At 40.6% G+C, this 122906-nt stretch overlaps 7 protein-coding genes and 1 long non-coding RNA gene across 11 annotated transcripts in view; 4 read left to right on the forward strand and 4 right to left on the reverse strand.

Annotated features, from left to right (window-relative positions):
- The window catches only part of nufip2 (nuclear FMR1 interacting protein 2), a 10019-nt gene extending 3095 nt beyond the window's left edge, over nucleotides 1-6924 (reverse strand). The window contains exons 1-4 of the mRNA XM_008300108.1: nucleotides 6549-6924; nucleotides 2886-4580; nucleotides 2041-2073; nucleotides 1-912 (exon numbers count right to left, since the gene is read on the reverse strand). The exon at nucleotides 1-912 is cut by the window's left edge and continues 3095 nt beyond it. Of these exons, the coding sequence (XP_008298330.1) occupies nucleotides 860-912; nucleotides 2041-2073; nucleotides 2886-4580; nucleotides 6549-6696 (1929 nt within the window). The 5' untranslated portion in view covers nucleotides 6697-6924 and the 3' untranslated portion in view covers nucleotides 1-859. The remainder of the gene's footprint in view (nucleotides 913-2040; nucleotides 2074-2885; nucleotides 4581-6548) is intronic.
- A 4043-nt stretch (nucleotides 6925-10967) lies between these two features.
- Nucleotides 10968-21035, reverse strand: LOC103370926 (glycine receptor subunit alpha-2-like). The gene is made up of 10 exons (XM_008300118.1): nucleotides 20980-21035; nucleotides 20375-20502; nucleotides 19473-19540; nucleotides 15863-16086; nucleotides 14661-14743; nucleotides 14430-14567; nucleotides 14111-14325; nucleotides 11974-12132; nucleotides 11359-11454; nucleotides 10968-11240 (listed from the first exon to the last, which is right to left on the reverse strand). Exons 1-10 carry the CDS (start codon nucleotides 21033-21035, stop codon nucleotides 10968-10970), a joined length of 1440 nt encoding a protein of 479 aa, XP_008298340.1.
- Nucleotides 21036-21587: 552 nt separating this feature from the next.
- On the reverse strand, nucleotides 21588-37778 carry aifm1 (apoptosis inducing factor mitochondrion associated 1). Of its 2 annotated transcripts, XM_008300111.1 has the most exons (19): nucleotides 37522-37778; nucleotides 35500-35630; nucleotides 34835-34955; nucleotides 34687-34710; nucleotides 34106-34213; nucleotides 33015-33086; nucleotides 30925-31046; nucleotides 30662-30792; nucleotides 29388-29478; nucleotides 29113-29197; nucleotides 28946-29022; nucleotides 28327-28435; nucleotides 28112-28219; nucleotides 27913-28001; nucleotides 27683-27823; nucleotides 26460-26602; nucleotides 24416-24540; nucleotides 23164-23351; nucleotides 21588-23082 (listed from the first exon to the last, which is right to left on the reverse strand). In XM_008300111.1, the coding sequence occupies exons 1-19, from the start codon at nucleotides 37607-37609 to the stop codon at nucleotides 23011-23013; spliced, it is 2025 nt and encodes a 674-aa protein (XP_008298333.1). In that variant the 5' UTR covers nucleotides 37610-37778; the 3' UTR covers nucleotides 21588-23010. The 2 variants fall into 2 exon arrangements, with proteins under 2 accessions (XP_008298333.1, XP_008298331.1); XM_008300109.1 differs by lacking the exon at nucleotides 33015-33086.
- Nucleotides 37779-46909: 9131 nt separating this feature from the next.
- gab3 (GRB2 associated binding protein 3) lies at nucleotides 46910-60200 on the forward strand. 3 transcript variants are annotated; one of them, XM_008300112.1, is made up of 10 exons: nucleotides 46910-47050; nucleotides 50143-50443; nucleotides 54203-54359; nucleotides 54447-54892; nucleotides 55835-55884; nucleotides 56360-56606; nucleotides 57715-57805; nucleotides 58294-58378; nucleotides 59323-59442; nucleotides 59740-60200. In XM_008300112.1, the coding sequence occupies exons 1-10, from the start codon at nucleotides 46979-46981 to the stop codon at nucleotides 59857-59859; spliced, it is 1689 nt and encodes a 562-aa protein (XP_008298334.1). In that variant the 5' UTR covers nucleotides 46910-46978; the 3' UTR covers nucleotides 59860-60200. The 3 variants fall into 3 exon arrangements, with proteins under 3 accessions (XP_008298334.1, XP_008298335.1, XP_008298336.1); XM_008300113.1 differs by having other exon boundaries at nucleotides 59743-60200; XM_008300114.1 differs by lacking the exon at nucleotides 46910-47050 and adding an exon at nucleotides 47781-49057.
- Nucleotides 60201-61672: 1472 nt separating this feature from the next.
- LOC103370920 (APC membrane recruitment protein 1-like) lies at nucleotides 61673-69581 on the forward strand. The gene is made up of 2 exons (XM_008300115.1): nucleotides 61673-62150; nucleotides 64735-69581. Exon 2 carries the CDS (start codon nucleotides 64845-64847, stop codon nucleotides 67962-67964), a length of 3120 nt encoding a protein of 1039 aa, XP_008298337.1. The 5' UTR covers nucleotides 61673-62150; nucleotides 64735-64844; the 3' UTR covers nucleotides 67965-69581.
- A 2721-nt stretch (nucleotides 69582-72302) lies between these two features.
- zc3h12b (zinc finger CCCH-type containing 12B) lies at nucleotides 72303-89114 on the forward strand. The gene is made up of 6 exons (XM_008300116.1): nucleotides 72303-72359; nucleotides 77913-78708; nucleotides 78860-78999; nucleotides 79124-79358; nucleotides 79595-79701; nucleotides 79805-89114. Exons 2-6 carry the CDS (start codon nucleotides 78077-78079, stop codon nucleotides 81226-81228), a joined length of 2538 nt encoding a protein of 845 aa, XP_008298338.1. The 5' UTR covers nucleotides 72303-72359; nucleotides 77913-78076; the 3' UTR covers nucleotides 81229-89114.
- Nucleotides 89115-90807: 1693 nt separating this feature from the next.
- Nucleotides 90808-94584, reverse strand: LOC103370923 (uncharacterized). The gene is made up of 3 exons (XR_520911.1): nucleotides 94493-94584; nucleotides 92789-92866; nucleotides 90808-91052 (listed from the first exon to the last, which is right to left on the reverse strand). It is a non-coding gene; the product is annotated as an uncharacterized LOC103370923 (long non-coding RNA).
- Nucleotides 94585-94828: 244 nt separating this feature from the next.
- Nucleotides 94829-115337, forward strand: msna (moesin a). The gene is made up of 13 exons (XM_008300117.1): nucleotides 94829-94952; nucleotides 105700-105783; nucleotides 107044-107139; nucleotides 107251-107525; nucleotides 107638-107721; nucleotides 109260-109406; nucleotides 109511-109607; nucleotides 109699-109862; nucleotides 110002-110132; nucleotides 110257-110417; nucleotides 110521-110613; nucleotides 111911-112141; nucleotides 112838-115337. The coding sequence occupies exons 1-13, from the start codon at nucleotides 94941-94943 to the stop codon at nucleotides 113000-113002; spliced, it is 1740 nt and encodes a 579-aa protein (XP_008298339.1). The 5' UTR covers nucleotides 94829-94940; the 3' UTR covers nucleotides 113003-115337.
- Nucleotides 115338-122906: the final 7569 nt, after the last annotated feature.

Genomic DNA, 122906 nt, shown 5'->3' on the forward strand with positions numbered 1-122906 from the left:
CTAACAAACAATGAAATGAAGGGGCGTGGCTTTCCTTCACATTGGGCACTTCTGTACCTGTGCTCTGGGGTTCACACTGCAACGCAGATAATACTCATGATGTTGGGTCAGATGAGACAGCATAACAGAAAAAGCGAGCATTTCATTTCTGGGCTCTGATTTTTCCCTAAAGGACTTAAGACAAGGTTCTCCCTTCCTGGATGGGGCCTCACCTATGAGCTTCCACTTAACTTACAGTTTAACAGGACTCCAAAGACGTTTCTTCCACAACTTGAAGGCATTCTTTGCAAAGTGTCTTCTCCTTTCATTCACAATGAATTCAAGCTTGCACACGGATGTGTATGTATAACGTCTAACATATCTACAATGAACTCATTTGAACGCGTGAAGAAAGAAAATGACTGAGGCATCCCATAGTCAGACTGACGGCTGCCACAGTTCAACAGGATAAAGGCTTAGGGAGGTGCAGTCCACGACACCTTCCTTTGTTGAACTCCCGAACATTATCCCTAAAGAGCCATGAGACAAACGACTATCACAGCTCAAAGTTGCAAGAGTCCATTCATCATGTTGGAGAGGCACCAATCAACTCCTTTAACGTCCATCCAGAGCGTGTGTGTGTGTGTGTGTGTGTGTGTGTGTGTGTGTGTTTATGTGTGTGTGTGTGTGCATGTGTGTTTTTCTGATGCCCCCAAACAAGTCTGTTATTCCACCCGAGATTCCAAGGAAAATCTGACATGCTAAACTATCAATGTTTTCACAGTTGTCACTTTTATCTATCCAACAGGATTTGTGATTTCCAAGGTAGATAACTGCAGCACCCAGAAGAGAAGAAGGTAAGTACTGTAGACGATCTACCTCACTGATCAGGTCCATCCTTTGTCGCATCGTAAAACACTACTCTTTTTGGATCTGCAGCAGAGAGGGGAAGAGAGGAGGTGTAAAGTTAGATAGAGTCACACTGGCATATGAAAGTCATTTGTCAACTGTAGACAAGAAACAAACATGCAGATAATGTTCTGCAATTGAAAAAGTAGAGAAAATATCTTTAGTGTCAACAATTTTTTTTATGGCAGATATACTTGGACATGACACTGAGACCAGCACCAAAATGCAAAGCGAAAATATGTCCTCTCCCCAGTAATTACAGCATCCTTCCCTTTAGCTTATGGTTGGATATTTCGCTAACACAGCCTCAAACATCACTGAACTCATGTCTGAGTTGATATCAACAGACTGTTTGGAATAATTGCTGTATTTCGGTTGCCAGCTGGCCCGACTGCAGTACCAGAGGACCATCCACCAGCAGTATGTCACACTCGATAATTTTAACAGTGTGTTTGCTGGTGATTACTCTGAGTGGCTTATGTTTCTGCTGTTTAATAATAAACAATAATAAAACAAATGTGGCCTTTTGTCTTTGAAGCATTTAATATTAAGTGAACTTAGTCGACGCTACGCAGCCATTTGTCCTCAAGAGGCATTTCAGAGGCTTTACTGCAGCTTTTGTGCACGTTTCCAAACAGCCAAACCATTTGTTTTAATGCATGTTATTATCATGTACGGTAAGAAGTAACACAGACAAGCTTCAGGAGCTTTGGGAACAGGTAACCAGCATGTATGACTAAGGAACTGTTACTGCATTAATAATTTGACGATTAACTTAGAGGAGGAAAACATTGCATGACAGTGATGTTCCCAGGCTGCCTTACAGCTCAGGCTGGATCCTCTGTGTCTTTGATGCCGACTATGTGCCGCAGTCATAGTCAGTTCCATTTTTCAACATTTACATTTAGATCAGGACTACAGGGGTTTTCCTGGCTCCGGATGGGCCTTTGGGGGGTGATTACGCACGACAGTAAGAATGATCGGTCCGCGTACAGTTAAGGCAGCGAGTCTGCGTTACCTGATTTGACCAAAATCTGTGCATTTTCCTGCCATTTCTGCTTGAGACAAATTAAACTTGTAGGCTGCATTCACAATTTTTTTTTTTTTAACAATAGAGGTCAGACAAAAGCAACAGCATAAAGTTCAGGTTACCTTGTTTTCGCAAGTTGAAAATGAATTCCATTTCTGTTGAAGGAAAACAAAATGCGTATTATTTCAGGATCTGCAAAAAGTGGTCATAAAGAATTATTTTGAGAAAATGGAAAACTGATTGTCGTAGAAAATTAGATGTAAACATTTCAGTAGACACATGAAATCACTTGAGATTTGACAGTGCTTAAAGGTATAATCCATAAGCTTATCATAAAACAAAGCATTTTTTCTGTTTTAACCATTCAATGTATCTACAGTCTATAATTACTTCTCCATGTATTAGTTCTAATTATCCATGGAGTCATACATTCCTGCTCTAAATGTAAATTACCTTGACTGCAAACATAAGGTGGCTTTTATTGTGATGCAGAATCAAAACATGCAACACATCTGCCCCCGAGGTGAGAGCTAAAGGGTGGCTGTTCATCAAAAATGGAATTTCAACATTTTTTATTTTTTTTTTTGTTGTTGGCGGATCATTTTTGATATTTTTGTGAAGGAATGATGGAGCAAGATTGAGCAGTGAGTGGAAAACGAGCTGCAGAGTGGCAGATGCATGCATTCAACTTCTCAGAAAGATAAAAACTACAGCACTCCTCTGTCGAGTGGAAAAATACGACCACATTTGTACAGAATATCAAATTACAGTTACTGCTGACCAACTTTGGTTTGTCTGTCTGGTAGCAACGTAAACAGATAAACGTGTCACTCTTCTGTAATATGTCTGACAAAGTAGCTGCTCTTGTTATGTTTGCAGTCGTAGGTGTTGTCAAAAAACAGGAACTTAATCTTAAGGATTACAACTTTAAACAAAATGATTTGATAGAGAATGTCATCAGTGTTACCTTTAGTGTGATAAGTGACAGCAGCTTTAACATCAAAGGATCCCCAGCTACACCGCCTGCCAATGTCTTTAGAGTGAGCCTGTTCTTTAGATGAGCCAAACAACAAAGTGGTTAGCTGGCCCTGTGCAGGCTTAGCACCGTTGTCTTTACTAGAGGCCGGCACAGCAGAACCTGCACCCTTGGCCTCTACTTTTGTCTTTTCCTGGCCACATGGCGGCAGCTTGTTCTCCTCCTCGACCATCACACAAGCAGGAGAACAAGCATTAGACACATTGCAAGGGCTACAAGTCCTTTTCTCAGGGTCTTGAGCCAAAGTGCCAGGCTCTAAAAATGATGGGCTAACATCAAAGCAGGGCTGAGCAGCCTTGGCTGCCGCAGCCTCACACTCGCTTTGCGATGTGACCACAGTAGTCTTGTCCTCTGCAGACGCCTGCCCATTTCCTCCTTCTGGGCCCAGGTTGGGCTCATTGATGAAGGAAAGCCCCCACTGATTCTGGAAGATGTCTCCCAGGGCTTTCTGATTTGTCTGAGCAGCCGGTGGGTCAAGGTGACGAGCGCTAGGGAGCACAGGTTGCATATTTAAAGGGTAAATTAAAAGAGTACACTTTCTAAGCTCATATGCTTCTCCATCTACAGGACTGGTTGTAGAGCTACAGTTACTTTCCAAAGGAGATGCTACATTCTCGCCACTTGGGATAGATGGGGCTGGTGGAATACTACTAGCAGCAGGAGCAATGAAGGTACCCACTGATGGGCAGCCGTTTCCATTTCCAGAAACAGGACCATTAGTAAAGCTAGCTGAGGTGATAGTTTTCATAGCAGACATAGGGACCTGTGACAGTCGAACAGGAGGAGGCAGTGCCTCTCCTCCACCTTGAGCTACTTTGTTGAGGTTCTCTTTTACTTTACTTGCATAACTGATCTTGGGAACAATTTTAGCACTGCTATTGTCCACAGGAAATACTGGAGGGGGCTTAAACAAAGTCCATGAGTCCTCTTTTGAAGGTGAGGAAAGCTTGCCTTTGTGCCTTTCCTCAGATTTTTTACCAAAGGTGCCAACAGTTTTGCCGTCAGAGTTTTTCCTCTGAGATTCACCCATTGAAGCCTCTGACACAACAGCCCTTCTAGCTGCTGACTGAGCTTCCACTTTATGACTGGCTCTAAAACCATCGAGTCTGGAGGTCATTCCTTTCTCATTTGTCTCGAGATTAAAAGCCCCCGGCTCCTGTGTACTGTTGCCCTGCTGCATGTCTTTCTCCTTTTCTCTTATCACATTATCAGTGTTCTTGGCGTTGTTACATCTGGTCTTGCGTTTCTTCGGAGTAGTATATCCACCTTCGGAGCCGCTGCCATCATTGTCCTTGCTAGAATAGCCATTTGTAATTAAGCCACAGTTTACAACGCCATTTTGAAGCAACACAGAGTCTTTCTTATCCAAAGGCTGGCCCTCGTGGTGAGTCAAATCCAAGGCCTTTTCCTTGTCATTTTTAAGGTCCATATTCTTCTTATGGTCCAATCCTTTGCTGCTCACTTTTGGAACAGTCGTGTACAGCTTTTGCGTTGACTTCTGTTTCACATTTGTATTACTTATGTGTCTGTTACCATTGCTGTTGGGGGGATGCGACATTCCAACAGTATCAGACAGATGCAGATTCTTCTCCCCCTCCTCGTCACTGATGTTTACTTTTTTATTGCCTGAAAGGGGAAACAAAATCAGTTCATACTGAAATGATAGAGCAAATCTTTTACCAAACAGAAAACTGCCCCAACCACTGCAACGTTTACAAAAAGGTTGTGTCACTTCATCTGACCTTTAACACATATGGAAAATAAAGCAGGCAAAGAATGTGCATTAAATCATTTTGGTGTGCTGTACAAATATCTATATCAGGACACTGAAGTTGAAAAGATACTGTACCTGAAGAACCCTTATGATCATACAATCACGTGTGTAACTCACAATCAGAATAATCCAAGTATTAATGACCCACATTTTACTCACATTTCATATAAAAGGTTTGTCTCTGACATCTACACAGATTAAAATGGTGCTTATATCAAACACAGAATGACACACACAGAAAAATATTAACAAAGCTAGCTCATAGGGGATCCAGGGAAACCTTGGATTTATTGGGTCTTCATGTATGTTTTTGTAGGGTCATAACCTAAGTTCTAAATTAGTCGGGTTACTATGGGGCTTGACACATTTAAACAGGTAGATTCAGAGGATAAACACCAAATGTAGGGTCTAAACTTCAACGTTCCACCTTGTTCGGTTAATTTGCAACAACAGTATTATTTCTATAACAGAAAGCACTTTGGCTCAGCAGCTGTTGTTTTAAATGTGCTACATACATAAACAGTGACTTCACTTCCTATCTAAACCCCACCCATGGACTAGAAGTTTGATAACAATCAATTTATTATTCTCATAGCTTTCCTGACAATGAACCTCCTGACATGATCCAAGATGAGCCTGGCCCTCACTATTTATAACAAGCTGTAGACATGTAGTAAACTGTCAACAGCAACAGGACCTTAAGCTGCTTAACTTTGTTGACAATATCTGGTCTGACATCAAAGAGCAGTTGTTCCAAGGTGTATAAGGCAGGCTCACAGTAACGTTTATGGTGGACATATGGACTGACAGTGAGGCATAAATAGGCCTGTGCATTGCACACTGGCATGGGAACTGCTGTGTCAACGTGGGGCTTCCCATTCAATGGTGCTGCCTCCATGTCTGTAGGCACAGCACACAGCCTGTTACACGAAGGCAGCTTCTTGCTTATTAGCATGTTAATACAGTAGTCAGCCAACGTAAGGTCGATGCGTACAGTACCTGTTCTACTGCAGATATCAACATCAAATGGTCACAGTCGAGTGGCTGCGTGGCTTCACTGGACAACATGCAACAGGCCTGTCAGAGACAGCTAACGTTAGCTAATGTCAACTAACCAGCGGCTCGTTTGCCATTAACACGCCCTGGTACCGATAGCTGGTTGCGCCACAGCCATCCAACAGCAGCAACACGAGTAGGCAAAACACGACAGCGACATGCCACACCGGCCAGGTACCGAGGTTGTAAAGCATTTCCTAGGCAGCCTGATAACTATAGCATTAGCTCGCAGTGATATTCTAACATGGCCGACAGGAAATGGCAGCTCAGAACATTCCAGTGGAGCCGGCTCGGTTTCCTTAACTGGACACAAGCATGCTGATACGAAAAAGATAAAGCTTTGACTGCTGCTGAGGACGATTCGCCACGTAGTTAAAACGATTGAACAACGCACCCGACGGGCTTCTACGAAACGATTCGGATGCATTCATAAGAGAAAAATGTGTGGTGAAACCGGCGCACAAGGTCAATCCCCGATATGTCAAACCACCACCAGCGACAACTGTCACGCAACGTCAACTAGCCCACTAGCTAACATGATGGTTAGTCTCTCGTCCGACGGCAGCCGACCGAGCCAGCTGCTCAGCAGCTCCAACGTGTCGCAAATGATCCCAGGCAACGGCGTGCAGCTCGGACTAACCGCTAGCTAGCAAGCTAAGCCCTCAATCACATTAGTTCACATTTGTTAGCAAATGCTAGTCGGCTCGTTGACATTAGCTGACCAAGGCTAGCAAGCATTAGCTAACTTTTCCGGATGGCCCAACCTGTTTTCTTCGTCTGCGTTTCCTGATGCTGGCACTGGAGGTGGCTCTGATCATTTTTTAGACAAGTTGTATGTTGAATAGAGTGTCTGTCCTCTCCGCGGTGGTGATATTGCCTGTCTTGTGCCCGATCTTTGGGCTGTTCCTCCATTGAAGTGAAGAATGTCGGACTTGTTCAACCAGTATGTTAGCTCACTCAAGTACAGGACTGTCCAATCACTACCAGTGTACAACGGAAGCTATTTGAAGCCTCTGTAAACGTCAGCAGTAAACGTCTAAAAATGGCACTGTTTTGGGTGGTCACCGCCACGAAAATCCATGTCTAGTGTTTGTGCTGAGTTATGCAGGAGGTATTTTGCAAGGCTTGCTGTGTCTGTGCAGATGTTTGGACTGACATTTCACGCTGGAATAACGAGCAGGCGTTAATTTGAAAAAAAAAAAAATCTTTTCAGGGTGGGCAATAACGGGGTGGGGTTCGTGTATGAACCAAAAATCATATGACCGGAGGCGCTGCCACGTCTCCAGCCAGTGGACACACAGTGGTGGAGGGTCACGGAGGGACCAGCCCCACTCCCAAAATGAAACTTGGTGCAAATTCTGGACCAATTCATTGGAAGTATTGGACCTATGTATAACAATGTTCCTGTTGCTATCTTTTGCATTTGTGCAAATATATAAATAAATAAATGAATAAATAAAAATAAAATAAAATAAAATCAGAATGCATGCACACACATATGTGCATCATGCATGTTCCACCACATTATTTGCAAACTTTAATCAGACAATTAAAATAAATGCATACTACAAGGTTTCTGCTGCATCACAACAACCAACTCGCATTTAGTGTTAGTCACTTCGAGTCTGTAGCAATTCAAACCCACAGTCAAAAAATATTAATATAATAATAATGATGATGATTGTACAAATACATGTTGTGCAAATACCTAATAAATAGTGGGAAAAAATGGATGATTTGTGTGCCAGCTACTCTCTAATATATAAATGCCATATAACTCAGTAATTGTATATCCTGTGGTCACAAACAGCAAGAGATCCTCACCTCACACTGAGTCAAAAGGAACGTTTCATGTGCTGTGCTCTGTGTAATCTGGGGTGGGCCGAGTGTGGCACAGGCACCAGTGCACCGTTGCTCACATGTGACATGGACGAGTCAACAGCTCCCTCTCGTGGCTGCAGATGGAAACTCTCAGCTGTTGGATGTGAAGCACTAAACCCAAGACATGCAGTGCAAAATGAATTGTGCAGTTAAAGCAACGTTTATGCAGAATGCAACCAGATTTTCTTGACATTCTGTTGCTGTTGAGGTAAACCCTGCCACACAGATTGACGCTGACAGTCGTGAGGATGAGTTTAAGGTATGGTTCAAATGAAGCTGCATTTTGTATTTTTCAAGATAAGATTGATTTAGCATGTACTAAAGTATGCAGTATCAAAATTGCATTGCTTGTAATTTGAATAGTAGGTTGTTCGCTGTTGTGTAAAATTATAAACTGACTAACAGTGTATATTTGCTATATTTAGAATAAAGACTTCACAATGTGGACTTAGTGCAACACAAGTCAGTACACCTTTGATTGCTCAGATTCAAATCTTTTATTTTTTCTAAACTTATGTCCACATTTATTTTTGATGACTCACTCGATCCATCTTGCAGAACACCACTGTTGCACACATTTCTAGAGACAATTTTTTTGCAGTTGCTTTTTGCTGGAGGGGTTATGTTGCTCTGGCTTTCTCTTTAAAATATCCCAAAAGTGTTCTCTTGGATTCAAGTCAGGTGACCTGCTTGGGCAGGTCAGGTTATTACTTGTTTCTTCTCTAAAGACGCCTTTGTGTTTTTGCCAGTGCGTTTTTGATTGTTATCTTGGTGGAACGTTCCTCTTCAGGCAAGATCCTGCTGTCTGGGAGTCATCTTATAAGCCACTATTTTGGTGTACACAGGCATTCACAGTGCCATCTACAAGTGCCATCTGCAGTTTTTGCACTCATGCAGCTGCATATCACCACACGTCCACCTCGGTGCTTCACTGTCAGGACTTTGCATTCACTGTTGGTGTCTTGGAAAGATTCACACCAAACATATTGGACCCCATGTGTGCTGAACAAGTTTATCTTGGTCTCATCTGACCTGAGAATGTGCTCCTAACATTCATCAAGCTTCTATAGATGCCGTGTGGCAACAGATGGTGCTAACAGTTCACTTTCTTGGCATCATGTCAGAAGAAGCTCTGATTAGTGGTACTCTGGGTTCTCCTATACCTCCTGATTACTGTTGCAGGTTTGATTTGACAGATTTTTAGTTGGTCTCCAATCCTCCTGTATCCTTCTCCCTGCTTTGTTAAGCCTCACTATCAGATTTGGCAGTTGTCCTGGCAATTCTTTTCCAGGTGGAGCCACGATGCAATGAAAGTTCTGGTGTTCACAGGTATTTTTATAACCAGCAGTTAGGGTAATTGGAAATTACAGCTATACTCAGTTTGTTCCAGTGTTCACAGGTTTTACAACATGCGTTCAGTGATGACACGTGTGTCCCCTTTTGTTGCATTGAGTTTCTACTTTGGGGACGGAATTTTCAATATAGTTTTTTTTTTTAATCTGTTTTTGATCATTCATAAGAGGAAATACTCTGATTATAAACATAGAAAAAATGCAAATATTCAGAGAGCATGCGATTTGGAATCATTTCATGTTTAAGTGGTTTAACAATTCAGTGTTAAGGATCCTCTGACCATGTCTTTGCTGCTGTCTTGAAAAAGAGGTCATGCTTGTATCATACATACTCCTATAAGTGCTGATGTATGCAGCCCTGCACCTTCTACTGTATATGCATGTGACAGCTCCTTTTTTAAATAAAATATTCATGTGACATCTTCATTTTATGACAAGATTTATTTTTAAAAATGAGAGGTTTCCGGCGATGCACTGGTCTCCAGGTAGACCCCGTACACTGTGAGGTACTGAGCAAGACATGTGGGAAGAGCTCAAGAGCCAGTTATTGCAGCGGCATTTTTACCACTTGAGAGCAGAGTGAGGATTGATAATAAGCTTGACTGAGAAAGGTATCAGAGGGAGGAGAGATGTAGTGACAACTGGTTCTAGTGTTGGTGAGACGCTGTCGGCTTTACAGAGAGTCGTAGTTTAAAAATGTAAATATCACAGCTGATATTTAAGTACGCAACATTATTTTTGAATGCAGTGTTTAGAATTAAAGCATCTCTTTATTTTTAAATGTAGGAAACAAAAAGTTACAGGGATATCTTAATGTCTTAAGAAACAATACACAGGGACAATTTCTTTTTACTATCAAACTTAGTTGGGCTTTTTTCAACACCAATACAACACCCATTCTGCAAGCCCTCAGGAGAACCTGGCACAAATTAGGCAATATTTTTATTAACTGTTTTCATGCAGCCAGTTTTTTTTGGATATAGTTAATATCATTATTTCTCTGTGTTTAATGTGAATGAAAGCTAGTTGCCATAATTCACCACTCTCCGGATCTCATTAGTGTCTAAAAATGCTGTATTTCCTCGTTTAGTTACATCACTGTGTTGTTGCTTGTGTTCTTGCTGACTGATTGAGTATTGATGATTTGGCTAATAATAATAATAACAATAATAATAACAATAACAATAATAATCATTTTTTTAAAAAGTTGGTTGTGTGCTTCTAATGGCATTATTTCAATGTACAATGGTGTTTCTGAACAACATATCTTCTTCTGTAGCAGTAAATAGCCTCTCTTAAATTCATTTTAAGAATATTTTTAGAAACAAACATTTCAAAAACATTATTGTAGTCTTTATTACAGACAATCTCAAAATGTAACTGGGAACTGTTCTGTAAGATAAAATATGCTTGTCATGAAAAAATAGCATTTAATCCTTTAGTTCTGCAGCCTACGATGGAACTAAACATCTTATATCAATATAGAATATCTTCCCCAGGACTGTAATGCATAGCTAAGGTGAGACATACTACAGAGATGATTGTAGTGATGTATGTTTTGCCTCTGTGATACTCTGTGAACATGTCATTTTGGACTCTGTCGACCATAACACCTGTTAAACTAGTGCAAAGTGTAGAGTAACTGCAAGTACAGAAATGTCTCCATAAAAGTGTGAGTTGATATCATTGAGATGCAGATTGTACACGCACACACAGTAAACTGATGTGTAAAGCATCAGCACTAATAAAAAGTGCATTTCTTTGGAAGTATTAAAAATTTAAAGAAGCCGATGGACTCTCCCATGTCATGGAATCTCCCAGTGGCACTGGACATGCAGTCATAACGCATCTTGCATGGCTCAGCTGAGGACTCTCAGCCTGTAAATGTTTCAGTGAAGAGAGCAGAATTAAAAGTATCCACGGTGGTCGTGGTCCCCAGTCTGTACATTGTCACAGTGTGGCTTGAACATCTTCATGCCGTAGAACTTTGTAGGTGAGCCAGTAGAGGACGTTAAACATGAGGAAACTCATGGGGAACACAGCTCTGGAGATGGTGTCAATCCTTTTCGCCCGATCCACAAAGCGCCTGCGTATGTCGTAGAAGCCTAAACCAGGAGGTAAATCAGCAAACACAGGTGTCGCATCCATCTCTGGTGCACTACCTGTTGACAGTGTGAGTCCATAACTCTGGAAGAGAAAGCCCTGCTGTGCCAGCTCCTCCTCCTGAAAGACAAAGACACAGCAGAGCATAACTGCACTCATTGAGGATCACGTAGTTAAACTGCTGACTTTCTCCTTTTGAAACCAGTGACTGGCTGTTGAACAAGGCTACAGCACTCACCCTGGCACAGGCGCTGCACTGCTGGGCTGCGTTCCCATGAGGAGCATTGTTTCCTGACATGTTGTTTCCTTTCGCCTTACTGTCAGCGCTCGCCTGCTGATGGGGAAAAACGCAGCCCATGAATTTAATCATCAAACAGAATGCCCTGAAAGAACAGTTTGTAGTCGTGACACAGCTCAGCTGTGCCGCATAGATGTTTCAAGTTAGAGCAAATTTCAGTTGCATTGCATAATCCCAATTATTAATAAATTCAAAGGATTGAAGCAGATGTTTTGTGTATCATCGTATAAATATTCAAAGGTATTAATGAATCCTGCAGCTGGTGTCACACTGCTTCATTTAGGAAGTGTGTTATGTTTAGAGATGTTTTGGCCTATTTTGTTTCCCCTCCTTTTTTTTTTTTTTCTCATGAAATCCAAAGTGAGGCAGCAAGACATTGAGAACATTCAGCTAAAACTGGAAAAAGGTGATGGCTTAAATTAATTACAGGTCAGCGCTGTCTGCGTTGCTCGGCCAGAATGCAGCATGCAACTGAACTGTAGCTCATGCAAAGCTGGGCGTAGGGAATAGCAGGTGACAGCTGCCCGAGGGGCTGAGTGGGTGGGCTGCACTCACAGCTCTCTGCCGCTGTTGCTCTTTGAGCTTCTTCCTCAGTCTGAAGAACTCCTTGTGCTGACGTGAAACGAAATTAACAGCTGCATACTCCAGGAGCGCAGCAAATACGAAGAGAAGACACACCGCCATCCAGATGTCAATGGCTTTGACATAGGACACCTGCAAAGTCATGGAAATCCAATCAGTCAGTTAACTTTGCATGACTTTTATTACTCAGTGAAATGTGGTATTGAATCAAAAACTCTATGTCTATGACATTCAACCATGGTGGAAAAAAATATAACATAAGAGAATTCAGCAAAAACTATGAAAGTCCTCTAGACTCTAGAAGTGAACGTCTCATCTTCCAAGTTTTACTCAAGTAAAAGTGCAAAAGTTATGCAAAATATGCATAAAGTATAATTTATGAGAATGTTCCCTATCATTGTTATATATATTTTTATATCATTGTTCCTGCTGTATATCACTAACTTGTAGGAAGCGCTGTCATTTGTAATTGGTAAAGATGGAGGTAATTAAAACTTTTATGTGGAAGGTTTAATCTATAACAATGTGTCATATTATATAAACTGATTATGTCGTGTTTTATATGTCAAATCTGTAAAAAAAAAATAATAATTTTTGACGCACCATATAATCAGCCAATTATTTATGATGCCTTTCTGTAGTTTAAATTTCAAAGCTGCTTACCTGGTGCTTTTATTCAAGTTCAAAGTTAAAAAGCTTTTTTCTTACTGTGATTTTTTGTTTGTTTGTTTTACATTGTGGTATTACTGCTTTTATTTAAGCACTGCATCAGCTTCTTCCTTCTCCTGCATTGTCTTTACCTTTTACTCAGTCATTAAAAGGCCAATCAGCTTTCAGTGAATTGCCAATAAAATCTGTGATTGAACTGACTGGAACTAATAGCTCCATACCTGTTATCACACACCAATGTGGCTCCATTTAAAGCTGTTTATCAGAGTTCTGGGTGTCGCAAATGTGTCCTTTTGCCTGAGCAACATTATGAGTTTGATTTCTCTGATTTTAAAGGCTGAACTTCAGCTTTTCTGAAATGATTACAGTCAGCTCTCACTAATAATAAGTAAATGACAGCGATGCAGCACTTCTATTTGTCCAGTATTGGCTTTATAAGTTTCTTCTTATGAGTAAAAACTTTGTAATAAACATCAAACATTTAAAGACTTAGTTTCAAAGTTACGTTTTTAAACCCCTTTTTAAATCCCTTCCTGCCTTTAACAGGTCAGATGTAACGCTACACCATTGCTCCCTCTAGAATAAGCAGATCTATGAAGTCCCCTCTGTGGCTCACTGTGGATTGAGCACACCAGCTCACTTTCCACCCCTCCCTCAGATGTTATAAAACCCTTCTGCGTTTTACAGTGGCAGGTTGCATTATTGAAGTATTTCAGCCGTACGTGTTTGAACCAAGCAGCGAACTCTGGGGCTGAAAAATGAATCCAACACAAAAGTGCCAAAAACTGCAGTTCCTCAAATAGCAACTAGAGGCTAAATCCAAAAGTGAGACAATCCCCATAGACCCCATGTTGACATACCCAACAGTACAGCAGAAGTAAACATGTTTACAACCTGATACAAAAATGGGGCTGGCCTCTATGCCTAATTTCCCCACTCATGACAACTGTACAGGGGCTGAATTTGAATATAATTCAGTTATTTAAATGATATGGAGGCTTAAAATTATGCATAATTAAGGGTGTGGCCGGTTTAAGCACAAACTACCACTCAGGAAATCTATACATGAGATTGTGGAGGGTTCAAGTATCTTTCATCAGTTGTTTGATCCAGTGAGAGATTTTAAAGAAGAATCATGATGTGTAGTTGACATGACTGGATCTATAGGTTGGTTATGGAACCCTGGCTGTCTGGATCTCTGATGTTGAGACTAATTGATACACTGCAATTTCGAGGAGGAAATGTTCAGCTATGGTGTTGCTTTTTCTCTCCGGATGTGTCTCATGAAAAAACACCATACGGACATGTCAGAAAGATTTACATTGAAGGGGATCTTTAAAAGTTAGAAATGTTGAATACAAAAATTCAATCCAATGGCCACTTTTTCCTGAATTCATCACAGAATTTTTAGAAACAACAACCAACCCCATTTTTCTCTCACCTTTGGCAGGGACGCCCTGGAGCCAGAGCTCTGCGTCGTCATGGTGAGCACGGTGGTGATCCCCAGTCCAACTCTGGCTGGAGCCGCATCCATGTTGATCCAGAACGACACCCAGGACAGGATGACCGTGAGCAGGCTCGGTATGTACATCTGGATCAGGTAGTAGCCCATTTGGCGCTCCAGGTAGAACTTGACCTCGATGCAGGTGAATTTACCTAACCACAGGAGGAGGTAGAGGTGCCAACTGACAGTCTTATTAGACGCTGATTGACAATGTGCATGGAGGACGTAGGACGATGGGTGGTCATATGTCATGTACCTGTGTTGTAGTGCTTGGTGCAGTAGCCCAGGCCTTTCTCCTCTTTTAGCACGAACTGAGGGAGCATCAGATCATCAGCCACCTGCACCGCTCCCACATCCAGCCATTCAAAAATGAGGTCATTCATTGTGTAGCCAACTAGAAGAAACAGAGAGATAGTGTACAGTTTGCAAAAAAGTGTACAACAAAATCTAAATGTAATGTTCTTTTATCGTCGAAAGATGAACTCACAGCTTTCAAGCTGCATCGTACACGTCTGGCTGTCCATGGGGAAGTTTTTCAGATCCATGGGACAGGACAGAGTGAGCGTGAGCCTGGAAAAGAGATGCAGCAACACCATAATGGTACTGGAATGGTGTGTAAAATGAAACCCTTACACTCTAGCCTGTGACTAGACAGAAAGGTGAGCGGATACCTGGCCAACCGCTGCCTAAAAACCCCACAGCACTAGCTTTCTCTTGCTCCGGTGTCACTCAAACCCTTTTTGCACACTCACCCTACATTACGGGTCACATCAGGCTGCTCAAACCTCTCCGGCACCTGTCCTCCTTTCCATCTTTCTATTTCACTGCACCTCGTACAAGCTGCAGAAAGAACTGACAGGTGCTGACAGACAAACTGTCAGCCTTTATGGTGGGCTTGATGTAAAATGGGCTGAGAACACAGCACTACCATCAGAAGAAGAAAAAAAAAAACAAAGGAAACAGGAGAGTGCTTCCCCCCCTTCTCTCAGGAAAGAGAGATCAAGATTAAAAAAAGAACATTTCATTACTTAGTACAGGTTTTGGCACTTTACTGATAATGCATTGAATTTCTTCAGCTGTGACGGCTTTCTTTGTTGAGTCACAATATCTTCAACTACTTATTTCACTTCTTTTTTTTTCTTATCCAGCAAAGACAGAATGAAGCCTCTCACACAAATGAGCAATACTGCAGGGAGAAGGAGCTCATAAATAATAATATTTATTGACTTATTTATACGTCTTGAACAGATTCCCATAACCCTGTTATTATAGCCTCAGGGTTTAAGGTTCAGCATCCAGCAGCACAGATGATGAACCGGTTCGTGTTGCTAATAGAGGTTTAAACATTGCTCCCTATTTCTTACATTCTAATTATAACTCCTCACCATTACGCTACAATTCACCACTGCTTTAGTGCCACATTACTGACCTGATTCTGTTTTAGCCTGCAGTTATGGTTTAACACGAAGTTGTTCACAGCGTGTGCTGGACAATACAATTACAGCTGAACTGAACTGGAGTGAAATAAAACACGTAGTGGACCATATACTTAGAGTACAACTCATAGACGTAGAAGTTCCTATTCAGTGGGCAACCTAACAAACCGCTCTTACACGTCATACTATGTGATAGGAATACATTCTGGTGCATTAACTCAGCTGGGATTCTCACTTTAAAAAATCAGATCACCTGATGCTGTAGAGGACATTTCCGTTCTGGAAGATCCGAAGCAGTTTGTTGTCTGTGGTAACCTCGTGGAAGTTTGCTCCTTTTTCATTTGCAAAGAACAGGTCAGGCTTCCAAATGGAGTCCAACATCGAGGGGTCCAAGTCCAGAGAGTCATCTGGGTACTCCTTATATGCCAGTCGGGGGTCATTCCACTGCTGCCGTAGAAACACATTGAGCCGGTAGTCCTAACAACAAAATTAGAAATGACACCAACAGCTTTGCATAACTGAAAGTGGTAATTTGAGATTCAATTGTCACAAAATTAATCTGAGATTGTGCAGTGTTCTTACATTTGACTGTTTTACATTTGTTTATGCATCTTATTGGGGTGAGAGGAATAAACCACAAGCATGAAACTCTTAAACCTGCAGCATGTGTCAACAGTTGAGGGCTGCTACAACCACACAAACACTGGCTGTGTGAGGAAATGCAGACAAACAGAGCCAAGTGCTCCTAATCTGAGCGACAGCAAACTCCACTTACAATTCCATAAATTAAAATTTGATGGCTCTCTCTTAGTCATATTTTAGAAAAGTCTTCCCAACTCTAAACTTGCATAAATCAACAAAACACAGCCATCCCCAGACACCACCATAAATAAGGGATAGTTCCTTATTGGACAGTGAAATGCAGGAATCATCACTGACATTATGTAATGAACTTACAAGATGGTGTTTAGAGACATTAATTAGTCATAATTTAATGACAGTATGTTTAGGCATCATGAAACTTGGCCTCTGTAAACAGAGCGAGAGGAGCCAGAAATTCCTCAGAGGGATAAACACCAAAGAGCGTAATGCATCTGATAAATGAGCATCAATCAGATGTGTTGTCCAAATAATATAGAACGAAATCCCTGCACTGGCAACAAGTAAAACCACCAAAGGCTTTTCTTAGGTACCATTTTTTGGGTATTTATTTTTAAAAAACATCCCCAAATTCAGTCAGTAAGAGCTGTAAAACTGTAAATGAACAACCTCAAGGTCTGTTGATAAAAGGTACAACACAGCAAGTCTCAGAGTGAGATCTGACAAACCCCAGCAGAAATGATCGCTTTCACTGCTGCCTAATCAAGTATGTAAATTAGAGACTAAATACCACCTTATAACAATGAGCGAGTCGACACTGATGTTCTAAAAAGTCTCAGCTGCAATGTGGAAACAGAGAACAACGATGCTGCATCTGTTTTAATCACAGTAGCAGTAATAGTACTGTAGCAGCCTCTTTAGAGACTCTGCCACGCTCAGCAACTTTTAAAAATCGGTGGCAGGCTGCATTTGAACAACAGATACAGCTTGGTCCTACTACTCCAGAGACAGCTAAGAAACCAATCAGGTTATTATTACTGAGGTTTCGTTCAAATTACAATGCACTAAGATATTAATGACCAAACAAATGCTAGAAGCGCATTTCACAACAGTGCCAGTGATGGAAGTGCAGATCAGTGGATTATAAATCTATTTAAGTTCTGTACAATTTTCTACTTCTATTCTATGATATGCAAATGAACATTTTCTGCTTTCTACACCTGCTACAACCCTTAACTGACTGCTTTAGTGGCCTCTCAGGCTCAGAGTACTGTTGGTTAAATTACTACAAAATGCAACCAGCTAAAGAAACACTATAAAAAATTATGCATGTAGAGTGACATCTGCACATGAATGCATCATAATTATTACTCTGCTATGTCATATATTCTGTGAAATGGGCCATTCGCTGAGTGCTTTACGCATATTTTGATGATAATATATAAAATATCGAATGCAGGGCTTTGACTTGTAGCAGAGTTTCTTTACACTGTGCTACTGACTGAAGTAAAGGATCTTCCGCCACTGTGGTAAACATTATTCTTATGCTTTGCAGTTGCAGGATCAGGAGAGATTATTTTGAGTGGCAGAAGTTGAGGATAACAACCTATAGCTCCAAGACACCGATATGAAACTTCTATTGAACAATAATATGAATATAAACCTGCCTACAAACCTCACAAGATGATTGGCACAAGTATCGTGCAAAGCATATGAGGAGGAAGTCCTGTATTACTTACATTACCATCCTGTACTGTAAGTCAGGCAGATTCTGGACTAAAATAAAACCTTAGCTTAACTGATACCCCTACACAAGAGTGCTACATTTGAAATCTATGCATTTTGGCCTAAAGATCATAATTGGCACTGAAATTTTAGTTATCATGCACTTGCTGAAGACTTACACTTACTCAGTACTGTACTTAAGTGCAATTTTGAGGTCCATTTAATGCCACTTTCTACTTCCACTTCACTGCATTTCAAAGGCTACATTTCACTTTCTACTCCCTAACATTTATTTGACAGCTCTAATTACTTGTAAGAAGATTTTGCACACAAACTTTTAAAATGCAACACATTAGTAAATATTAAACATGTTTTACAACCTCTTTGACCTCCGACATCTTACAAAAAGCAGCGTCGCATTTTAGACGTCTATGAGTGAACAGCTCCATCAAATAGTGTTTAAACTTCTCACATAGTTTCATTTAAAAAAATGTTTAAATGAGCCAATATTTCAGCAAGAACTGATATAAAACTGTATATAAAGTAGTTTAAGATGGTGCCGAGGGTGGCTGTCACGGTGTGTTGGTGCGCACTGTTTTGTCTTATTTTCAGGCTACAATCTGCCTTCTTTCCAGGACCTGCACGCCTCCAGAACTCTGAGGTGTGCAGGTAAGATTGTGGCCGAAACCTCCCGCCCTGGACACAAACTCTTCCAATCACTCCCCTCTGGCAGGAGGCTTCGGTCCATCAGGACCAGAACCTCACGCCACAAGAACAGTTTTGTTCTGTCTGCCAGCAGCCTCATGAACAAGGACAGGACCCCCACTGATCCCCCTGCCCCCTCTATGTACAGTAAACGTTACATTAACGTGTTCTCTCTTTGCTCACCATCTCATTATCCTCATTGTTATTGGTCATGTTGCACCTCCACACCTTACACTCTTGTAAATTATTGTAAATAACTACAGTTCAATGGTTCGTATTTAAACTTAATTCTTCACTGCACAAAATCTTTTGCTTCTGCTTTGCACTACTACAGTTATTTTCATTTTTAGTGGCTTTTAATTTTTTTTATATTTTTATCTTGTACATTGTACCTTACTGTATATTTATGGTTGCACCAACCCACCGGAACAAATTCCTCATATTGTGTAAACTATACCTGCAATTAATCTGTTTCTTATTGTGATTCTGACTAAGTTAATCCACACTTACAGCAACTACAACAATAACATGCTGCTGACACGCTTATGCTTCTGTAAAAACAAGAAAAAATCTCATGATGTCAAATAAAATATGTCAGCCAGAAGTACCAAACCAGAACTTTTGCTTTAAGTACATTTTGCTGCTACTTGCCTGCTTCATTTTTGTAGGATTTTTCATGCAGGACTTTTGATTGTAATGGAGTATTTTCATATTGCTGTATTGGTATTTTTACTCAAGTATAAGATCTGAATACTTGTTCCACAATTGGTTTAAATCCATACAGTGAAGACAAACACTTAATTTACTGGTGTTATAAAGTAGTAATTTCTCACCATAGTAGTTTCAGTGATGGATCCGAAGCTGTTGATGAAGATGTTACAGGTGACGTTGACGGGAGGACCTGACAGAGACACACTGTCACCACACATCGTACCAACACTGATTCCTTAAATACCGCTGATGATGTTTTCTCAAAAGGCCATGCACATGAAGTATTGAAGCAGGTAGAGAGCAGAGCACTAATGTAAAATAACATCTGCTTGTTCCCTTTTTAATGTGCCACACAGTGTCTTGATAAACACACTCATCTAAGATAACCAGCATGAAATTGTGTTGTCATTTCCAGTACGCTCCCATTAGCGTAGTCCATCTGTCAACCACTAAAACCTTAAATATTTCAGAGACTCATTTCCTAAGAGGCAATAATTTATTGATTCTGCTTTAGTTACATTAGTGTATTTATAGATAATCATCCGGGATTTACCCAGCATGCACCAAAAAGGATGTGGAGCAAGGATGAAATATATATGAAATGCGACCCTAGAGGCTGAGGGGGAAGTATGTCAGAGAGAATCTGCTGGCTTCACTCAATAGGGGGGATCAAGATTGGACTGAAATAGGCCTATGGGATAACATACAAGGGTGGCTGCACATTTCTGTCAAGAAAAAAAAAACTGATCTGAAGGAGTTAAAAAAGAAAAAAAAATGATAACCTAAGGCTGTGGGTCAATATACACACAGTAACTACACATGACAAAGAAAAAAAAAAGACTTCAGTGTGAAAACATCGTAGCCTGCAGCATCTCTCACTTCTGACCCATCTGTGAGTGATTTGTGCCACTTCACCGCTCAGATTGTTATGCAAATTGAGCAGCACACTTTCTCACACCTGTTTCTGGAGGAGGATGAGGAGGAGGAGGAGGAGGTCCTCCAGCTGCACGCCACCGTGTGTTACCTTTGAAATTTGGTCTGATGCGAGCGTCATAGCCAGACGTGCGTCCCATCAGTTTGTCCAGAAAGTCAGACGGAGAGGGGGGCTTGGGCGCCCTGCTGGGGAACTTCATCTCCTTACAGAGCACAGACCTGCCAGGTGACGGGACAATCAACTCTGGACATTTCCTTGTGATTTGATTTTTGCCATCACATATTTATAATTTGGTATTTAAACTTGTCCTGCTCACTCAACAGAACTCAAATTACATTAAGCTATTTCAAAATATCCTTCAAACTGTCACATCATCAAACTAAATTGCTTCAATCTTTGGTCTCTTTCTTAATCCTGCTTTTTTACAATCATTTTAACTTAATAGAACTGTTGTCTCTTAATTATACATGAAATATTTTATGCACCTTCACTCCCACTTTCACAGCAATGTTTACAGCGTCTTAGTCAAAAAAAAAAAAAAAGCAGTCCAGTCCATCTCCTGGTGCATTATTTTATACTATAATAGTGTCAAATTACATCAGCCCACTCTGTCAAATAAACATGCGACCTAAATAATGTATTTACTAAAAAAAAACAAAAGAGGTTTCCTGGATTCCAACTTAAAATTGTCTTACCTGCCTTGTAGAAAAAAGACAAACAAAGTCCACAAATGTAAGATGTGCAGTAGCATCCTCAGTTGGCGGGCACAACAGAGAGAATGAGAAGTGAAATTGGGGAGAAAGAAAGCGGAGATGCGGGGAAGTTCTTGTTGCTCCTCCAGTCAGACTCAGTCTTGTGAACTCAGATGAGCCTCCCTCCCTCTCTGCAGGTGTAAAATACAGGAAGCTGCTGCTGTATAATTCAAAATCCTGGGGAAGTTTTTTTTTTTTTTTTTTTCTCCTTCTGCCCGTGTTTGTGTGGATGACTTCAAGCTTTATCTCTTTTTTATGGCCATATGCATGCTGAAGGAATTACTGCAAGAATATTTAAAGAGACAGCAGCGTTTTAAAGGCAGTGGCGGCACGTTGCTCTTCATGACACACACAGCCTAACTATTGGACTTTTGCTAAAAATTAAAACAATTTTAGAGAATCCATTTTAGACAGTTGCTATTAAAGGTTTAAAAACCATAAATAAACACACACACACACGGGACCATGCTTTAAATTTCTGGACAATCACACAGCACTCGAGCAGATTAAAAGCAAAACCACAAAGTTGAATAAAACCAGTCAGTATGAAATAAGTGAAATAAATTCTGTATTTCAATAACTATTCCTGCATCAAAATAAAAGCGTTCACAAACTTTACATTAAAGTGGCCGCAACATCTTCTCTGCATCTATCAAGACACCTTGGAGATTGATCTTATCCTTTAAATCAAGACTAAATCGCATCCATTGGTGAGAACACACAATCAAAGCATCCAACAATAGGATGCAAATACAAGAGACAGGGAGAGAGAAGAAAGGTAAACCACAAAGTTGGCAAGATTGTTGGCGCATGCAAAGGAGGAATGAGATGAAGGCGTTTAATTTCTATTAATTAAAATGTAACACATCTCTTTAAGTGTCAGTAAACAGCCAGAGGTCACGTTTAGCGCCACTGTCGAAAGTTTCTGGTCTAATTATTTCATCTTCAAATCGCCAGACAAATTGAAATATAAATGTGGAAGCTCATGTTTATTCCTCCATACAGAGGGGGAAGGCAGTTCAGCCATTTACTCATGTAAAATTAATGTCAAAGAAAGCGATGGGACGTTATGGCTGCACGTGTTTGCCTCACACTTGAAAGGCCATTCCACACTTCGCTCTGGAGCCCACAGTGTCAAATAAGATAAGAAATGTGTGAGAGTATAAAACATGAATGCATTCCTAATAACAAGAAGCCTTGAGTAAGAAAAAGAATTTCTGCATGCTTGCGCATTTCTACCTCCGGACAGGATAAGTAGGCCAAGCTTCATTTTAATGTTATTTTGTTGGATTGCACATTGGATTTACTTAATTTGATCATACTTCCACACAGTGTGAAATGAACTCGTCAGGTGTCTTTTATACAAGCCTGCTTGTCCCCATTTACACTAACAATAAGTGCTTTAAGCTGAGGTTAGACCTTTGACTCACTCAGTTTCCATGTCCAATCACTACAGTTCACATGTATGACCAGAGTTAATCTTCCAAGCAGTACACATTATGCTTCAGGACAGATGAGCTCAACTACACAGACTTTAACAACAATCACAGCTCAGAATGAAGGTCAATATCACTCAGTGCTATTATCTAGAGGCAAAACTGAAAATATTGTGTTCACTCCAATTTAAAAATAGCTTTTATTGCAGCTTTTCTCAGAACAAGCTGCTCTGATCACACAGAGGGAAACAAGAATCAATGTACAACATTTTCAGCCTGTTGGAAGGGAAGGCAGATGGACAATCACACAAGTTTGTGGTGGCAGGAAGATGAGAATGATTTTTCTTGAAGAAAAAACAAACAAACAAAAAAAAGCGCAGCAGATACAAATTCCAAATATGAAAATATTTCAGCGACGTGACATAAGTTACATCGATCCTCCCATTTGGTATGCATGACCAGTTGTGTCTTAAAGAAAGTGGCAATGACTGCCAGAGTTCACATGAAGAGTAACTCCCTCCCATGAGCCTCCGCCATCCTAATCCTCATGAATGTTGAACAGCTTGGCCACTTCGTTCAGATCTGCATGTTCCTCTCCATCCTTGATGATCTACAAACGAGAAACAGTTTGCCGTAACCAAATCTATATTTAAATAGCTGCAATGACACAAAGCATAACAACAGTGCTTACCTTCCTTGCGATGGGCATTCTGTTGAATACATTCCACAGGATAATGCCCACCACCACTTTGTCTCTCAGGTAGAAGATGACTCCTTTGCCATAGTCGTCTTTGTGCGTCACAGGAGGAGCAGGTGTTACAGAGGCCTCTGGGCTGGTGGCTGTGTCCTCCGTTTCACTTTCCGAGCGGATCCCAGTACCTGTGACATGTTTAAAGTATTTATGGAGAGGCTCAATCTCCCTCACTGTCCGCAGAGTCGCTTTTTATTCCCATATTGAGTCTCTTTTCGGCAAAGAATGTGTCTTTCAATTTCAAAGATGGTTCAATCATTCATTTTAGCCTGGTCCTTCAGGAAGAAAACTCTCTCTCTGTCTGTGATCGACACACTCACAATGGCGGACAGGCACCTTGCACGGCAGCTCTGTCGTCATTGGTGTATGAACGTGATCTACTCTCAGATGTACGTCACTTTGGATAACAGCGTCTGCTAAATGAAATTGGAAATTGTAAAAGAAATGGTCTAATTTGGGGCGGCTGTGGCTCAGGTGGTAGAGCAGGTTGTCCTCCAATTGCAAGGCTGGCGGTTCGATCCCCGGCCCCTCCACAGTCTAAGTGTCCTTGGGCAAGACACTAAACCTGACGTTGCTGCCCAATGGCAGGCAGCACCTTGCATGGCAGCTCTGTCACCACTGGTGTATGAATGTGTGCGTGAATGGGTGAATGAGAAACACACTGTAAAGTGGTAAATTACTGTAGAATTCACAGCACAATTGTTGCTGTTTAACTTGTGTGTGGTGGGTTTGTCAGATTGTGTTGTGGTTATAAAATCTACAGTTCAGCAGTGAAGAGTCCCAGCTTGGAGAACGGTGATGAATGACTGCTGGTTAACATGCAGTCTTTATGGGCTACTTGTCAAATCACAATTTCACACTTGTTCCGTTGTCTGACAACAGAAACAGAAAAATATACAGATGAAAACAGCTTTACCGGGAATCCGGCTGTATTAAAATGCAGTGTGCTACTATGTGAGCACAGAGGGCAGGAGAGAAGCATACAGATGCAAACACCAGCTTAGTTAAGGTTGAGGCTGAAGCACAACAGGTGAATCAGACTCGGTAGGAGGGGGACTTGAAGAATGGCAGAAATAAACATCTTCAGATTTTAACAGCTTTTAACTTTATACCTCCAACTTTATAACAACCACAAAACACAATGACAATAGATTGTCACCATATGGGAGCTTAAACTTTTTTAACGTCCTACCTGACTTCTCCGTAGCAGCTTTAGGTGTGTCCTTGGCAGTGGCTTTGGCAAATACACCTACTGTTGGTAGACTGCTGTCAACGATGCCGATGGCCTCGTAGCCTACATCAGGACCCAGGTCACTCCTGAGACAAAAACACACGAGAGCACGATGCACTCCTGTTATGTATTATAAGACCTTACAGTTCAGCATGAAAGCGGAGTATGAATCAGACAGCATGCTATGTTTTTAACAAACAGTGTCTTTTATATTAGAACTGTTGTTTTTGGTGTGAAATAGAATTCCAGTGTATTTGAACCTGGTGTGCTTCCCATGAATGTGTCATGCTAACTTTGTGTTCTCCGTCTTGATTGTGGAGATTCGGGGAAATGAAGTTCAGGTTAAAAATTGGTTTTCTTTGGAAAACAGCAGAGACCTCGTGCTAATTACTCCGCTTAGCGCCATTCACAAGCTGTTGTGTGCAACGGCTCATTTCCCTGAATCTCTACTGAGGAGGTGAAGAGCGCAAAGTTAACATGACACTTAAAGCCACAATAGCCACACTATCAGGAAACACATCAGGTTGAAATAAAAAAGGAATTCTCTTTCACACAGTGTACTGTATGTCGAAACTGGGCATACAGTTCTTATGCCAAGAAGTTTTGCCTACATTTTCTAAGGAAAAAAAAATTCTTTTCTGTTAGAAATACTTTTCCTCCAAATGTGAAGTACAGAAACTGTCAGCTTTTAAAACTTTACTGTCAAAACAGCTTCCCAAACACATACTGCTCCTATTATAAACACATATACACACACACACATACACACACACACACACACACACATACACACACACACACATGCACAGAACAAACATGGCTGAGAGGACATTTGTTAAAAATTAAGCTGTAAGCTTCACTGACAGCCCCCTACAGCCGCTAACTGATGAGTTTCAAGATAGCTGATGACCTGAAGTTATGTTACAATCCGCTGACCTTCACAAATCACATGCTGCCCAGAGAGCCTGTACACTAACTCTACTGAATCAGAGTCATCCACACCAATGGCTTATTTCAATTTTGGGGAAATTTGCAGACACATTTTCAGTATTACTGTTCCGACATCCCTATAAAACTTGGAAAGCATTTTCAAAATAATGTAGAATAAAAGAAAAAAAAGACAGTTTACATTCAGTTTGTATATTTTCAATAAAGCATTTGACCAAAAATAACTTCTCCTCAGCATGTTCAGCCTTTGATTTTAAAATGTCATATGATGGACTGTGGCTGATGACAAGTTAGATATATAGAAGCAGTACTTGGAAATGTGAAATGAACAAACAGATGACTGCTGTAGCAATGATTAGGTGTTTTGTGTCCTTTAGTTTGAGAGGCATTCCTGATTACCCTTATTCATAGAAACGGCAGCATATTATCCGATTATATTTGCTGGTGTGTACGCTGTGCTGGTTTGACTAATGGCTCTGTGTATTTTTTGGACAGCGGTGCGCCCATGTTAACAGCAGAACATCATGTTTTACCAACTGTGTCTAACACGCAGGCACAGCATTCGTCTGGGTAGTGAGAGTCGCATTCCACGCCGCAGCTCCCTCAATGTCTGCTAGTCGCCCCTTGTGATCTTCTCAGTAATGTTTGACAGAGTTAGATCTTTATCAAGACTATACTTAATGTACGCCTGAGTGATACAGCCCTCTGCTGGCAACTCCTATATTAATGTCCTCTAAAGGCATTTTAAATATTTTAGACTTTAAGGTATTCAACACTTGAAAGCAACCATGCATGCTCATCTGACTTCTAAAAGGATTACATCTCAGTCATTTGCAGAGTTGTACATGCTAACCCATTGCTCAATTATTTAAATGTATTCAATGAATGCGGTCCTGTGCGGTCAACAATTTAGGCAGACTCTTTCTTTTCCCAATATTTTCCCTTCATTGCTTGCAGCCACAGCCCCCTCATTTTGGTAAACAGCATTAAATTTGTGACCCACGAAAACCTCAAGTTTGCATTGTGAGTAGGAAGTAGGTCGTAGTCTAATACCCACCAGAACATAGACTGATGCCAGTAGGGTTTGTTGGCTCCCGTCATGTTCTCCCCTGCTAGTCGACCACTCACGACGGCGTGATCGTGGTGCTCCACTCGTCTGCGGCCGAGTCTGATGTCGTAGAAACAAGCAGCATCTCCTGCCTAAAACGAGACAGAAGAGATTGAGTGCAGATTAGAATGTTCATCCATCCATCCATTATCTATACACTGCTTAATCCTCACTAGGGCCGCAGGGGGCTGGAGCCTATCAGGACAAGTCGCCAGTCTATCGCAGGGCTACATTTACAGACAGACAACCAAGCACACTCACATTCACACCTACGGACAATTTAGAATCATCAATTAACCACAACATGTTTTTGGACTGTGTGGGAGGAAGCCGGAGAACCTGGAGAGAATCCACGCTGCACGGGGAGAACATGCAAACTCCACGGTGTCCTCACCAGGACACAAACCAGCGACCTTCTTGCTGCGTGGCAACGATGCTAACCACCAAGCCACCTTGCAGCCCCAAATTAGAATGTGTAATTAATTATAATATTCTTTTATTTAATCCTCCTATTATCTTAGGGGGTTATTCTGATCCCATTCAATGTTTAACATCTCTAAATAAGTCATTGACATAATTTTTTCAGTTTTATTTAAAGAGCTATTTACACATAAACTTGGGTAACAATTTTAATTATGATATTTTCTGGAGGTTTAAATTGCTGGGGTCAAATGAACCCAAGGATAAAAGATGTCAGTAAATTTGAAGGTAATAGGAGGGTTAAATAAAACACTAAACTTAGAAGAGTAGACAATACAGTGTATTATGCCTGAACCATGATCTGAGTTGGCCTGAGGAGGGCACTGTATTCATCAAATAGACTAGAAATATCAAATATATGCACCAACATTACTCATCATACACTACAAAAACCTTTTATTGAAAGCTGGTGTACATGTGTGTTGTTGATCCGACTGTTCAAAACAAGGTCAGGTCGTGTTGTTAAATAGTTGCTCCACGACCGGTAATCAACTTGTTTTAAAAGGAGGTGAGATTTAGTTGAAATTGTCCCACAGGGTTGAGCTTAGACAGATAAACTGCCACAACTAATAATTAGATTCACTAAATGTCCAAAGTCCATCAAAATCAGCACAGGAGAGTACATATGCTGTCACAACACTAGATCAGTTTACTGCAGAACACCTAAAACTCTCACTTGAACATTGACTTACCACCCAAATATTGGACCGAGCTTGCAGCTCTGCATTGACCCGAAAACCACCAAAGTCAGAGTCCACCTCCAGACCGGCTGACTTAGCAAGATCAACATTAGGCTCCAGGCCAACTGCTGCAACAATGTGATCGGTTTTCACCTGCAACATGAAGCAAGACATAAGCACTAAGTAACAACCACTTCCTATGTCCTGATTTAGGCTGTATTTGGGCAGTAAACTAAACTTACCAATCGGCCGTCCTTCAGGTGGATTTCTAATTTATCGTCTTTGCAAGTCACAGATTTCACCAACGCTTCGGAGATGACTTTTACACCCTCTAGAAAAACAAGGACGTTGTATTATTACATATTACTTAAAAATGAGAAAAGATTAAATTTTTAAGGCAACTCTCTTTTCTAGTTGTAAAAAATGAAGCTTGACGTGAACCTTTCTTGACTTTTTCTGTTGTCCAGTTGCTCAGATACTCAGGCAGCACTTTTCCCATGTTACCCTTCTCAGGGAACATCTGTATCACCTCCAGGCTGGACTCATTTGCTACAAAGAGAAAGCGGATGAGCAACAACTAAGCAACAAGTTAACTCTGTTTAACATCAGCATTGTCGTTTATTCTGTCGCTTTCTCGGCTTGTCGGATCGTCTTACATCTCCTGCCGAGGGCGCAGGCCAGCTCGCTGCCCAAGAAACCGCCTCCGATGATTGTGATGGACTGTACGTTTCTGGAGACTTTGTCAAGTGATTTGAAATCCTCAATCTGTGGTAAGAAAAAAATTATTTTGCATCAAATTACAATTTTATGTAACAATGACATAGCATACATTGAAATAGATGGGTTTTTATTAACCCTCCTATTATCTGTGGGGCCAGTTTGACTCCATTCAATGCTTAACATCTCTAAATAAGTCATTGACATATTTTTTTCAGTTTTATTGAAAGAGTTATTTACACATAAACTTGGGTAACAACTTTAATGATGGAGGTTTAAATTGCTGGGGTCCAATTGAACCCAAGGATAAAAGATGTCAGTAAATTTGAAGGTAACAGGAGGGTTAAGATAACCTCTTTTGAATATTTTAGAGGGACTATAAATACATACAAAAATTTATAAAGAAAAACCTGTTTGGCTTCCAAATAACCAATTTAACACTGGTAATATTTGCATGATGCCATGCTTTACCTATCACTTCAACAGCCAAAATACTGTATACACAGACATTCCCCAAACTGTAGCACAGCTGGCACCCTCTTGTGGCAGAACACTGACCTTGCGGAACAAAGTGGTCTTCTTCATCACCTCCTCTCCGGCTCTTTCGATGACCTGTAGATTTCTTGGCACTCCGCCTGTAGACAGATGTTCGCATCAGGTTTTGGACATGTGCAATAACAAAAAAATAAATACAAATTAAAAACGCATATTTTAAGGCAGCTCACCTGTAGCAATCAAACACTTGTCATATGAAATCTCAGTATCATCATCCAGTTTCACTTTGTTTCCCCTCACATCCATGTGTACCACCTAAAACAGAAGAAATATCTGTTAGGGACACAACGTTTGTTTACAGGTTTACTCACTGCGAGACAAAAGAACAACACAATAAATAAGTGCATTTATTTGTTCCAATTGCCATCTTATTCACTGTACATAGTTATGAAATCAGCACAATATAGTGGCTGACTGATGAAGAAAAACAAAACAGAAAACAAACCTTTTTGCCAGCAAGAACAGCCACTCCCCCATTTTCTGCACTTGCCAATTCTTCTGGATTAATGTAGAATGACGGGGGCTGAAAGTAGATACTGAAAAATAAAAACAAAAGGAAATAAATGATTTAACGTTGCTGAAATGCCTCCACTTTGTACTGTGCACATTTTAGTTTGTGCAAGGACTTTTTGTCCATCAGGTCTCTCCATCAGATGCAAGTTTTGTTTTGCACCGACACTGGTTTGTGGCATAAAGTAAAGCAGATTCTGATAAAACACAAAGTAAGACTGTAGACAAAGCTTTAAAATAAAGGTGCAGCTGCAGAGAAGCTACACATTTTAAAATGTGGACGCTTCACACACTGGGCTGTCATGACATAAGGTTCCTCCCACACAATTAACAAGGCCAAAAGAATTCACAAAAAAAGATTTATCTGTCAAATTCACATCTTACTTACTTGTGTGTTTTGTCTTTTTTTTTTTTTTTTTTTTTAAGCAAATGAATTACACTCAAAGTACTAGTATACAGAGGTGAAGAGAAAGTCAGTAACCATCACTGTACTGTATGTTGTTCCTGTGTCAACCACATAGTTACTGGTGCTTATTTACAAGTTATAATCATCATGACGTCAATAACGATTTTTATAAATTCCATGTATAATTGTCATTCTTAAAGCCGAGACGCCCTGTTTACACTCCTCTACAGCATCTCAACACAGACGATTTATACGATCACCAGAGTGGTGGCTGAAACAGTCACGATCTTCCCGTCTGTTGCTGAGTTTTAGTGTTGAAAAATGGCCAGAGAAGTGTTTTGCAGAACATTATGGCATCATGGTGAAACTGACATTTAGCCTTTTGGGTATAAAAATTCATCACTTCAACATTTTATCCTATTAGACATTTGTGTGACATTTTGTCGTTATTAGTGTTGGAATTCTTGAGTTATGACTAAAGACGTGTGACCTCTGCAAACCAAATTAATGAGTTCATTTTCAAGTCCAAGTGGACAATTGTGCCAGATGTAACAAAATTCCCTGCGGGCATTCCTGAGCTATTGGGCTGGATGGATGAACAATCCAAAAACATAATGCGGCTGGTGCCTCTGCACCGGCGACATCTGTGGCTAGAGGCATTAAAAAAAAGATTTCACAGAACAGGACAGTCTTATACTGACTGGGAAAGACATAATGAGACAATAAAGTCTAAGGCTGACAAGGAGAAGTCAAGAAAATAAGGGTAAATAAGGGAAAAGCACATTAGAGGACTTTAAACACACCTTCTTTCTTTTCCGTTCCATTGTTTGAAACGCAGCGTTTCAGTCACACTGGGATCATCAGAGAACCACAGCTCTTTTGAAAGAGGTGGTCTCATGTATGGAAGGTCTGGCTCTTCAGTCACAATCAGTACCTGGAGGAAAAAAAATAAAAGACATTAAATGTCACTTCATAAATGCAGTGAGAAAAAAAATGTAACAGAGAAGCATAGGTCCAACTAGGTGAATAAAAATCTGAATTTGGAGAAGACAGAGGCTTAACTGACCCTGGCACCGGGGTCTCTGGCTCGAATAGACCGGGCAGCGGCGAAGGAGGCAGTGCCTCCACCAATCAGGAGGTAGGGGGTGTGTGCGGGTACCTTGAGAGAGGCAGGGGTGGAGTCTGCTGCTGCTGAAGTTTGCATGAGACAGCAACAGCAAGCAAAGGAGAGAGTGTGACAGAGAGAGAGCAAGACAGAGCAAGGCAGAAAGCAAAAGAGAAAAGAGAGACACAGTCAATGAATGATCTCACTGGTACGCATGACTTACACAAACACACCTGGGAGAGGTAAGGGCACCTGGTAAAAGAAAATCCACTTTTCACATGGGTGAGATTAACCTTTATCATTACAAGGACCCAAACAAAGTGAAAAAGGCATGAACAGGGAGAAAGGAAAAGCTGCAATGGGGGAAAAACAAAAGGTTAACATAAACAGGAAAAAGGTGTTTAACATTAACATTATCATTATCCGAAAAGGGAGAAAGTATGAGGTCGTGTTTGCCCACTTCCCCGCTCCAACAGACGCTGGACTATGGTCTTACCACTCTGTGCCACAACTTCCGGCTGAGGCTCGGGTGGTGCTGCTGCGGGTGTTTCTGCTGCAGCTGCAGGTTCTGTTAGTACAACCGGATCATTAACCAGTCAAAATGAGACAACCTTAGCCCTCAGATGTCATAAATGTATGTCACCGCTTCCATGCACAGGTCTAACCGAGGGCTTACCACTCTCCACAACCGGTGCTGGGGCCAGCTCTGCGAGCTCTGCTGGGGGGGACTCGACGAGCTCTGCTGGGGGAGACTCGACGAGCTCGGCTGGGGGAGACTCGGCGAGCTCGGCTGGGGGGGACTCGACGAGCTCGGCTGGGGGAGACTCTGCGAGCTCGGCTGGTGGGGNGGGGGACTCGACGAGCTCGGCTGGGGGAGACTCTGCGAGCTCGGCTGGTGGGGACTCTGCGAGCTCGACTGAGGGGGACTCGACGAGCTCGGCTGGGGGAGACTCTGCGAGCTCGGCTGGGGGCTCTGAGGGTGGTGATGGCTCTGGTAGTACAGTGGTAAAGTTATAAAATAACCTCTAATGTGAACTTTAGCTAATATGTGTAATCCATCTTTAACTGATGTGTACTCTGTGTCCACTTCACAGGCTCAACTCAAAGGCTAAAGCAGAGTGTCAAAGGGCTCCAGTGTGCAATCATTACAAAAAAAAAAAAAAGAAAAAACTGTCAAGTGCAACTAAACTTTTTCATTGGTCACACCGGTGCACCAAACATTTAGCAAATCTGTGTGTGCATCTGTCTGGCCTGCCCTGGTCACCAATTTAAAAGGTAAATCCTACATTAAAACCCCTTACTTTGCTTTTTTAAAACACAGTTTTAGCAACAGACATGTCTGAGCTGCTGTGCTGGAGTATCTGAGCAGAGACTAGAGACTTCTCTGTGCACTGTTACCTCATAGCCTCAATTGATCCACGTGAGGTGTTTAAAGACCATTAGTAAATTGTAGCATTAACCGAGAGTCTGCATGTGGGGTGTCAAGGAGAAATGTGTAAAATGTAGCGTCAAAAACAACCTGGGATACACACTCCTCCTTTTAACTACGAGCCTATGCATGGACATTAGTCACACGAAGTCAACCTATAGAAAACACCGTGAGATAATAACACAGTCAGCACTAAGCATTGCATTTGTTACAAGGAGTGCACCATTAGCATGGCTGCAAACAGAGTCTATGCTGTTGAAGCATAAACTTTCTGAATTAAAACTTTAAAACAGCACAACTCATTCTGTGAAGTGACCCGGCTGACTAAACCTGTCTTTCCACAGCGTTTCAGCACCACACTCAGGCGAACCCCAGTAGTGAGGAGTCAGAAATGATACTAACAAAAGAGGTAACACTTGTATTATTGTAATGTATTATTCACAGCAAAAATCTTTAGGTTATGGCTAAATTATGTGCTAGTGCATGTAAATAAAGAACACAGGCACACCAGGGCAACCAATGTAAAAAGTTAGTCTGGAGCCCTGTGGAAATGTCACAGACACTACAAGCAACATTTCATTAATTTAAATAGCATCATGTAACCTTTCTTTATAAATCTTACCCTCCTCAACTACAGGTGCAGCAAGTGGTGTTGCTGCCTCTTCTGGTGGTGCTTCTACCACCGGCTCATCTGCTGTTGAGGCAATTCACAGTAATGGTTTAAACTAAATTCTTTAAATAGTAATGAAAGGGGAGATTATCAGGATCCATGCATTTCTTCAACTTTACCCTGGAAAAACTCTGCAGAGCATTTGCACTAGCACAACAACAACTGACAGCTGCCCAATTTGAGGTTAAATTCAACAGAATTGCACAATCTGTAAATTATATTATACCTGAAAATACTACCAAACACATTTGGTAGAAATATTAACAAGGAGTTAAGTGTGCAGGTGTTTCCACATTTAAGGGCAGCTACCAGTGCCGGACATCACATTACAGTTAAGGTTAAGAAACATGTACTATCCCAAGACAGTGTTGCACAAAGTTTGACAGTAAGAGGAAATGTCAGACAGAACAAGTTCCATTCTATCTTAAAAATATGAGAGCAAATAAGGTAACATATGTGTGACAAATACTGACAACGCCACACAATGTGTCCCACAAAAAAACAGAAATATCTACAGTTCAGACAGGAAGGTGTGCACGTGAGTTTCTACTGAAACTGTCAAGGGTTAATTGTCAAGGTTAAGGAGCACCGACTTAATGAAATACAGCAGAACACACTGAAAACGAAGCATGCAACAATAAATACTAAAAGGATAAAGAAAGATAAACACATGCAACACAGAGGCAAAGTCACCGATCGTGCAGTAAACCTCTCAGCCTCTGGATGTACATGACATTTACATAGACAAGACAATACAAGTTAGAATATTCAGAGGACCTCCCATATAAAACGTGTCATCACTGTAAAGTTGTATTTTTAACATATGGACAGCTGTGTTTTACAGCCTGCTTTTTTTGCACTGACCTGCCTTACCAGTTGGTGTCGCATTTTTATAATAGCTCTCTTCAAAGTACAGTATGCATACAAAGTGTAATATTATTTCACATCTTGTACGCTTCTAAATTTGCAGTTCAAAGACACTCTTTATACAGGAGGCCCACGTTAAACATGCATGTGTGGAGACAGTAAAGTGAGCAGACAACCTGGAGGTGGTGCAGTTGTTTCACTGGCGACTGCTGCTTCAGTCTCAGGGGCTGGAGGGCTCGACTTCTCTAGTGAAGGTGCTGCTTCAGGTACCGGCTCAGGGACAGCTGAGAGACAAATGAAAAGAAATATTAACTAATATTCAACAAATAAAAATTGAAGTAAAAAGCAATTTGGTTCTTTGGTCAGTGACCGATTTCAACTAATCCACAGCTTATTCAAATACAGTTTTAAACGTAGTTTGTTTTGAAGTCTCAAAATCTGCTGTTTACATGGAAATAAGGAGGAAGCTGAAGCGTGAGCTGCAGAGTCAGCTGATTCAAAGCCTGCTCTGACAGCAACTAACCTTCAGCTACGACTTAAAAACATAAACCTTTCAATCACAAGAGTGACGCTGCAAGTGTTATACAAGCGTTGCTCTTAACAGGTCTGTAGCTAATGCACAAGGGCTCTGATAATTTTCTGAATGTGTCCTATGTATTACTATGTATTAAGCTGCTAACATAGGCAGAGTTTGGTCTGTAACTCCTAAAAACCATTATATCTACTCAGCCATGACAAAAAAAAAAAAAACACTCACCTTGCGTCTTTGTGGCTTCCACAGCTAAAACACAAAAAAAATCAAAATGTGAAATTCTTAACATAGATATCTTCACACTTCTCAGGAAAATTAACAGTAAAGGTGCAAGTTTTACTTTCCCTAAAATCATTTCTTAAAATCTGCTCACCAGGTGGCTCTGACTGAATGGTTGCGGCTGGTTCTTCTGTGGCTGCTCTCTGTGATCTCGTCATAATTTCTTCCATACGCTCCTGATATCTTTTTTGGTCTCCTTTCAACAAGAAGTACGCCTGTGAAAGTGAAAAATGCACTATATTTAGCCACGACCAGTTTAACTGTTACATTAGCGGTCAGTCAATGAGTATTGACTGTCATCTTCTCCCTGTGAATATCAGCAAAGTGGCCGTTCTGGATGAACCCTGACACATGATCAACACGTACTAACCACCAAAGACACTGGCTTTTTCCTAATGTGTAGATTCTTATGCATAATGCAGCACCGTGAGAGAAGTGTTTTTTGTTTTTGTAAAAAATATTCTGCAGCATGAGAAAATAACCCCAAACATACAGCCGTAGTCTTAAGGAACTATATGCAGTGTTTTACACGTGACAAAACAAGCAGCGCTGCGACAGATGGTATTACACCCACGGAGCCCTGATATCAAACATCATGGAGAGATTACATGAAGAAACAAACAGTTTAAAACCTGTGCAGCTAGGAAGACTGATGCCATTTTTAAGACATTTCATATTTTCTGTTTTCAGCACTTTGCATGAAGTTGACTGATAAATATGAACCATTCATGACAATATGTTTATTTACAGTTTACTCACATATGTCAGGCTACCAACGCAAGCTGCTCCAACCATGACGACGTACTTCAAGTTGTCTCCACCCAGACCTCCCGGCCCGGTGGACATGTTGGCCGCCGGTACACATGTTGGTGTTCTGCCATTGTTTAACACTGGAAACAATTTGACACATAACAAGAAAAAAAAGTGGTCATTTAGCATGGACTGACACCTTCTCCAACCTTTGTTTCTGTTTATGCTTATCAGGTTTTTCAGGTTCCAGCTATCTGAATGACAAAGTCGCTTAACTAAACATTTAATACATATTTGCTGTCCAGAAAATAACTTCTCACAAGTTCGGGCGGGATGTAACTTGCATGTCACTACATGCTTGAGCCTCTTTTCTTTAGTTTACAGTAGGTTTAAAATATATATATATATGCAAAAACAATAACACTGTTATGACAAGAGACTGCCTTGTGCAATCATCCATCCATTATCTATACACCGCTTAATCCTCACTAGGATTGCAGGGTGGCTGGAGCCTATCTCAGCTGACTCAGGGTGAAGGCAGGAGACACCCTGGACAGGTCACCAGTCTATCACAGGGCTACACTTAGAGACAGACAACCAAGCACTCTCACACTCACACCTATGGACAATTTAGAATCACCACTTAACCTCAACATGTTTTTGAACCTTGTGGGAGGAAGCCGGAGAACCCGGAGAGAACCCACGCTGCACAGGGAGAACATGCAAACTCCACACAGAAAGATCCCGGGTGTCCTCACAGGACGCAAACCGGCGACCTTCTTGCTGCGAGGCAACAGTGCTAACCACCAATCCACCTTGCAGCCCCTCTTGTGCAACCAGCAAGCCATAAAATATGTATAACACTGCTACAGTGAGCATAAGTGTAAGAACGACTAGTGATAGCTGGGGCCTGATAAGAGATAACCTGTGACTAGCGATTACTTTCATTCTTGACATCTAGAAAATGGTGATAAATGTTGGTAAGCAATTCCCACAATCCAAGACAACAAATGATTTGTTTTGCCCACAACAAACAAAGACATTAACTTTACTGTCACAGAGAAGTCAAGGGACGAGGAAATCATTACATTTAAGAAGCTTGAATTTCAGAGAATGAAGACTTACTCAAAGGGATTGATTAGATATCAGTTGACAGATTATTCAGTGCAATGAGGGAAAAAACAACTTCTAAAACGTAAAACTACTTGCACGCTTGAGCATGCCTTAGCTTATACTACTTTTACACTGATATGTGAGGCATCATTGAACCTCTAGATTTCTGCAGGAGATGTGACTTGCATTTCCTGACATGAAGTGCCATGCTGGTGGCAAAGAATGGAAATATGCAAAGAAATCCCTGTGTGCATGTGAGTTCGACAGATTAGCGATACTACACACGTGCACAAACAGCACTTGAGTTGAATTGCAGGCTTGAATTTATTATAATAATCAATCTCTCAGATCTACTTTCCCCTATTAATAATTATGCAATATTCAGATATGAGTAATAACTCCCACTGTACACTCAATCAACCTTTATGCATCCTGTGCAGACTGATTCTGCTGTATTTACCCTTCACTGTGTCACAGGGGACCACAAACCCCGTGATCCTTGTCAAAGTGGGCCTATGTAAGCATGACAAACTCTGACGGCTCACATAACATGGTGCAACACCTGCACTGCAAACCAGCCCTGAACCCTAACACGTCAGTAACATGTGCAACTGTTCACTAGCGTCACTTTTCTTTTCTTTTAATAGCAAGCTTCATGCTGCAGCCACAACCAGTGAAACACAAAACAATGAAGTTCAAGTTAGCGAGTCAAGTCTCCTGTCAACGTTTGCTAATTAGCTCAGTTAGCTTTTTAGCCACCATACGAAGGTCAGAATAGTTACATAGGGCTAAGCTAACAACACTACACCCCCGTCTACTGTACTGACATGACTGATTAATATCGTGCTCCAGGTAACGAGTATTTGGAGGGAGGCCAGCTAACAGGAGGACTACAAGTCACTGTGAGAAGTTCCTTACCTGTTCTCCTCACATTCTGCCGGCACACAGTCGAGGAGCTTCTAGCAAGAGGTGCAAGCTTCTTCCATACGGTCCTACATTTCAGCATCGTGGCTCCGCTGCGCTGTAACGGCTCCCAGTTTTACAAGCCGACTAGTCGGTCAGAAACACCAGCTAGTTACCGTTAATCAAGTCCTACAGCCCAGCAAGAAGCACAGACAACCAGCCGCAACGCGCCGCACGGCAAGGCCAGAGACAGGTCATACGTTGCAGGGGAGTCATGGGTAATTGTAGAGACGCTTTAACGCGGAAGATTGGTCGCCGCTGAGAAACAGAACAAGGTCTACGCCTCTATAACAAAGATGGCGTCGCCCCTGATGTCAGTGACAGTGGCGAATATGAATTCCGTAAAGATTTAAAACACTTGACATTGTATTTGTTGTTATGTTGTGCCAGAGTAGAGGGGGGCGTTTTTGTAATGCTATCGCCCACAGCTACATTATTGACGTGAGTGTGAATCCACACCTCAGCCCTGTATTAAGTGCTGTTACACCGAGTGGCAGCTGTTTCGAGATCTTTCCTTCAAGGCTCTTCGGTAACTGCCGTAAACTGTTTCTGCAGATGAAGTGCTGCTGCTGCCCTCCACAGTTGATTTAACACACACAGTTAGGAAAGACTTTCCAGGAAGAGAAAATGGGGATGAGGTTGACAGAGAAGAAGCATTCATTATAATAAGGTTGTGTGTTTATAAACACGGAAACATACTAAAAAAAATAAGAATTTCTTGAATTACACAAAACACACGAGGTATAGTGAGGTAGGTTTGTATTGTTAGTCAGTGCATACTTTCATAACACTGCAGTGTTGTGTAAATGTAGGTCAATGTATGTGGGTTTGATGGAAGTTATGTATACCCATTTTCACAGTGTTTTTTTTAACACTGAGTCATGATTTATGAATTTTAAATGGGCCCAGAGATTGACTGGTCGCCCTCTGGTGGTTACTTAAGAAACTAAAACAACATACAAGATTGAGGCTGTTTTTAATGCTGGCAGATTGCAATCAACTGCAAAGTGCAAATTTTGTTCATATTGTTGTCTTCTGCAGCACAGTCAAATAGGTTACACTATAATGTAGTTTAAATCAGTGTTATAAAGATCCCCTCAGTGACAGTCTGTAGAAGTACCATGTGTCTGCAGCAGAGGAGGCTGCATTTTCAGAAACACATTTCTAAGAATCTAGTTTTAAATTGAACTCTTTTTTTTGGGCCTGACAACATGATGGCCACTTGTTTCCTCTGAAATGGTAGCTTTTATAGGCCACAGACATTGACAGCAGCAGTTTTGGGTGGAATAAACATTTATACTCCTATTTTTTTGCACAGAAAGTTTTAGTTAGGGTGAAATAAACCTTAAAAACAGTAACTCATCCATTAAAATGTACTATATGGATGGAAGAAACCTTTAAAACCACAACTTGCAAGTTGGAAAGTACTATTTGGAGGGAGGGGAGAACAAACCTTTGACACTGTTAGTACTCAGACAGAAAGTCGTAGTTTGAGGGCAATAAACATTTGAAACTATAAATACTTGAACAGAATGTAAAAATAGTTTAAATAAACAATGAAAATCCTATCTTGTTGATTAGAAAGAACAATAAAAGTACAATAACATTTCAAACGATACATACTTGTACAGAAAGCAGTATTTTGAGTGGAATAAACCTTTACTACTTTATAAGTAATAAGTAATTAATATTCCAGTTATTGGCAGTTGGCAACAAACAGCAGTCCTAGAAAGGAAAGTTCTACAACTACAATCCTAAAACTGCAGCCTCCTCCGCTGCAGACACATAATATTGGGGCCCTGTAGCCCCTTGGTGGCAGTTCCACCAGAAGGATCCTGACCTCCTTTGTTTAAATGAAGAGTTTCCCTTTGCAGCAACTTAAGTGAACATCAGAGCCACATTCGGGATAAGATGCCTAAACACTGAGATGACACACAATCGCATTTCACATTGCAATACTTTGATACAGCTGATGAATGTAAGTATGAATAATCTGAAAGTGGAATGGGAGTGGCAGATTTACATAGTTCCCTTCACAGAGCGTTAAAAAGGCAATGAGATATGCATGATCGGTGGGACGTTGTTCTTACTGGGAAGAGAAGTTAAAAGTGTACTTCCCCCAGAATGAAAGAGAATTTCATGGAAAACAAGCTGCTGCGTTGCTGTGTTTGTGCATCTGTCTGTGTGTGTATTTTTAGTAGAATGTGCGTCTGGTGTGTTTTACGATTTATTTGATCTTATAGTAGTGTGAAAGTTGAACAATTTCATCGAAATTCGGGGTCTGCCTGATATAAACATACCACTCCTACCAGAACTTCTTGTAGTACTGCCTATAGTAATATGATTACTATTAGTGGTATTTTTTCTACTACTCCTCTCCTATTTTAGTTGATGTTTAAGTATGTTGCATAGACCAGTACTACACACAGTTTATAGTCTGCAGTGCCTCTTCTGAGAGGAGCCTTTTATACAAATACTCAGAAGTAAACAAGACAACACCCATTCATTGCTTGTACCTGCTGCAAGGCATATGAGCATATCCTGTGTGATGACCACACCTTAGAGAGGTTCCCAGTTCATTGCAGGGGAGAAAGACAGAAAAACACTCACACTCACTCACACCTAGAACCGATCTGAAATCAATTAACCAATCTAATCTATTGTGGAAAGAAAACAGAGCACCCTGGGGGGCTCTAGTAGTTTTGAAATAAATGAAAATGTAAATTAAATTGCAAAAATATATTTAGAATAGAATAGAATAGAATAGAATAGAATAGAATAGAACAGAATAGAACTTTATTGATCCCTTTGGTGGAAACCTCAGGGGAATTGCTGAAATTTACATGTCTAATGTAAAAAATAACATTAAAATCTGGCACAATTAATAATTATTTTATTTCAAACTACTAAAGCAACTAAAATTAGAATCATTGGTGACAATTAATAAAAACAAAAGTATTGGCCATTTTACATAGATTTTGTTTTCACAACAAAAATATTGAATGAATGTGTTTTCATCAGTGTACAACATTCATAAACACTGATAATCTGTCAAAATAGAGTTTTTGTCATTGGGCTGCAAGGTGGCTCAGTGGTTAGTGGTGGAGCGGTGGTTAGCACCGTTGCCTCGCGTCCCGGTGAGGACACCCAGGATCTTTCTGCGTGGAGTTTGCATGTTCTCCCCGTGCAGCGTGGGTTCTCTCAGGGTTCTCTGGCTTCCTCCCACAGTCCAAAAACGTGTTGAGGTTAATTAGTGATTCTAAATTGTCCGTAGGTGTGAATGTGAGTGTGCTTGGTCTCTAAGTGTAGCCCTGTGATAGACTGGTGACCTGTCCAGGTGTCCCCTGCCTTCACCCTGAGTCAGCTGGGATAGACTCCAGCTCCCTGTGACCCTAGTGAGGATTAAGCGGTGTATAGATAATGGATGGATGGACTTCTACCCTAAAAAAACAAACCAGCAAGACAAGTTATCTTTATGGTGATAACTTCTTTAAGTGGTGCCATGCAATAAACCAAATCACCAGCAGGGGTCAGTAGAGGTGGAGGAAACTCTATGAACAGAACTGATCATAAACGCATCAATAAAAGACCGAGTTTCAGGTAATACAGTCGTCCTCAAATGTATTCATACCCTCTCATTAAAGAAGGGGAAAAAAAACAGCTGTCACTGAAATAAGTATAAACTGACAAAAATAACAATAAATAAAAATTGAATGAAACTCATGACATTGCTTTTGAATTGTGGTTCAACAGAAATACATATATAAACAACAACAAGCAAACAAGCATGATGGGACCTGTAGACTAATATTTTGTTGAACAACCCTTTGAGCCAATCACTGCAATCAAGTGTTTTCTGTAACTCTCAATCAGACCTCTGCACCTGTTGACAGGTGTTTGGATTTCACTGCTCATCAGCAAAGTGCTCTCATTTGACAGTTTTGTTTGTTTTTCTAGATTATTCTTTTCAACCACAATTCAAAAGCAATGTCTTATTTCACTAAATTATAATTCAGTAAATTTTTATTTATTACTTTTTTCAGTTTCTGGTTATCTGAGTGACTATTGTGAGTTTTGCCTTTTGGAAGGGTCTGAATACATTTGAGGAAGACTGTATACTCAAAGTCCTTCCTGTTCTGATTTACTTTCCCATTAATATATTTTCCAATAGTACATCTTTTCCAAATGTGGCTAACCGGCGGCAGGCTTCTCGTACCATTAAACCACCCGAATACGTCTGAGTAAAGTCAAACAAGACAAGAGACTGAAGCTCAAGGGTCCATCAAAAACCAAAGAACAACATGGCCCTGGAGAGACAATTTTTTTTTCATTTGTTAGTATACTTCAGGAAACAATATGCAAAGCAATGATGTGGTCACCTTTACTGAATGTGTGGTGAAGTTCTGGTATCAATAGATAGTATGGTGGGGGTAAATAAACAGGCCTTTGCAGCTGAGGACCCTGCTCTTCAACAGTGGGGAACAAACAAATGAGAGGGATGGAACGTGCTAGAAAAACAACCCTGTGTGTGACATGCTTGTTGAAGATCTCCTGCTGTTGGTCGAAGAGGATAAAAGAAAAACCTGGGAGGGAGGAGGGGTCTGCAGGTTCAATGAGGCTTAAGACTTTCAACAAGCCACTAGCGTATGAACCAAAATAACCAGTGCTCGTTTTAGTTTAACATGTTTATTACAATACATACAATTCACATTTGACCTTTGACCTCACGTTGCCCTGCGCCGACTAAAGAGGTGCTGCATGTACACCCGCCTCTGACCCGCTGTGGCTGTAATACCGCTCCTGAACTGGGGTGCTGATGAAAACGCGTGGATATCATTGTGATTTACTGCTTATCACTACAACTGTTATAAAAAAAAGCTTTTTTTAAAAAAAATTCTGTCCTCTTCTTTAAAACTCCACTGTTAACGACTGTACAAAGGAATGAACCAGTGGTACCACCTCACATGAAAAGTGGGAGAGAGGAACAAAAGGGAAAAAAAACAAAAAACAAACAAAAAAACAGCAGGAATACAAAGAAACAACAAAAAACAAGGAGGGAGAAGTTTGAGGCAGGGAGGGTAGTGGGAATGGTCCAATGCAGCACGCCATCACATCTCATATTTAATTTTTTCAATCACTCGCTCCACCACACCACCAGGCACTGTTTTGTTCAGACTGGGAAATGCAGGGCCACCAGAAGCTGCAAACAGATCACTGAACCATTGTGGGCAGTTGCGGTGGATGTGCACAGAGGGGATGTTTGCCGTGCCTGAGTACATGTTACAGTTCACCCAGAGGAGGTGGAGGGAAAGAATCTAGACAAAATTATCAGCTCACCCAGATTTGAAGAAAGAAACAAACTACATTGACACCTGTGTGTTATGCTAGGCGTCTGTGTAAATAAATGGCTTCAAACATCCTCCTCCGTTTCCATGCGGGTCACACACACACACATGCTCAATGGTTCAATGATCTATGAACTGACAAAATGAAGCTTTAAGTCTGCAGACAAGTTAACATGAAGGAAAGGCTAGCTAATGAACGTAGCCGCCTTGGCGTTGATTAGTTTGGATGTCAAAAGCTTTGATAGGCATGGCTTTCCATGGCTTCAATCTACAAAACATATTTACAACATAGATAATAACATCTACAGGAAATCTACATTTTTTTTCCCACAACATGGGCTTTTACAAAACGGAGTCTTGTAAGTCACCCTCCTTACCCTCCTCCTCCTCCCGCCACAGCTCTTCATTCCGCCCTCTTGGTTCTCACAGCCCAACGGTCCAAAGCCAACCCGGCTGCAGCTCCTGTGTGTGAGTGTTAAGACTGGGCTCAAGAGGAACTGAACAACTGTTTTTCCTCCAGCCTCCAACTATGTGCAATGGGTCTCCCCGCCCCCTCTATCACCCCCCGACGCCCGCTCCGACTCGCAACCAGAAGTTCTCAGACCATGAAAGAATTCTGATTCTTCAACTTTTCAAGTTCTTTGATTTGCTGTCTCAGAAACAGTATCCTGTGGCAAAAGAGAGAGAACAAGCAATTAGTCATATGAAGGTTTACATCGACAAGAGGTGCAAACTACCCACAAGCTGTACAGAAAAGATGGAGGCAGCAACTGTGTCCATGCGTTGGTTTGCGGACTGCTCTTTTGAAGCTTCAACTCTGACATTTGGCCGTCTTTATCTTGGTCTTTTGAAACAGGACGTATCTGACTTAAGTACTTAAGCCTGGGTTATGCCTGACACATCCACGCGGCTCTGTGCGGAAAAATTGTCATTTTAGCAGCCACGCCCCCTCACGCGGTCCTTTTATGTGGAACATTTCAGCGTTGCGCATCTCTGAAAATTTGTAACAATGCGGATGAAGACGCATGGAAAACATGGCGGACGAACAGGAGCTCCTAATGGCAGCGGTACAAAAACATAGGGCTGGTCCGAATAGCAATTTCTGATATTCGGGCCCATTTGATGTCGAATATCCGAATATTCGGTCAGGGGGGTGCTATCCTGATACCACTACCACGACCGAATATTCGGATATTTGGGTCCAGCCCTACAAAAATACAGGCATTGATATAATTCGTCTCACACAGGGATCACCGTGATAGCCGTGTGACGAGCAATTTGTGGCGTGAATTTATGGCCACACTCAGTAAAGAAGAGGAATGGGTGAAGAAAATCTGGAAAAAACCTACGGGACAGATACGTTAAGGCAAAAAAGAGCACCAAAGGGCAAAGTGGAGACCCAGGGGGAAGCCTAAATATCCCTAGGATTTCAAGAGAGTTGAGCTGAGTCTCAGGGAAACTGACTCAAATTTCCCTCTAGATGAGATGAGTCTATTAATAATTATGTCAGAAAAGTAAACAAACTACTAAAAACGGATGGAATTAGCCTTGTACTAAATACGGCGTACTTACTGCAAACTTGCGTAAACTACGAGTGTGTGCTGTAACCGATGTAAACAATTCCAAACTTCTTCTACTTCAATTCAGCACAGTGATATACCTGCGTTTGCGACACACTGCCCCCTGTAGTTTGGTAACAGACGCCGCGCTAGTGCTGATTTCCATGCGTCATGTTCGTACGGAAAACATAATCCAGGCTTAAGAAGTCAAGGACGAGAGGCTAGCTGTGAGAAAAGATGCAGATTTAAAGGCAAATTCGTGGCTTCCACATGACGGATGCAAACTTTGAAAGCAGAATGCAGATGCAGTTCTGTTCATACTGCAGTAGACATGCATCAGTTTGCCATGTAGACCGTTACACTGCCCCTCTTAGAGAACAAACAGGGCTCACACTGATGTGTTGAGACTTTGCACTTTTTACAGAACATAGCTGTTACAGATTAGGCAGCAGCAGCGTGTCACTGTGATAGTTTCTGAGATGTGTCGAGCACAGTGGGCAGTAACAGCACAGGATTTGTACAGAACTTAGAACTTCCCACTGTTTGGGCATTGCAGGTGGAAAGCATGCACAAATCAAAGCACCTCTGAAGTCCTGCAGCAACTATTTCAAATAAAGCCGCAAGCGGCATTGGACGGGTCCTCACTGTACGACTGTCGGCCTTTGCGCACGTCGGGTTGTGGCGCAAACGTGCTCCGGGCAGGACACTGATCCAGCGTGTCGAGTTTGGGGCAGATAGAAGCACGTGCGGCCTAGTTATGAGCCACTTCCTGTTGGGTGGCGAGCCGCAGCGGCGTGCATGTTGGCCGTGGCAGAAACGTGCTCTGGCTGATACTCAGAGCACACGTGTAAAGTTTCAGGCCGATTGGAACACGTACAGGCCAGTTACACAGCACGTCCCATTTAATGGCGTTTTATGGCATTTTGGCGAAAATCAACAGGCCGCCATTTCCACGCCGTCAGAGCGTTTTAATAACTTTTAATCACCAAGTCCTGTAGATTGTGCTGGCCAAATTTCAGGTGTGTACAACATTCCCCCTTGGAGGAGATAGATTTTGAAAATGGCCAAAAATGAGCAAAAATCGCAAAATTCTGACCGTGTTTTTTTCAAAATGGCGGACTTCCTGTTGGGTTTAGGGCTCGGCGCTGATTGACTTTTTTCTGACCTGCTGCACATACCCACCGAATCTTGTAGATGTAGGTAAAACGGCCTTCCGACAGGACTCCGTTGAATGCCGGAAACACTGCAAAAATGGCCAAAATGGCCATTGATCGAAATTGCACGGGTCGCCATTTCCATGCTGTCAGACTTTTGCAGAGCATTTTAATGACTTTTAATCACCACATCCTGTAGTTTGTGCTGGCCAAATTTGAAATGTTTACGACTTACCCTCTAGGAGGAGATAGAGTTTGAAAATGGCCAAAAAAGGGTAATTTTTGGCCAAAAGCCACCATTTTTTTCAATATGGCCGACTTCCTGTTGAGTTTCGGATATGTGTTCTTGAGACTTTTTTGTGCTTCACGAACCGAATTTCGTGGCTCTACGTTAAAATATGTTTGGGGGCCCATTTTTTGTATCTTTCTAGGTGGCGCTGTTGAGCCATTTTTCTATTGAGGTGTGTTTTTTTCCCCCTAATTCTAAAATTTTTCACCAGGTCTGATGTGTGTGGCAAATTTTGTGTGTGTGCGTGTCATGAATAATAGTAATAAACAAACCCGAGCAATTCCAATAGGGTCTTCGCACCCTTTTGGGTGCTCGGACCCTAATTATATCTATGTAATATATCTGACACCTTTACACAAAAATACACATTATCTCATTAAGAACTGAGGTTAGAAAGTGAACAATAATTATGGAAAATTACCATTATTTTCTAGTATTTGTTAAATATTTTCAGCATTTATGATAAACTCCAGTGAGCTTGAAGATAATGTCAGTTTGCCTGTGCGACCTTTCTTACTCCATGTTTCCCAAATGTGAAGTAGGGCTCTAAAAATAACAAAGATATTTTACTTTAGAAACCTGTCCGGTATATAATTTAATTCATGTCATGAACATTTAATGCCACTATTAATATGAAGTCTTTACCTTTTTTGAAAGCTTACGTGCTTGTAAGCATGTTTTAGTTTATCTTTAGGCATCAAGTAGAGCAGCAGGGTGATCTCTACAGTCTTTATCACAGATCTCCCAACAGCATGTGACGCTTCTACATATTGTACGTTGCCAGGCTCAATCATCAAATCTTATTACGTGTTGTGTTTTTCCTCTTTGGCAAAGAGCTCTGTCCATTAAACACATAATTCTCTCTTTCTCTCTCCCTCTCTCTCGCTCTGTCTCTCTCTCTCTGTGTTGCTCTGATCAATTTCTTTACTTCCTCCTTTTGGACTGGCTGAGCTGAATACCAGAACACAGGATATGCTTCACACTGTTCTCAGTTTCACAGCAGCGGCGGCAGCAGCAGCAGCAGCAGCAGCGGCGGCCGTGAGGACGACACGCTCTGCAGTCAAGATGAGTGCTGGGGATGTGGTCTGCACGGGCTGGCTCATTAAATCCCCTCCGGAGAAAAAACTAAAGAGATTTGTGAGTAGGAGTACACATCGGACACTTGTCTTTTGTATGTCCTCTGCCAGGAGGAGGAATGCCAGGTTGTGCTGCTGAGCCTGTGTGTGTGAGAGTGTGTATATGTGTGTGTGTGTTAGTGTGTGTGTTATGATGTGGAATGAGGATTTAGAGACATACTCAGTTGAATGTATGCTTTTGTTAAACTGTAATTCAGTCTCCCTCATATGATCTTCCTCATTTCTATCATAACAGCTTACTTTTGTGTGTCGGCTGGTGGAGGCGTTTCATACTTAGAGCAGCTATGTGTTATTCTAATCAGAATATGTATCACTAACTGCAGATGGACTTCAGACAGACGTGGACATGTTTTCCTATACATAACTGCTTACACGAACAGCATCCAAGCCTACACTGTTTTGTGGTTGTTGGGGTCATGTGATAACATTGGGCTTGCTCTGTGTATGTGTTTGTGTGATGAGTATTGTGAAACATGGGAAGTAATGTCAGCGGCAGTCAGACACTTAAGCGACAAGCAGAAATAGCCAGCTGTATGATGGCTGTTTGTACTTCCTCTGTACGAAGCAAGGAGGTGGAGGGACATTTGTCAACAGTCAGTGCAAGGAAAGGGTGGGTGGAGGCGTGCGTTGATGGGGTTGGGGGTTCGGGGCGGGAAATAGAAACTTATTTTAGCACGCTATGCAAATCCAGTTGATGCTGTGAGTTGTTTTTCTCAGGCAGTTGTGCAGACAGGTATTTGCCTTATTCAAATATCAGGTGGTGGCATGAAAATTTTAATTGTCGCCGTCAAAATTATCTTTGGTGGTTAAGCAGTATAAGGGAAAATGTCACCATGGGTGTGCGCAGATGTGTTTGTTGTGTTTTGTTACTTGTTGTGTTGCTCAGAAACAGAAGCACTTGGATTAGGTTTTGTCCTTGCATTTCCACTTTCTGCCTTCTTAAACATACATTTAATGGGATATTGTGTGTTAAAGCAGGCCCTTATACTCACAAGTGCTTGCATTGTGTTTGCTGAGGTTAATTGTTACATTGAAAGCAACAGAAACGTTTCCAGAGACGCTACAAGGGAAAGACCTGCCGCTTAAAGACTCCTAAATCGAAATCTATGGGAGAATTCCACGGGAGAATGCCAAACATAGCGGTTGTATGACACATGTACCGCCCCCCAAAAAAAACAATCGTCTGCTTTGTGACAGCTAAACCGGGGAAACATTCAGCCAATTGTGTTATGAAGCCATGTGCATGTGTAGCAAAAGTATAGCCTTGTAGATTCCAGACCAGATCTCCACAGAGCTGTAGAACGGTCTGACTGCGCCTCATTCTCGTGCTGGATTGTTTATTTTTCTTTAAACCAATCACAGTCGTTTTGGGCGGTGCTAGGCCCAGGATGTAGTGATGGTGCAAAATAGTGACAGGGGAATTGTTTTGGTGAAGGGAGTCAAGCGGTGTCATAAAATTTGCCAAAAAAAGCAAGTAGGGCTGCCTTATTGCGTGATTGTAAATCTTCGGCAAAACTTGCAATTTTCAGCGTGTAGCTTACAGCTCAGAGGTTGTTTTTTCCTGCAGCTACGGGGAGCTAATATCTCATTGATGATAGTACATGTGAGATGTTGAGAATAGCATTTTATCCTGGGCTTTTTCCACTTAAGACAAGTACATATGTAGAAATAGTACAATTAAAAATGACTGAATTCCATTAGCTGCTTGCTAAGTAACATCTGTGCTTTTGCAGCTCTGTCTACACTATCTAAGTCAAACTATCTGCTCAAAGGTCTGTTGTGTTTAAAATGGTGTAAATATAAACCCCAGTACACACGTGGCTTTTTGTTTTTTTATCTTGAAAATATTTAACCCCCCCAAAATAATCTAAGCTCAAGGTCCATTTACTGGAGAGTTTGCACAGCTGTCGCCAAGTTTCATTCCTAGGTCACATGATGGCAGATAAGCAAGCTTCATCCGATGATGAGGAAGATCATGAGATGTGGTCAAAAGGGCTGGAAAAATGGAGTAAGCAGGCTTATATGTAAACTTCGAATAAATGTAAGATAGTCATTTTTAGAAGATTAAATATTGGCCTTCACACGCAGGTAATATAAGAAAAGCTTGGAAGTCCACCTTAATTAAAAAGTGACATTTTCTGTAATGTCCTATATTTCTTTGCTTTCTATGTTTCTGAAAGAGCAACATTGACCAGTGTTTACATTTTGCTTCTCTTTGATTCACTTGGATGGACACCACAGCTTCATTTTTAGAGAGTAAAAACTTTTCATATTCAGAACATCTATAGGATCGAATTGCCATCTGTCTAGTTACGGTTTCCTCTTAAACTTGGCAGGGTTGTTGGCAGTAAGTGTGGCGTGTCTAACCATTTCCTGGTATGAACACATAAATTACCAACTGACTTGTGCAGTAGCACATTACCCACATGCAGAAAATGTGTTAATGTCAAAAAAATAAAAATATCAGGAGAAGCTCCACCCCAACAAGCACACAAAACCACAAAACCAAGTGTGAAATGATACCATTTTCATATGCAGGTTTGTTATTCTTGTTAGGTTTTATATATATTATATTAGTATACTATTATTATACTATATATTATTGTACTATTTTTATTCTTGAAAATTGACACCTTCATGACGAGGATGGCACTCTCTCTGCAGTAAGCGCTCAGGCGTTACTTATTGCAAGCAGATCTTTGGAGCTATAAATACCTTTCAGGACAGTTTCAGTACTAAGTTTTCAGTATAAAGCAGTGAAGTACTGTATAAATACCTCTTTCATTGTGTTAGACATTTTCTGCTAAATACAGTGAACTTCCTCTTCTTTGTACTTCTGGGAAATGTGAGTTAAAGTTCCGCTTACTGACCATAACAAAAGCAAAAAATTGAGTTTAAAGTTGCGATGTTAGCTGTTGTGCACAGGAGCTGTGATCAGATTCTCATGACTGGTGATGACTAATAAAATGGTGGAGGTGGGGGACAGGGAGATGCTGCAGCTAGAACTATGAAGCACTGTGCTTAAAATGAATAATAATGTAGTGGATGTCTAAACTGACACCAGGACAAACTGTCTGTTCCTTTTGCCTGCAGGCGTGGAGGAAACGCTGGTTCGTGCTTCGGAGAGGTCGCATGAGCGGTAATCCTGATGTGCTGGAATACTACCAAAGCAAAAACTCCAAAAAGCCAATACGTACCATTGACCTGAAAGAGTGTGAGGTCGAAATGCTCAACGGGCAGCTTCGGATAAAGCGAGACTTCCATGGGAAGCACCTCTTTGTGGTGAAGACGTCGTCTCGCATTTTTTACCTGGTGGCCAAAACTGAGGAGGAGATGAACAGCTGGATCAGTAGCATCAGTCAGATTTGCCAGTTTGCGAGCCTGGAGGATCCAGGTAAATACTGAAGTTCTTTTCGGTTTGAAATGTGGCTGTGTTAAAGCTGCCCTTGGTAAGATTTTTAGTTCTGAAATATGCCTGGCGTGCTTAAGATTGCAAATGAAAAAGTATTCAAGCTGAATGTGGTGTCACTAATCCCCACAAAGGAAGTGGCCATCTGAAAAGCAAAACTTTTCGAGGTCAGAGCAAACTGTTTGTTTGGGGTTTTATGGTTTATGGTAAAAGCATCACAGGCTAGTCAGGTTTCAGACATAAGGTTGCAGTTTACAGATAACTGAAATGATTCTTCAGGGTTAAACTCCTCAAGCTTATGGTTGTATGTTGCTATAAACATGTTCAAAGTGCAGCTCTACACGTGGAGTAAGCCATACTGAGTTGTTTATATTTGAACTGAACAGCCAAACAAATACACCCTGTACTTAATGCTCCTTCAGAGGCCTTGAACCCCAATTTCATGGATGTGCATTACCATATAAACAGCCCTAACTACTGAGCTAGCTGACCAAAAGAGAAACATTCCAGCTTTATAGGCGTGGAATTACAAAGGATGCGTCTGTCTCTTAGCTGAAGCAAAACAAACGCTATGAAACATGATCAAATGAACAACACGCACGCACAAAAACACAGCATCCGAAACATCATGGAGTAAAAACTGAACTGAGAGTTAGTTGTTAGCTAGTTTTTACCAGTCAGAAGAACCACAGAGGCTGTAAACGACATCCTTTCCCCAGCGGAGGCCGAACCAGCACCAGCAGCAAATGTGTTTGCAGCGCAGAGGAGCCCAGTGGAGGATGGAAGTCTTACAGTCTGTCTGGGGGAAACAGAGCCCTGCGGTGCTAAAACCTGCTTTTTTTTTTTTTTACTCTACATCTTCCACTGGAAACAGGGAGGAGAGAAGCGGTTACTGCTGTCTCTCACACCAGCTCTATAAGTTTGGGCATCAGCTGCTGCCCAGATCCATCCAGTGCAAAAAATTAAAGAGAGGCAGTTTTTAAAAATCGAGTTTGCCCAGTCTTCTGGAAAATGTGTATGGATTCATAGGGCTGCTCTGTGCAGGTAGTCGGCTTGTGCATGAGCAGGAACTGTTGCTGGTTGGATGGAATCGTGTTGCATGGATTGGTCCAAGATCCAGGGCTGAGTACAAAGACCAGCTTGCAGCCCACAAAGAGATATGCGCTCAATTTGACAAAAGGTGTATTGGACTACAATCTCATACTCCATCTTTAACTGAGAAACTGTGTGAGTCTGCTGTAACCATAACTCACGCTGGGTTCTGTTCACACATTTATCTAAAAAAAAATACCAGCTTCCACGAACATTGATGAAAGCAATGCACTCAATTATAATAAATAAACTGGTATTGTATTGATTTAAAAACCACCTGAGGAAGAAAAGCTAAATACACTGCACCTGAATGATCAGCACTTGAAGTTGTAGTAGTGGACTTCAAAAACATAGGATTAGCCAGAAAACATATAGAAATAAACAGCTGAACACAGTGTGCTCTCCACATAGCTGTGGCCCTTTAAGGTCGATCAGACAGGCTGATAATTGTCTTTTTAACTGAGCTCCTAGAGCCACACACAAACATGTCCTCAAACTGTGGTTTCAACCACTTGATTCCAATCATACATGGTTCACTTTTCACAGAATTAGCACAAGCAACAGCAACAACAGCAAGTAAATATTGTAGCAATTTAACAAAAACAAACCAAAAAAATCTGAAATGTATCTGATATTAACATTTTATTAAGAAAATCAGCAAAAAAAAAAAAAACAATGCATCGTCATATCAGCGAAATATGGAGAATAAGGTGGCAGCATTGGGTGTGGATGATGCAAACAAACAAGTCATACCGAAACTACACCGGATGAATGTACATCAGGTGGAGAATGAACCACATAGGATGACGTTTGCACTAAACAAATCCAGTGCCCTGGTAATTGCGCTAAGAGTTGAGGTCATACTTTGTTAATTTCCCAACACAATTTGCTGATGACTGTAGCAAACCACCCGACTGATCTTTTACCACACAAAGGTGAATTTTAAAAAAAAAAAAACCCATATGATCTCATGCATACGTCCATATGCAATCCAATGGATAGAAAATCCAAATAATTTACAAATTCCACATAAGCTGACATGTATTAGAAATCGTCATCAACTGTATATAAACGATGAATGTAGACAAGGTGATTGCACTCACTGGTCTGTGGACTATCATTTGGAAGTCTTGCATTTGGAATTTGGCTGTATTGTTTATTTTACTCTAATGGTACAATAATTTACTAAATGAGCATCATGCTGTATTGAAGGAGACTTGAAACTAGCAATTGAGACCATACACTTATTCGGTAAATATTCACAAGGGTAATAAATGAAGTGAGAAGTAGGGGCATTTTCTCATCGATTTTCACATACAGTTGGATTTCTTTTTGCTACCAGAGGCGTTGCCCCCTGGTGGCTGTTAGAAAGAATGCAGGTTTGTAGCACTTATGCGTTTGCTTCACTTCTTAGACTTGGAGGCTGTGTCCATCTTTTATAAACAGTCCGTGTGAAAAAAAAAAATCTGCTAATATTTTTACGGCATTTTCTTCACACAACAGAAATAAATTCAGACAAATCCTTTGGTCATGCAGCGTAAATGGTCTAATTACTAGAATACAAAAGGTCATCTCACATTTAATCGGAAATTCAAGCGTCGTCTGTGTGCACCCAGTGTTTCTGACATTTAAAAACGTTGTAGTCTACGTGTTACTCGTCATGTGCAGCTGTGATATCAGAGGAGATAGCAGTAGATCAACAGGAAGCCCCGCAGTTAACATCGCATGTAAATGAACAGATAAACAATGAGTGTTTTTGTATTGGCTCCCTGTTTTGGGAGTCGATTTGTCTTGGATCTCGTCAAGTATTACTTTTATTGCTTTTAATGTCTGAATTTTCACTATCACTCTACTGTCTGCTGCCAGGGCGATAGTGCTGCTTTACTGTTGCTTCAAATGAAAGCAGAAAAGGGATATTTTGTGTCGGGACTTTATGACTGGTCTGTTACAACACTGTCATCTGCATGGAGGAGATAGAGCAACGGCACAAAGCTGCTGATATCCTGCTCTGCATGTTACTGCAAAGCACATATGCAGTCAGAAAAACACGCACAAGTAGCAAGTTACAGTGTAAAATGATATTCCACACACAGATTACTGCTGTTGTGTTGCAGATGTGTTGCTTTTTCTGAGAATGTAGGACAGCAGCAGTGGATCCTTCCTGGATCTCAAGAGTTCTGTGAGGCAGCACCTCATAACTTTTGCAAAGGAATATAAAAGGTTGTTCTGCGCCCACAAGAGAACATAAACATCTATTAGGGGAAGCAAATGTTTCATGCGAACTCGCAAAGACTTTTTGGATTTTCGTTTTTCACCACACGGTTCAGCAGGGACGGCCTTGACTCCGTGGCCTTGAGTGAAATGGAATGAAACAAATTTCTGAGCGAGGGCCAAACGGACTAAAAGAGTGAAGAGAATATATCAACAAAAGAGGGAACAGGGCTTGCATGTGTCTACTTTCAACAAACCTGTAAAGAAAAAAAAAAAACACCTTTCCTCTTTTCAAATTCACCTACTCTGTTTATATGAAGTGAGTACAGGCTGGGAGAAACCATCGAGTTGTCAGCATGACTGCAGTTTCTCTTCACTCCTTAGCGGTTGTGACATTTCAGAAGTACATTCTCTCTGTTTGTCTTTGCTTCTTTTCAACAGAGAGTTCAGAAGAAGGCTTTCCTCAGACCCCCACCTCCCTACAGCTGTCACCTGACAGCCCTGACCGAGCGTCTGTAGCAAGTCAACCAGATTCCACTCATCCGCTGGACTACCTCTTTCTCTCGCAGTGTGAGACGGGGAGTGTGAGCACTAGTAGGTATGTACAGTCTGCAAAAGTGCTGACGCGAGTTGAAATGATCGCTCATATTTGATTAACATGTTTTCATTTTTTCCATATCCGTAGACATGACAGCTTTTCAAACTCTGACATCTCTCTGGAGCAGAAGTCATCAGACGATGCTGTCAAGGACATTTCCACTGACTGCTCCTCATCCTCCATCTCTCATGTCAGTCCCAGTCCGTGTCTTTTCCCCAGTGGGAGGTTGACTAACCCTCCCTTCAGCGCTCCGTGCATCCCGATAGCTTTGCCGTCATCCTCTTCCTCTCCGCTGCGTCACTGCGCCACAAGTGTCTTCCAGTTTGACAAACCCTATTCTTCCGCGTCATTTGAGGCAACGGCCGATAAACAAACACCTCCTCCACTGCCACCCAAGCCTAATCACCTGTCAGAGCAGCTAAGTGATGAAGCAGCTCACAGGCTGAGGGCAATGAGTACACAGCATTTCTCAAGCAGCGCTGCATTATTTCCCCGGAGGACCTCGTTGTCCAGCCTGGACCATTTCAGAATAGGTAAGTTCTCAGTGTGAAAGTAAAGCTCCGAGCAGAAGCTGACAAAGCTGCAACCACCAAGATGAAACATAAATCTGGTGCGATTAAGATCATTTTCATTATAATATTTTTTATTTATTTATTTCTTATTTTTATAATTTTATTACACTGTAAAAATTTTAATTAAAATAAAACAAAAGTTTATTTACATATAATGAAAAAATAACATACATAATGAAACATATACAAATTCTATATATAATGACAAAATAAAAGTTTTGTAGTGTTTAATTTAAACAATGTACTTTTATTTTATAGATTTTCCCTGTTTCTGTAAAATTACAGATAACATCTGGTAGATCACAGCAAAAAACTATTACAGGAAAAAAAACTACAAATATTGTCTACAAATGGTAATTTTTTTATTTTATTTTTTTTTTAAATTTTTGACAAAAAATCACACCGTTTTTGTTTTTATTTAACTCATCAGAAAATCTTATTTTACTGGTATTTGCCATTAATTTAAAGAAAAAAGGCTGTACATTAAAAAAATTGTAAAGATGGCGAACATTTGAACTGTTTTGTCAAATTACAGATAATATCTTGTAAAATCACAGAAAAAAAAACATTGTTTGTCAAGTTGACTGCAAAAAAAATAATGCAAACACACAAATAAAAAACTGTACATGATGTCCACATCAAAAATAATATTTTTATACAAATAATAATTCATTCATGTCAATGTGTAACCATAAAATGACGTTGTTTTACTGTATTTAACTCAGCTCAAAAATATGTAATTATTTTACATATATTTCTATTATTATCACAGCTGTTACAGGTTTTGAATGTGATTTTTTCAGTTTTTAAGGGATTTTATTTTTTACCAGGGTAACATAAGGCTGCATATGGATTAATTACCAAATGTCATTTAAAAAAAAAAAATTCCATTCTGTTTTTTAGGAGACGCTGACAGCAGACTGATGAGGAACAGGAGGCAAAGTGTCAATTTGGTAAGAGGATCATCAGCAGCATTTCACAATTTATTTGGACGTTTTGCTTTCTTGCTGAGAGTTGAGAGGTTTGATAACACACTCAGGTAATCAGGAATCTTAAACAAGCTGTGGGTTAGCTTAGCTTAGCATAACAAGTAGAAACCGAGGAAAACGGCTAGCCTGGCTGAAGCTCCTTCCCCCTGGTTTCTGTCTCTGTGCTAAGCTAAGCTAACTCGCTGCTTCCCTTAAGTTTGTATTTACCGCACAGACACGAGAGTGGCGTCAGTGTTCACACCTAACTTGGCAAAAAAACTTTAGCATTGAATCAACTTTATTTTCTTTAAGAGGGAGCATCATTTCTCTAAATAAAAACACAAGATTTTAAAAGATGCTCTAATCCATGCACACAGTGGCATTCACAAAGGTTCCACCTGTACTACAAAGACAGTGTCGTGCACTTTTCCTGATCTCATGATGCCTTGTCTTTTGGCAGCCTTGTTTAAATACCACACAAGTTCAAAGCTACCAGGATGAGTCATACGTCCCCATGGCGTCCCCGTCCCCCTCTCTTGCTGCTATCGAATGTGATGGTTACATCCCCATGAGCCCCATGGCATTCAGCTTCCTCACCCCAAACTGCGGCGTGGACTCCTCCCCGTCTCTCAGCCAGCTGTTGTGTCCACCTGGAGATCTCGCGCCACCTCCAATCCACCGGCACCTTAAGCCCAGCTTGAGGAGAGGTGAGAGTCATTCCAGACCACGATTAATGATTTAAATGTTTGGCATGGGCTGCAAGGTGAGCAGTGGTTAGCACCGTTGCTTCGCAGCAAGAAGGTCGCTGTGTGGAGTTTGCATGTTCTCCCCGTGCAACGTGGATTCCTTCCAGGTTCTCTGGCTTCCTCTCACAAGTCCAAAAACATGTTGAGGTTAATTGGTGATTCTAAATTGTCCGTAGGTGTGAATGTGAGTGTGCTTGGTTGTCTGTCTCTAAGTGTAGCCCTGTGATAGACTGGTGATCTGTTCAGGGTGTCCCCTGCCTTCACCCTAAGTCAGCTGGGATAGACTCCAGCCTTCCCCGTGACCCGAGTGAGGATTAAGCGGTGTATAGATCATAGACTGTATAAAAGATGGACGTAGCTACCGTGACGTCACTCGTTGGTTTCTGCACTGAGAAAATGAAGCCAGGGTTTTGCTGCTTCCTGGTTGACATTTTGGATTTTTGGAGCCAGTGACGCAAAAATCGTCAGAGGGGGGCGGAGCCATAGGAGCAGCAATTGGTCAGATGGATTGACTGATCTCTGGATTTGACTATGAAAACTAATAAGAAAAAAATCCTGAGCTGTAGGAATGCGGTATTTCGTGATCTGTGATCACTTCTTTTCCAATTCAAGTCTATGGGAGCCAGGGCTTTTTGGAGCCAGCAGCTAGCGGACGTAGTGATGTTGCAGGTTTTTGACTCTTCCGGGTTGGCTTCATTTTTCAGGGCCAGTTGCTACGTCCATCTTTTATACAGTCTATGGTATAGACGGTGGATGGATGGATGTTTGGCATTTTGTGATAAACTGAGCTATAATTTCATTCTGGCTGGAGGTTGGTAGATTTTTTTTTTTTCAGTGTCTGTGAACTTGAAACAAGGTCTGCATGTAAAACATACCTGAAACTGGTTGTGACTTTGATCACATGCTCCCACACTGTCACGTGCTTACTCACGAAAAATGTCAGTACAGAATTAATGCAGATGTCAAATACAGATAGTTTTGATCTTTTCTCCCTGTGAACGAGCTTTTCCGTGTCACATTACAGAGTCACAACCGCATCTTGTAACCCTTGTCCTTTCCCTGTTCACAGCTCGACCCCCACCTCTTGACTTGAGAGGCCTTTCTACAATCACAGAATGTCCCACTCATCTGCCTCTGAGCAGGGCCATGACCGAATCATGGTGAGATGAAACAAAGTCTCTTTATCTATGAACCTTTACGCAGAGCACATAAATGTGGCTGACCACATCACTAACGTATTAATTTTTTTGTAGATTTGAGCAAAATTCAGCATATTCTTTATATTTAAAGCGCTAAATCAAATATATATAGAGAGCTCTGTGCTATACAGCCGTGTATACAAACACTGCAGATTTAATCTTCTCAATCATGACAAAAAACGTCAGTAAGTCAGATTTAGATGTTGCCTGGAAGTGCGAGTGACAGCAGTTTCGAGTCATGTATTTTCTTATCTGACTGCCCGTTAGTAGATCTAATTAAAGCTCTTTTTTATATATATCTTTGGCTGATGATGGGATAAAGCAAATTTTGATGACACAATACTTTGCTGTTGTATTTTGTCTATTTCTGTTCGTATAACCTGTTTTGCAATCTAACTTAAATTCCTCCCCTTTTTCAAAATGTTTTTTTCTTTATTGTGCGACGGCAGCTTTTCCAAGAACTGTTCACCTCTTGAACGAAGACTCGAAAATGGGGACAAATCAAGAGATGAAGTCACAACCTCGTCTGCAATGGTAAAAATTTCCATGCAGTGAAAAACACATTTTTTCAAACAATATATATCTAGCGTACAGACTGTGACTCAGTGGTGCCCATTTAATAATAACTACTATAATCTTTGCCCACGTAAGAGAGATGTGTCATCTGATTTGGGTTTAGCGGCATAAAAAGAAGCTGAATCTAATTTTCTCCAGCTTTGGTAAAGGACCTGAACGTTATTGTTAATAACTGATCACTGAAAGTAGCTCTGATGTCAATGCATGCTCCTCGTGTAGCTCTTTATTTTACCTCCGTTTGTCATGTAGCTTGTATCAGCATCTGATTTCTCCACTTATAACTGGTTCTAAGAAAAACAAAACAAACCAACATGGAATTTGATGTAAATCTATGTGTCTTTATATTCTAATTATACTGGAGTGTTTGGGCGGATATATTTAATACTAATCATGTGTGGAGAAATAGCTGAATTAGTGTTAAACTTTAACAGTATGTAACAACAACGTGACTTCGTTCTGCTATGTTTTTGCTTTACTGAGCTCTTAAAGAACATTAAAAAAGGAACAAAATCGAACACTCTCAATTCTAGGATGATTTGTGAGTGGAAAAATGTGCTCAGATCTCACATAGTTCATGATGTGGGTGTGGAAAGTGACTACATACTTCTACAATGTCCTCCTCAGTTATCTGTAATTGCACATTTGTAACAAGGAGATTAGGTTGTTTTGCTTTGGAAATCGCTCATATCTACACCATTTTACAGCTTAGAGCAAAGCGTATTAATCATGCATTGTGTCTCTAGATGTGTGTGTGTTCCTAAAGTCAATCTGAAAATGAAAACAGGCCTCTTCTTCTCTATGTAGTTAAGTATTGAATGTAAATGAGACACCAGTGAAGCTTTCCTTTTAGATGGGCGCCGTCACGTGTATGCAAGGTCCTCATCTATTTCTTTGTCTGACAGGAATCAAGGCAACAGTTCTGTCTCACCTTTGATGGAGCAGTTCAGCCTTGGTTGAGAAATCCAAACCTTGACTATTTGTCACTGGATTTCAATTCCGCACCCCCCTCTCCTGTGCAGAAGGTATGCTTTGATTAGATAAGAGACATGAATGAACCCTCTTACTCTTTGAATTAATTGATGCAAGAACAGTGGGATTTAATGTTTTTGTTCACGACACTTGTAATGAAAAATATACGATCCTCAAGATTTGCACATCAGGATTTCGACAGTGCAGTCACGAGGATGAATAGCAGAATGAGTTAAACGTGACTGATTGTGTGTAGAGGTGAAGCAGGAGCATGTTCATTTTGGAAACCCTTTTAAAAACTTCACCTCATCGCATTATTGTCTCCTCCTCTCGCCCTTCTGTGTGTCCAGCAGAAGCCGTTCCTGTCTGATGAGCACAGAGTGGATTATGTGCAGGTGGATGAGAAGAAGACTCAGGCACTTCTAAACACCAAAATGGAGTGGACAGACAACCGGCAGTCAAAAACATGACTGGACGATTCATGATGGGAAAAAAATATAATAAAAAAAATCAGGAACACTCAGCTACATAAGGACCAATAACAAAACCAGCAATTAGGCTTTATTTGAAAAACAGTATTGAAATAAAATTACTAGAGTAATAAGAGGTTTTATGCTCTTCTGCATAGAGTAAACACAAAATTGCACTGTTACAACTAAGTTAACTCTCAGTAGAGGGGAACTGTAAATACTGCCTGATCATGCACTGTTCACATGATTACTGTAGCATAAGGATCTACCAAATCTTGAAAATGGCATCATATTGCTTTACTGTAAAATAAAAGACGTCGCTGTAAATGTATGTAAAATAATATGACTGTGAAGAAGATTTTTTTAATGATAAAATTACTTTTTTTAAAATATTTGTCTTCCTCATTATGATCTCTCATTTCTCATAATACCAACATTTTGCTCAGTCTGCACTCTCTGTCTGTGTTTGCCAGAGTTTCTACACCAATCGGTTAATGTTTCTGCTACAGCTAGGAAGATGAAAAAGACACTTCATTAAGGTACTGTTGTGTGGAATAGGGCTGCAACTAACAATCATTTCTATTGTCAAATGATCTGTTGACTACTTTCTCAGTAATGTAAATCGTGGGTGCTTATTTTTCATGGCTTTCTTGCCCCAGTCTGCTTTTTGCTTGTTATCATTTTGTAGTTCCTCCATTGCTACAGAAAACAGCAGCAACAACCTTTGGGCTAGCAACCAACCACACAGGAAATTTCAAGTTTTGCAGAGAATTTACACCATGGATTGTGCAATAAGGCAGCCATACTGGTTTCGTTCCAACTTGTAAATTAGCAAATGCTCCATCCAAACAATTTTCCCAGTTGCTACTTTTATCTGTCACCATCACGTAACTCTGAGCTTAGCACTGCCCAAGACAACTGTGATAGATTTATAGGAACACAAACAAACCATTTATTTCTCCTATAGCAGAATGATAATGAGGTGCAGTCAGACCATTGAGCACAGCGCTGTGTCAGCAACAGAGAGTAGTCAGATTCATCTATTTGCTGTTTGGTCCTAAAATTTTCAGAAAATGGTGAGAACATGTTGATCAATATTTCCCAAAGTCCAAGATGACATCCTCAAATGTATCGTTTTTGTCCACAACTCAAAGATAATCAGTTTACTGTCAAAGAGAATGAAAGAAAACAGAAAATATTAAGTTTTAAAAATATTAAGGGGGGGGATGATGTTTTTGTTATAGGAAATTATTCACACTTGTTAATTATCAAAAAAGTGATTAATTTAATGGTTGACAGAGAATGAATTAACTGTCACAGCTTTAGTGTTTAACCTCTTAAGACCTGAACTCTTGTTTGATATGCATTTTTTATTTTTATTTAAAATATATATATATATATATATAGTTTTAAAATAAATAAAATTTGATATACAAAAAATAGAAATAAATAAATGAATAAAAATAATGATAAAATCTTAAAACATATATGACTACTGTGGTAAGATAACCCAAAATGTGACGTTGAAGAGGTTAAAACAGATGAGATAGATTGATTTACAATGGGCATATATTTAAAAGAAGAAAATGTCCTTCTCCCATTTGTTTAGTGCATATACAATTTATATGTATTTGTCTTTTTATTTAGTAATTTATTATGTGTGCGTGTGTGTGTGTAAGTGTGTGTGTGTGTGTGTAGGTGTGTGTGTGTGTGTTGTTTGTTTTACGCATGCTTTTACGCTACGCTTTCCACACACGTTACGTCACTAACATGCGCCGACGGGAGCAGAAAGGAGATTTGGGAAAATCAGCCCAGAAGTCGGGAGAGGAAGTCATCATCCAGCGTTTAAATGCTGGCTTTTTGTGTGTGTGTGTGTGTTAACACCTGAAGTGAATTCAGCATGCGTGGCTAAACCAGACACAATAATGTGATCCCGGCTCGGCTGCTTTGCGTATTTTTCCCCATGCATTTTTTATTTTTATTTTTATTTTTTTAGCAGCGGAGTGTTTTAACGTAGCCGCCGCTAGCAGCTGTCAGACTCTCACTAACTGCAGGGACACACTGCTGACTGTGTTGTTAGCAGCACCGCGGCTAGCTAACGGGAGCTGCACACAAATGAAACCGTATCTGGGTGAAGCTGCTCCGGGGGCCCAGAGTCGACCACAAGCCAACTGCTGTTACCCCCCCAAAGTTAGCGTTAGCAGAAAGCGTGCGCTGAGAGGCTAACTTGGTCTGCTGTTCGAGAAACCCAACACCAAGGTCCGTGCGACAGGAATTTACCTTTTTAGTCGGTAAGTTTGTTTACCTCATGACTCAGTTAGCTCCGTGGTGGGGCTGTGGTAAAGTTGCTTTTACACGGAAACTCCGCTCTTTGTGCAAGTCTGTTCTTAGAAATGATTTTTGCACGAAGCAGCTCTTTCATATTTCCTTTGTACAGTAAAACATTGAGTCATTGTTTTGACCCACATCACTCGTTATCGTGGCAGAGCAAATGAAACCAGAGTAACACATCGACACCTTCTAGAAATAATGGATCAGTCTGTTTTTCCAGATTTTTCAGAAAACACCAAAACTGGACCCAATATTGAATATACGACATTTATTAATCATGTCACTCGAAAAGGTTATGACAGTACTAATAATGTATTATGTCAAATTACGTGGCAAATTATGTCACGTAAGAGAAATAAAGTCAAGTAAATCTCCTACTAGAAAGGAAAAACATTTCAACCCTTTGAGGTTTATGCTCACAGATGTGTGATTATTCTGAAAGACACTCATTGCCTTGTGGTCACTTGTATTAAGCTGCATCAAGGATAATAGAGGTCAAATGATGTTATGATTACTAATATTATGTTCAAGTGAGATTTTCATTTAATAAAAACACAAAAGTAAAGAGGATCCTTTGTAGTTTTTTAGTTATACACGTAATTTGTAGCTGTTAGATTACACAGTATTCAAATCTTTCTTAATAAGATCATGTAATGTTGGAAAAATGAGACTAAAACAGTAGATGAAAGTGAACAGAAAGCATATAACGTGTAGCAGCCACAGATTTTGGAGCCTTTCCACTCTTTGCTAAATGCTAGCTTCATGGACTTTTCAGCTAGTTTGCTGACTAAGTAACAACGCAATATTTATGGCTCAGCCAGTATTATAGTAAACCTCATCACTGAATCATGAAAAAAATCATCATCAAAAATAAACTCCGTTAGGTAGGTAGATTTTTATTCTTCTTGAAGCAGCCGCCATCTTGAAAAGCTTGTAAAAATTGCCAAAGTCACATTGTCTTTTTACTTAGGCAAAATTAAATGGGGGCTCAGTGGTTAGCACTGTTGCCTCGCAACAAGAAGGTCATCGGTTCGCGTCCCGGTGAGGATACCTGGGATCTTTCTGTGTGGAGTTAGCATGTTCTCCCCGTGCAGCGTGGGCTCTCCGGGTTCTCTGGCTTCCTCCCACAGTCCAAAAACATGTTGAGGTTAATTGGTGATTCTAAATTGTCCGTAGGGGTGAATATGACTGTCTGTTTCTAAGCCCTGTAATAGGCTGGTGACCTGTTCAAGGTGTCCCCTGCCTTCGCCCTGAGTCAACTGGGATAGACTCCAGCCCCCCTGCGACCCTAGTGAGGATTAAGTGGTGTATAGATAGTAGATGGATGGATGAAAAATAAAACACTCTACAGGGGTAAAATCACATAGTCTGTTCAACCGAGGATGTCGGCGATTTTACCAGAGGTGGCCAGCATCACAACAAGATGATTTCGGCAACAACAAACAACAAATCATTTGACTTAGGCCAGTATTTTAGGAAGGTGACGATATACAGCCTCTTCCTTTGTCCTTGGGCTTTTCCATTAAAATTAACACAGGTTTTATGTTGTTTTTAACATTTAGTGACCTGTGCTGGTTATTGCATTGGTAACATAAATGCACTGGACATTTGTACTTGTTTGTGTCTTCTGCTTACATGCACAAAAGTTTGCATATAATTACAATAAGACAGCAGTTATGCTGTGATTTCATTTTTTTCTTACTAATACCAATGTTATTGACAACATAGTTGCACAATATACATAAAGCACCAAAACGCCTGTTTTAAAACTAAGGTGATAGATTCAGTATGAGTGTAGGATATAAGAGAAGAAAAAAAATCTGTTGAAGGTTAATCTATGTCTTTTGTACCTTCTATAGGCCTTAAATTTAAATGTACTGGTTTTACAGATGGCATGCAGAACTTTATTTTGTTTTATTGCCACTATTAACCAGATTCCTTGTCAAAATAGCATCACAATACTATCACTACTTTACTCTACTTTGCATGTACATTTGCAGTACCCAAACACAGTGGGAAACTCTAAATTCTAGAGAATTCCTGTGGTATATCGGCCCACTGTGCTCGGCACACCTCAGGAATAACCGCTGACTCTGTGCTACAGCCAGAAGTGTGAAACTAGCAGCTGTATCTATTGTGTACTGTGAATGGAGTCACATATGCTGTCAGCTTTCAAAGTCTGTATCAGTCTGCTGAAAATGAAAATGAAAATGAAAAGGAAAGTTAAATGTGCTCGAGCTCCAGGAATGCATAATATACAAATAAGGGAAACAAATGCATAAAGACAAACTTGGACCATGGAATACACCAAAACGATTGTACATGCAGTATATTATATATCTTAAATATTAAGAGTAAAATAAACAGTGATATAACACAATGAATGAGACACAACTACACAATGTTTACCTTTCACAGGTGTAATCTTTGTAAGTCACAAGAAGACACTGATATAAATGTTATATGTTTCTACTGTGCTTGTCTCATATCGGTGTACCCAGTGTTAAATTTTAACTGACTGTGGTCTCAACTTTCTCAATACAGGGCTCACATCAGATGGAGAGGAAGCTCATTGCAGCCATCTCATCGACTGATTTTTAAACTTCATCTAGTATGCCTTCTGTTAGACTCTTGCTTTTGTAACTGTAGTCGCCATGGCTTCTCGCAGGGTAGATGAGCTACCAAGTGACACCAAGGATTTACCTTCAGCAGCTGAACAGCTTTCCCGATGTGGCCCTGATGCCGCCGCGGAGGAGCTTCAGCCAGATACGATGAATGCAACAGTGAAATCTCAAAAATCTGGAAAATTCAGGAGGACTGCTCTGACTTTTTTTGGAGTTCGTAAAAGTATCTGCATTTTACCGAGCTTTTTCGGAGGGAGGAGTAAAAATCCAAGCAAGTGGTCCTCTAAGAAAGGAATCAGCAAAAGCAGAACGCACGATGGGTTAAGTAAGGTTGGTCATGACGACAATCTAAGAAGCGGGTACGCCTCCGCTGGAAATTGTGTGTACCACAGACAGAGGGATGCTGCTGGAGAGCTCCACAGTAGCTGCCACAATGAATGTAGTCACCCCTCTGCTGACCAGAAATCACTGACTCTTGGTCGGCAGAGAAAGGGTTTGAGGGGTCTTTTTCACAGTTTTAAGCATCACAGAAACCATAGAAATGTTGGATTGGATAAGACTGAAATGATTGCAATGTCCTCTCCTCATTGCAAGAAAGAGGTGCCTGTTGTCCAGGACAACACCAAGCAGTATGTCACGGAGTGCCTGGGATCTGAACCTGATGTGCCTGATTTTGCAGATGTTATATGCGATATTTCCATTGGTCCTGAATGTAGTGATGTGGATGCATTAGAGAACAGCGTCGAGAAAGAAAGTCCAAAATCTGAGCCTGGTGATCAGGTGTGCGACGATCAACTGGAGGAAATGAATCTGATGGCTGTTTCCGGTGAATACGAGGAGCCTCCCAGAGGACACAGCGAGCCTTGTCTGAAACTTCACATGATGTCTGATCCCGTATTGAAGTCTGAAACACCCGCAGGTTCGTCTGATCAGCTGAACTTGATTTTTGGAGATGTTGCATCATTGAAGAGCTTTGACTCCCTCACTGGCTGTGGGGACATTATTGCAGATCAAGAAGACGACAGCATCACGGAGAGCACGGTTTCAGGAGAAAGGAGCAGAAATGGAGGAAAGAGGGCCTCTTGTTATCTTACTTATCAGGGTGGTGGTGAAGAAATGGCCTCACCTGAAGATCTGGATGAAACTTGTCTCCAGGATTTCTGGGGAAATAACCCTTCAGAGGAAATCTGCTGCACTTGCAATCAAGACCACACAGACATGACTGCAGAACTGACGAGTTCTCACAATATGGACTTACTTAACAGCAGTAGTGCACAGCAGGCTGGTGGCATGGACACTTCTTCAATTGCTGATGTCTTAACTCCTCAAAGTGAGCACCAAGAATCGGTTCCGAACAGTGATGAGGGCTACTATGATTCAACCACCCCGGGGCCAGAGGAAGGGCAAGAGAAAAGTGACAGGCTGAGGACAGGCAGATTGCCCAGGGACAGTTACAGCGGTGATGCCCTCTATGAGCTTTTTGCACCTGACGAGAGTCTCATCAGTCCACATTATGAAAACAAAGCAAAACTTTCCAGTTCAAAGCAGTGCGACTATTTAAGTGAGCCAGTTGATGTGAGCGATTCTGCATTTGTTCCAGAAATGAATCGATTACAAATAAGCCCTGAATTGTATGAAGTTCGTGATTTCCTAGAGATGCCAAGTGCATGCAGTAAATCCTCGGAGTTGGCACAAAATGTGGTGGGTCGGCAGGAAATTGGTGTGAATAAAAACTGTAATTTAAATTTAAAAACCCAAGCATCAGTCAACGTTAACAATGCAGAACCAGATGTGTACGACGAAAAGGAAAATGTGCTTGCTTCCACTGAAAAAAGAACAAAATCTATGAATGCTGAGTGTGAGAAAAGGCACAGCAGCTTATCATTCGGAAGCACATCTGATCCAGACTTTGAAACATTCTGTGAACCCAAAGAGGAACATCTTGAGGAAAACAAGCCTGTGGCTTTACCATACAGAAATATCAGTTCTCAGTCCCAAGACTGTAACAATGACTTGGATGATGGGCAGACTGTGTGTTTCTCACAAGCGCTTGTGGACTACACCAAACACACTCAGATGCTGAGTAACTTGCACAACAATGTGGATGATTTGGAGACAAACTCTGCCTTCACTCCAAACATGGAGGCCTTACCTACTATCGTCACGTTTGATGTGGTGGATATGCATAATGAGGGTGAATACGATGAGCAGATTCACATGGAGCTGGAGGAGGACATTTCATCACCCTATCAGGAATTTGAAGAAAGCTATCTACAAAAAGATGCATTCGCGGAATGTGATTATCAGATGTTAGATCTGTATGAACAGAACATGATCAGTAACACTTGGGCGGTTGCTAGTCTCCCACGGCACCTAGGCCTTACAAGAGTCAGTCAGTCCATGCCTAATCCATTGTCTCTAGACAGGAGAAGTAGGTCTCTGGACACAGAAAGCCTTGAGTTGAAGATGCCTGACACGTACCGAGAGAACAGAGCTGCTATCGTTTCTTGTCCTCAAACTGAAAAGGTCTCGGAGAGAGATTCCTCACCATATTATCAAAAGAATGTAGTCGTGTCTGCATCAGAGCTTAGAGACAGTAACAGCATTATGGCCTTATCATGGCAAACAAGGTCAGAAATGGCTTTAAGCCTTTCTCTGACAGATGAGGAAATCACTGAAAACGTACAGAGTCTCAGTCAAACCCAAGTAAAACACAAAATGTTTTCTAGCTCATCGAGCAGTGATGTTCCTACTGGTAAATCACAGCGTCTTTGCTCTAATGCGTCTGACAGAGTGTCCTGTGATTTAATTTCACAGAATGCAGAGCTTTACAATAGACAGTGTCACCTTCCTGCGCAGTCGGATTCATGTGTACCTCATAGCACCTTTGTTTATTCTGGAATGATGGAGGAGGTATCCGATGATGCTGACACTGATGGTTTTTGTAAGGCTGCCACTAATTTGCAGTCCTTTAATCAGTGTGGAAAAAGCAGGTCTGCGGCTAACAGGGAAGGTGTATCCCACACTGGGAGTCCTCTGAACACAGGGGTGTCTGAAGATGAAATGACCATCCTCGGTGAAGGAAGAACACCCAGAGATACGGTTTGCCCCGTGACCTGTACCAATCTTCCTGAGGCAACCTTTAATTAAAAGGCTCTCGGTCACACTGTTGAGAAGATCACATGTCGATGTGCCAATGAGTGCTTTTAAGTTCATCCAAAGGAGTAATTGTTGCTTAATTTTCACTTGCACAACTGATTCCTTTGAAATGTTGTACACTGTGATAGAAAGTGGAACTGCATTTGAAATTATTCTGAAAAGTAGAGTCTGTGACATCACATCACGTCAAGTACAACGCTCAAAAATCAGATTATCTGCATTTGCACACAATTGCTTACTTCACACAGCCTACATAACTGTTTGTCCATCAATGCTATTTAAAGGAGTAATTGTTTCATTTGCAGTGGAAATGCTCACACATTTATCTCATTAAGCTGTCTGAATTTTACTAGAATGTTTATACCCACGTGTAGCCTCGATATCCAGGTCTAAACAGTAATGCCACACTTTGTTCAGTTGGTATTCATCAGCCTGGTTTCCATTGTACAGCCAAACAAGGCTGACCCAGTCCTGCTTACTTTGCCAATTGCCTCTAAACACATGAGTGCTCATGCTTTAAATGCCGGCTTATGTTTGTGTTTACAGCTTTTGAACAAGCTCTCTTTGCTCCAGTAAGGTTTATGTTAGTCTGTCATGATGCTCAATGTCATAGTTTTATTGTTTTACCTAATTTCAGGCTGGAATGGGTTTAGAAAACAACAAGAGAGGAGTATTTAGGAGGGTAGTATCTCAATTCACGGAGAATCCACATTGTAAAAACACGTCTCTTGACATCTTTATGGGGTTTATTTAAATGCATTTAGCTGCTACAATTTATAGCTCCACATATCTAACTGCTAGTTCTACCCACTAACCCAGAACAGGATAAGCAGGTATAGAAAATGTACAGATGGACTGATAGTTCTTGCATTTTTACGTCAGCTGCTCTTTCATTTACATACTGTAGATAGCTTTGCAAGGCAAAGCTGCTTTATCTGTGTAACACATTTCACGCGCAGAATCGCTGTGTGTGTGAAAACCTTTTACATAAGACTTCAAAGCAGTGAAATATCTATAAAATGGTAAAGGAAACCAAATTGAAGAAAAAAAAAAAGAAGCTTGAAGTATAGAGGAATCTCAGACTTGATGTTTTATTCTGCCCTAACAAACCAATCTGGCCTTTTCTGTTGTATTTTTTTTTTTTTCTTGTCTCGTTTTCCAACCACTGCCTGTGAAGTGTAAAATTCTTTGATGATACACTCCACAGTTGCATTACTGTAAGCTTGCAGAATGAACAAGTAGTTTGATTTGGTTTGGAATTGAAATGATATGTCAAAAGATTAACTTGGTATTTTCACCTTTTATCATTATCTTGTGAATATAATGTTTGTTCTGAGGTTAAACTGTCAGATGATGTAGTTTTTTATAGCGTAATATCGAACAAATGTCCAAGAATTTGTATTTATATTCGCAGCTATTTGTACACTGTAACATGTATTCATGTTGGTTATTATTCTTCTTCAGTTCTCTTTTTTTTTAATAATCCTTTTTTTTATTGTTTCAGAGTTACATCCATGTTACACTAGCGGATTCCTCTCGAAAATCTGTTACTGTTTTGTCCAAGTAGAACACTGCCTTACCGAAAAATAAACATGACAAGACATCATATTTTCCCATTTTCATTTCTGTTTTCTTTCCCTTATTCCTCTTAAGGGCCAAGGGGGAGTTGAAGTTTATTCCAGCATCCATGGGTCCAAAGGCAGAGAGGCCCGGGCAGATTAATAGTCTCTTCTCTTGCTTACACATAAATTGATACACAATAGTTCAGAGTTTGATGCTCGCCTGAACACCTGAGGAGAATGTGCACATGAAAGTCACAGTTCAAATCTAGGATGACGACACAAAGCTTCCCCATGGCAGCACACATTTAGAAATCACTGGCCCCTGACTGTGCTGCTTGCACACTACACGGAGTTTATTTTATAAGAAATTACATCCCAGTTTATTCCGTAAGAGGCAAGAAAGCAAGTTTATTTACAATTGTGAAGAAAAGTTTATATGCACTTGTAAAGACCCTGTATATCATGACAGGCTTGGGTACTCAGTGACTCCTGTAGCTTGTAATTTTCTGATTTAATCTTTTAAACTCATGTCTTTGTCACAAAATCAATCCTGCATTTCGTTCTTTTCTAGTTTTGTTATAGGTCTTCTGGAAAAATTACAATCTACTGGATCAAAAATATACAGTTTTGGTGATGCAGACAGCTGCATCAATCCCTCCTAACTTCTCATGAGGGATAATGATTGACTATGGCTGCTGACTTCTCTGAGCCAATTTAAATAAAGCCCATGTCATACACTCATTAAACTCAGCCACAATGGGACGGGCTGAGGAGCTGAGCGTAGATCTGAAAAAGCAAATCACAGACTTTAACAAGTCAGGAAAGTCAATTGGAACCATTTCCAAGCAGCTACAGATCCTAAAATCATTTGTGCAAACAACTAAGTATAAAGTGCATGACACAGTGGTGTCACGCCACAACCAGGAAGAAAACACAAACTCTCACCTGCTGCTGAGACAATTGGCTGGGACGCTCAAGAGTCAACCAAGAATCACCAAAATACTGATCTGCAATGAATTAGAAGTGTCTGTTTTACATCACCAGGGGCTGAGATGCTGCCGTGCAAGAAGGAAGCTCTTCCTCTAAAAGTCGCATCTTAATGGTTGACTGAATTTTGCTGCTGAACGCATGGAAGAAGACCTTCATGAGGAAAGGGCTGTGGTCAGATGAAGCAAAAAATTGAGCTATTTGCCCACAAGGACCAGAAATATGTTTGGAGGAGAGAGGGTGAGGCCCTTAACCCCAAGAGCACCAGACCAACCGTCAAGTGCAGCGGTGGTGGTAGTATGCTCTTGGGCTGTTTTGGTGCCAGTGCAACTGGTGCTTTATACAAAGTAAATGGAATAATAAAGAAGAAATACCTCAAATCATAAGCCAGAAGGTTGGGTGTTTGACGCAGTTAAGTGTTCCAAAAAGAAAATGGTGGCAAACACATATCAAAAGTGGTAAAGACATTGCTGAATCAGGTTAGACCGGCGTCCCTGAAGTCCTGACATAAACCTGTCAACAACTTGACTGTGCTGAAGAATCAAGTCTGTGCAAGAAAACCCACAAATTTAGCTGAACTGCACCAATTCTGTCGAGAACAGTGTTCGAAGATAGAACCAGAAACTTGCCAGAAGCTTGTGGGCGGTTACGAAAAGCATCTAGTTGAGGTAAAAATGGCCAAGGACCATTTAACCCTATTCAGGAGTTTTGGGGTCTTTTGGACCCCAGACCATTTGGTTTAGGTGACAGGTATTGTTTTTTTATTATTATTTTTTATTTTGAAGACTTTTTTTAAAAATATGAAAAGAGGGACATTTGTCATGCATTTGGAATGAAAAATATGTCAACCTATCAGAAAATGTATTTAACATAGTATAAAAGTCTATAATGAATCACAACAAATGTTTTGTACATATTCTTTCCTGGGCTCCAGTGGACCCTGAAAGACCTTCTACGTATGACAACATGAAAGTCCTGACTAGGGTTAACCAAACATTAGCATTGCTGTATGTATATTTTTTGACCCAGCAGATTTATCGTGTTTCTATTATGACTAAAACGTGTGATTGTTTTTAATGACAAAGAAACGTGTCTCTATGATTTTGTCATAGAAAATGAAGAGTTGTAGTAGTCATTGGAAACTCAAGACTTCATGATAAACATGATCTTTACAAGTGTATGTTAACGGTTGTTCACAAATATGTATTGCACCTTATCATACACAGAGGCTGTTCAAAGTGTTATGCAGGCAAAGGTTTAAAAAACATGTAAAAGATGATATAAAATATAGCAGAACAAAATAAAATGAATGAATTAAAAACTACAAATAAGGTGAAGGAAGTGCATACAGATTTTTCAAGAATATTTAAAACTGATTGACTGAAAAAAAAAACTAAATGTAAGAGTAATAAAAAATATTTTTAAATTAAATATTAAATTTACAATAAAGTAGAACAAAAATAAACTAAACACACGTTATTAATAAAATGATAGAATGTACTTCCGTTGTAATCTATGATAAGTCTCTCCTTGCTTGTTTGCACAGCTTGGTATTCTGGGAGATGTCTCTTGGTTTCAGGAGGCAATATTCACACAGGTATGAGATAATGACTGTCGTTACAAGCCACAAAGAGAGGCATCAGGAAATACTTGACAAAACATCCGATAAAGTAGCGGGAGGCAGAAATCAAGTTTGTAACTGTGCTGTGACCCCGGTGTCTTTTCACAGTTGGGTTACTTGTTTCCCTCGCGTTATCTGGCAACCCTGACCAAACTGCGACAGCGCCAATGGCAGCAAAACATAACTGTTACAGGCGAGGAGGATGACAGCAACAAGGTGAGATGAGCACCGTTTGAAGTCAGCGATGGCACTGATAAACGTGCACAATACGTAGAGAATCCTAACGTGTCGCTCTTGTCTCGGCTACGTCTGAAATGCTATATGATCGTCAACTTTATCTGAACTTACTGTAGTATTCCGGCAAATATGTTAGCACACGCTCAGGAACTGAAGCTAACCAACGTTAGCAACCAGGCGTTCAAGTTAGCCTGTGATGCCACTGATTTGGCTGTTATTGCTGTGTGTTAGCTAACTAGCTTTACCTCGCTGTGCTACCAAATAGAGACCGGAGTAGCCTGACAAGCTTTGTGGTTATCGGTAGCTGGAAGTAACTGTTATCTGATCGCTTTCTAGCCATTTTCCAACAATTTAAACCGAAGGAGGCCGGTGAGTTTATGTGGCTAAGATGTTGTCTCTCCAGTTAGCTAAGTAGCTTGCTAGCTTGTGCTAACCGCAGCTCGGGGCCTAAGGGTGTCAAAGCAGTTATCTCTCCTCAAATTCAGGCATAAAGACACAAAGGTGACGTCGTGTGCAGTACCCATGCTATCACGTTATTCAAAAAGAAATGTATTGTAAGTATGAGATGTCCTGTACTGTCATACTGTTTAACCTTTCTCCATTTCATCCTTCTCAACTCATGATGCTGTTGCTAAAGATATCAGGCACTTCAGTTTTTCTGGATTGACGTGTCAACTTGTTAGCTGAATGGATGCAATAACAATCCACCAAAGTCAATTCAGCAGTACAGTAGGGTCACTGTCATCGAGGACAGTGTCTGAATTCAACGTTAGCCACACATTCGTGCAGTTGGCTTTCTGTACAGGCAAAATCAGAAAATGAAATCAAAGTTTTACCCTCACTGTTCATTTTGTCCTCTGCCAAGGAAATAGTTGAATCAGTTTTCACTGTGAAACAGTTGTGCTTTCCTGTGTGTTTCATCCAACACATAGTTATTTTGTCTGTAAATGTTAAAATTAGATTTTTACAGAAGAAAAATAGTAGAGATCAGGTAGAGCTCATGTCAGTAGAGTGCAGCTGGTAAGATGTTAACGGAAAGATGGAGAGGAGGAGGTATGGCATAAAGTTTGAAGCAAGTTGTACCTTGGGTTAAATTCTGGTTTGATTTTCTCATATAGGTATTAATTCATACATTTATGAAGTGGATGCATCTCTCTTGTCTGTGTTTGTAGCATGAGGCAACGATCTAGATCTTTTTTTTTTTTTTTGGTGTGACTATATTGGGCCTTTGAAAGATGCATGGAGTAATCATCCAGACACTTTTCAGCACCGGGACACTAGACATGGGGCTAAATTTGTAGTTAAGACTAATTGAAATGATTACCTTCCTTACTGCTTGACTTTGAGTGTGACTGTTAGGGCAAGCTTCCGTAACGCATGAGCATGTTTGTTAAGATAACACCTAATAAACACCCAAGGAACCAAGCATACAGAAAACTTTAGGGCTTTGTATTGAGCAACTTAAGCTTTTAAAAATGTGGCTTTTATTTTTTAAAGTGTTAACCTGACACACAGGAATCGGGTCAGGTTGAGAAATTTGTTGTTGGCCTTTTGTGCTTAAGATGACCGGTAAACAAATCCTCCAGAAATGCAGCGTGCTATTGTAACATTAGAAATGTCACCTGTCTATTGAGTCACATGATTGGAGTTCGGTGTCATCATTTGATCAGTGTCAGTAAGGAAACAAGATCATGTTATTTGTCATGGTTCTGTTCTTGGTTTACTGTGGCTTTCCCTTGTTTTTGTTGAAGCATATTGCTCACCAAAAATGTTCACTCTTGTAATAGTGTTTGTGGTTTTCAGCTCAACAGACACGTTTTTTCCCAGGTAGTCCTCACATGTCCTCAGGGATTTAGTGCCAAAGTAGCATGTTTCTGTGTATTGGTGGTTCAGAACACACTCGTCATTTTCTGGGGGAGCCACAGTTCAATAGCATCTCAGTATTGCACTTTGGAAGTGATGTGGTTTCTTTAAAGTGATACTGAAGCACGCTGAAAGTATACATAAGAATTGTCTTAACACAGAGTCTGGAAACTGGTTGGACTGATTGCATTTTGTTGCGCATGTTTTGGTACCATAACTGTAAAATGAGAAGATGAATGTTTCACCTTCATCACACTGACTTTCTTGTGCAACTGAATGTTAGTGATGCAAACACCATAGTAATAATTGTACGTCAGTCTGTCTAACTGCTGGGTAATTCTTCTACAGCGATTGTTTGCTGTAAAGTAACTTTACATTTGTCGTGATTCATATATGTATATAAAACAATAAGTGAACGTAGTGCAGTTTGTCCCTGCTCCATGCTGGATACTCTGCAGGGTCAGCAATGTAAAAGATGGCTTCACGGGCCTGCTTCACTTGTTGCTATGAAACAGATCCACACGAGCCTGTGCGTGTGCAGAGATAGTCCGGAGGCCTTGCTGAGACTAAGCCTGTGAATCTGGAGGTGGAAGGGAAAGGATTGGAAGAGCTATGCTCCTCTAAACATGTATTGATGTGGTCGTAAAATGTCCTAAATGGCAGTGGATTGTGTGAGCCTTTGTTCTGTGTCTGTCATTAATCCTGAAAGTTCAACAACAAGCTGTTTGTGTGTCTCAGCTGTTTGGGAAAATATCATTCTCACAGTCCTGCGTCTTTGTCATACAAGTAGTGTTCAGGAGTGAAAGTATGTGCCACTGATGCTGGAAGCCCACACAAAACACTGACATTTCAAGGTACATTTACTCAACCATAGACGACCCTCAAAATATGTCTCAACCTTAAGTGTCTCCCATGAGTGTGAGTGCTTGTTATAATTGTTCCCAATTATATAGTATTATGCTAAAAGTCAGGCTAATTCTCTGATTAACATAAATATATACCGGAATTCACTTTGACTTTTTTTTTCTTTTTTTTTCAATGGTCAGCACTGACAGAGGTCTAGATAAGGTATTTTTTTATATTGCAAAATATGCTGCCTCAAGAGTTTTGGTGTAGAGTTGTAGTGTAGCTGTAAGTGTTCTGCATTTACTGCCTGCATGAAGAGAGATGATGAGCTGTGTTTGTGTTAGTCGTGACTGGTAAAAAGGAGTTAGCTGATGACAAGGCTGTGTTGCTAGGCAACGCACATCATGGGCTGTGCCTCTTGAAGCTCGGAGCTGGCTGTATTCAGCTCTCTGCAAGACTGGGGGAAAGTGTAGTCTAGTGCGTCTGTTCATTAATGCATTTGCTATAAACATTATTTTGCTAATCGATATCCATGTGTACAAAATGTACACTGGCAGCTCTTTGCAGCGCTGTTCATCGTTTATAGTACTGCAGACTCACCCGAAGCTCTGCACTGCTTTACCATAAAAAAGCTTCCCTATGGAATTCTGTTCAATTCAGATTGTCTGTCAGAGGGCTGGAGGTGCAGGGATACACTGTTCAGCCCACACTTTGTCTCAGGTTATGTTAACTCATGTACTCATCCCATATGTGTCTGGCTCGAATGTTGCGTGTGAGACCAGCCAGGCTTTTGTGCTCACAGACACGAGGGCTGTTCTGCAGAACATTTTGTGCCGAAACACTGTGATTTCCATTTTAAAACCAGTAAGCTGTAAAGGCAGGGAAATTGGGTGGAGACTCTGCTGTGTGTTACGTCTGTGTTTTTCCACATGGTGCCTACAAGGAGGAGGAAAGCACTGACGCTGTATGATTTTTATATATATGTACTTTATTTGTTTTAGGAAAAAAAAAATGCAGTGTGTTGTGTTAAACTCACATGCTGTTGCTCTCTAACATTAGCAACGGTTCTGTTAAGGTTTGTTGGTAACTTTCTCACACCAACAACAATTAGGTCAAACAAGTTTAGCTGCTCTGGATGCTCTGGTACAATTTAAAGCAAAGCCGTGCAGTGAGGTGAAACCTACAGCTTGAACTACATCACTTAATATGAATTTTTACAAATCAGTGCTTTGCAGGTTGACACACAGGGTTCCAGAGTGCGACCACTTTGGTTTCATGTGCAGTCAACATTCTGTCACGTATAACTTTTCACAGGTTGAACTGGTGTGAATGAGGTCAGTTCTGTCTGTGTCTGCTTGCTCAAGTGCACAATGACATTTGGGTTCAACATTGCTAAATCTGACATTACAACACTTTAATTCATTCTTTTGAAAAGATAGTTTTTATTTATTTATTTTTAAGTTATTTTTTCGGGCCTTTTGCCTTCTTAAATCGGACAGCCCAGAGAGAGAGAGACAGGAAAGTGAGGGAGAAGAATGGGGGAAGGACTTGCAGGAAAGGGCCATGAGTGGGCTGCTGTGTCAGGGACTATAGGCCCTGTACATGGGTCGCCAGTTCAACCAGCTGAGCCAACGCGGCGCCCTCCACAACATTTTTTGCACACGCATTTGTCTGAGCGCCTGCACTGTAGTAATTGCGTGGGGGATTAAAGGTTACTCTGCGTGCAACAACCTAGCTAGCATCTACCAATGCACGTAAGGCGTTGATGAAATATCAGTAAATTGTAGCGTCCACTAATGCATGTGAGGCATTCAGAGAACGTGGATGAACTGTGTCTCCTACTAAGAAAGTGCATGTGAAGCATTGTGAGGATGCCTGTAAATCGTTGCTTCAGAAGATGACCTGGGTTACACTCCCTGTCCTCTTAACCACCAGTCTCTGCATGCACATCAGTCATACTGCACCACTCACCACCACAAGTCGTTCTCAACCTGTGGGAAACACTGAGATATGATAAAATTGTGGCCATTATGTACCGCACAGAGCGCAAGCAAAGCAGGCCTGGAAATGGTGCTTTTGCTGTTGCAGCATTTGTGTTTCGAATTGAAACAATAATTTAAAAAAACAAAAGCAAGAAATTTGTCATGTGCCATGACAGGTGGTGTCCAACAGAACAGTCCTTCTCAATGCAGTGTTTTAGCGCCTGGCAGCAGCAAACCCAAGCAGTGAGGAGTTAGAAATAATCAGAAATGTTTAACACTGCTTATAACAAAAGAGCTACGATTTGTTATCACTCATCCTCATAAAAAAGAACAGGTTACAGATATTTAAAGCAGCATTAAAGATATTATATGCTTGTGCACCTAATTGATAAAGCTAAGTGCAGCAGTGCAACCAATGCCAAAAGTTCATCTGGAGCCTGATAAATGCAAAAACAAACAAAAAACTAGACCTGATTATTTTTGGAGTTTGTGAACCGCAACTGACTGATGTGTTGTATTTGCTAGAATCATTTTGTCACTTGCCCCAGATAGCAAGTTTCCCACAGGTGATGAACATACTGGTCTACCGCAAGTAGGGTGAAGGGTGGGTACGTGAGTCTGAAGCGAATTACACAAACAGCAAATTCACAAGCAGGTGCTCATGAATTTATCATGACAGTAAACTCTATTTCGTCTTTACCAAGCAGGCTTTTAAATGTCAGACGTGCATTGATTCAAAAAATATGTTTTTGGGTTTATCAACCAAACAGCTGTATGTGAGAAATGTCTTTCAAAATGATTGAGTTGTGATACTGACTATTGTGCTTTTGCTCTTTCACAGGATTACATAATTTAATTTTGCCTGCTTACATAGGTGAAGACCCCATTACTTTGGCCCTACACAAGGAGCCTGTAGTGCTGAAGTCCAACACTGAGTATGATTCCCTGGTTGCGGTGGAGGTGAGGAAGCATGGGGTGGAAATCTGAGGTGTCAGGACAGACGTGATGACAGCATGGTCCATGGTGGAGAAGCTCAAAATGGAAAAACGCCCATGCAGGGAGGACAACATTGACTCAAGCGAGGCCCAGCATGCCACTGACGAGTCTGAGGATGGAAGCAGCTCAGAAAGCGAATCGGAAGAGCAGCAAGCCCAGAGGGTTCAGGTGAACAGCAGCAGCTGTAAGAAAAGGGAGCCCTTGGCTGTCACAAAACCCCACCGACAGCTCTGTCGCTCTCCATGCCTGGACCGGCCCAGTTTTTCCCAGAGTAGCACTGTGCAGGATTTTGTGCAGGATGAGACCAGCGCACTACCGGGGATCAAACCTGCCAGTGAGAGAGAGTACCAGACCAAGATGGACTTCGCTTTGAAGTTGGGCTATTCAGGGGAGCAGGTGGAGACGGTGCTCCACAAGTTGGGGGCTGCTGCACTTATTAACGACGTTCTTGCTGAGTTAGTGCGACTTGGAAACAAAGTAGAGCCCGAAATTCAACCCTGCAGCAGCACGGCCACGTCGATATCACGGTCGCCCTGTGTTAAAGAGACTGTTAGCCCTGAAGTGTCAGTGGAAGATGAACCTGTGGATACCTTTGATAACCTCAGGCCCATCGTCATTGATGGCTCAAACGTGGCAATGAGGTAGGAGATTTAAGAGACTAGCATACACTTGTATTTAGCTGCTCTGTTCTTTATAGAGAATGTGCTTAATTTTTTTGAAACATTTTCTTCTAATGGATGTCTGCTCTGTGACGTGTAGGTAGACCTTACAGGATGTTGTTGTGTTTTTCAGCCATGGAAACAAAGAGGTATTCTCTTGCCGCGGTATCCAGCTTGCTGTTGAATGGTTTCTGGAAAAAGGACACAAAGACATCACTGTGTTTGTCCCTGCCTGGAGAAAGGAGCAGTCAAGACCTGATGCCCTCATCACAGGTACTTGAGCTATTTTTAGGCAGTAGCTGTGCATTCAAATTACCTACATTAACATAACACTAGTGCTACCTGAGTTTAAATTGTCATCCAAAATAAGTGAACTTAATTTAAATTTCTTTCTCAGATCAAGAAATATTACGCAAGCTGGAGAAAGAGAAGATCCTGGTTTTCACCCCATCTCGCAGAGTCCAAGGCAGGAGAGTGGTGTGCTACGATGATCGCTTCATAGTGAAGCTGGCTTATGATTCTGATGGAATTATTGTGTCAAATGACAACTACAGGGACTTGCAAAATGAGAAGCCAGAATGGAAGAAGTTTATCGAAGAACGTCTCCTGATGTACTCATTTGTCAATGACAAGTAAGAAACCACGATGCATTTGATGTAAAATGCACTCTAGGACAGCTTCACCCCATGAGGGAAGCTATACATTTACTAGTATAAATGTTTATTTATTTTAGAGATGCTGGCATGTTCTGTTTAATCCTTGTATTACAATCTTAAGTTTATAGAAAATTGGGGAGACAGATTCTGGAAAGCTGTGTGCTGTGTTCACATTTATTAATGAATACTTTTGTTCATTATAATTTGAATAGGTTTATGCCGCCTGATGATCCTTTGGGGAGACATGGGCCAAGCTTAGAAAATTTTCTCAGAAAGCGGCCTGTTGTTCCAGAGCACAAAAAACAACCTTGCCCCTATGGTAAGTCCCCTTTTTCAAATCAGTGTTAGTAAGTATTTCTTGCCTGTCAATATAACTCAAGTGTTTCATTTCCTTGACTTGGTCTATTCTTTCTTTAAACAAGGGAAAAAGTGCACATATGGACATAAGTGCAAGTACTATCATCCAGAACGTGTCAACCAGCCACAGCGGTCCGTGGCAGATGAACTGCGGGCCTTTGCCAAATTGTCTGCAGTGAAAACGATGAGCGAGGGGGCTTTAGCTAAATGTGGTACCGGTCCAGCAACTGTAAAAGGGGACAGCAACTCTGAGGCCAAGCGTGTGGCACCCAAACGTCAGTCTGACCCCAGCATTCGCTCAGTGGCCTGTGAACCTCCAGAGGCACTGTCCGTTGTTAGGAAGTCTGAGACAAATTCAGTGCCTTCCCTCGTGTCTGCTCTCAGTGTGCCCACCATGCAGCCTGCCAAGAGCCACGCAGCTGGGGCCTTGAACACACGATCAGCCAGCAGCCCAGTTCCAGGTTCTTTGCAGTTCTCTCACAGTTCCTTGGAGCACATGTCTAGTGTACAGTACCCTCCTATTTTAGTTACCAATAGTCATGGCGCCTCTGTAACATACAGTGAACAGTTCCCAAAGTATGACTCAGTTAGCGACCATGGATATTATTCACTGCACAGTGATTTTTCAAATATGAGCATGAGCAGCATGCATAATGTCGACAGTTTCTGTAGCATGGAGCACGAGCATGTGTATCAGAGAAATCCCAGCCACTGCCCTGAATCCTGCCTCAGCCATTCAAACAGTGACTCGTTCTCCTCTTATGGGGACCTGTACCCAAGCTCTGTGGACAGTAGCTTAGAGGAGAGCATGAAGGGGCAGCAGCAGTCTCCTGCACAGGGGAGGATGCAAGCTTTCTCCCATGGGTTTCGTCATGAAGCGCTGACTAGGGTACAGAGTTACGGACCGGAGGAGCCCAAACAAGGCCCCCGTAAGCAGTCTGGATCTCATCTAGCACCACATATCCAGCATGCTGCAGTGGGAGCCAGGTCCAGCTGTCCTGGAGACTATCCCCTAACTCAGAATGTCCTCCCGCCTTTGTCCTCACAACCCACACGGTCTCTAGGTATGACTCGTATGGACAGCATATCGGATTCAAGGCTGTACGATAGCAACCCAATGAGACAGAGGCGACCTCCACTGTGCCGTGAGCAGCATGCAAGCTGGGACCCTCTGCCTTGTGGTAATGAGTCCTATGGATACCATTCATATCCACTGAGTAACAGCCTGATGCCATGTTGTGAGCGGGTGATGGTCCGCAGCATGCCAGACAAAATGGAACAAATCTGGAGCTCACCATGGGAGACCCAGTCTGCAGCGGAACACCAAGAGCGGTATGTTATCCCAGACCACCAGTATCAAACATATAGGAACCTTTGTAACATCTTTCCTGCTTACATAGTCCACTCGGTAATGGAGAAGAACCCTCATCTGACAGACCCACAACAACTTGCCGCTGTCATTGTCACAAAACTGAGGTCATGCCACTGAGCAGTTACTCTTATGAAACATTCAAGAGTGATGCGATGGAGGAAAAAAAAAAACAAAACAGGATTTTGATTGCAAAGATAGGCACTTGTTAAATGTTGCTGCATGTGCAACATCTGCCCTCAGGAGTTAATCATTTCAAATGTCTCTGGTGGTAAGTCTGGCAACAGATTTTGCACTGCTAAGATGACAGATGTAATCAGCATAGAGAGAGTTTTTATATGAAGTGTAGTGTAGTTGATGTAAGGTAACACCTTATTAGAAATCTGCTTCATAACACATTCATAGTACCTGAGCAGGAGCAGCACAGCAGTATTTGTTCAACATGACCGCGAAGTCTGAAAGTCAGATAAAATGTTCTGTCAGCAGTTGGCAGGACAGTAAAATTCTAAATAGATTCCTGCTCTAAAGATAGATATACATGGAGCCCTGGAGTGTTCAATATTAAATAAATTATCACGAGTACAATTTGTTAAATATATGAACAAAATAATGTCCCTTTATATGTCACACTGTCACTTTTCAGGACAGGGCTGTCGCTACCCTCCTGCTCATCTTAAACTAAATAAACTCAACAGCTGCTGCCAGAATTGTCTCGTTAGTTCCTGGTAACTAAAGCAACACTGTCAAAGTCAGTAAAACGTATCTAGCTAGCTGCTACTGTTAAGTAATTGTAGTACACAGACAAAGAAATTAACATTCCCTTTTATTTTTTATTAGGTATAAAGATAAGCTACGTACATAGCTGGTTAACGTGGTTGTACGCATGGTTTATTACGAAGCACTTAAGTGAAGAGTTTTTTGTTTTTGAAAAAAATTAATTTGTTGTTTAATCCAGATAATATTAGCTAATAAGGTTTAGCTGCTGTGTCTGTGTACGATGTTTGTTTATGGAAAGGCGTTCTCCAGTTTGGTTATGTTGACTTTGTTGCTGCTTTAATTAACAGTTGCTAATGGGCTACATTTGGCATTGGCTGTTAAAACTGCAAGCTGAAAGTAGGAACATGGTGACGATATCAATGTCATGAAAAGCGACACTATGAAATAAAGTCATTGTGAAATAAAAGATGACATTAAATAAGTTTCACTGGCAAAACGCTATTCACTAGTGAAGACATTTGAGTGAAAGCTGTTTTTACTATAGGAATGAAGAAACAACATTTTGTAGTGAGTATTAAGCCTCTGAACCTCAAAACCTACCAGCTGAGTAGAGAGACTTTGGAAAATCCCCAGGAGAGGTGAACATTCCTTCAACCAATCATCTGTCAAGTGCCACTGGTACCCAAATCTAAGCTTAATATCATACAGTTTCATCAACATTGCATTATTCTGCTTGATTAATTTACGAATTTACCAAAAAATACAATGTTTGCTCTAATTATTTAACTAATTAAAAAGAAAGTGTTCCTCCTCGGTGCAACTGTGACGCGTTCGCTGACTCTGCTGTGGCCAGCAGTCAAAGACAGTTCAAGGGGAAAAAAAAGAAATTTCGGATAGGAGACAAATGTGGAAACAAATTAAATATGTGAGTTATAAAATATGTACAGTGTGAAGAGCACTTGGAAACATGTTGGACATGTTATTTTCCTTTTTTTAATTTAAGTTTATAGAAACTAAATCAAAGAAATTCCACTTTAAGTTTTTTAGGAATGATTTATGACACTGTAACTTTGTCATACTGCACAAAAGACATTTTTGAATTCTCTCTGCTTCTAGCTAAGGCTGTGCTGTGTTTATAGAGATGCAGCGCTTTATAATTCAGTGAAAATAAGTTCACAGTGAGTAAAAATGTCCAGAAAGTGCTTAGGGGTTTAGAGGCTTTAATAATTACTGAATATTCACAAATTTCTGATTCATTTTACACAGTTTGTTCATTTATTTCACAGTCTATTCTATTTATTAATATTGATTACAGGTGGGTTTCGGTGGCCAAGTGTTTACGCATCATCACAACTTGAGCCTGACTTGAATCCGAACTGTATCCTGTTCAATGTAGCTTCTCAGTCTATTGCCGAACCAGTGGGAGTCAATGAGAACTAAGCGAATAAATAAACGAGTTAGCTACATGGCAACACAGTCAACATAGGAAGTAATTACTCAGCAACATCCCCCACATTTGCCTTATTAGATTTGACATAAAGACACGTCAACATTTGTACAGCATGTAGCTCTTATGAAGATCTTGTTTAGGCCCTGTGAATGTGTTATGAAAGGCATCTAAAGTGTTTCTGGTGCAGTGGAACTATAAATAACCTTGCTTAGGTCTGCCTCTGCTGTAAATAATTCCTGTGATATATTTTTCTTTTTTGTGCATTTATTTTGAAGATGAGTAAGAGGGAGGTAGGTATATACCTCACAGCATGAACTATGACATTTTATGGCCTTATATCTGAATGACCTCACGCTTTAGTCATTGTCTGATTGGTTTCAGTGAAAGTCTTTGTCATTGAAGCCTCCTACTTTTAAATGTAAAGCACTATCTCAGTATCTAAAGAGATATATTTTCTCAGCCTCACTTAACAAAGCTACTATTTTGGTAGAATTTGACAGTGCACAAAGCAAGCCAAAAAAGAGATTTGACTTGCATACACGTGCACATATTTATGTACATATATTCATACAAAAGCCATTATTTCAAAGTCATTTATAAGCTGCTAAATAATGCCAAAAAATACAGAATTTCTATAGTTTCAGTATTCTACATAACTTTACATTTTGGTTCACAGGATCAATTGGATTATAATATAAAGGAACATCCGTGTTTGAATAATTTCCTATGGTGTACTGTATAGTTACATTTCTGATTTTATGGGATGCTACATCCAGGATTTTCCTATTTATATATTTGTCAGATCTGTTGTGCTGATTCTTTTCAATGTGAAAGTATTCAAAGTATCTTTGTTTCAAACAGTAGCTCTAATGGACAAGTTGTCAGTGGAGCAGTTTGTTTTCAGGTGCAGGTTAATTTAGTTTCAGACTACTTTTACATGCACTTAAGTAGTCTGACGATTTACCAGCTCTCGCCATTAACCTGATTCCTGACCCATAAATGAGAAACATGGTCTCCTTCCATCAGTTTACGGCACTAAGTGCTCATGTGTGTGACAGAAACAGAGGACACGGAAGGTATCACCTCTGTGGTTTCTAGCAGAAAGGCAATACTGGGACATAGAAGGTCATTACATCCAAAGTCCAGTCTGTGGTGGACAAACCTGTTGATATAGGCAGTCTGTTACCAAAACTGCACAAGTTAAAAACAAAACACGCACATAGTAAAACATGCTGCCCTATGATAGAGCCCATCCCCTCACGTGTCCATTATCCCAAATGCTTCAATCAAAAAAATGTCAACGTGCCAGCGCCCTTCTATTCACCAAGTTTCTTACGCAATGCATTCGATCCACTTACGATGTTTCAAACTGTGGAGGAGCGACGAGTCATCCAGTTTCATGCCTTAACCCGATTTCTGACAGTTAACTGGTTTCTTACGTGCATGTAAATGTGGTGAAACTTTGAGAATCCATTCTCCGAGCTGTGACGTGACTTAAGTAGGGACGAGTGGTAGAAATGTACTATTAGAGACGGAAACAGTGTTTACCGTCACAGTTCAATGTTTGCACAAGGAATTCTTGCAACAGACTGAATATTTGCCTGATGTTACGTTTGTCAGATAGCTAAAGGAATCTGGCTGTAACAGTTAGGATTGGTAGTGAGTTAAATATTGTGGTATCTTGTAGAGATTTAGGTTTCAATAACTGTATAATAAAAACACAACTTAAGTTTAAGTGAATGCTAGAAAGCATGTTGGAGATGAAATTTCCTGTATGGCTTTTTATGGGAGGTCGAACTGCTTAAATACACATGTAAAATACGCGAAACATGCAGCCAAGCTCCAAGGATCATGGAAGGGTTTGGCTGTGCCTTGCAGCACATCGCTCTCAGGATGCTTTCAGTTTTCTAATTTTAAGTTTTTTTTCTTCCTGCCAAAAAAACCCGTGGTTACTGGCAGGAGTGTACTCTGATCTAGTAGTGATATATTTTGTGAACATCCTACATGTAACATGTAGTACCTTAAAGTTAGTCATGTACAGTTGAACCATGGAGATGGCATTGCAAAACTTTGTACTTTTTGTGTATATCCTCTTTATGCACCTCGAGATCTAGAACAACGAGCTGAAGGGTGGATTTATGTGGTGCAGCTTCACTCAGATGACGTAATGCTGCTTGTCCACGAGGGTGTCCATGTAGCCAAAGACAAACATGACAATTAGTATGACGATTGTTGGTAAATAATGAACCAATAATCCTGATCGGGCCTTTAAATTGTTCCCATTAGTAAGCCCAAAGGTGCTAATTTTGGGTGCTAACCATGAAGTTGGGTGCGGCCCTCAGGTCCTCAAATCAAACCTATCAGTTATTCCCAAAACGTATTTCCTAATGGGGGCACATCACCATCAGTTTTGCTCAACACATTCATGCTGTCATTAGGATTAACGCCCCTGTTTCTCGTGATTATTTGCCTTTTTTTTCTTTCTACTTCCACCCTTGGGATGAAGTGCTGCATGAAACATTCAGCCTTCATTTACAGCGAGGTTGCACCATGTAAAGCCAGCCCGTTTAGCAGGACCATGTTTGAGTGCATTTAAAGGGAAATGCCACTTATTTTCAGGATTCAGGAGTGGTACCACTAAGCCTGCTATTAAATTGCATGACTAAGCATTACAGATTTACAGTATGCTATCACGAGTTTCCCCCCTTACTGTTTATTGTCAGATTTGTAAAGCAAAAAAAAAAAAAAGAAAGAAAAAATTGTGATTGAAATAACAAAAATGCATTTGTGTAAAGTTTATTGCTTGGGAATTGTATTTCCTTAACTAATTAAAAAACATTTGATGTGGAGCTCAAAAGCAAAATACACAAAGTTCCCATTTACAGTCTATGAAGCAGCATCAAAGTGATGATTATAAAGAAACATTGTGAGAATTTTTAAAGTGAGTGGTATTACTCTTTAACAGGGCTAATTCTGTCAGCCTGACTGTGTCTCAGTGGTGGTGCTTTCAAAAATATATATTTCTTTATAATGTTTAGGTACAACAGTGGTATACGAACAGACATAAAGAAAAAAAAAAACTGTTGAATGTGTTTTGCCCAAATGAATTTTGGGCGTCGCTGACTTTGTTTTTTCATGAAAAAAGACGAGGCCACTTTAGGCTGGCTGTCTGTTCATGAGAAGGTGAAACAAACTGCCTAAATGTTTCTTCATGTGAAACAATCAGATTGCAAGGCTGCTGTCAAGGTTGTTTCTGGCATTTGGCTAAAAGTTTGCGTGCCATCCTTTTTCCTTGAAATAGTTGAAATCAGTTCCCCAAAAAATGTGCTCTCAGTGTAAAGACTGAAATGCTGCATGCTGTCACTGATAAAAGAAAAAAAAAACTGCTCTAAAATTGTAAAAAAAAAAAAAAAAAAAATCACCATGGCTGCTGACAGTGAGAGCAACGAGAGATCACTATTTTTGTATTTTTTTTAAATGTATTTATTAACCTATTATTTGTTTTTTAGTGATAATGAAAGCCTTCTTTAACCTGAACACTAGAATAGTCTATTGCCCAATGACTAAAGAGTATACGTACTTTGGTGTGTAAGGAATTAATAACTGTAATGTAGGACATGACAGAAATCTGCTGAAATAAAAATGTTTTCGTATTTATTGAGGGAACTATTAAAGAAATGTTATTTTCAGCATTGATAGGTAAACCGGTGGGCATGTTGAGTGCTTCACTTTGACATCTATGGCAGCTAAAGCAGTTTATGAAGAAACTAACTTTGTGCAGCTATAATTGGAATCCTGGTCTGTCATTTGCAGTACATTAAATTAATGTTGAATCTGTTTAAATTCAAATAAATCTTGTTAGTGTCCTTGAAATGCAGTTATTTTATGGTTTCAGAAAGATACACACACAAGTTAATTTTCACTACTGGTTTTGCTCACGAGCTCGTAAGTTACTATGTGGGGCACGGTGCCACGTTGCTGTCCCATCACTCTCATTAGATAAAATGTGCTCATGAACAGTACGGGCTCAACAAAGTTCCATCTGGACTTTTCTTTGTCCTTGTAGAGAGATCTAAATTTTGTTCTTGTTTCTAAGACAGCTTTCAAAAAGATACTGTTTTCGCTGGGCAATAGACTGCTTCCAGGACAAAAATAAAAACCCTCACTATCACTACAGAAGACTTTCAAAGTACCAGTCCAGTATTTTGCTGCTTTGCGAGGAGGTTACACTAAAAGGCTACAACGGTGGTTCATCGTCCCCTCCCTTCCTTTCTAAGTGCCGCAAACAACTAAGCCACAAATGTCTAGAATTGACTTTTGCTTGTTGATACAAATTGTATCTATACCTTGAATGTAACAAAATATGAAATGTATAATATGAAAATAGTTTTATTTAAATAACGGGGAAAAAAAATCAATGCCATAATGTTTGTGACACTGTGTGTCACTGGGAGTAGCCCATTGGTATGTACTAATTCTTACTGGGTACAGTAGTTAATTTACAGGGACATTTACGTGCTACCTAAAAGTGCACAGATACCCTGTGTACAGCAGTAAGCATCATGTCCTCTCTGTACATAGTCACACGTGTGTGTGTATATATAGAAAGCGATCTGTAAATGTAACAGTTACTTAAGTTGTTCAAATACTTCAGATAATTTCTGTGTTGTAATCTGTGCACCTTGGTTAAGTGCATCTATTTCCTCTGAACTGACATGTCTGCTTTATGCTATTTTAATGGGAATTTCAATATTTTTGGATATATTTTGCCTAATAAAACATGCCAAAGTTATTCTTGGGTGACTTTGTCAAAAATAATTTCTTGAGGTTCAGCACATGGGTTGTCATGCAATGAATTCTATATTTCCGAGGACAAAGGGTTTCTGTTCCACACGCTGTGAGCGAAGAGAAACGAGCACCAAACGCAAATCAGCGTCAAGCGTGGCGGGTAAAAACGGTTAAAAGCATATCTATAAATTGCAGCTTATTGTCAGCTGCATACTGACCCTGGATGGTGAATTTAGTGTCAGTTATTACTCAGATTTGTGTTTGATGTTTGTTGCTCTTTCGATATACAGATGCTTTTTAAAATGGGAGTTTAATGGAGTGTCTGACCGTTGATTTAATGACTAACCCTCCATGTCGACAAAGCAGAAGTGTATTGAAATGATGTGATTTATTTTACTATTGAATTATTCACCAATTGTAATTGAGTAATTTTGGTCTCTGAGGCCAGTTTGCATTAAATTATCGCTATTTCCAAGGTGTTAAGGACGATATTGTCGATATTATATTCACCTAAGTTCAGTTGTTGTTGGCTAAGATCAAGACCAAAGTGATTTTTGATGTATACACATTGCATACTTGTTATGATAATCGGTTCAAACAGTTGTGAACCTCGTGATGTCTTGCAGTTTGTGCTACCATATAAAATCGCTGGTGTACAAATGCCATGACAGGAGGCCCGTGCATTTAAACAGGACTGTACATACACAGTATACAGTGTAATACTCAGGTTAAGTCACACAAACATTTTAAATCACAAGCAGACTTGGTTGTTTTCTAATATTGAGAAATTCCGTGGGCACCTTTCTGAAGTAAGTGTAGATCTCCTGTTTAAATAGACCACTGTGTCTGCAATGTAAAAAGGGAAATATAAAGCAAGTTTTTTTTGTGTTGTGATGATCTGCAGTATTGTAATTCACACTGACTGGAAAGCATTGCTTTTATAGACCAAAATATACAAAAATAGACTATTTGGGTCTGTGGGCTCAAACAAAATGTAAGTCTTAATGACAAACTGTGTTTCTCTCCATAATAAAGCAAAGTTCTGTTCAAACTGTGTTTTTATCTTTCTTAATGAGACGACAAGGGGACGCCGATCCTCATTTATGTGAATAATATTTACTTATTAAAGCTGTCTGAGGGGAGAAAAGGTAAGAAGGGGTTTGTTTTTATCGAAATCCTCAGTGTCCTCACTGACCGAAATGTTTAGTGCTCATCCTGTTTCGGGGATTTGTTTGGGTAGAAGTTAGACGAACTCATTTGAAGTTTTAGTCACGCTGCCATAATAGCATCGTGCCTTCTGCCTGACAGCTGAATAGATGGCTTGAAATAATTGGTCATTGAAAATGGTCCCCATTGTTTGTTAGAGGAAGGTGAAGCCAGCGCTCAAGCTAAAGAATGTCACATCTTATTTTGGGTCTGAATGGTTTGGTCATGGTATGCAGAAGCTGAATTAAAAGGTTTTCTGAAAGCAACTACTTGATGCTACCACATGTGGTCAAATATCACAAAAAAGATGCTTGCCAAAATGTAATCCTGTTCAGCGATGTCTTTTTGTGACTGAAAGCTTTCATACAGGTCTCCTGAAATAATGACATTTAAATCAATCTGAAATTCTATGACATGAACACTCCTTTATAATTAGGAGCAACCCATCCTGTGTTGCTGATTTGTTTCTGTCATATAGTCTTTAAGCGCTCTGACTCTGTGCGCCAGCTGTAGTCGTGCAACAGGTTACACAGCACATGCACACTATCTGCTGGCAGAATGCTGTAATAGCTCGAGGCATCTGTCAATGACACACGCAGGGCTATAAAATGACCTTTATCATTTCACATGGATTCTTTGTACAAACTGGCCGTGGTGGAACGTAACTATGTACAGTTATTTAAGTAGTATGCTGAAGTGTTTGTTTTTTCCATTTTTTGCTGTTTTATACTTCTACTCCACTGCATTTCAGATGGAAATATTGTCCTTTCTACCCCACAATCTGACTGCTTTAGTTACTCCTAAGATGAAGGTCTTACACGGTGGATAATGAGGCGAGCTCTTAAAATACAAAACATTGTTAAAGATTAAACCAGTGGTTATCCAACTTTATTTGGCTTCTGACGTCTTACAAAAAGCATGCGTGTAGTCAGGGTCACACATCAGATATCTATGAGTTATTAACAGCTCTGCCACAACAATGATCCCCCCCACCCCCACCCCACACACACACACACACACACACACACTTCTCACATAGTTTCATTTCAAAAAAACAGTTCAATATCTCACCAAAAATCAAAGATTAGAGGGAAAAAAATCCCAAAAATGAAAAGTATTTTGTGTGTAAGAACTCATGATTATACCTGGCAGGCATTTTAGTAAAGGTTGAATGTTAAAAAAAAAAGAAAGTCCTTTGAGTTTGTACAGCCTCCCTTAAGGGAGTATTGAAGTCAGATTCCTCAGTATTAATATCAGCGATAAAAGCAGGCTGACCTGAGAGAACACTCTGTTCCACAGGAGGGCTGAGAGCTCTGGTAGGTGAGGTTCACTCTTGTGTACTGCAACGAAACCTTTTAACGTCCCCTTTACAGAAATATTAACATGTGGTTAGTTAGATTTTAATCTAAAAATCATTACTAAAGATTATATTAGAATGAGTTGTGTGTACACCCTTTAGACTACAGTGGGATCGGACACGTCCTACAAATGGGCTGCTCTGTTTGGCCAGAAGACAGACTGTGACACAGTTTCACCGGTCTGGTCAGCGTGAGCCTTTATTTTGGAGAAACACACACCATCTTGCCTTTGATTCAACCCAAGGAGGCAGCTCATTCAGTGCGAGCTGAGTATGTGGGAGGTCATCCTGCCCTGGGAGTGGAGGGATGAGTCAACAGACGAAACGCAGTGACGTCTCTGCTGTGCTTCCTCTGGGAGTGTTAAAGCACCAGCCAGGCTCCGGGGGACTCCTTCATGTAGTCACTGCTGCTTCCTTTTTTTCTACCTTTTAAGCATAAAACGTGAACACTGTCACCATTTCCACCTGCACATACACATATAGCATTACACTCTTGCTTGTGCGTAGGTTTTGTTGGGAAATTCTGATTTAAACATGGAAAAACAACATTTGTGACCCATCTGCATGAAATCAGTGGCATTGCGCCTCGGGCTATTACGCGTAAACAAAAACGGCATGTTACTACCACATGACGTAAATCACGGGACAGGATTGGCTGGCGGTGACACATTGCTTGTGGCGCCTGCGCACAAGTGATTCAACGGCTTCTATCTGGTGTTACTGCTCATGCATGCTGGCGGTATTTGACAGTGATGTGGAGAGTATTATTGTATGTTACCTACATGTAGAAAACAACTAAACCGAGCTAAGTAATGAACTCAAAATCAATATTTTATCACATGTTAACGGAATTCAGGCTGTATCTCGGATATAGCCCAAGGTGCAATGTGACTGATTTCATACAGATGGGTCACATACTCCGACAAAAGCAAAAAATTAGCTGAAAACCAAAATATAAAATGACATTACTGACTTGTGCCATGCTCCAATCAGCCAATCACCTGCCTGATATTGTGTAGGTCCCCCTCGTACCACGTGCTAAAGTAACATTGATGTAAATTCAATGACCTTTTGAGGTTAAAGTGGTACAAATTTTGGTTTAATCAGCTGTAAAATAAGTTTAACAAATCAGCTCTAACCGTTATAAAGTAACAGAAGATGAGAGGCCTGACTTGATGTTTCTTGCGATAAAATATGCTGCTATGATGATTCAATGGTTTGTGACACATTTTAGGCCAGCTGATCCTGTGACAGAGCACGATCGATTCCAGTAAACACAAAGCTCTTCTGAATAATCTACATGTAAGCCGTCACAGAAGGGTTTGTGGCCCTAAAGGCAGCAGAGTTTCTAAGAAGGTACGATTAACTTTAAAGAGGAACTTGCAGGTTGGCAACCCTTAATGTGTACAGAAATTAAGCAGAAACTGGGTTTTGGAGAAAAATGTGTCCATACAAAAAGTGTTTACAGTCGTTTTTGCAACAAAGTTTAAACACAAGCCTCCAGTCTGAAATGAGTGCACATTTCTTTTGTTACAGATGCAGCAGAGAAGTCTGTTCATCTGCACCAAACATGAGCAGGTACTAAAGCCTAGCTCCATAGTTAGGGAATCTGTGGACTTGATGCCCTGACAGGCTGGAACTTTCAGAAACACAATAATTCACAGTGATGAAAAACCGTAAAATTAAAAGCAATTAGCAAAAAACATTCTAAACCACAGCTGCTCAGAATAACTACGACCTGCCACTGTACGGTGCTCTGAGGCAGGGTTTGAATGTTTTCCGCCCTTTCATCAAGACCACAGTAACAGTAATGTGTAAACCACTTGCTGTTATGTTCCTTTTCTTTTTGACATTGCAGAGAGCATATATGTATATGATGCTGTGAGGAGTTCAAGAAAATAATGTGACATGTTATTTAAAAATTATTCCTAGGTGATATAACCTAAATTGCTGAAATTGATGAGCACTTTGTGTATGTTTCTAATGATTGTCTGTGCTTTACATATCGTTTCATAATGTCCCTTGCCTTTTTATTTACTTTCTTGGAACAGAAGATTTGGCCTGTATTGGACAACTAGTTGTCTCACATCCCTCTGAAACCTCACATCTTACTCATCCTAATATAATTCAACTTTACAGAAGTAAAACTGTAATGATATTACCTCACAGTCAAATTCATTTTACATGCAAAACGGTGTCTGCTCCCTGTACGTGGAGGTGCAGTGTCACGTCATACACATCTGAAACAAAAAGAAAACAAATACCAAAGTCAGACGCACTGAAAATGATTTGAAAAGCTTTATGTATACGACCATCCTTGCAGTGGCATATTAGCAGAAACAAAATGACACCTGTGATTATTCAACATTTTCATAGTTTACTGGGGCTCAAGCACGATGTCAGTGGGAAATGGGTCAATAAAACACCAATATTTGTAATAAAAAGGAATATATGCAGAGATTGGAAATGAAATAGGTGACAAATTTATAGAAAAACTAACATCTGTGCCCCTCCAGAACAACGTCAGTGCAACTTGACATTGATTTTCCAAATCTCTGGAACACTACAGGAGGGATGAACATTATTCTTTCTGAGGATAAACCCTCATTTTGATGATGAAGAGTTGGTTCTAAGTCTCTGTCAGAAAAAGAATCAGAATCCTTTAATGTCAGTATACCAATAAAAGTACAACAAAATTGGGTGCAATCCCATTCAGTGCAAAGAACAACTATAAATGATAAATTAATAAACTGTGCAAGATAAAAACAAGATGTCTGTAGAGCCGAGGGATGTATATATATATATATATATAAAGTGACAATAGGTATTAAATGGATATAAAAATGCGAGTATTTACAATAGCAGCGAGGAACAGCTGTACCTGAGACATGATTGTGGTAGGTTACACCTGAGTACATGTGACATATTGCAAACTGAGAGATGTTTGTCAGTGGATTCACAGGAATGGTGGTGGGAATGAAACGATTCAGTGTTTGTGGGAGTTCAGAGTGGTTATGGCTCTGAGGAAAAAAATGTTTTTTAGTCTGTTGGTCAGACTAAAAGACTAAAAAAAATCTTAGTCTGTCAGATGTTCTGCTAAGTTGAGATCTGGTAACTTTGGAGGCCCTAGGATGTGATATGGATCACCTTTCGCCGACCACTTACACCGTATGGATGGGGGCACGGCCATCCTGATAGAGACCACTTAGGATACAGTCGCCCTCAAATTTAGCAACCAAGCATGATGGGACCCGTAAACTAATATTTTGTTGAACAACCCTTTGAGGCAATCAAGTGTTTTCTGTAACTCTCAATCAGACTTCTGCACCTGTTGACAGGTATTTTGATTTTGGCCCACTGCTCATCAGCAAAGTGCTCTAATTTGTCCGGGACTGTTTTATTATTATTTTTAATTATTCTTTTCAACCACAATTCAAAAGCAACATCTTATTTCACTAAATTATAATTTAGGAAATTTTTATTTATTATTACTTTTTTCAGTTTCAAGTTATTTGAGTGACGATTGTGATTTTTGCCTTTTCTTGAATGGAAGGGTATGAATGGATTTGACTGTATATCAGGATGTAAATTGTAGAACAGAGGTGATCCCTCTGAGCAGCTTTGTATTGATTTGCACTGAGCTTTCCCTCTCAAGGGGACAATATTTTTCCTTTAATTTGTCTTCTGTCTGTTTAAAGTGTGAAGCACTTTGTTTTATCTGTGTGGTTGCTTTTCATCTCCCAGACACTGCTTTTAACAGCATAGCCAGCTTGTGCTAACCCACATTTCTGTGATCACTTCTTCTAACATAACGAGTAGCGTCTAGTGTGCTAACAGTTTTGGATGAGCAGAGGAGCGGTATTCACCCTGTGTTGTGCTGTATGTGTATGTGTGTTGCTGAGGGTGGGGGAGCTGCGGCCATGATGATGCGGCTGCTGCGGGCGGAGTCTGCTGCTGCCTCTGGCCCGGAGCCTCTCTCTCAGTCTGGCTGCTGTCCTGTCATCGGCCTGGGTGTGGTTTTTTTTTTTTTTCTTCAGCAAGCACGGGTACCGTTAGCAGGAAACCAAGCTGCAGTCCATTTTACTCTACGGCGAAACAAAGAAAAAAAAGAGAGAGAGGGAGGGAGAGAGAGCAAGCACTCCCACCAGCGTTGGAAATAGCTTCGTCGTAGTCAAGCTAAAAAAGTCGCGTTTGTTTCCTCGACACGGGAGGGCGTTTGGTTGGCGCCGTTTGTTCTGATGGGAAAAAAGTTTTCTGCTGCTCGTCTGATTTAACAACTTTTTTTCTCTCTCTCTGTCGACAACGAAAGGAAAGATGCCGAAAACGGTAAGACTCGAAAAGCACATTATCACATAAAAAAAGAAAAAAAAGAAAAGCTCACCGACTGTCTCCTCCTTTTGTCTCTGTCAAACTGAGCGTTTGGGCTAAATGCTGCTAGCTTTAAAAGTAACGTTTTTTGTGGTGTTTTCAATTTTAATGTGGAAAAAAAAATCCTTTACATCCTTTCAAACTCACCGAGGATTACGGTGGTACTTTCCGTTAAGCGTGTACGCGTGCGCGCTCCCGCCGGGCTGCTTCACTAAAAAAAAATGAGCGGCTTCAATCAAACCCTCCACTGAAGGCCTCTTAGGCTTTGAGCTGGACGGTTCAAGCTAGTACCTTAGAAATCTCGCTTTTTTATAATTCTTTGAATCGCTTTTCGTAGCGGAAACTGGGCCCTGGCAGTAGCAGCCTAGCTAGTCCTGCCAAGGCCTCCCTCTCTGTCCAACAAGGAGGGATTTGAACTGTCACTGAGGCCAGCTGTGCTGCCCAAATCTGCTGCAAATGGAGGCAAACAGCGAGCTGGCATAAAGGAGGCTCTCAGATCCTTTGTGCCATACTGCCAACATTAGGGGGAAAAAAGGCGAATAAAATCACTCTGAGCTGTGATTTTGCATGGACAAACACCCACAGTTAAATAGGAGAGACTACAGGTGACTAGAGTATTTTTAACTAATGAGTATCCTCATGAAACCTCCCCAAATGATTGCACATAATGAGACAATGATTGGCTATTGTGTCTCCTGAAATTCCGTCTAATGAGGTAATATATGTAAAAAAAAAAAAAAAAAATCCAGAACAAAAATCTGAGCACCAAAAAGTTTTTCTTTTTTTTTTTTGTTTTACTAAAATCTCTTTGTATCACTTTCTAAATATATATATTTTTAAAATTTTCATTGTCTACTTGATTTTTTTTTCATGTATTTTACGGTCATTTTAGTCTCTTTCACCCTTTATTTAATTTACCTACCATTATTACTATTATCATAATTTTTTTAGCCTGTTCCACTTGTTATTTCTTTTACTTGGATGCAGCATTTTATTATTCTATCTAGTGTCTTTGTACTATTTTATTTAGAAAATCTTTGGCCACGTTTGGACTGACGAGCCTTCTGTTGTGCACTGTTCTCTCCTGAGTATCCTTCTTTTCTTTCTTTATGTCTGTAAAGCGCTTTGCAAGCTCTGTTTTTAAAAGGTGCTGTATAAAATAAAGTTATGATTAATAATATTGTTATTATCAATCAGAAAACCAAATCAATTTTCAGCACATTTTTTTGGAATGCAATGTTCCAGAAGTGATATATGAACAAAGCCCTCTTTATGAACCTTCAGAATATAGATAGGAATAAAAATGAAGCGTTTGGTGTATGTAGCTGCGCATAATGTGCACTGTAGTGGAAATCTGTTGACGGAAAAAAGAAATAGTACAATCAACACCTTTGCTACTTTCCGTTAGTCTGAAGGAAGCTCTTTCATAGACATATCACAAAATATCACAACTGATCGGCTCATATGAAGCCATTTTTTTACTGTAGTGTCTTCTCTTATTAGATTTGAAGCTCTTCACAAAGAAAAGAAGCTCTAGCGTCTTATTCAAATGAGATTATAAGAGACTCGCCCAGTATCTCTGCCTATAGTGAATGTGAAAGTTGATTCACACCCATCTATTCTATTTCCCCTGTTGAAGGTGTGTGTTGAAATACTGGGCATTGATTTAGTGAAATGCTTCTTGAATCAGGAAGATAATATGGGAACTGTACAGTCTGTCGTCCCTGTTATCCAGACTTTGTTCTGACAGATACTCACATGTCCAAGGAACATGATGCTACAGGAGGAGTGACTCATGACCCAGGAGATGAAGGTGATCTGCGTACAAATACATTTAGAAGTCACGTCGCAGACACTACATTATTAAATCACTATCATGCTTAGGTTTTTGATGGAGCAACTTGAGCTTATGCTTATCTGGGTTGTTCTGATTTGTTATAAAGACTGTATTGTTTTGGGCAGCAGGCAGTCCTGGTTCCCTGTAACTTGGCTAATGTGATAGAGTTCTCAACAATTGAATACAATAGCATATATATTTATGACTGGACTGCCTGGAACATTTCTCAATCACAACCAATAATACTATTCAAATGGCTCCAAGTCTTCTGTCTGCTCTCTTCCTGCAGTATTGTCTCTGCTAGTACTTCCTCGATATTTTTTCCAGCTGTCAGCCCAACAAAACGAAATGTTATGCATCCTGGCATTTAACATGTGCGCTTAAAGAGCCTTCATGACCCTCTTCTTCACTAACGGAATTCCTCTAGTCCTCTTAGCGTTGTGAAATAAGTCAGCTTTAAAGTAGTAAAAATCATGCTATTAGGGCAACTATAGATGATTCAGCATTTATTTTGAGTAAATTGTTATAGTCATTCAAACATGTCTTTTTTCCTTAGAAAAGAAAACAAACGCTATTGTTAAAAATACATTTTAGCACTCATACGGTATTGATCGGAGTCACTGAAGGTTGGTGTTTGTAGTAAATGGAGCTCAAGGGGGACTTCACCCGAAGCAGATAAGCATTATCGTTATTGAGATATTTCACAGCAAATGTTTGCCGTGCTCTCGTCATGTATTTTTAGTCCTTTGCTTAGCGTTAGTATTTGAGCCAAATGTTTGCAGAGTGCAGCTGGGATGCTGTTAACCTCAACAACACCAGACTAGTGGCCTACAGTAGATGCAGCAGCTTCAGCTGCAGAAACAGCGAGGGACCTCAAACACCTCAAAATGAGCTGTTTTGCAGTCACAATCAGATCACAATGGAAAGTGCAGAAGAGGCTGTAGTCTGTACGGTAATAAAGTGATAGAAAACAGGAAACTCATAGTGGACAGAGTAGATGTTCAAGAGGAAGCAACAAGATTTTGTCTAGTTCATCAAACCGTCATGGGATCCAGTGTTTTTTAATGAGCAGCCTAAAATCTAAGCTGGAGAAAAGTAGTTGTTTCTCATTTCTGCTGATGCAGCAAAGTATATAGGCAAGAAATCGTTGCACCTAGGAAAGGTGATATAACTGATTCAAAGTGAGACTTATTGTTGCAACACTTGGCAGTCTGTTTCCTTTCTTGAGTTTGTGGCGCCATGTGAAGATGACAAAGGCATATAAAAGAAGGAAGCTACTCAAACTGATTCAGCAAATGCTCCCAGACTGCGTGTACACCCAGGGACAGCTTTAGACTCGTAGTCGCATCCAGAGCACGCTGGCTCAGGGAGCACAAGATTCTTGGTTTGAGAAAAAAGTCAAAGTTTTTCCATTAACCGTTTTGGTGCCCTAGTTTTTCAAACACAGTTTATTTGTCCGATGTTGAAGTGACATTTATAAAGCTTAATGTTTCACAAAAGCAGTAATTATTGTGAAACTCTGCCTTTGCTGGACGCCTCTTGGCAGTGCTACTGTTTCCCAAGGAAGTCATGTTGTGACTCAAGGTTTCTGCACTTACATCAGTTCCTTTCTGGTAATTTCCTCGCCTGCAGCCTTATATGGACTTTCACATCACAGTCTGGCTGTACTCCTCCCTGCTTCCCCCAGCGTGGTCCTCAGATGCCATGCTCCACTTTAGATTGCATTACAGCATTGCAACAAGCACCAGATTTGCTGTATGTCTGTCTTTTTTAGCCTTTAGAGCGCTATTGTACATCCCCATGCAGCTAAATTATTATTTATATTGTAGCATTTACTGTTTTTACCTGGTGCTGTTGTGTGTATTTGCGGCTTATGGGCCTGCTTTATTAAGGAACCACCACTTGTTTACTCAAAATTATGTTTTAAACAGGCCATTTTCTCTAACCCCCTAAAAACAAAAGTAATATTTAGTTTAATTGCTGAAATCTCAGCCCACAAAGAAGTAATTTTTCCACCTTCCCCAACCACAGTAACACACTGTTCTCTTAATTTCCTACTTGCTGTTGGAACAATAGCACCATTTCACTCTTGGTACACCAAACAAGCAGCCTGTTTTTGAATCGCTTTTCCATTTTAACTGCTAATACCGTTCCATTCACAGAAGAGATCTGTTATTATCACACAAAACTCCAGCATAACTTACCGTTTTGGCCCAGCATGTAGAAATCCCGACAGATGTAGTTTTCCCGATAGAGGACCAAACTTTTTGTGTGTCTATGGAGACATGGTAAATGGAAAGACTTGGAGGTATGCAAGCAGGGGATTAAATGGGTCTGTGGAGCACATAGCAGAGCAGATTAGCAGTGTTGAGGTAGAGGTGGTGGACAAACTGCAATCAGAACTTCTGCTGTTTTCATGTTTTCTGTGTGGAAGCTGTGAGAAAATCAAAGTTCTGAAAGTAAGTGCTTCGTTGTTGGTCTTTTATTATTCTATTTGTATATTCCAGTTTCTGTAATCAAAGAGAAGGACTTGTTAATTTCTTAGTTTGAATAGCCTCAACGTTTGTACAGGACGTAATCCACTGCTGTTTAATGTGAAGAAGATGGATTCGATTTGCTTTAATGTTTGGCACTCTTTATAATTAAACTTCAAACTGTGTACACTATAAAGGAACGGCATCAGCAAAGCATTACAAGGGCTTCAGTCGACATAATTACTGCAGACTGCAAACAGAAGAGCTGGTGGCTTATATTAGTAAAAGCCTTTTGTTTGTGTCCTGTTCTGAATGTGCTGATGAGCCAAAAGTCCTTCCTCACTGACTAGTTTAATGTGTTGCTGATCATTATGGCAGCCCCGCCTCAGTCAAGTTTATTTATGAACTCCTGACCTGCTAAAAGATGGGCCGGCCTGGCTCTTCTCGGACGATTATAAATCATGACGCCTCACAAATAGAGCACGTAGCTTCCACACTGTGTGTCTGAATAGTCAGTCATATTTAGGGGGCAATTTGGCAACTTGCGGGAATGCTGGAAACCTGCAATCAGGTATATGAAAATCTGCATTAGGTAGTGGTAGAGATATTGATACGGCAATTAATCACTTGTCGAACATCTGCTTATCGATAGACGCTACAATTTACAGATGTTCCCTAAACGCCTCACATTGCAGGCTGTGGTAGCTGCTGCTAGGTGGCTGCAGTGTGCTCAGACAGGTGTGTGATCGAAACACACTTTAAAAAGAGTTAAACTGGGGTGTTCTAGCGTCAGATTTGTCCGAGATGAAACCGAGTGATTTTTTTTTTTGTACAGTGTGGAGCGCACCTACATGTTCCACTCATAGAAAACAGTGATTGCAGGTGAGCTCCACATTTCATGAGAGGACCGCATTTTTAAATGTAAATACCACAGTCCACTGAAGTTATAATGGTGCTGCTTTTCACCACTGTGGTAATGCAGTAGCTGCCTCCGCTGGTTACAGTGACACCAAAACAGCTTAAAGATCATCATGATGTAATCATGAAAGCTGAAATTTCAAATCGCACACTCTCAAAAAACAGTCACAAATGCAACCAAAGTGGTCGCAGCCTGGAGCCCTGCATTGATATTAGAAAGTATTGCTTTTCCCCCCCTTTATACTGGTATTTTTCTACTCTTTATTTGCCCAGATATGATGTGTCATAGAGGATTGTCTTGCAGTTAAGGAGGATCAAAGCAAGTTTTAACTAATCTGTATCAGAAAGAACCCCAAAGCCCAATCCTCCACTGCTCAATGTGTGCTGGAAATTTGAATAATTTATTTACTCTTTACTGCAATAGCAATCAATAGTAGATTAAGTGATACTGTCATTTCACTTTTCTTGGTTTACGCTTTTGTTGCAAAGCCACAGATGCATACTATGAAGTCCAAACACAATTGTTCTATTGATGTACAATTTACTACATGCTGGCTAGCTGGACGTCATTAAGCCGCACAGAAGAGTTTGTCATGGTGCCCCTTTACTAACTAAACCCCCACAATACTTTTTACTCACCAACATGGAAGTGCCGCCATTAGTATTAAACAATAAGAGGCTCCAGATGTTGGTACAGTCATGTGCTACAGATAATTTACCATAGTTACAGTGTGTTTTTAATCTAAAAAAAAAAATGGTATTGAAAGATACTGATTATTAAATTACTTAGATCAGACTGGGGGTGGAAAAAACTTTATCGGAACTTCTCTGCTTGCTTTGTCTTCTGTATCACAGAATCGTATTCTGGTAGTATTAGAAAATGCATACTCAAGAACATAGTCACACAAGTGCTTGTACCTCCATGTTAATCCATCAAATTTTATTGTGTCTTCTTCCATATTTAGCTGTAACAGCCAGTAGCGATAAATCAGACTGCACTCACTAAGTAGGAAAACTTACTTAATAAGGTACAGGTTAGTGAACAGGTAACAAGTTACATCACTGACAGTTGTCTGTTTGCAGCATCAGAGCACGACAAAGCAGCTCCATGACCATGACCGCTGCTACTCTGAACAATGTGACATTTAAAGAAACAGTGGTGGCGGGAAACAGTTTGAATAGCCGCCATCTCCCCGCTGTATGTGTGTGTGTGCGTGTGTGTGTGTGCACCCCTCTTCTCCACCCTCCCTCTTCCTGTCACTCAGTTTGAACTCTCAGCCTTAGAGTTTCCTCAGTGAACACTAAGATGCATCAACACATGACCGCAGACTAACCTGGATAAAAGAGATGATGACATGTTAAGCCTCAAAACTGAGTTCCAAAATCGCTAAACATGACCAGCTGAATCTACCCCTAAGCCAGTAGAGTACTCTGGCTGACAGGCGGTACCCAGAGTATGACAAGAGAAGGATTCACCCAGTTTGCCCACTGCAAACTCTGTACTTTCACAGAGGATAATTTATGTATATATTGGCTTGGGAGGACATAAACATGCTTCTTGTTTTGCTCACAAGTCTTTTCACATGATTTCTACTTCCATCGTTGGCTTCAAGCGATAACACAGAACACACCAACACATTTTCTCTCTTCATACTCAGTTTGACATCACCAAGACTTCTAATAGTTTGTGTTCACATTTTAATCTAACAGTTCCACCGAATTGTGAAAGATCATTCTTTTGTTGCCCCTGACATTGTCTTTCAGATAGGATGTGGACAAGGTAGCAGCAGATATCAGCAGCACAGTTTCTGTGGTTACCAAGAGGATTCATTGTTCAGGACTTGTTGACTTTAGCGACTGACCTTGTGGCATGACTCAGACGCATGACTCAGATTCATCAACCGTCATATGTACAGTTACTTTGGTTATCTTTGTCACACTTGAGACACACTTCAAGTATGTAGAGGTATGGCTTGCTCTGAGATGCGCCGCTCCATTGGTTTGGTTTGCAAAATGCAGCAGGCGTATCGTACGCCGCGATGAGGGCCCTCCTGCTGCTCTGCCGCCATAAAGAACTGTCAGTCACGCGCATTCTGCTGCAGTTAAGTCAACAGCTTGGTTCCTTCATGATCCTAAAACCACTTAGCGTTATCTCCTTTGTTGTCTTGGCTGGGGTTGGAAGGATTGTGGTCATGAACAGCACGCTGAGATAACTCTGGTGTGGGAACGCAAGGGCGGCGGGTCTGAATGCTGGGATGTCAAATGCTCCCAGTGAGTTTAAATCCATGTCCAGTGGTTTCTGTCACATGTTTGGTGAATATTTTTTAGTAAAGATACAAGGGATGCTTGTTTAGAGTACTTCTCATTAGTAAAAAGTACTTTTCACTATCTGTTCAAGACTGCTCTGCGTCTTTACACTTTTTTTAAATTTGCTGAACTGCCCAGAACCTTATAAACCAAGTAGGTATCTGTCCACATAAGCAAAATCTTATGTATACAACATTTCTAAGTTTCTGAACTCGTGAACCTGCTCTATAGCATAATCGACAATTGTGGTTTCAGTAGTTTTGCTTCCTCTTCCTGGCTATGTGACCTGGGGTGTTTCCCATCATGTTTCACTACTCATCATTATATTTGCTTGTACATGGATGTCTAGTCAAAAAACAAAAGTGTACAATTTCTACAAGTGGCAGTTGATACTTCCAATTTCTCTTTCACGGGGTTGATGCCGCTTTCTGTATTCTGTTAGTCATTCGTCTCTTACATTTCCTGTGTAAGCTCTCTGTCATTTGAGTTTTCAGCGTTAGAGTTTGTACGAGAGCAGACGTTGGTTGTTTTTGAGCAGAAGTGATTAACAACGATTCTTAGATGACAGCAACCATTGGATGGCTTGCTGTGAAATTTGGGCAATACTTTTCATGATCCCCAAAGGTTGAATCGGAATCATTTTGGCTAACTCTAGACATTCAGTCTAACTACATTTTAATTGGAAAATGTTAAATAAATAAACAGCAGCGCATTCGCTTTGTCAGGGAGAGCATGTAATTGTGTAGATGTTAGGTAGCATTTCAAAGTACAGCATTAACATTAACGGTTGTGTTCTGTGTCGCTGCCAAGTTCATGCATTTATGTTGCACCAGAGAATTTGCTGGCAGCCTGAAGTTACAGATACAGAAGATGTCTTGTTTTCTTCAGTACACAATTTCTGATGTCTGAGTCAGAAATAAATGCGGACAAACTGTCTGATCCGCCTCGGTTTTGTGTTGGCCCAGTCACAAGAGATGTGTGATGCTTGTGATGTAGTCACGCATCAAAGTTCAGGGGTCACACTGATGCGCTGGTTGTAGGCAAAGACTGATACTTCACCCACTGAATGTCTTGACTGTCTTGAACCGAAATGTATGTTGCTTAAAAGTTACAGCCAAGCTGACAAAATGTTATTTCGTTAATGCAAATCGTTCCAGACTTCTGACCTTGAATAAAAATCAGATGGGGAACCTTTGAGTAATGACTTCCAGAACCCCTGCTCTACACGAAACAGTTTAACTGATATGTTTAACAGAAATTACAGAAAATAACGTGCTGTAGGTGACCACCTCAGTCCAGGAACGCTTCATCAGCAATACTAAAAGGACAAAAGGCCTTTATGATTTCCATCTGGCCAATCGTAAAAGTAGTACACAGCTGAATGAGTAAGGATAAAGCAAATGGAAATGTTAAAAAAAAAAACACACCAAGTTTCAGGCAGTCACTGAAGCGAAGGGTTCTTAAAGTTTCACATGACAGGTCATTCAATGAGCCACGTTTTATTAAATGCAATGGCGTCACAAAATTGGACCTGTACCTCTAAATGCAAAGGTTGTCAGACGTAAGGAATTTATTTTTGGAAAACGGTTTTGGTGTGACAAAAAGCAGTTGAGAAAAAGTCATGGAAACTTGACACGTGGGCCTGAGAGGGGTGTTTCTGAGCATGTGCTAATAATAGCGTGCTAAGTGTTTTTGAATTCTGGCCATGGGAGGCACACCCTAACCAGGCAGAAAATTTCTAAGCGTAGTTCCTTTTTTCATGCAAGATTAACCAGTCTGACTCAGGAAATGAAACCGCTTACACACCAGCACGGTGGTCATGAACTGAACTCACACTTTTTAAAAAAAAAAAAAACAACAAACATTCATGTAAGTTCATAACTGTCAGTGTAGAAGTTGCTGCGTCTAGATGACTCTAGACAGCTCTGGGATGACAGGATGTGGTACAGGGGCAAGTGTCCTGAGCAGTAAATGGGGTCCTGCTGACATGGATGGGAAAGAACGCAACTCTAATCAGCCCCGCAACTGGGAAATAATGCGTACCATTGTTGTTCAGGGCAGGCGTGGGCCTCTGCCTGCACAGTTATTTCCCAATAGACATGCATGCTGCTCTTTTAGTCATCTGTAAGAGGACACAGAAAATGAGAAATTCCTGCTTGGTCAGTTTACAAAGTACAAAATCCTTTTTCTCCCCCTTTTCTTTTCTCTGGGCTTCGAATGAGACTTAAAGGTTAAATACATGCGTTCAACTTCTGACATGTGATTTTTGCAGTATACAAACACCGCAGGCTAAATGAGCTACTGTTTCATGAGGCGTTACCTGAAGAGGAAATCAGCCTAGTTTCCAGCCTTTACATGGTGTACTTGTTAAATTCTGCTACAGCAGATAGTTTCGCAGCTGACAGGTTTCTTGATACATGACAGGATGTAGAGGACTCTCATGAGAGCTCAGTGTTTAGCAGCCGTGCCTCACAAGGCCCAGCCACCAGAGGATGTGGTTACTTCCTGTAGATAAGTTCTTTACTGAGACACAGCCAGATTGGCACATTTGTCATGCGCAGTGCGGGACATGAAAAGCACGGGATCTGTTTTCTCTACACATGTCAGAATAAAACATAAGTAGATGATGTTTTTTTTACTTAGCTGAATGTTCACAACAGAGCTGTTTAGACTGTGGTGTTGCCTTGTTTTTCTAACAGAGATGGTCTATTGTGGGTCTTTGCTGCTTTTGCACAGCCAGATTTATTGCAAACCTGTAGAATATTTTATTTTTGTCTGATGTAGTTGTTTGACTTTGAATGCGTTTAGAATTATACAACATAATTATAATAAAAAACACTGTGTTCTTTTCAGTTTAACCATCCAGCGGTTTTTATTTCATTCCATTTCAGTACTGATTGAAGCTTTCATTGGCTTTTTTTGTGCAAGAGAGGTGCATACTATAGAATGAAAAGGAGGAAATGCTAAAAAAAAAATCCTCTCTAAAACAGAGAGCTTCCATTCATCTGAGAGTTTTAATAAACATGAATCTGTTTTTTATTCTTTTCCTATTTTTTAATACTAGTTGTCCTCGAAGTTCTCGCCGTACCAAGAAATACAGTGTTGTTTTCAAACAGTTTGTTGATTTAGAGTTTAACGGTACTTTTTGTTTATTTGCTCTGTTGCTCAGATTAGCGTCAGAGTCACCACAATGGATGCTGAACTGGAGTTCGCCATTCAGCCCAATACTACAGGAAAGCAGCTCTTTGACCAGGTATGAAAAACGTCTTATTTTAGTCAATGTGTTTTTAACCCTTAGGTCATAGCTGACAATATGTAAAGCTACAGGCAGCAGAAGTCTGAGAACATTGTGTATTATTTAACTGTTGAACGACTACTATGTGAATGCTTAACTGATACCATGCAATACTGCAAGCTCCAACTAAGGGTTTTTTTGCATTATCATTTAATTTGCAAATTATTTTCTTAATATATTAGTTACCAATTGGATTATTAGTTTAAAGAAATGTTTTAAAAGCTGAAAATTTAAGAAACTGAAACCAGCAGACGAAAACAGTACATCTGTTATCAGTAGTTGACAGAAAAAACTTTTGGTTGACTGAAATAGTGCCTACTCTTCAATTTATAAATTATCTGTTATCTGTTATCTATAGATGAACTAAATGGGCCACAGTGCACCGAGCGCGAGTGTTCTCAGCCTAAATGTGTAATAAATAAGCACCAAAAGCAAATGAAATCACCTTAGCCTGATAATTTTGTATTGAATTGATCACAACAGACTCGGAGCAGATCAGTGAGCACCTGCCCATAGTTATACGAGCTCTGAAAATCCAACTATATATTAACTACTCACAGCACAATAACTACGAAGGGATGTAGCATTGATAAGTTAGCGTGCCGTCTTTAGATAATCTGCCTGATAGCCACACAGACGACTTCTTTGACACAAACCATGTGTCGACATTGAATGTGTAAGGCCTCGTAGTCTCCATTAGGTTAAATGAGTTCAGAGTTGTGAAAACGTGGTTGTTTTTTAAAGAAAAAAAGTTTGATATGTCAAGCAAAAAGTTTCACAAATATCTTAAATATTCATCTTGTGCTGTAAACATTTCAGGCAAATCAGAGACGGTTGAGCAGAAATTGTTCTAAAAATGTGACAATTTGAGACTGAACGACCTGATTAAGGTTTAAAATCCAAAACGCTAAAAATCCTGAATATCTTCCTCCTTATGTCACATTAACAAGCTGCTATGGAAGGCTGTTGATGCAGAGCTTCACTCCTTATTCAGCCTCTTTATTATTTAAATATATTGTTTATTATTTAAATAGGTGTTTAATTAAAAAAACAAACACTCCTTGTTTATTTTTTATTTTATGTTTATTTTATTGAAGTCTTTATATTAAATACACAATTGAATTGCCACTAGGGGATAATTAAAGTTATTTGAATTGAATTGTTTAAGTAACATGAACATGAAACATCTCCGTTATAGATCTGGTTTGATGTTTTCAGGTTGTGAAGACCATTGGACTCCGAGAGGTTTGGTACTTTGGACTCCAATACCAGGATACAAAGGGTTTCTCTACATGGCTGAAGCTCAATAAGAAGGTGAAGTCGTCAGTGTTTTGCCTTTACAAGACTCTTTGGCCTTTCTGCTCAGTTGGTCTGTTTACAGAAGTACAACCTCTAACCCTTCGCCCATGTCACGTTTTATTTTAGGTGACAGCCCAGGATGTGAGGAAGGAAAGCCCGCTGCTGTTTAAGTTCCGTGCCAAGTTCTTCCCTGAGGATGTTTCGGAGGAGTTAATCCAGGATGCCACACAGCGGCTGTTCTTCCTGCAGGTGAAGGAGGGAATCTTGAATGATGACATCTACTGCCCCCCGGAGACGGCGGTCCTCCTGGCCTCCTACGCGGTGCAGGCCAAGTACGCTGACTACAATAAGGAAGTCAACACACCGGGCTACCTGAGTGGCGAACACCTGCTCCCTCAGAGGTAACACAGGCTTTTATCGTCATTTCAACCTAATCTTAGATGTGACTCTTTGAATCCAGTGTGCTGTGAGACTCTGAATGACCTCTGACACTTGGATGTTTCATATTTTCAGAGTTCTGGATCAACACAAGCTCAACAAGGATCAGTGGGAGGAGAGGATTCAAGTGTGGCATGAGGAACACAAGGGCATGATGAGGTGACCACCCGCACATGTGTCACACAAGCACATTAAATATTTGCCCCTTTTCATAAATGCTGTTTCAAGAGGATCTTTCACGCTCTTAACTCAAAACACAACCTACAAAATGTGTGTATGTTTGAATGCCGATAGTGTATATTTATGCTAGAATGGCACCGTGTTTGTGCCTTGCAGCATTGATCTTTGGTGGTTTTACCAAACACTGGGTTCATATCTGTGCTACCCTGAAAATGTTTAGCTCTCTTGTTAATTGTCTTGTTCTCCTGAGGCTTTTTTTAGCTGTGTTGCTGTACATTTCACGCATCCCTGGGACATGTCACCTTGAGCGAAGTGTTTAGATCACTCCTGTGTGGTGGTGATCAAGGTCAGGCAGTGCATAGACTAGCCTGTGCCTCAAACTGTAGCATTTTGGGCTATATATTTCTTAATTCCATACGAGATTGTGCACAGCATTACGACAACTGTTTGCTATGTAAAAATGTAGTGGAGTTATGTCATCCTTAGCAGAGAATGATGTCCCAACCATTGAGTGTATGTTGTAGTCTAGGCTTCTCTGTTTTATGTTTTGATAGCCACTACAGCCATGCATGCCAGGTCGTGTATGTGAGCTCCTCCCTTTGTAAGTGTTGGCCCATCCTGCATTGATAAACAGGCTGATGGCGGTCAGACGAGAGTGACGTACAACACCACAAATGGAAAGTGCAGTTCAACGTTCAGCAATTGCCCCAAATATCCATCCATCCATCCATTATCTATACACCGTTTAATCCTCACTAGGGTCATGGGGGTGCTGGAGTCTATCCCAGCTGACTTAGGGCGAAGGCAGGGGACACACTGGACAGATCACCAGTCTATCACAGGGCTACACTTAGAGACAGACAACCAAGCACACTCACATTCACACCGACGGACAATTTAGAATCACCAATTAACCTCAGCATGTCTTTGGACTGTGTGGGAGGAAGCCGGAGAACCTGGAGAGAACCCACGCTGCATGGGGAGAACAAGCAAACTCCACGCAGAAAGATCCTGGGTGTCCTAACAGAAACGGGGATCTTCTAGCTGCGAGGCGATGCTGCTCACCACATGGCCACCTTGCAGCCCAAATTTTAAAACAATATATTATGTATTATATATTATTCACCTTTTCTTATGTGCAGTTGTGTCTTTTTAGCTCAGTAAGAGAGTTTCCACAGCTGTTTTGTTGCTCTTCTCTGCTACATCTGTTCTGCTGACTCATGGTGGAACAGACACACACTGAGCGGTGAAGATAGCATCACTTGAGTTTATCGCAATACATTGTAGCCATTACATCCATTTTACAGTAGTAGCCTGGGCTAATGATTGTGGCTGGGTTACTTTTTGTTGCCTCTCGATTACACAAACTTTCTGTTTATAAATGATAGTGCAGTGAGGTGGGAGGTGTGCTCAACACGCCCCTCTGTTGTGACCTGAGATGCTGGCGCTCTAACAACAGCCAGTGGTTTTAAATGTCCTGTACAGCACCTTTAACGACACCTCTTATCTGCCCACAGGGAGGAATCCATGATGGAGTATCTGAAAATAGCTCAAGACCTTGAGATGTATGGAGTCAACTACTTCAACATCAAGAATAAGAAAGGGACAGAACTGTGGTTGGGAGTGGATGCTTTGGGTCTCAACATTTATGAACAAAATGACAAGTAAGTGATTCCACAACAGTCACAAAATGGGTTTTCTTTAGCTAATCACTGTCCCATGAAATACAGCTGACCAAGGGTTTTTATTTTTCCGCTTTCTTCAACAGAATGACGCCCAAAATTGGATTTCCTTGGAGTGAAATTAGGAACATTTCCTTCAATGACAAGAAATTTGTCATTAAACCAATTGACAAGAAAGCACCGGTATGATAACTTCTACTAACAGACACGTTCAAGAAATCATCCATATCTACGGCACTTGTGTAAAAATAAATCTCTAATGTTGCCCTTGTAGGACTTTGTATTCTACGCTCCGAGACTTCGCATCAACAAGCGCATCCTGGCTCTGTGCATGGGCAACCATGAGCTGTATATGCGCCGCCGCAAGCCTGACACCATCGAAGTGCAGCAGATGAAGGCTCAGGCTCGGGAGGAGAAGAATCACAAAAAAATGGAGAGGTAAGAGTCACACGCTGCTGAAAACCTACACTGTGAGTTTTACGTCAGGATGGATAAACGAGTGTTCATTCAACAGATGCTTGTTATCGCTGTGTAACCCGATACACCTTCACCTCTTCCCTTAATCTGTTTCCATTAGAGCCCTGCTGGAGAATGAAAAGAGGAAAAGAGAAGTTGCAGAGAAGGAGAAGGAAAAGATTGAAAAGGAAAAGGAGGAATTAATGGAGAGATTAAAGCAGATCGAGGAGCAGACGAAAAAGGCTCAGCAAGGTGGATAGTCTGTCAGAATTCAAGAAAGCCTGGTTGTGCTGTTGTAATGAATTTTGACTGGGTTTTTTCCTCACGTGCACTCACTGTAATGGTTCTCTCTGTGTGTGAATTTGTGTCTGCACAGAGCTGGAGGAGCAAACACAGAGAGCCCTGGAGTTGGAGCAGGAGAGAAAGCGAGCTCAGGAGGAGGCTGAACGCCTGGAGACCGACCTGAGGGGCGCTGAGGACGCCAAGATTGCCCTGCTGCAGCAGTCAGAGAACCAGATGAAGAACCAGGAGCACCTGGTGAGATATTCTAAAACTGTTTGTCTAATCTTACATGTTGAAACTGAAAAACACCAACGTTCAACATCAGAGGTCAATAAAAACAACATTTTTGTTCTTTTAGGCCACAGAGTTGGCTGAGCTGACTTCAAAGATTTCCCTGCTGGAGGATGCAAAGAAGAAGAAGGAAGAGGAGGCCGTGCAGTGGCAACAGAAGGTCGGTCTGAGTTCTCGCTGTTTGACAGTGTGCTGTGAAATGCTCAGCTGTAGAGCTCATGACATGAACGTGTCCTCCTGAAAGCACATCATTTATCAGTGAATCACCCTGAAATCACACTGAAAGGTCTCTCAGAAAAGTGTTTTAACAGGTCGTTGCCTACACAGTAACACAGCTCCATTTCTTATTCTTCCGCCTCCTTCCAAAACTGAGACTTGTGCTCTACAGCCACCGTGTGGCGAGGAGTGAGACGGACAGCCAAGCTGTGGTCCTCACGTCAAATGTCTTGTGTTTAGCATATTCCTCAAGATGAATGCTAATGTCTGTGTTGCTGTAGTAATTATTTTGTGCCATCTGACGGATTTTGTTATTATTATTATTACTTTTTAAATTAGTTAATTAGTTGTCATTTTACAAACGTGCTCATTGTGAAGATTGCTTCCCTTTGAGAGAGCAAGCTGATCATTTGGAGACTGTTTCAAACTTGGATTTTAGGAAACCAACATTTTTTTTTCCTGTTATCTGATGGTTTCTAAAACATTCTGATAAGTTTAATCGATTAAGAAAACTATCTTTAGTGGCAGCTCTGAACATAAATTGGAATTTGTGGCACCTGTGTTGTGTAATATGCTAAACTGACTTTCAAAATAAGCCTAATGCGAACAGACAAACGTAATCACATGATCAAAGTCGGGACATTCTCCCCCTCCTGTCAGAGTCAGGACAGGCACGCCTGAGGGGAGGGTTGAAAGCTTGCCTCATGTCTTTTTTGGTCAAAAACGAAAGGCCCAGCCCTTTCACTTTTTTTTTTAGTGCAGTGTGACTCATGCTGTTGGTGTTGCTGATGGCTGCTGTGTGTGAAGGAAATCCTGTTTAATTCTTTTTAGCCATGATGATATTCTGGCTCATAAAAGACTGTCGTGCTAATTAGTGGTTTCCATGTTCTGCATTCTTGGCAAACATTCAGCTGGCATTCCAGTGTTAGTCAAAGATGGCTCTTATTCCAAGCAGCTCATAGAAGAAATGCTCGGAAATATTTTGAATTTCTTCTGTATATTTTTTTTATTCAACCGGAAAACCACCTGTTTTTTTTTGTCTTGATACTTATATAATTTGGTGCCTGTAGTACTCCTCTTCCATACTCCATAACTAAGGGGAAAAAAACAGACTAAAAACCAGTGTTTCAGTGAGTTCTATTGGACATTGAACATTCCAGCCTCACCATCTTCCTGTTAATGAGATCCTAGCTGCAGCGAGCGCTCTCACTATAACACGCTGTCTTTCTGTGTCGCCTCAGGCCACCATGGTGCAGGACGACCTGGAGAAGACCAAAGAAGAGCTGAAAAACAAAGTGCTGTCCGCTCACGTCCAGGAGCCGCTCAACGCAGAGAACGAGCACGACGAGAACGACGAGAGCAGCGCCGAGGCCAGCGCCGAGTTCACCGCTGCTGCCACGTACAAGGACCGCAGCGAAGAGGAGCGAATGACCGAGGCTGAGAAGAACGAACGCCTGCAGAAACATCTACTCGTAAGTCCAGTTGTTAAAGCCCTGAATCAGAAGGCGCACCATAGACACACATGTATGTTTTTTAGTAGCTTTTTATCGACTATATTGAAAGCAGAGAATGTATTTGAAAATCCCCCAAAAATAATACAGGCATTAAAGTCTATCAGCAATCATTGACATAACCTAACGTGCTCTTAATCTCTTCATAAACTTCACACTGACTGACATGAAAGATCCCGGGTGTCCTCATTGGGACGCGAACCGGAGACCGTCTTGCTAACAACCGCTACACCTTGTAGCCTTAAAGTAATAATGATCTCAATGTTGATTTTTAAAAGTCGTGATTGTCGGGTGGTTATAATCGTGCAGCCCTCGTCAGTCATATGAAAATGTTTTGGCTGCAGAACGGATGACCACTAACGGGTACTTCGTCAGCAGTGTTGTTGCCACCACGTGAGGTCACACGGCTAATTTGTTCGGCCATTTAAATCAGAACCACAAAACTGTGTATGATGAGCAGATGCCATCTAAAGCTAGAAACCATGTTGGATACAAGTGTGACACAAAACGAGAAAACTGTCATTATCGTAAAAAGTCATTTTTCAGGTTGATTTCTTTTCTCTTATAAAACCACACTCATCACTCTGAGTGTATTTCCGATATGATGCAGCCCGAGTTTAGTAACGTCGTACTGTGATGTCGTGATTGTGTTTCCAGGCTTTGAGCTCAGAGTTGGCCAACGCTCGGGACGAGACCAAGAAAACGGTGAACGACATGATCCATGCGGAGAACATGAAAGCAGGACGAGACAAGTACAAGACCCTCAGACAGATCCGGTCAGGAAACACCAAACAGCGCATCGATGAGTTTGAATGCATGTGATGTCCGCATTCACTATCGCCAGAGCCCACAGAGGTGGGCCAATCTGCCTGGACTGCAGTCCTGCCTCACTCAAAGCTGTTTTCTCTGTACCCAAATAAATCAGATCCACCACACGACATGGCCGCGACAGCACAGCACAATGTACAAATATGGATCTGGAAAATTCCATTTGTTATCATTCCTAACTTCGATTTTAGGCAAGTCACTGGTTGAAAAGGGACATACTGTATTTTATTAGTACAGTCCTCACAAGGGGTTTATGTAGCATATTAGTAATGGGCTCACGCCTCGTTTCATGACACATCGAGCAAACACAATTAATTTCTTTATGTATTTCTTTTACATTTTTATGTCATGATTTCAAAATAAAAGGACGAGAAACCAGTTCAAATTTGGCACTGTTCAAAAACGGTGCCGTAGACGTAGTTCTGCTGTACACATGCTCTCCGGGTTTTCCAGACAGGGCTATTCCTCGCATGATGCATTCCAGTAGATTTAAAAGCAGTAGCGCTGTAATCTTACATACTTCTAGTATGACTCTGACGTGTCTGAAGTTAATGAAGCAGTATTACTTTTTTTTTTTTTAATTTAGTTTCTTTACTTTTCAGTTGACTGTAATCAGAATTGGCCTTCATATTTACAGTCCACTCACAATGTGATATTAGAGGTCATTTTCATGTAGAACTTTTTGCATTTGTCTTTAAGCCAGTGTGCAAATACAAGACTTCAGTACAAAAAGATAAATGTCCTCTAAAATCTGCATAGAAAAATCCTGAATTGTAGACAAAATGAGCTTGACATGAAACATGATTGTGATGCATTACCCGCAGTTTGCCTTTTTCTCATGCCTGAAGGTTCGTGTTACGAAGCACCCGACGCACATCTGGTGTGTTTTTCAGAGCACTGTTACGTTACACTGAAGAAGTGAGGTTCAAATTTTTACCCGAATCTAATTGAGATGCGCAGAAATTTTTTCGGATGTCACTTTTTCAGAACTGAGTGCCGTATGGATCCCTCAAACTCTGTTCAATTTCAACAAGTGGTGAGAATATTTGTAGTTGATTTACTGTACTTTTAATAGTTTCATCCCTCTGCTTTTATTGTTAAATTCTGCTTATCAGTGAGAATGTCGTTTGATTATCAGCTTTTTTTTTCTCCATTGATATAACCGATACAGCACGAGGACTTACACTGTAATTTGTCACATGTCAAGTTGGCTTTTGTTGGTGAACAAATGCCAATAAAGTCATCTGCAAAGGTGAAAGCTGAAACTCTTTTTTTTGTTTCTCCCTACAAAATAGTAAAATACTTCAAATAAAATGATTTCATTAGACATGCACTGGAAAATAGCAGTTTACCTTTATAAAAATGAGTCAAAACAGAGTGTCCTCGAGGGACGCTTTTTCCAACGCATGCATTTTTGATATACTGTATGTATTTAATTACATTTGTGTATTTTGTAATTGGGATTTTTCAGATGTGATAAAATTATGTCAGGTGTACCGGAAAAGCAACACCTCTGAGGGTATTTTTGTATTATAGAAATGTAGAAATACTTTTTTTGTTCAAAAGGAACAGCATTTTTCAAGACAGTATTTTAACTAACTAGACAGCTCACTACTGTTACAGTAAGCTGACGGAACAAGCAACACCCCGGAGGCTGTCGTCGGACCAGTGAAACACCGGACGCTGCGGGACATTCCATTTATGTTCTATTATACTGACGAAGGCAGGTGGTAATGCCATGAATGGAAATGTGAAACCACGCCTCCCCTCCCAAAAGCATTTGCCTAAAAATGAACTAAACGTACTTCCTTGTGCCATTGTTCCACTTTTCATTTCGGCATTGAGACATGCGGAGGGTTTTGCTTGTTCATAGGTTTTTAGAAATTAGTGTTTGAAAGATTTATTTACACTATTTTGCAAAAAAAACAAACATGTATTTTAGTGATAAATATTTCTGATTATTTTATTTTGATGTCTTTTACTGAAGGACCATTTGTATCAATATGCATTTTCATATACAGTATTTGCCCATTGCTGCGTATATACTTTGCCATTAAATATAAAAACGTTGCCGTTATGGATTCCTTTTCTTGCCTTGGACAGTAACGTTTGTATTGTTGCACAGTGTGTTCTACCCAAAGCATCATGCAATTGCAGCCTAATTTAATCGTACAAATTCATTAAAAGATGCTACTCAGTGTTTAGACAGAAAGGACTGAAACATCATTAATATTGGAAAATGACAGACAGTGCCTTGCCCAGTTTATTCATCAGATCTTGCTGCTTAAAGTCTTCCTTTCACCAATAAATAAAAGTTAGATCAAAGCGCTTCCTCGTTTCCTTTCTTTCTTTTTTGCAACTGTTGCTCGTCTTTCTGCTTTCTGTAGAAACCAGGTTAACTTCTGTGAAGTCTCACAAGCGTCCACAAGGTGGCTCTGTCCCTGTTGCCAAGTCATCCAGGGTGACATAGCAACAATCTAGAAGGACAAATGAAGGGTCTGTAAATATTGTACACTTGCATTGTTATTCAATTTACAAAAGAGTCACAGTGAACATACCAGTACAAAGTATATTTAAATATTTTTTAATAAATTGAACACTGAGGAGTCAACAACCATGCAGACCCAACTACATCCTATAGCTAGGAAAGAAAAAGGTTTCTTGCACTTAAAATGTCAATTAGATTTCATTTTCCTGCCAGGAAAAAGACTCAGATGTCACACACTTTGTGACACGTTTCTTTTTGAAATCCCACTTAAAGTGCTCAGGCTCAAGACTCCAATAAATAATAAACCCAACGACTTACAGCAAACAAATAAGCCACTCTCTAATTTGCAGTTTCAGCCTTTGAACGCGGGTGCACATTTCCACAAGTTGCTGCTGTCTGAGTCCAAAATTTAGCAATGTATCGTTAGTATGCTTAAAAACAAGTGAAAGTAGGATTCTTGACATTTCTGCAGCGACAACACTGCTCACTTGTTCTACTCAAGCTGGATAAATATTAATCACCGGTGAATAAATCAATATGAAACGAAGCCAGCTCAAAGAATTTTCAGTTATTTTTGTAATAGGAAATTGAACAACCCTGAACACCAAACAGAGGTGGAGTTTTTCATCTCTAACTTCCCTTATATTTGCGGTATTAGTGGCCTGAACGGGGTGTTGAAATGCTTCACACTCTGAACTGCCACTTCGAGATAAGCTGCAATGAGTCTTCCTGTATGAACCAAGCTCGCAGAATATACTTCAGAGTTTCACACACAGTGACTCAGGATAACTGTCCTCGCTTCTCACACCGACAAAAAAAAAGAAAAAGTTCTATCAAAGTAATGGTGAAGATTTAGGCAGCAAAGATGCCTGAAGAAAAAAAAGAAGAAAAAACAATGTAATACTGTAGCATTTAAAAACTGTTAAAACAGTAAAAACAATGGGAAATATCTGCCAAATAATTAGTAATTTTTCTGTTCAGTTGATTTGATTTCAGTAAAATTGTCTAATTCAACAGTCAAACTGTGCAAACGAACAATTTACTGTTATAAAAAATGTTTGATGTGGACATTGTTATCAGTTATTTTTTATTTATTGGTATTATTTTTTACAGTTAACATGCAAAGTAAAAAACTTTATTAAAACTTTGTTACACCAAACATCTGTTAACATGTTTAAAAAATTATTTGCCATTTTTTCACTCCTTGATTATTATCTTTTTCACTCAAACAACCACAAATGTATGTAAAACAACACATTTTTTGTGCTGATTTAAATACGTGAAAAATAATGAATTACCATTTTTAAAAGTGTTTTAAAAATGTAGACGTATTTACACTTTGGACTTGCTCTTTAAGGATTAGCATGTAAATTAATACTGTTTTTCATTGATTTCACCACGTGTTGTTTTTGTAATTTAACAGTTAAATGTTAATTTTTTTTACAGCACAGTTTGTCAGATAGAAACTACTTCACACTTCTTCACTGTAATATCTCGTTCTGAATCTTGTCTTAGAGTTTGCCACTAGTATTCATTAACCTTCCACAGAGCTGGTGACTCATTAGAAGTCACAGTAATTCTGTGCTGTATTGAGTCTGCGAGAAAATTTCTCATAAATTGCTCCTTTGAATGACTCACTTGAGTTCTTGGGATCTGTCACAGTGTACGCTCAATCCTCTTCAAATGACCCAACAGCAGTAGCATTTTTATGTATTTATTTGTCATACTTCACACAGGAAATGCCTCTTCACTTTACAGATTCATGTGATGTGAACTTGGATATCTAAGTATACATTGCTATAGTGCATGAATAGTGCATAGAGGCATGCACTCCTGGCTCAAAGTAAGACACCATGAATGGCCAAGCAGGTAAAACATGATCTGCTTTCCAGAATGCATGAAGCTAAAGAAGACACATTTTAAAAAATATTTTAAGCAAGATTACTTTTTTGTTTTGATATTTTACTGTTTTAAAATAACAAAAAAAGGAAAACGACATAGGGAAATAGTTTGGTCAGTGCTTAGTAACACCCCCTCTGGTAAGTATCACTGCTTATAATTGGTTTCTGTAGCCATCGAAGACCCCTTCAGTTCAGTTCTTGTTGTTTGGGTTTTTTGTTGCCCATGCATCCTGCAAAAGGCTTCAGTTCTGTGAGATGCTTGAGTCCTGCTCTTTAGAAGTCTGCTTTGTGCCTCTTGGATTAGAGGATTGTGGATTTTGAGCTGTTAGAAGGGTCATTATCTGGAAGTAGACACCATCCTCCTTCAGCTTTTTTTCCCCCACATGGTGAGATGTTTGCTTTCAGAATTTGCTGCTATTGAATTGAATCAATTCTTCCCTCTACCAGTGAAATGTTCCATTTGTCACTGGCTGCAGCACAAACCCAACACATGACTGATCGGCTCCTGAGCCTAACAGCTAGAGAGGTGCTCTTGTCATGAAACCCTTTGTCCAAAAATATCTTTGCTCATTTCAGGTAAAAAAGGTAAAACTGTATAGTTAAACATCACTTATTTCCAAAAGGCATCAAGTTTGGTTAGAGTTCATATTCAAACTTCTGACACTGAATTTCAGAAGTTTTGATTTGCCTTTCTAGCCAGCAGTTCTCTGTGAAGGTTTTCTTGGTCAACCAGACTTCCACTTGACCTCCACCGTCCCTGTTGCCATTTCTGAGAACATTATGAACTGAGGAAGCAGCCGCCTGACATCGCAATGCTGTCTTCTTATAGCCTTCTTCTTCTTTGTGAGCGTCTGCTATTTCAGTTTTCAGAGTGCTAGGAGGCTGCTGAGAGAAGCCTATGGCCTTTCACCATGATGATGTGAACAAACCATACACCTGACAAGCTAATCAAGAGATTAGTTCAACTTATCTAAGAGCTGAAATCTCTTGAGCTGAGCTGTTGCATAGTACTTCTTTTCCTTTTTCATTTTAAAATTGCAATTGAAACACAAATCTTTCTTAAAATGCTGAAAAGAATGTTTAATCTTAACCTTTGCACTTTTTTGGAAACCAGTTCATTTCCTAGTCTCTTGACTATTAACAATAACAGAAAGTTTGACCAAACTTTTGTCCATGTCAGTGTATGGTGCACAGAGTAGACTTTACTGAAGAGGATCTGCCAGTGCAGGTGCCTTCCTGTCTGTCTGACTGACTGAAGATGGGAGCATTGGAGGAAGAATCATTTCAAAGTTAGGGTTTTAAAAGTGCAAGCAATGTTACCAGATGATGTGGAGACTAAACATGCATTTTCCAACACCTCACTCACTATGGTACCCATGATTGAAGTTATTTCGTAGGGCAAGTTCAGTTTAGGCATTTTCCACAGCCAGCCTTTATCGCTCTCCTTTTCCACGGACTGTCTTGGGGTTTCCTCCCCTGCATGCTGCTGCAGTCCACTCTGAGCTGCACTCTGACCAGTTAGTTTACTGTATAACGTTCAGTCTCTTGGCATATTATGGAAACTCAACATACAGTACGGTTGTAGCTGCAGAGGGAAGTCCAGCAAGTGAGTCATGGTACATTGGTACATGAGGAAGTTACGCAGCACTGTGCACAGCACATTCTCATTGCTGCAAAAAACAAATTGAGTGGTAATTCAAAGAGCATGGCAATAAAAAAGTACATTTTTCCTTGTGTGGCTCCTTTTTCTGCATAAAGAGGTCAAGTGACAGATGGAGCAATGATCAGCAGTAAGGAGGAAACACTGTCCTACACACAGAGATGCATATCCTGGAAGCAGGAGCAGGCACGTGATGGCTAGAAATGGGTAATAATGGAGGAGGAGAATCCATCCATCCATTATCTTTACACCACTTAATCCTCACTAGGGTCATGGGGGGGCTGGAGTCTATCCCAGCTGACTCAGGGTGAAGGCAGGGGACACCCTGGACAGGTCACCAGTCTATCACAGGGCTACACTTAGAGACAGACAACCAAGCACACTCACATTCACACCTACGGACAATTTAGAATCACCAGTTAACCTCAACATGTTTTTGGACCTTGTGGGAGGACGTCGGAGAACCCAGAGAGAACCCACGCTGCACAGGGAGAACATGCAAACTCCACACAGAAAGATTCCAGGCATCCTAACCGGTACACAAACTGGCGACCTTCTAGCTGCGAGGTGACGGTGCTAACCACAGAGCCACCTTGCAGCCCTGAGCAGGAGAATGTATTTGAAAATCACAAAAAATAATACAGGCACTAAAATTAAAGCAAAAGTCTGACAACAGTCATTGACATAACCTAACGTGCTCTTAATCTCTTCATAAACTCAACACGTCACACTGATTGACATGAAAGTCTTATTAAATAGCCTCACATGGCAGGTTCCCTACTTCCTCGATTTTTAACACTTTCAACCTTTGTGCGTACACTTTGTTGAGCATTATCGAGCCAAACTGTTGAGTGTGTCTCAGCCCGCCTTTATCTCGAGAACTGTGAGCCATTAAAGCCTACAGCAGCATTTCACAACCATGACATGTTGACACTTTATTTCCACATATTTCCTGAGAGCGAGCTGTGCAGTTATCTTCCTTGTTTTGACTTCCTCTTTGCTGCTTGAAAGCTCAGTGGCCAAACCAACTGTCTTGTGCGCAGTGTCATCATTGTGAGCTCTCAGGAGGAGATAGAAGAGTGCTGCTCTTGGACTCCTGTGCATCAACAGGTAACAGACTGACACCTCATTTCTTAAATGCTATGAATGGAAATATCTATATGCAAAAAAAAAAACAAATAGAAGAAATATACACATAGCATGTTTCTGTATTGTCTTTGATGATGTATGTTTGGAGCCGTGTCTTGTTCATTTCTCCCACAGAGCCATCTTTGATTTGACGAAAGATCAGGCCCCCCACTTAGTGTATTTGACAAGCTGAGTTGGACACTCTGTATCAGTGAGTGTCAGTTTGTCAAATACCCCAAGTGAGGTGTCACTAGTCTACGAGTTAATGTCGCTGCACAGGTTGCACAGGGAGAGCCAGCAAGCAGAGGAAACTGGAAAAACTCCAAGGTAACGTGTTTCCCAAACGCTTTTCTCGTGAGACCTTTGAAGATATCGACGAGATTTGCGGCAGTTCATGTAGCAACGCTGAAGACAGCCAAAGTGCTCTGGATCATCTTTACGACTGTCACCCTTGTGTGCAAATTACTATCATACAGATAATTGGTTTAATAATTAGAATCATGTATGTATGCTCTGCTCTTCATTTATAATAGTAAAGGCTTTGTAGAGATGTTTTCTACTCTTACAGCACAAAAACCTTTCAAATGTGATGTCTGATATGTTGTCAGTGGTGCAAATGAGCAAAAATGGAAATGCACCATCATATGTATACATGTGCAAAAACAGCTCCATGTACTGGGAAAAATGCCTTTATGTGATCAGTTTCATATTCAAGATTAAAGCTACGATCACCCGTTAAGAAGACTGTGCATCGACAAACTGTTTAGATATTATCTCCATTCAGTGTGAAGCTATGTGTCTTTTACGTGAAAATTATTCTCGACCGGGAGGAGAGCGGCCTGACAGACCCATGGAGCATCACGTGCTCACAAAGGTTTTTGGAGGGACTTTTTGTGTGATGACACGATGTACCAAAATAATTCAACAGTGCAAAATAAAGTGTGGTTTTTGTACAGACTGCTCCGTGATCTTTTAAGTGTTATATTTATAAACTGCTTGACTTACAACTGACTTCTCAAAGAGAGCACTTATCGGACCGCCCTGCATTTCCTGTTTCGGTGCAAACACACTGCATCACATGTATTACATTCAAATCGCAAATAATGGTGACATCCTTGCTGTTTTCTAACCTCTGTTTCAACGACCCTGGCATGGCACTAAATGAGGCTTTTTCTTGTCGAAAAGGTTTTGAAACTCCTACTATTGCTTTGTTAAAGTCTACTGTTCGCACTGCATGAGGAGGCTGCAGTGTGGACTCTGCCTTGGCTGCAGAAATGAAAGTTATTGACACTGCATATACTGGTTTGCATCAAAAACTGTTGCTTTGACTGGTCTTCACAACATTTTAGAGTACTGTGCAAATGTCCAGTTGTACTGTAACCGAGGGCATGTCCAGCTTTCAAGGCATTTTTTAAATAAAAGTTCCTAAATTAACGTTTGCCTTTAAAATAGTGTCAGGATGAGATTTAAAGCTGTCTCAGTAAGTGAGCCTGTAAAACAATTCTTTATATAAAGAATTGCTCTCACTCACCATTGCACCCTATCTACCAGAGTTCAGCGACTCCCTGACCATGCACAGAATCACACATTAGCATAATTTTATTTATAAATCCATCCTTGGTCTGCTCCCCTCTTACCTTTGTTGGTATATTTTATTTAAAGCCAGTAATTACTATCTGCGCTCGAATGACATCCTTTTATTGACTGTCCCTAAGGTTCTCACTGAACTTGGCAAACATGCTTTAATGTTCTCTGCACCTGCAGCCTGGAATCACTTGCAGGCTGAACTGCAGCTACAAGAGCCGATCCCGATTAGGGGTTTTAAAAATGTGGTGAAGGGTCTCGAGGCAGATTCCATTGGACTATGTAACAGCTTTCCTTCTTAACCAAATAGGATTCCTCCTGTTTAGGACTTCATTTGCGAGTTGTTACTGCATGTTTTATAATGTATGTGTTTTTAAATGTTTCAGGTATGTAACTGTAACTTGGTGTTGCTGCCGTCTTGGCCAGGGCTCCCTTGAAAAAATAAAGGTTAAATGATATAAAAATATATAGAAAGATAAGCGCTGATTAAATGCAACAAGACATCATCAATAAGTGTGACTTCCTCAAATTGTTGGAGAAACCTGCTATTCTCAGCTGACTGCATTGTATAAAAATGATGCACCTCTGATGAGGCTGCCAACATCTGCATTATCATTATTAGTGTGTCCTGAATCTGATTACAGCTCATAAACTGATTATTTAGTACACATGACTTTGGGTAGTAAGGAGTGAAATCTTTGTGCTTAATAGGACACTAGACTGTATTTTACTACTTACCTGTTTGATGATCACCTGACTCAGTAATATTGCTACACAAAACCATAGTGTCACTGTGATGACTGTAATAAAACTGATTATTGTGTCATGCACCATTCGTCGTTAAAAGGCTTTTAAAAATATTCCAAAAAATAAAGAACTCATTGTTGGATGTAGTTGGGTTCACTGTCTCCTCTGACAGCCAGTGGCACTCATTTTGTTTTAAAGTCGCACTCCAAAATTACCTGGTGGATTCATTCCACACTTCATACTCTGTTAGATTATAGTGAGTGAAGTATGTCAGTAAGAAGTAATTCAAATAATATTGGAAATGCTTCAAAATTGGACTTCAGAGTGAAACACCATTTATTTCTCTGCTATATGTATATCTGCTATTTGTGTCTTGACTTTTTTTCTTCT

This window comes from Stegastes partitus, unplaced genomic scaffold (genome assembly GCF_000690725.1).
Source record: "Stegastes partitus isolate 25-593 unplaced genomic scaffold, Stegastes_partitus-1.0.2 Scaffold1500, whole genome shotgun sequence".
Taxonomy (NCBI): Eukaryota; Metazoa; Chordata; class Actinopteri; family Pomacentridae; genus Stegastes; species Stegastes partitus.

What these genes read in the sequence shown, in the direction of transcription:
- LOC103370926 (XM_008300118.1), bottom strand. Translation starts at nt 21,035, where the DNA reads ATGCTACTGCACATCTTACATTTGTGGACTTTGTTTGTCTTTTTTCTA. An exon ending in AGCAACAGCGGCAGAGAGCT is followed by an intron (nt 11,455 to 11,973) that starts GTGAGTGCAGCC and finishes TTTCCCCATCAG; the next exon opens with CAGGCGAGCGCTGACAGTAA. An exon ending in AGTGCAGCGCCTGTGCCAGG is followed by an intron (nt 11,241 to 11,358) that starts GTGAGTGCTGTA and finishes TTTGTCTTTCAG; the next exon opens with GAGGAGGAGCTGGCACAGCA.
- LOC103370920 (XM_008300115.1), top strand. Translation starts at nt 64,845, where the DNA reads ATGGCTTCTCGCAGGGTAGATGAGCTACCAAGTGACACCAAGGATTTA.
- zc3h12b (XM_008300116.1), top strand. Translation starts at nt 78,077, where the DNA reads ATGACAGCATGGTCCATGGTGGAGAAGCTCAAAATGGAAAAACGCCCA. An exon ending in GGCTCAAACGTGGCAATGAG is followed by an intron (nt 78,709 to 78,859) that starts GTAGGAGATTTA and finishes TGTGTTTTTCAG; the next exon opens with CCATGGAAACAAAGAGGTAT. An exon ending in AAAACAACCTTGCCCCTATG is followed by an intron (nt 79,702 to 79,804) that starts GTAAGTCCCCTT and finishes TCTTTAAACAAG; the next exon opens with GGAAAAAGTGCACATATGGA.
- gab3 (XM_008300112.1), top strand. Translation starts at nt 46,979, where the DNA reads ATGAGTGCTGGGGATGTGGTCTGCACGGGCTGGCTCATTAAATCCCCT. An exon ending in GGGAGTGTGAGCACTAGTAG is followed by an intron (nt 54,360 to 54,446) that starts GTATGTACAGTC and finishes CCATATCCGTAG; the next exon opens with ACATGACAGCTTTTCAAACT. An exon ending in TCACAACCTCGTCTGCAATG is followed by an intron (nt 58,379 to 59,322) that starts GTAAAAATTTCC and finishes TTTGTCTGACAG; the next exon opens with GAATCAAGGCAACAGTTCTG.
- msna (XM_008300117.1), top strand. An exon ending in GAACACCTGCTCCCTCAGAG is followed by an intron (nt 107,526 to 107,637) that starts GTAACACAGGCT and finishes TCATATTTTCAG; the next exon opens with AGTTCTGGATCAACACAAGC. An exon ending in GAACACAAGGGCATGATGAG is followed by an intron (nt 107,722 to 109,259) that starts GTGACCACCCGC and finishes ATCTGCCCACAG; the next exon opens with GGAGGAATCCATGATGGAGT.
- aifm1 (XM_008300111.1), bottom strand. Translation starts at nt 37,609, where the DNA reads ATGCTGAAATGTAGGACCGTATGGAAGAAGCTTGCACCTCTTGCTAGA. An exon ending in GCAGAATGTGAGGAGAACAG is followed by an intron (nt 35,631 to 37,521) that starts GTAAGGAACTTC and finishes AATTGTTTCCAG; the next exon opens with TGTTAAACAATGGCAGAACA. An exon ending in AGACCACTTTGTTCCGCAAG is followed by an intron (nt 28,436 to 28,945) that starts GTCAGTGTTCTG and finishes TTCTTACCACAG; the next exon opens with ATTGAGGATTTCAAATCACT.